The sequence below is a fragment of the Eumetopias jubatus genome, unplaced genomic scaffold, assembly GCF_037043125.1.
Source record: "Eumetopias jubatus isolate StellerSeaLion01/CBP00866 unplaced genomic scaffold, mEumJub1_p1.0 scaffold_10, whole genome shotgun sequence".
Lineage (NCBI taxonomy): Eukaryota > Metazoa > Chordata > Mammalia > Carnivora > Otariidae > Eumetopias > Eumetopias jubatus.
In genome coordinates this window covers 70,958,392-71,102,570 of record NW_028274816.1, presented here as the reverse complement: position 1 = coordinate 71,102,570, position 144,179 = coordinate 70,958,392, and the positions used below count along the sequence as shown (strand labels likewise).

At 44.0% G+C, this 144,179-nt stretch overlaps 2 protein-coding genes across 8 annotated transcripts; both read right to left on the bottom strand.

Moving 5' to 3' along the window:
- Window positions 1–30,521: 30,521 nt before the first annotated feature.
- On the bottom strand, window positions 30,522–92,724 carry TVP23C (trans-golgi network vesicle protein 23 homolog C). Of its 4 annotated transcripts, XR_015769250.1 has the most exons (9): window positions 92,641–92,724; window positions 87,038–87,120; window positions 85,579–85,723; window positions 73,336–73,425; window positions 71,733–71,864; window positions 64,203–64,331; window positions 42,921–42,981; window positions 42,391–42,517; window positions 30,522–30,982 (listed from the first exon to the last, which is right to left on the bottom strand). XR_015769250.1 is itself a non-coding variant. In XM_028089047.2 (7 exons), the coding sequence occupies exons 1-7, from the start codon at window positions 92,650–92,652 to the stop codon at window positions 60,019–60,021; spliced, it is 618 nt and encodes a 205-aa protein (XP_027944848.1). In that variant the 5' UTR covers window positions 92,653–92,724; the 3' UTR covers window positions 56,432–60,018. The 4 variants fall into 4 exon arrangements, 1 of the variants encoding a protein (XP_027944848.1); XR_015769251.1 differs by lacking the exons at window positions 30,522–30,982; window positions 42,391–42,517 and adding an exon at window positions 59,911–60,045; XR_015769252.1 differs by lacking the exons at window positions 30,522–30,982; window positions 42,391–42,517; window positions 42,921–42,981 and adding exons at window positions 56,432–58,378; window positions 59,911–60,045.
- A 2,593-nt stretch (window positions 92,725–95,317) lies between these two features.
- On the bottom strand, window positions 95,318–138,098 carry FBXW10B (F-box and WD repeat domain containing 10B). Of its 4 annotated transcripts, none has more exons than XM_028089060.2 (14): window positions 137,594–138,098; window positions 136,791–136,967; window positions 135,596–135,796; window positions 135,360–135,487; window positions 134,466–134,588; window positions 131,526–131,635; window positions 128,851–129,051; window positions 123,689–123,810; window positions 119,102–119,250; window positions 117,956–118,098; window positions 104,123–104,281; window positions 102,226–102,494; window positions 101,193–101,312; window positions 95,318–96,117 (listed from the first exon to the last, which is right to left on the bottom strand). In XM_028089060.2, the coding sequence occupies exons 1-14, from the start codon at window positions 138,096–138,098 to the stop codon at window positions 95,318–95,320; spliced, it is 3,207 nt and encodes a 1,068-aa protein (XP_027944861.2). The 4 variants fall into 4 exon arrangements, with proteins under 4 accessions (XP_027944861.2, XP_027944862.2, XP_027944863.2 ...); XM_028089061.2 differs by having other exon boundaries at window positions 101,241–101,312; XM_028089062.2 differs by lacking the exon at window positions 104,123–104,281 and having other exon boundaries at window positions 101,241–101,312.
- Window positions 138,099–144,179: the final 6,081 nt, after the last annotated feature.

Below are 144,179 nucleotides of genomic sequence, written 5' to 3'. Positions count from 1 at the left end.
ATTAAAATATGGAATATCCACGTAATGGAAATTTTATGTCTCTGTTTAAGTGAATGAGGCAAATCTTTATATACAATGATCACAATAAATATTTAGGTAAAAATATAAGGCCTTTAAAATACTATAACCCCAAGGGAAAGCAAGCAAAATGAAAGAAAGCAGGCTATACATGAAAAATATGGGCAAAAATAGATAACTGCAGAAGCTGGTCAACGGGTATGTGAGGGTTCATTGTACTTGTGTCTCTGTTCGTGTGTACATTGGAGAAAATTCTGTAATAAAAGTGAAAACAAAAACAAAACCACAGGGTTCTGGGCTCTGTTTTCATTTTTGGTGGGTTTTTTTTTTTTTCACTTTTTATTTTAAAAATATTTTCAAAGCACTGCCCTTGTGGGGGAAAAAAAAAACAGGGGCACCTGGGTAGTTCAGTTGGTTAAGCGACTGCCTTCGGCTTGGGTCATGGTCCCAGAGTCCCTGGATCGAGTCCAGCACTGGGCTCCTTGCTGCTTCTCCCTCTGACCCTCCCACCTCTCACGCTCTCTCTCACTCTCTCTCAAATAATTAAAATCTTTTTAAAAAAATAAAAAATAAAAAAACCTAAAGGGAAGAGAGGAGAGAGATGCATACTTAGATGTTCGGACATGCACACGTGATTGGCCTCTGGAGTGCTACAAAATTCCAAAATTCCAACTGCAACCAAGGAAGGAAAGGAAGACCACAGGCCAAAGATAGGAGACTTGCTTTTCTTTCTGGAGTTTGTTGTACCAGCTGCCTGCATGACTTGTTTATTATAGAAAAACTAATTCCAAAAAGGAAGTATGGAGAAGAGTGACACGAATCATGTGGTAAGATTGTATACTTTGATGTAAGTCAATGAGAAGTGCCCACACCCTCATTCTGCCCCCTTCTGCTTCCTGTCTAGGTAACTCAGAGCCAGCCTTTAAGTTCCAGGTCAAAGGCCATCTTCCGCCGTGTGGCACAGAACTCAAGGGCCTCGAGGAACAGGCTAGGAACATAAATGTTCCAAACAAATGAGGCAGCACTGAATAGAAGTCAGTGTGGAGCTCAGGAAAGCTAAGAAGGATGACCAGATGCTGAAAAGGAGGAACCTAAGCTCGTTTCCTGATGATGCTACCTCTCCACTACAGGAAAACCGCAACAACCAGGGCACTGTAAATTGGTCTGTTGATGACATTGTCAAAGGCATAAATAGCAACAATTTGGAAAGCCAGCTCCAGGCTACTCAAGCTGCTAGGAAACTGCTTTCTAGGGAAAAACAGCCCCCCATAGACAACATAATCCGGGCTGGTTTGATTCCAAAGTTTGTGTCCTTCTTGGGCAGAACTGATTGTAGTCCCATTCAGTTTGAATCTGCTTGGGCTCTCGCTAACATTGCTTCTGGGACATCAGAACAGACCAAGGCTGTGGTAGATGAAGGTGTTATCCCGGCATTCATTTCTCTGTTGGCATCTTCCCATGCCCACATCAGTGAACAAGCTGTATGGGCTCTAGGAAACATTGCAGGTGATGGTTCAGTTTTTCGAGACTTGGTTATCCAGTATGGTGCAGTTGACCCACTATTGGCTCTCCTTGCAGTTCCTGATATGTCATCTTTAGCATGTGGTTACTTACGTAACCTTACTTGGACACTTTCAAACCTTTGTCACAACAAGAATCCTGCACCCCCATTAGATGCTGTTGAGCAGATTCTTCCTACCTTAGTTCGTCTCCTGCATCATGATGATCCAGAAGTATTGACAGATACCTGCTGGGCCATTTCCTACCTTACTGATGGTCCAAATGAACGGATTGAAATGGTTGTGAAAACAGGAGGTGTGCCCCAGCTTGCGAAGCTTCTAGGAGCTACTGAATCACACACTGTGACTCCTGCACTAAGAGCCATAGGAAATACTGTCGCTGGGACAGATAAGCAGACTCAGGTTGTAATAGATACAGGAGCACTTGCTGGTTTTCCCAGCCTCCTAAGGAACCCCAAAACTAATATTCAGAAGGAAGCTACGTGAACAATGTCAAACATCACAGCTGGTGGCCAGGACCCGATACAGCAAGTTGTGAATCATGGATTAGTCCCATTCCTCGTTGGTGTTCTCTCTAAGGCAGAGTTTAAGACACAAAAGGAAGCTGTCTGGGCTGTGACCAACTATACAAGTGGGACAGTTGAACAGATTGTATACCTCGTTCATTGTGGCATAATAGAACCATTGATGAACCTCTTAACTGCAAAAGACACCAAAATTATTCTGGTTATTCTAGATGCCATTTCAAACATCTTTCAGGCTGCTGAGAAACTAGGTGAAACTGAGAAACTTAGTATAATGATTGAAGAATGTAGAGGTTTGGACAAAATTGAAGCTCTACAAAACCATGAAAATGAGTCTGTGTACAAAGCTTCATTAAACTTGATTGAGAAGTATTTCTCTGTAGAGGAAGAGGAAGATCAGAATGTTGTGCCAGAAACTACCTCTGAAGGCTATACGTTCCAAGTTCAGGATGGCACTCCCAGGACTTTTAACTTTTAGATTGTACAGCTGAGGCAAAAGGTGTTTGTTGTGTACTCTGTTTGGTAGAAGTTTGTCTTATTGTTTCTCTCCTAAGAACCCTCTTTTTTTTTTTTAATTTTTTTTAGATTTTATTTATTTGAGAGAGAGAGACAGACATAGTAAGAGAGAAAGCACAAGTGGGGAGGAGAGGGAGAAGCAGGCTCCCCACTGAGCAGGGAGCCCGATGCGGGACTTGATCCCAGGACCCAGAGATCATGACCTGAGCTGAAGGCAGACGCTTAACCGACTGAGCCACCCAGGCGCCCTAAGAACTCTTTTTAAATGTGTTTTGTTACTGTAGCACTTTTTACAACGAAACTCTACTTGACCAGTTCCAGACTGTACAAACTGTATGAAGCTCCTCCTCTCAGTGGGTTTCTTATTTCTATGTGGAATCTCCTCTCTTGCAGTGTCCTGTAAATAAAGATTAAATTTCACTCTTTTCTTTAAAAAAAAAAAAAATACAACAGTAGGTCTGGAACTTGGTTGCAATCCTGAAAAAAAAAAATCCTGCCCTCCCCCGGCCCCCACCCTGCACAAAATTGATTTCTCCCTTCACTGTGACCCAGGGCTCTTTGATCATAGGTCTTTTGATGAACTTATATTGTAGTATAGTCATTCGTGTGCCTAACGGGCTGTCGCTCTTTGAAAAATTAATGACAATGGTTGTCAGCCTTTCTTGAGGGCTTATCAGGGGCCAGACAATATGTCGAGAGCTTCACATCTATTATCTCATTTGGTCCTCATGGCCATCCTAGAAATCAGGTACAATTTTTAATCCCCATTTTTCAGAAGAGGAAATGAATCTCAGAAAGATTGAATAACCTGCTCAAGGTCACACAAGTAGCAATGAGGTGGGTGGGCAGAGCTAGAATTTGAATCCAGGCAATTCGACTCCAGAACCTATCCTCTTTACCAGTACTTCATTTTGGAAGACAGGACTTGTGTCCCAATCCTAGCGGGAGATTCAGGGCTAACACCTTAGTTTAAATAAGGCAAAATTAATTCAACAATACTTTATTAGGCAATACAACATGCAGAGTTTGCTTCCCTACTTCCATAAACTCAATGACAGGGAGAACGTTTTATTACATCTCACCTGACTTATAAGGGCTTCTTAAGAAAAATAGCTACTATGTGGGTAAACCTTGAAAATATTAAGCGAAGTGAAAGTAGCCCATCACAAAAGATACCATCTCATATAAATGTCCAGAATCGGCAAATCCATAGAGACAGAAGGTAGAGTAGTAGTTGCCAAAGACCGGGGGGTTGGGGGTCAGGGGGAGGATGGAGCAATCAAGCAAGTGACAGCTAAAGGCTATTGGGTTCCTTGTTGGGGTGATAACAATGCCCTAAAACTTGACTGTGGGGATGGTTTCACAATTCTGTTAATATTTAAAAAACCATTGAGTTGTACAATTTAAGTTGGTGAATTGTACGGAATGTGTTATATCTCAATAAAGCTGTTTTTTTTTTTAAAGGAAACTATCTGTTGAATTATCTTTCCAAATATATGCCAAAGATTAGACAAGAATAGGTGAAAGATACAGATAATGATAGATTGGACAACTGGCCAAGTAGAGAGAGCTCTAGATAGACAGAGGACCGATATGTACATAGATTGAGACATGCTTCCTCTTTATTTTTTCCTTCATGTTCTCCCTTCTAGAGGCCAGCACCTCAAGAGAGTAGTAGATCTCTCAACAAATCAGGTTATTAAGGAAATGCTAAACAGCAAAGACAGCATTAAACACCAAGCCATATAGACTCAAGTCCTCCTCCACCGGCTCCTCCAGCACTTTCTTACCAGTTCTGGTGTCCCGAGTTGTTGGGGCTGCCTGTCATTTCTCTTAGATGTGCATCAAAACTCCCAGCTTTGAATCATGTTATCAAGTTGGAGCCCAAGACATATCTCACCTAGTCAACCTTCAGCTTTCAACTCAAGAAAGAATGTTGTAATATAGTTATCCAGAATAGCAGCCAGCCCATCAGAATTTCTTTTATCTTTGGAACGCTTTACGTAACTTATTTTGCAAGAGATCCACATACTTAATTTCATTTTTCATTGGCAAGTGTTAATATAAGTTCTCATTCCCAGAAGAAACTCCGGAGCTACCCAGGGAATGGGAGGGAAGACAGGAAAAAGAGCAGATTCTCTGAATCCAGAGTCCTGGAGCACCAAGAAGAAGAGACCCTGCATCAAGATGGCCTCCACTGGGGACCCTCACTGACTAGGGACATCTACCATTTCATTCGTCAGTCCCCAGAACCAAGGAGGAGGAGGAAGGACTTAAGTGCCTCACAAGGGGTTGGAGGCATGAAAGCGAAAGCAAAATCTTGCCCCACCGGAACTAAAGCCACATCATAGGATTTCCCTATGAGCCAAGTAAGTGGTCTCAGTGTGACGCTCCAAATGGTACTCACCATTTGCAGCTACATCAGGAACGTGCATGCTGTTCCCTCCATCTGGAATGCTGTCTCCTCCTCTACTTTGCAAAGTTCTACCCATCGTTCAATGCCAACTTCTCCACCTCCTTGAGGCCTTCTCTGATCCTACCAGGCAAAGCTCACCACTCCTTCTTTGGACCTCCCCTAACGTGCCATTCATACTTAACTCATTGTAATATTGTTGGCTGTTTATGTCTGTTTACTCTAGTGGGTCAATGGCTTCATGAGGAGAGCAACTGTGTTTTAGTTACTGCTATACCCAAGACATAAAGGGTTGACAATGTGCCTGCCCCACTTCCCACTGTGCATTATTGAATGTTTATTTTTTAGAAATCCCATAGTTAATTAAAGTAGTGCAATTATATTGCACTACACTCAGTATATTGAAAGGCATTACTTTTTATTAAGGCTTTTTTTTTTTCAGAGCAATTTCCAGTTTAAACAAAATTGAGAGGATGGTACAGAGATTTCCCATATGCTGCCTGCCCCCACACATGCATAACCTCCCCCATGATCAACATCCCCCAACAGGGTGGTACATTTGTTACAATCGATGAACCTACATTGACACATTATCATCACCCAAAGTCCATCATTTATCTTAGGTTTCACTTAGGCACCGTATATTTTATGGGTTTGAACAAATGTATGACATATTTCTGTCATTATGATATTATCTAGATCGCTTCTCAGCCTTTTGGCTAAGATCAAGTATAATAATATCCAAAATATTTTCATTGCCTTACAAATCCACTATGCTCCACACATTCATCTTCCTTCCCCATCTGCTGTCAACCACGGATTTTTTTTATTGTCTCCATAGCTTTGCTTTTTCCATAATATCATAAAGTTGGAATCACATAGTATGCAGCTTTTTCAGATTCTTCCACTCATAATTAATATGCATTTATGGTCCCTCTATGCCTTTTCCTGGCTTGACAACTCATTTCTTTTTAATGCTAATAATATTCCATTGTCTGGATGTACCACAATTTATTTATCTATTCATCTACTAAAGGACATCTTGGCTGCTTCCAAGTTTTGGCAATTATAAATAAAGCTGCTAGAAACATCTGTGTGCAGCTTTTTGTGTGGACATGGGTTTCAGTTCGTCTGGATCAATACCAAGGAACACAATTGCTGGATCAAATAGTGAGAGTGTGTTCCGTTCTGTAAGACACCGCCCAACTGTCTTCCAAAGTGGCTGTACCATTTTGCACTCCCAGCAGCAATGTATGAGCATTCCTCTTGTTCTGTATCCTCACCAACATTTGGTGTCCAATCAGTGTTCCAGATTTTGGCCATTCCAATAGGTTTGTAGTGATAGGTATCTCATTGTTTGAATTTGCAATTCCCCGAAGACCCATAACGTGTAGCATAAAAGCATTACACTTCCAATGTGCGCATCAAAGATATCACAGAGAGTTTGGAAACTTGTCATTTCTACATTTTACTTTTCTAGGAACCCTGGAGTGGCCTGTGGCTCTCTTGACCTCCAACAGCCCCTGCACATACATCAAAGTCCTACCCAGAAGGCATTCGAGAAATGACTGTTGATAAATTGCTACTCTGTTGCCAAATTCCTTTCAGATGGATCAGTGCCAGGAGATGGTGGCTTTTCTATGGGAGAAAAACTTGATATCTTTCCATTTCCTTTCGGGCCCTGGATGCTATGTGCCCATAATAATTCCATAAGACATGTCTCTGCCTATGGACCCACCACAACAGTAGTCTCTTCCTAGCATATTTCTCCCCTGGCCACTGGTCACCTAGAAGCCCCAGGCAGAAAGTATTCTGCTCCAGGCACCTCCTACTAACCTAGAAACCTGAGGAATGTCCCTCTTTTTCTGGGGGGGGGGCACAATTTCTTCATTATAAAAGAAGGATCTCAATAACACCTGCCCTCTTCAATTTGCAAGGATGCTTTGAGCATTAAATTATAGATTTGGAAGTGTTCATAAACTGTCCAAGGACCATGCAAATGTAAGAGTTTTGCTATCAGCTTCTTCTTTGTAAGTGCATTAGCTGGGCTTGGTATGGAGAATAATTCCATTTACATGCAGAAAACATTCGACATAGAATATACTCACTACCGGGGCGCCTGGGTGGCTCAGTTGTTAAGTGTCTGCGTCTGCCTTCGCCTCGGGCCATGGTCCCAGGGTCCTGGGATCGAGCCCCGCATCAGGCTCCCTACTCAGCAGAAAGTTGCTTCTCCCTCTCCCACTCCCCCTGCTTGCGTTCCCTCTCTCGCTGTGTCTCTCTCTGTCAAATAAATAAATAAAATCTTTAAAAAAAAATACAAAATCTTAAAGAAAAGAATATACTCACTACCACACGGAGCAAGAAATGAATAACGCACACAGTAATAGGCAAGCCTAATCTTATTGTATAGCAGGACAAGCTTTTTTTAATCTAATACTTCTTTTGAAAAATGAAAAGAGAAATCCTCCATGTTATTTGAGGTTTCAAATAAATAAATACCAGAAATTGAATATCGTGATTCCAATATGATCCCTTACCCCCCCTCCCCAGCTGAAAGCCACTGTTGGGGTTATTAGCTCTTTCCAAATTGGGGTTTATAATAATAGCTAAAATTTATTGAAAATTTATTACGTGCCAGGCCCTGATCTAAATATTTTACAAGTGCTAACTTAGCAACTAACAACAACTTTATAAGATACGTGCTCCATTTTACAGATGAAGAGCCTGAGACACAGAAAGAGTACATAATTCACTTCCAGACACACAACTAGAGAGTAACAGAACCAGTCTTTGAGTCCCTAAATTATGATAGGGCTAACCAACCCGTTAACATAGTATTGATCATTTGATCAAGTTCAATTTGGTTTTCATTCAACAATGGATTAACCTTTTGGAGTATCTGAGATCAAAGTTCTGAAATAGGAAGCCAACCCCAGGCACAGGTTGAGGCAGCAAGTCGCCACAGAATAGATGCTCTGGGGGCATTGGTTCTCAGATGCCCCCTGCTGGTACCCACTCCAAACCCCATAGAGTCCTCCTGCATCCCCTCTAAACAATCCCATGAAATTGGGGTGGTTTTTTTTGAATGTTCTTAGATGAGGAAACTGAGTCCAGTCGGCCTGATCCCGAACAACACAGTTGCGAAGCAGCCAGACTGAGACCCAAATCCAGCTGTCCCCCAGAGCCACAGTCTTTCCTGCCTTACTTTGCCCTCATCCCAGAGAGCACCTTTGAGATTCCTGGGGCCATCCATCCACTTGTTCAACCCTTGGTGAGAAGCCACTCTGAACTCTCATTTCCTGGGACAGAGCAGAGGTCATTTCCATTTTCTTGAGAACCCAGCCTGAAAGCTCGAAAGACTTTTCCAAAAAAAATTCAAAACACCCTGTGTGTGATGCGTCTGATGCAGTACGTTTAATGATTGAAAATTTTTCCTTCACAATGGAGCTAAAAGCTGCTAAGCATAGAAGGATAGAGGCTCTCAAGGTATATGCTGGTTTGAGGTGTAGAAAGCACTGGAGATATATTAATATTCTAGGAACAACTGCAGCCAAAAACTACAACTAAAAATCAGACTCGTTGCATGTCCTTTTGGAAGAGGGAGTAAGTGACACAAAATCCTGAGGAAGCCTGGTGAGAGATGCTAGGTACGTGGGCACAGTTTGCAAGGGTAACATGAAAATAAGACCTTTCTCCGCCTTGTGTTCTCACTAAAACTTGGGCCGGGAGCTTATGGTATCAGGCCAGCTTCCCCAGAATGACATGGGGACTCCACTAATCCCACTAGAATGTAATCTCCTTAACGCCCAAGTCTGTGTTTCTCTTGTTTACTTTTGTGTCCTCGGCACCTAGAACAGTGCCTGACACGAAAGAGATTCTTGCTGTTCTGCTGTGGACTTGGGTAAGAGACCAGCCTAAGAGAGAAATGTAGACATCATGCATCAGTTCAGCCCCTGGTACATCTGCTACAAAGGAGATCCTATGTGTGACATCAACTCCTCCATGCTGGGGTAGCCCCCAACTCTGGCTTCTGCCCCCTCTCTTCCCAGATCTCAAGCTGCTGGGCTGGGTGACCAGCAGTCTCAGGCGGAGACTTTAATAGCATTCGGGGAAATAAGGAGAATCCCTTTTGAGTTGGGGGGGGCAATTCTAGTCGGGTTAGATGTCTTTCTGTTGTTTTTTATCCTGGGATTAACACATGAGAAAGAAAGCATAGGCACTCTGAAACATTCTGTACCATAAGCATTGAAATGAGAGAGGATTGATTGATGATAGATACATAGATAGATAAGTAGGTGATAGAATTACATAGAATTCATATAAATATATATGTGTATTTATATGTATGTTTATTTATTTATGTATGTATTTATCAAGAAATATACAACACTACCTTCTTCCTCATAAATGCAGTTTCTTGTTTTGCTGTTTTGTTTCCAGCCTCCTTCCTCCCAATTACATAGAAAAATTTCATGAAAATAAATGGAAATGTCTGCTCTTCATTTGGATGGCTTCCTGCAAAATACAGGATTTGCTTTATGGAACTGAAACATGTAAATCAGCTACAAGAGATGTGGTATGGGCTGAACTGTGTTCCAAATAAAGAAGAAATGTTGGAAGTCCTAACCCCCAGTCCCTGTGTATGTGACCTTATTTGCAAACAGAGTCTTTACAGAGGTAATCAAGTTAAAATTAGGTCATTAGGGTGGGCGTTAATCCCAAATGACTGGATTTTTAAGCCACCCAGTTTGCGGTACTTTGTTACAAGAGGTCTAGGAAACTAATACAGATAGACACTAGCTGAAGCAGAAAAAGCAATGTCATCAGAACTCACTTTTTCTCTATTTCTCTAAGCTCTGCTTTCCTCAGTCTGGGCTCCACTCCCAGGCAAGCTGTCATTCTATGGTGGCCCTCAGACATGACAGATGTACAGCTTTCCTGTTTCAAGTCCTCTGAGAGAGGTTCTCCTCTCAGGAATTCCAACAAAAGACCTGGAAGCCAGTCTCAGTGACTTGAATCTTGGGCATCATGTTGGCCTCCACCCCCACCCCGGGGTCTGAGAGTGGGATGTGGATTTTTCCCCATGGAAAACCAGGGTTCTAATCCCCCCAAAAGGAAGAAACGGATGCTGAATGCTAGGTGGGCAAAACATAGGAAGGAATCTAGAATGTATTTTGACATAAGAGAGTCATGCATCCATTCAATCAACAAGTGTTCACTGGGCACCAGGCATTAGTTGAGGTACTTGAGATACACAGGTGAGCAAAACAAAGACCCCTGCCCTCCTGGAGCTTATACCCTAGTAGGAGGAAGAGTAAGCCATTGAAAGCCAAGGAAATCACTGTGGCAAAAGCAGTGCCTATGCCTTCTTGTGGGCGCTGAATGTTTGTTGAATGAATAAATGAATGGAAATAGGAACAAACCTCTGAAAGAACGTGGAGGGGACCGTGAGGTTCCCAAATGCGATGCAGGGCAGGACTTCAGTAGGGAAAGAGGCGGGTGGATCTCTGAACCCCAGGAAGGGGAGAATAAATAACCTCATCCACACTGGAAAACCTAATACCTGATGATGTGACATTCTGTAACAGACACATGGAAATTTCATTACAAATGGACATGTAAAACCCCTATTACAATGGTCCTTTTATGAAGCTAAAACTGGATGTCTCTTAAATGCTGTTTTTCTGTCCCTTCAGAGAACTTCTCACCAGGCTGGCCCAGTGTAAAGAAAACTGTGCTTCTTCTAAGGGGGAAGGGGGGAATGAAGAGCATGAAGTCACCCTATTTTGCAATCAGGATTTTTCAACAGCCAAATGTGTTTAAATCCAAAATGCTCCCTCCCTGAATGAGATCACGGACTGAGTGAGTACTTGCAGCTGAGTCGGTGAGCTTTCCGAAAAAGCAGAATTCTAAAATAACAGATGCAACACATGTAGCTCTCTCTGAAATTCTGAATCATCCAAACAGGTCCCTGTTCCCCGAGTAAAGGACACAGTCTCTCTGTTTGCTTTAAGCCAAAGGCAAAGATGGTGGCCAAGGGTGAAAGCTTGAGTGGATATTCACCATCCTCAAAATCATAAGTGATGTTTTGAAGTTTTGTTCGCTTATTTATTCACTCATCAACAAATATTATTTGAGCACTGTGGTCAAGCATGAAAAATTAATTGATCAGCAAAAGCAGGTTCTGTTCTACCCCCAGGGAGTGTAGGTATGGTTTGTACAGCCTACAGACTGGCATCAATCAATCACAAATAAACATACAATCTCAAGTTGCTTGGAGCATCAAGGTAGAGAGTTGATCCTAGGTTAGAGAAAACTTCTCTGAAGAAGTGATAATCCGACTGAAATTGAAAGGATTGAGTAGAAACCATCCAGCAAAGAGAAAGGAGAAGGGGTCATTAGGGGAAGGGACAGACTGGTTAGTTGTGAAAAAAAGGGATCCTCAACATGCCTGAAACACACAAGGGGGTGCAGTGGGAAATAAGCCTGGAAGAGTTGCCAGGGACGGACATTGAAGAGAAGTCACATGAAGACACTTTGTCTTCATCCTAAAAGGAACAGGAAGGTATCAAGGTTTTAAGCAGGGGCTGACACTCTCAGATTTGTGTTTTGAAGTCATGGTAGATACAACGTGAAAAAGGATGGAAGGGTCAAGATGGTAGCAGGAAGACCATGGAGGAGGCTGCTATAGTAGTCCACGTGATGGCTGATGACCTGGGATGCTGGTGGAGATAGTGAATTCAGAACTGCTTAGGAAGTCAAGGCAGCACATCTTGCTGATTCATGACATGCAAAATTGAGTGTGAGAAGGTATCAAGGGCAATTCCCGGATCCCTGGCATAACTGGATGCTCCATGAAACTGATTGAGACAGGGAGTGCTGGAAAAACAACAGGTTTTAAGGAGCAGTTAGCTGATGAGTGTTGGTGCTGTTGTTTTAATTAATAGACTTTTTTTTTTTTTTTTTGCAGCCCTGTTAGTTTTACGGAAAAGCCAAGAAGAAAGTACAGCGAGTTCTAATACATTCCCTCTCCCACAGTTTCCCATTATTAGCACCATGCACTAGTGTGGTATACTTGTCACAATTGATGGACCAATACTGAAACATTGTTATTAACCGAGATCCATAGTTTGCATTAGGGCTCACTCTTGGTGTTGTATATTTTTAGGGGTTTTGACAAATGTGTGATATCATGTATCCTCCACTGCAGCTCCATACAGAATAGTTCTACTGCCCTAAAGGTACCCGGTGTTTCAACTAATCATCTTCCTTCTCTCCCTCTGAACCTCTGCCAACCCCTGATCTCTTTAGTATCTCCAGAGTTTTGCCTTTTCTAGAATATCATATAATTGGAATCATGCCAATCAAGCTAGCCTTCTCAGACTAGCTTCTTTCACTTAACAATGTGCATGTAAGTTTCCTACATGTCTTTCCGTGGCTTGAAAGCTCATTTCTTTTTTTTTTTCATTATGTTATGTTAATCACCATACATTACATCATTAAGAGCTTATTTCTTTTTATCACTGAATAATATTCCTTTGTCTGGAGCAAGTCGCATCTCAGGGTCTAATCCAGTTCCTGGGGTTAAATATGTGTTCAGTCAGTAGTTGTTGGATAAATGAATTAAGTGGCTAATATGCTGTGTGGTGGCATTTTTATAAAAAGCCACAAGATAAATTCATTGATTGATTCAAAATATACTTCATGATTTACTACTATGTGCCAGGCACTGTAGTTGTTGCTGTGAACAAAACAGACTAAGGTTACTGCCCCCTGGACCTTATATCCTGGGAAGAGGAGATAGTGAATAAAATACAAACATAATAAGTAAATTATATTGGATGCTAAAAGGATTGCCAAGGTCTAGGAGAAAAGAAAATGTAAAGCAAGGTGAGTGAAGTGTCCAGTTTGTGATGTTAAATGGAAGGCCATAGCATTCTTCTTTGGTCAGTGACATTCGAACAAAGATTGAGGGCAGGAGGGAATAGCCATGTGGATAGCAGGGTGAAGAGCATCCTAGGGAGAGGAACAGCCAGTGCAAAGGTCCTGAGGTAGGGAAGTTCCTGGAAAGTTTGAAAAACAGCACAGAGGCAAGGCAGCTGGAACAGAGAAAGGAATAAGAGATGAGGTCCTGGGTGACAGGAAGGCAGATCCCATAAGGTCCTGTCGACTAAGGTGTGGACTTGGACTTTTCTTGAATGGAATAAGGAACTGTTGCAGGTTTTGAGGGAAGGAGTGACATGATCTGCCCTGCATTTTGAAAAGATCCCACTAGTCTGTTGAGAAGGCTGGAAGGAAGGAGATTAGCCAACGACTATAGTGATTTAAGAAAGCCATGATAGTGCATCATTCTATATATATGCTGGAGATGGAATCAATAGGTTTTCCTGTTGACAGATTGGCCGTGGTGAGCAAAAGAGAGGAAAAATCAAAGATGACTTCAAGGTTTTTGACCTAAGCACCTGGAAGGATGGACTTGTGATCAACTGCAATATAGAAGGATGTGGGGCCCCTGGGTGGCTCAGTCAGTTGAGCATCTGACTCTTGATCTCAGCTCAGGTTTTGATCTCAGGATCTTGAGTTCTAGCCCCATGTTGCATAGAAGGATGCCGGGGGGTATGGGTCTAGGGTGAGGTGGATCCAGAGTATAGTGCGGGAGGTGTCGAGGTGGAGATGCCCACTAGAGAGCTAATGAACAGAGATGTCAAGTAGGCAGCTGGACAGGGTCTGGGCTGGAGATACAGTTGGGAGTCTTAGTATACAGAAGATGCTCAAAGCCATGAGGCTGAGCAAAATAGCCTCGCAAGTAGAGATGGAGAAGAGAACTCAGATGTAACTTAGAGGTTCTCCAACTGTCACCCTTTACTACCTCCACTGCTACACCCAGCTCCAAAACCCGTCATCATCTGCATTTCAACAGCCCGAACCAGCCTCCCAGGTCCCACACATGCCCACCTTCGGCTGGCTCTCCACACAGTGGCGAGCGTGGTCCCAGTAAAGTCAGGTCCTGCTCCTCTCCTCAAAAACACTGTCATGGAGGACAACCGAAATGACCATCACTGGACAAATGGATAAACAAAATGTGGCATACCCATACAATGGAATATTTTTCAGAAATAAAAAAGACCAAAGTGTGAATACATGCTATAACATGGATGAACCTTGAAAACACGGTGCTAAGTGAAAGAAAGCCCATCACCAAAGATCCCATTGTATATGTTCCTTGTGTATAATGTGGCCGGAATAGACAAATCCACAGGGACAGAAAGTGGACTGATGGTTGCAAGGTTTGGAGGGAGGGAGGAATGGGCAGTGATTGTTAACAGGGAAAGGGTTTCAGAAATCACATAGTGGTGATGGTTGCAAAACTCCGAATACACTAAAAACCATTGGATGGTAAGTTTTAAATGGGTGAATTATATGGTACATAAATTACAGCTTCCATGGCCATTTAGAAACCCTGCCACGGCTGCCTATCTCATGCAGACAGAAGCCTAGTCAGTCAAGGTCCCAGATCCAGCTCACACGATCTACTTTCTGATCTCTACACCTCTCAGCCTACCCTCGACCCTCCTGTCCCAGCCTTCTTGCTCTCCCTCGTATATGCACACACCAGTTCTTTGCACCTGCTATCCCTTCTTCTTCCGCTCATCTGCATATTTCACCACCTCACCCCATGCAAGTTCTCATTCAGACATCACCTTGTCAGCTTGCCAGCGAGGCCTTCCTTGGCACCCCACACCTGCCTATGGTGGCAAGGCACTCCACTCCCTCTACCAATGGTCTTGCTTCCTTTTATTCATTATCCTTCTCACCATCAAGCCCCCTATGTCCTTACCCACTTTTTTATTGCCCATGTCCCAACTGGAAGGTGAGCGCCCACAAGGGTCGGGATTAGCGTTGGTTTTGTTCACTGCTGAATGCACAGGACTTACAACGGAGCTTGGCATCCAGAAGGCAGTCAATAAACAAATATATCTGCAGTGAAGAAATGATTATCTTTGTGTGCTGCCTTATGTGTACCTTCAGATTTCTTTTCTGGGGTGTTTTCCCCCCTGCAAACTTTCTACAATGGATAAGCATTACTTACATAGTCAGGTGGTGTGGGGAGAATGTTAATAAGGAAAAAAAAATCCTGCCACTGCTCTCTACTGCTCATGGGATGAAATCCTAAAGTCCTTAGCAAATCCTGGCTTTTCTAAATGCCAAACTCCCCATTCCCTCCTTGCCCTAAGCCAGAATGAGTCCTGTGTGACTCTGGTTCCCCAAAATGAAAGCAAATGTTTTCTGAAAAAAAAAAAGAGGAGGTTTCCTTTGCTTAAAAATGGTTAAGTAGGCTGTGGCTTGTTTCATTTTGTATTGTTTGTTTTGCTAAGGGCTTTCAATATCTTTCTGAGCATAGAACTCTAATAGGGCCATGGAGCCTCAAGACTCCCTGACATAGATGACCTACCAGCCCTTTTTCTGGTGGCTCATCTCTAAGGATTAGAGTTCCCTGGAACAAGTCTTAGAAACACCACCCTAGTCAAACAGGACTCGTGGCAACCCAGAAGCATCTCATGCTCTCTCCAGATGACGCTGTCGGAATCCTCAACCCTTCTCTAGCTGCAGAAACCCTATTGTTGCTTCAGAACCCAGTGGCACAATGCCTTACCTGTGAAGTCTTCCGCCATCTCTTGCTCTAAATTAAAGTCTCACTCCCCTGTGTTTCTACAGAACTTTGTTTATATGACGAAAGCTTGTGTCATAGTCCTTGCTTGAGCTCTAGGCAACTGTTCAAGTGTCCGTCTCCAACACCAAGACCATGAGCCCCACGAGGGCAGCAGTGACGCCTCCCCAGCCTGGGATTCCCAAGGGCCCAGCATGACACTGGGCTCTGGGAGTGTCTGCGCTCCTGGAACTGAGTTTCTAGAGGCAGGTGGACCTCCTGTGTGGCGAGAAGATCAGCGGGAAGCCAGCTGGAGAAGAACACCATATGCCCATTATTTCAACCCTCCCTCCTGGGTGTCTCTGGCTACTCGGGGGTGAGTGTCCCAGAAATCTTTTTCCTAGTTGTTGTCTTTCCTTGTCTTTGGTATTTCTTAAAAAGGCTGGGGAGTGGGTGGTCCAGTTTTATTGAGATATAATTGATGCATAACATTATATTCGTTTTAGGTGTACAACATAATGATTCGGTATTTGTCCATGTTGTAGAATGATCACAATGAGCCTAGGTAACATCTCACCTCACCTAGTTACAAACTTTTTCTTCTGATGAGAACTTTTAAGATCTACTCTCCTAGCAACTTTCAAATGTACAATATACTATCAGTAGCTATAGTCATAATGCTGTCATGACATCCCAGGACCTAATTATCGTATAACTGGAACTTTGTACGTTTGACCCCCTTCACCCACTTCTCCCACTCCCCACCCCCAACCTCTGACAACTGCCAATTTTTTCTCTGTATTCATGAGTTCTTTTTTTTTTTTTTTCAGATTCCATGTAGGAGATCATACAGTATTTATCTTTCTCTGTCTGCCTTATTTCACTTAGCATCATGCCCCAAATATCCATTTGTGTTGTCACAAATGGCAGGATTCCCTTCTTTTTCCTGGCTGAATACTGTACCATTCTCTATATATGTCACAACTTCTTCATCCATTCATTCATCGATGGACCCTTAAGTTGTTTCCCTATCTTGGTTATTGTAAATAATGCTGAGGTGAATATGGGCGTGCAGATCTCTTTCTGAGTTAGTGCTTATTTCCTTCAGATATATACCCAGAAGTGGGATTGCTGAATCATATGGTAGTCCCATTTTTAACTTTTTGAGGAACCTCTACACTGGTTTCCACAGTGGCTGCACCAATTTACATTCCCACCTACAGTGCACAAGGGATCCCTTCTCCCCACATCCTCACTTTTTTTTTTTATAATAACCATCCTTACAGGTGTGAAGTGATCTCTCATTGTGGTTTTGATTTGCATTTCCCTGATGATGAGTGATGCACTTTTTCCTGTACCTGTTGTCCATTCATATAAAAGGGCTGTTTTTAAATCAGAGGATCTGGATTCTGGAATTAACCTCGTCTGGCTAGGATCATGTCGTATTGAGCCTGACATCTTCTACCAAGGTATTAGTGAACAAAGGAGCCGTTTAGAAAATTAAAAACTACCTGCTCTGTGGGAGGAGGCTTGACCTGCTGGGAAAAGCACTGAACTTCTGTTTTTGTCTGAACATCTCCAATATTGTAAGGGTTTGTGTCAACCATTTAACTCTTCTGAGACTCTATTTCTTCAATTCCAAAAATGAAAGGGTCTCTGAGATCCTTAACAACTCTAAGACTAAAGATCAACTTAAAAGGAAGAGCCATCAGAGTATGTATTTGCTGAAAACTTTATTTTAAAACAGTCTAATGACATATATAGCAGTGTCTCATGTAGTGAAGCTCCACGGTCTCCACCACCATCAGCAAGAAGAGTCTGACAAGATTGTCATCCCCCTTTCCAGCCCCTCCAAGATGGTCTTTGAGGGGTAACATGTGCAGTTACCTTCCAGCTGGGTATCACATTAGTGATCAGGTTGCAGAGAGCTTGACTGTGACTCACACCCACCCTACATGGCCTCCCTGTAATTAAAGCCTACCCAGAGAATGCACTTATAAGGCCAATTTAAAACATGTGGCCTTCATGTCCCACCAACCAGGACCCTCTCTCCATCCAGGCATCTTGTCCCGATTTAGTTTGGAAAAAATGGTCGCTAGAATGATGGCTCTGTTTCTCCTCTAGACAAGAAGTTCATGGGGAGAATGAGTCAATTCCTCCTGGACTTTCAGGAGCCTCTGAGCGGAGGGAGGAGGACAGGGAATGGCAATAAACAGAAATCCTCGAGAGACAATCACTGAGCATTTGTCATGAGACCATTCGTAGGACCCTCCTTATAGAACGGTGAAGGGCCATTGATCTGGTTGGGGGAGAGAGTGGCCCCTGAATGGGTGACATCTTCAGCAAGGGAAGGCACAGATGTCTGTGCTGGCTGAGATAAGAGGTTTCTCAGGAAGTCTGAGTCACCTTGGGCTGACTCTCAAAGCATGAAGACCTCACAGCAATGCAGCCTGGAGGCAAAGCCAGCGCTGCCTTCCAGCCTGGGGGCCCTGGAGTCAGCATTTCCTGTTGGTGTCCTTTGACCTGGGCAGCCACCACCCCTGGGAAGTTTCCGGCCACCCTCACCCATGCACTGTCTGAGCCTGGTGTTAACATGTCTTTGTCTCTCTGCTCGTCTTGCATTTATTTCCTCTGGAATGTTCCAAGCCCCTCGTATCACCCCGCGCCAGGAATCTGAACATTCCAGGGTGGGAGAGGCTTCAAGTTACTCATTCCTCCATGTGATTTCCCAACAGAAGATCCAGAGTCCTGAATTCTAGTCCAGGCCTACAAACTAATGACGGTCAGGGTCAAGGCCACCCTCTGAACCTTGATTTCCTCATATACCTAACTGGGGGTGAGGAATAAGATGGAACAGTTTGGGGAAAACAGACTTCTAGAAGTGGGACGATGTTAGGACCTTTATACTTCCTGCAAGAATTTGCTGGCTGATGCCTGCCATTCCATCATCAGATGGAAAATAAATAGTTTAAGCTGTTATCATTCCCGTACTCCTTAGTGATGGGACCCAACAGCAAAGTACACAAAGACACTGGTTCCCTCCAGGGGATGGAGGAGGCCCCGGGAAGACTGGGGAAGGGAAGAAGCACAGAGAGATCTCACTTCACATGTTTCTTAGGATGTAGCCTCACCGAAGGGACTATCAGAGATTGTGACATACAGAAACATGTGTTAGAGTAGAACAGTCATGGGAGGCCAACTAATCCATCCTTGATTTTCCTTCCACCCTTGAACTTGCAAGACCATGACTTCCAAAGCCAGGAGTGTTGGTTTGGTATCTCCACTTAACAGCTCATGACACTGGTCAAGCCACTCAACCCCTTGAGTCTCAGTTTCCTCGGCTGTCAAATGGGGATGACAGAAGGACGACGAGGAATAAAGGAGACCATATATGCCATGTCTGGCAATTGTTTAATTGGGTTTTTTAAGATTTTATTTACTTATTTAATTTAGAGAGAGAGAGCACAAATGGGGGAAGGGGCAGAAGGAGAGAGAATCCCAAGCAGGCTCTGCACTGAGCATGGAGCCCGAAGTGGGGCTCGATCTCACAACCCTGAGATCATGACCTGAGCTGAGATCACAAGTCAAACACTTAACCAACTGAGCCTCCCAGGCGCCCCACCATGTCTGGCAATTGTAAGCCTGCAATAAATGGTAGCATCAAAATGATAACAATAACAATAATAATAATGCCACCCAGATGTCCCAACAACTCCTTCTTCCAGAACCACAACTAAACCATCCCCCTAACCAACACTCCATACCCTTCTGTAAAATGTTTCAAAACTGGAGGAATACAAAACCATTATTAAAATGGACCTAATCTCAATTTTACACATGCCTATTTCCTCAGATTCACCTGTGGTAGAGATGGAAAACCATCAGTCATGATCCTGCCCCTTCTGTGGGTGTCACTGTGGGAATCATTCAAAGGAACAGCAATGTTGGAGCCCCCTACAAATGGACCCCCAAATTCTGAGAGAGAAATGGGCATAGCAGTGTGATCAGACAGCAGAGGGGCTAAGGGGAATGGAGACAAGGGTTCTTGAAGACCTTTCCAGGAGGGAGCTGACCACCCCCACCCAAGCCTGGTTCTGGCTTAGAAGCTAGTCAGCTGGAAGAGAGACAGCAGCTGACTGGGTCGGACAGCCTGTGCCCTCCCAGGCACCAGAGAGCAAGGCATGGGGTCCAGAGACTGCCCCTGGGTGGCTGCCACAGACAATGCCAGGGGCCAGCTTCCACTGCTGAGCTGTCCTGCACCCGAGAGCACTAGTCTTTGTCAAAAGAATGGATTTGTGCAGCTCAGACCCCACAGGGCTTGGGCATTGTGGACCTGTCTGTCTGCATTTCAACCCCGGGCTTCAGCCTCTGCTGAAAGGGATCCTCCGGTCACACAGGCATCCAGAGGGGAAGCAGCAGCAATACACAACCTCACCCTTTTATGCCAAGAGTTTTGTGTGGGTCAGGCCAGAGCCCTTTGCTGGGGGCAGTGGAGAGATCCATAGGAATCAGAAGGCCAGCCCCTGCCCGCAGAGAGCTTGCTGTCTAACCTGGAGAAGGAACCCACAGCATTTAAAGTAATAAAGGGCTGTCTTTCCTGAACTCTACCATTCTCATAGCTATCAACATTATAGACACTCGCTCAGCATTTCCTAAAATGGGCATTGAAAACCAGCGATTCTCCTGGAGGCCAGCCACTAGGAACCAGAAGGAAGTCAAGCTACTGGTGCTATCTTGGGAAAATGTAATGAAACTGACCATTCACTACCTTCCACACATTTAAAAGGTAAAATTAAGGGTATGTTCCTAGTCGTTGTTACAACCAAAATGGTTAAACCCAAAATCTGGGTACAAGTTACACAGACTGCATTAGGTTATTCATCTTGGCTAACTTTCATTTGATAAGGTGTGGTTCAGCTCAGCTAACATTCTCTCATTATTTGCAGGTTACTTCTTAGAAGGTGTAGGTTTCGTTGTTGTTGTTGCTACCATCTCACAGCATCGCCCCAAGGCACAAAAAAGGATCAAGTGTTCAAAAGCAATTCACTGTGGAATAAAAATAATGATGAAAGCAGTGACATAGAGTATACTCAGAATAACATGATGAAAACACAGACCACATCATAGAATAACAAAATAACCACTAACTGTACGCATGGCCTCAATGGGAATACGGACCAAGAATTTAGAAGTACCGTGACTAGGAAATCTGCAAATTCACTAATCTCCTATACACTGCCAAAAGAAGAAACGCATGAACAGGAATTATGGCAATTTGTGTCTTAAAATTGAATTTCACTGGAAAAATGAATGATCCACCCAAATCTCTAGAGGAAACGTCAGTTAAGAAACTATTAAGTCACTCACAGATAAATCAACTAAATTTTGTAGAGCAAGTGCAAAATCATGTTTTCCAAAGGAAAAAAGAAAAAAAGATTTTGTCACTAAAGGTGAGGAAGAAACCAAGACGTAGGAGGCATAATTTTAAATTATACTTGAGCAGCAAAAAGATTTCACACTATTTCTAAGATCCTGGTGCGGGTAGGGAAGGACTTACGGATAATGACAAGTGTTGGGCTTAGAATTAAATTGCATGCTTTTATTTTAATGTATTAGTAAATTCCTTTATCAGATGATACTGTTGGACACCATAATATCAATGCATAGGAGCAATTGATATTTTCATTTGTAATTTGTCTAAATCAGTGGCTCTCAACTGGGGTCAGTGTTGCTCCCCTCCCCCCCCGCACACACACACCAAGGGGACATTTGGAAATATCTACAAATATTTTTGGTTGTTATGGCTGGGAAGGGAGGAGAAGCGGGAGGGCTACTGGTGTCTGTGTGTAGATGCCAAGGATGCTGCCCGAGACCTTACAAAGCAGAGACAGTCCCCCACGACAAAGAATTATCTGGCCCAGAATGTCAGTAGAGCTGAAGTTGAGAAACTCTCGCCTAAACCAATGATGTGCAGAATATGAATCAGCTATATGGATAGAAAGATAGAAAAAGGGAGGGGAGGGGAGGAGAGAAACATAAAGAGCTTAAAGACTTTTTGTTCTGTCCTTTCTTGAAAACCCGTGCTTTGGGAGGAGATATGTGGTTAACGATTATTTTCTGATTCATGGTGTTCACAAAGCATCTCAGCGTCCATATGATGAAGGATCAGACGTCTGTGCAACCATCCTACTTGATTAGCAGAGACTGGGCCAACAGGTCTCCTCCCATCGTGACTCAGTGTTGAAATAAATCATGAAAACTGTGAATGTGGTCAACTTGTGGTCACTGAAAGTTCATCTTTTAAGCTTGTCTCGTGAGGAGATGAGCCCAAGTTCAAGATTCTCCTTTTCCACCCTGCAAATCGCAGGTGCTTGGTGGGGAAAGTATTTTCTTGAGGTTTGGAAAGCAGTGCTTAAGGTAAAACTTGATGAAAAATTACCTCAGGAAAGGCCATTTTCGGGGTGTCAGGTGGCTTGTGAGGGTGGTGTAGCTCACTGACTCATCAAGGATGGATTTTCAGGGCAAAAGCTACATCCCCACCTGGAGCGATTAGGGTTTAGAAGTGGGCTTACTGCCTGCCAGGGTCCCAGATGGCCAGCACAGGAAGGGGCCTCTCTCCTGTTGGATTTCCAAACCTATGTGGGGGGTTCCCTTACCCCCCACTACCCCGTGCTGTGGAGTTAATCTTGTGGAAGAGGGCAGGAGGCTGCCTTCTCCCTCATCTCTCTCCTCCATACCAAAGAGAGTTTTTAGTCTCCCGTTGGGTGAGAGTACTTCCATTCCCCAGTGGGAGAGTGGCTGCCAGGAGAGTTGAGTAGTCACTCCCGCATGGGGTGCCCAGGCAGCTGAGCTCCTCATAGAGTCCTGCACATCCCGGGGTCAGGGAAGCAGCCATATGCCTCCAGGCGAGCAGAGAGGGGACTGAGGACCAGCAACCCCGAGGTCTGAGGGCCAGGACACCAAAGCACAGGTCAAGGGACTGTGTGACTTGCAACTGGATAGGGATAAAGATAGGACCTCAGTGGGTACCGGTACAGATTGCAACATCCCTAGGATTGATGCCTCTCCCCACCAACCCCCTGCCCATGTTAGATAACGGATGACGGAGCTCAGACACCTTTCCGGAAAGACAAAGGAGGTGGGAGAACCCTAGATTTGAACTTCAGGAGAAAAAAGAAAAAAAACAAAACAAAACAGAAAATTCCTGACATGACTAAGCGTACTCTGACTCAGCAAGGTTGTGTTTTCTATGTTCGGGTGGAATTGAACTTCAAGATTCCAGACTCCAATGATGCTAATGGTACCAATATAATGATTATAATACATGGAGCTCCCCTGCTTGCAAAGCCAAGGACAAAGATTGAAAATGTGAGTTCCCCTGCACCCCCGAGCTTGGTGGGAATGTAGAAGCTCAAAGGAAGGTGTGGATTTCTTTCCTGTGGGGTGAGGAGAAGAAGGTTCAAGAGAGGGAATATTTGCCCTTGAAGCACTGAGCACAACAGACAATTAAAAACCTAAACCTGGGTACAGCTGTTCTTGCCTTGGCTCTCCTCTCAACCGCCCCATGCTCACATGCTCCACGCCTTGGGCTAGGAGTGCTCTGGCCCCAGAGACAATTGGAAAGCACTGAGAAAAAACATCTGTAATTTAGAACATTTCCTTGGAACAAATTATTTGGGCGTTGGGGTCTTCAGAAATGCTAGGATTTCCTTTACAGAAACCAGGAACTGGAAAAGAGTAGTTCCAAAGAACCTGTGGGTTCCTCTCAACAGTCGAAAACAAGCGGCCTCAAAATCCTATCCTGGAATTGCCATCCACACGTAAATCCCCAGAAAGCAGCAGGTTAACCCTGTCCACTGGCTGGCTGCCACCAAAACAGCTCCTTCCCTCTGGGCGACCAGGATACAATCACAATATTTCCAAAGCCATCCTTTAAAGCTTACTCCAAAATTAAGCACACACCCACATAAAACAACAGACTACAATGCTCATCAAATGTGATAGCGGAGAAGTGCTTCCAAAATTATCCAGTCTGGCGACCTCATTCTGCAAATAAGAGCTCAGAGACCCAGAGACGACATGCCCTAATCTTTGTGACCAAGTGAGGTATTGGGAATAACATTGGGAATAAAACCCCGGTCCTCTAATTCCTAGGGCAGAACCGCTTTTTCCTCTTTGCTGACCCTTTTTCAAAACAAAGCAAACGTCGAATTTGTTTTTTGTTGTTTTGTTTTTTTGTGGGTTTTTTTTTTTTTCCTGGTACTCACCTCCTCCAGGATGACAGCAGGATAGAGCAAGGAAAGAAAACATAACAGTGATCTGGAAGGTGGGAAGGGGGTCAGGGGATCCAGTCTGGTGGGCACTGGCCCCGGGTGAGAAAGAGACCAGGTCCTGATAGGCTGGAACACTGGTTTCTAAATGTTTTCAATCAGCTATCCTTAAGTTTGAGCATTAAATTATAGACAGATGCTACTGTCCTGATATATTATATATATTGAAGCAGGTGCACCAAAAGATAGAAATTTTTTTAAGTTGGTATTTCTAAACAATAAATGTGAACAGAGGTTGACTTAGTAAAGTCTAACATTATAACAAATATCCCCCGCATTTCACAGCCGTGGCACAAGAAGTTTGCTCCTCGCTCATGTCACGGTCCAGCATTGGTTGGTCAAGGGGGCTCTGCTCCTTGTGTTCACCTGAGGATTCAGGATCCTTCCATCTCATGGCTCTTCCTGTCACTGAAACCCAAGTTCAGCTGCCCATGGCTCAAAAGGCCAATACTCAAGAGACAGGTTTTTTTGTTTTGTTTTGTTTTTTATTATGTTATGTTACTCACCATACATTACATCATTAGTTTTGGATGTAGTGTTCGATGATTCATTGTTTGTGCATAACACCCAGTGCTCCACGCAGAACGTGCCCTCTTTAATACCCATCACCAGGCTAACCCATCCCCCCACCCCCTTCCCCTCTAGAACCATCAGTTTGTTTTTCAGAGTCCATCGTCTCTCATGGTTCCTCTCCCCCTCTGATTTGCTCCCCTTCATTCTTCCCCTCCTGCTAGTTTCTTCTTTTTTTTTTTCTTAACATATATTGCATTATTTGTTTCAGAAGTACAGATCTGTGATTCAACAGTCTTGCACAATTCACAGCGCTCACCATAGCACATACCCTCCCCAATGTCTATCCCCCAGCCACCCCATCCCTCCCACCCCCCACCAATCCAGCAACCCTCAGTTTGTTTCCTGAGATTAAGAATTCCTCATATCAGTGAGGTCGTATGATACATGTCTTTCTCTGATTGACTTATTTCGCTCAGCATAACACCCTCCAGTTCCATCCATGTCGTTGCAAATGGCAAGATCTCATTCTTTTTGACGGCTGCATAATATTCCATTGTGTATATATACCACCTCTTCTTTATCCATTCATCTGTCGACGGACGTCTTGGTTCTTCCCACAGTTTGGCTATTGTGGACATTGCTGCTATAAACATCGGGGTGCACATACCCCTTTGGATCCCTACATTTGTCTTTGGGGTAAATACCCAGTAGTGCAATTGCTGGATTGTAGGGTAGCTCTATTTTCAACTGTTTGAGGAACCTCCATACTGTTTTCCAGAGTGGTTGCACCAGCTTGCATTCCCACCAACGGTGTAGGAGGGTTCCCCTTTCTCCGCATCCCCGCCAACAACTGTCATTTCCTGACTTGTTAATTCTAGCCATTCTGACGGGTGTGAGGTAGTATCTCACTGAGGTTTTGATTTGGATTTCCCTGATGCCGAGTGATGTTGAGCACCTTTTCATGTGTCTGTTGGCCGTTTGGATGTCTTCTTTGGAAAAATGTCTGTTCATGAAGAGACAGGTTTTGATTGGAAAGGAATATGACCTTGACTCAGGAGGCTGGCCACCTGGAGAAGGCAGGCTCTTTTCTAAAGGCCAACTCCAAGGCTTCTGCCTGGCCCAGAGATTTTTTTTTTTAAAGATTTTATTTATTTGAGACAGAGAGAATGAGAGAGAGAGAGAGAGAGAGAGCACATGACGGGGGGAGGGTCAGAGGGAGAAGTAGGCTCCTCGCCGAGCAGGGAGCCCGATGCGGGACTCGATCCAGGGACTCCAGGATCATGACCTGAGCCGAAGGCAGTTACTTAACCAACTGAGCCACCCAGGTGCCCCAGGCCCAGAGATTTTTAAAGGGGTTTCTTCAGTTAAGGGAGGGCAGTGGTGACATTTCTTGATTCCGTGCAGAGTCAATGATGCCAGCTACAGAATTATCTCGGTGCTTGAGGTTGTGCAAGAATTTCTACTTCCTTGGTGCCCAGAGCGGGGGGGTTGCAAGAAGGTCTGGTTCCTTGGCACCCAGGAGTTTGTGCAAAAATACTCTGTTCTTTCTGCAAAGCAGGGCAAGATCTCCCGGTGCACAAAAGGTCAGTAAAGTCATTTTGTGACCTTAAAAAAGAAAAACATTTAGCTAAAAGATTGCTGGGCTAGTCAGAAAACTAAGGGGGCTTCAAACAGACTTGCTGGCCTCTGTGGCTTGGGGACATTCTCATCCTTCATTCCCCAAGGCCAGTGGCCTGCAAACCTCAAAGAAGGTAAATTAGTTCTGTTACAGATCAAGGGCCTGAAGTCAGCAAGCAAGGAGTGTGTTACCTTGAAGCAAGTTAACCCTTAAGACCAGCTGGAGTTACTACATTCCCTCCTCTGGAGCCTTGGTGTCCTCTTCATTCCACCAGCAGATGGGGAGAGAGAGGGAGCTTTGAAGATTGCACAGTGGGGTAGAGGTTGGGGGTAAGAACCAGACCTGGAAGGGGCACCATCATGGCAGCTGCCCTGATTCCATGGGTCCAAATGCAGTCATATGGTCCCAGCTCACTGCCAGGGGAGCTGGGAAATGTAGTCTAGCTTGTGCCTGGCAGGAAAAGGCAATGGGGTTTGGTGAACACATAGCAACTCTGACACAGAAGTTCAAGTCTCCCCACTCCATCCTTACCCCCAAAGAGTGGTTGGCTACCCTGAGGAGTTCATGCTTCCCCGCTTTGGAAACCATCGGTCTCGAGGTCTAAGTGAAGAGTGACCCTGTCACCTCCCTTCCCTCTCCCACAGAACAGGACTCCCAGAGGAGAGCCAGATTAAGGTAACATAGGAAGACGTGAATAATAGCTAATATTACTGAGCACCTACCTTGTGTCCAGGACTCACTGAACAATTTACAGGTACTAACTCATTTATCCAACCAACAACCCAAAGAGGTTGATGCTATTATTATCTCCATTTTTCCTACAAAAAACCAAAGCTCAGAGAAATTAAATAACCTGCCCCCAAATCACACAGGGGCAGGGATGGGACTTGACCCCAGACATTGGCTCCAGAGCCGGGGCTATCAGCCAGAGGGAGAACAGGAGATTAACTCCCAGCTCTCTGCAAGCCCTCCAGGTGGGGAGAGGGCAGGGGAGGAACAGGCTGGGGCTGGCACGAGGTGGGTGCTGCAGGGAGGGGAGACAGACAGGATGGTACTGCGGCCAGAGGGTGGGCACCAGGGGGATAGGGAATGAAGAAAGCAGGGGCAAACCTACAAAGTCAGGCTGCTGGAGCTCACTGAGGAAGCAAGTTCCAAGTCAAGGATTCAGAGGGCCCAGGTAATGCCCATTGCCTGTGGAAACCCCTTTCATGCTGGTGCATCTCCTTGATTAAGCTCAGGATGACCGCTGGGAATAAGATGGCGCCACAGGGATGGTCATGGGCTGCCCGAACTGCCCAGCTGCTCCCAGAGTTTACACTCACTGCATCCCCAGGGCAAACTCAGCCCTTCCTCTGTTTGACACCCAGGGTATGAGGTGGATGCTCCCGCTGTGGGCAGGATCCTTCAGACTCAGCCAGCAGGAAGTGACCTCTGGCTCTTCCAATGGTCTGGTTCTTCAGCTGCCTCCTAAAGAGTCCACCCTGCCCTGGGACCTGCTCTTCCCAGGTAGAGAAGCCCAGGGTTGGTGGCTGCAGGGCATTGTCACCACGCTCTCCTTGCTTTGGACTCCAAGCCAGTGAGCATTTGAACACGTGTTTGTTCTGCCATAACTGACTGTCCGACCTCAGACAAATCACTTTGAGGCTCTGTGCCTCAGGTTCCCTATAGTAAAATGAGCTTAAAAACATGACTCAGACCCCTGAGAGGATTCCTGAAGAGCTCTGTGTCTCTTCACCTCAAAACCGCTGCGTCCTTTCAAAGTGGATGGATGGATCTTCTTCTGAGGATATGTTGTGTCATAATCGACACTGAAACACAGACAATCCCAGGGTCTGCTTGCACAGAAGAGAGGTCCATCTCTGCCAACGCCAGTGTGCCTGAGAATGTCACAGAAGCCACACTAGCCCCGTCACAGAGCTTCCTTGCTCTGATGGCTGTTAACTCTCCTAAGGAAAACCTCTGCTGGTTGGAGCCACCATCTTGTTCAGGGATCCCACCTGGACTATGGCCCCAGTTTTAGGAAAGAAGGAGATAATGTGCCTTTTTGGCCTCTATTTTGACTTTTTTTAATTGTCTCACCTACCAACCCAGCATGTTACCATTTGTTTTAACCAGTTTGTATTGGATACAACCCAAGTGGGTAGAAAGTGTTAAGTCCTGCAATGCATTGGAATACCATCAGCCCACCCTAGGACACTTTGCTAGACTCTATCACCCACATAATCCCATTTAATGCTCCAGCAGTCCTGGAGAAGCTCTGTCCCCACCCCCACAGCATGGATCACAAAACTACAGCACAAAGAATGAGAGTGACGTGGTCAAGATCACAGAGGCAGCGGCATCTAGCTGAGCCATGGTTCAAACCTTGCAATCACTTGACTCCAGCCTTCAGCTCTTTACACCTCACTCAGCCTCATCAGTAAGAAAGAAAGGTCCCATAAGCCAAGGAGAGGTGTGCTAAGTGGAAAGAAAAGAAAAAGGGTAAGGGAGGGGCACAGAGTCATGGAAGATCTGATGGTCCAGGCCAGATAATGTGTGACTGCTATTACGGTAGACCCTTCGTTATTTGACTGCTTTGAACTTGCAAAATTGTGTTTCATTCTATAATTCATTCATTGTGTCAATGAGAAGTTGTTGAAAATACCTTGTAATCTCTCAAGGATACGTGCAATTATTCACTGTTAAGCTTCATGAGAGAAGATGTAGAATACCCAGTTTGTGCCCTTTGGGAGCTTCTACCTTGATTGGCCTATAGTATATAATTCCTCTAAATTTCTTAGACCAAGACTTTCTTCCTGTAATTGAAACCGTGGGAGGGTACAGGATATAGCTGACGAATTTCCATCAGGGTTTTCCCAGTCTGTCCTTACTCATCCATCACTGCCCGATCCCAATGACCCATTTCACCTAGGGATTCACTATGATCACTAGATCCTCTTTTTCTGTCCTCTGTTCCTCTTGGAGTTCATTCCGACCACTTGGGGATTATTTAATTCCATATCCACAATGCCCACCTCCCCACTCTTGAGCTGACCTGGTGAACTATTGACATCAGCTTCTAGTTCTTCCAGTGCATCCCTGGGGAGAGAGTTCGGGAACATCGTACATGTGGGACTGGCTGCAGCGTGCCTCCAACTGGAAGCCTCATGACCTGCTACTAATAACCCTTGCTCAGGGAGTCCCCTGGGGAAGATACAGAAGAAAAGAGGGTCTTACAAAAAGTCAGCTTAGCCTGGCCTGGTGACTCAGCCTCACAGCCCTGCACCCTTTCTTCCCACACAATTCCACCAGACATAGCCTCCAGAAGTAGTAACAGAAAGATGAAGTTATCCACAGTGAGCCTGCCAATTGTAGCAAGCTTGAGATGAAAACAATGGGATTCAGGGGGAGAGGTGGAAAATGATGGGATTCAGGAGCTGCCACCCACCTGAGAACAGGTGTAACCCCTCGCTGAGCAGAGCAATACACAGATTGGCCCCGCTCCTCTCCGCCTTACATCCATGAAGGCATCTCTGGCTGAAGGAGGAGGAAGGAGAACCAGACCTCACTCCCCAGACCCAAGAGCCATCACCACTGAGGCACGGCCCTGAGAGGGTGTGCAGGTGGCCCGTCCCCCACCCCCATCGCCCTCCGACCTCCTTCCCCACCCAGAGGGGTGTCAGACCTCATTTGCGGGTTGCAGCCTGCGAGGCGCTAAGTGGTCAAATCCATCACCACGAAAGCCCCCCCAAAAAAATAAATAAAGGATGAAATCAAGGGCAGGAATCATAAAACTGATCTTTTCTGGAATTGGACCCAGTTACCCTTACCCATGAGTCACCCACAGAAGCAAGGGTATGTCATTCTGTAAATTGACAAAATCGCATGCAGAGGAGGAAGGTGGCAGGCCTCCACCCTTTCCCTCTTTGTCTCGGCCTAGGAGGGAAAATGAAGGACTGGCAGGCAGAGTTCTGGGGATCCTGTCATGTCATCCTTTGTTTGCAGCGCTCTGGCTCACCGTTTCCTTCCTCCAGGCCGAGGGGCCCTGTTCCCCGCACCCCCCCCCCCCCACACCGCGGGCATGCCGGGGGCTGCCGGGGGCTGCACTGGTCCAGCGAGGGGCAGAGGCACACCCTTCCCAGTAATGACGCCCGGGCTGGGGGGCATCTTCTGTGCCCTCTTCCCGTCCCTAGTATTTCAGGCTCCCTTTTCTCTCGCTCGCTCCCTCTCCTTCACTCTCTTCCAAGGAGATGAGATTCAGATCTGTGGGCCGTTGTTAACGCATTCCAGATGCCAGAAGCGATCTTGGCCCTGGCTCAGCAGTTCTGCCATTGGGCCTCTCCTCCCCCCGCCCCCCACCCCACCAACCCCCACCCCCACCCCCACCCCCACCCCCCACCCCACCAACCCCCACCCCCACCCCGCCCCACTCCCGCGCCCAGAAGAGCCGGGAGAGGAAACAGGCAGGCTGGCGCCACCTGCTGGCACCAGCCCGAAGCGCAGCGAAGAGGAAGAGGATTTTAGGGTGGGGCTGGAGGTTTCCGGTAACTGGCTCAATTCACAAGTTCTGGGTGGAAGAATTCAGTTTATCTGATGAAAAGTCCTGGAGGGAAAAGATTATATAAATTAGGACACTTCAGTCCTTAGAAATGAACAATGAAGGGAACTAAAGATTTATGGAGCGTTTGGACAACTCTGTCTCATTTGGCTACTTTGTTATGTTCTATTTCTTTCTTTCCTTCTTTTTTTTTTTTTCTTTTTTCCCATTCTGGAATCCCAGCTGGGTTGCTTCGAATGTCAGATCCTTCGAAGGGTGGAGATTTTTGCATCCAGTCTTGTGTTCAACAAAATAAGGCACAAGAAGACTCCGTGCAGATTAACCAGTCTGTGGCTCGGTGAAATCCTATGGGTAGAGGAGGAGGGAGATTTAAAGTAAATGAAGCAAGTGGAAATAAATGGTCCTGTGAGTGTTAGGACAAAGCAACCGCGAGGATTTTCCAGGCTAGCTTAATAGGCCATTGCCGCGCCAAACGGGAGGAACGTTTCCAAGATGGTGAATTATGGCGGTGTTGTACAAGGAGTGGACAGGATCAGGGGTTCGGATTCTGGGAAGCACAAGAATAAAGCCCCCAGAGCCAAGGAGTCAGGTGCTTCTGCTTCCCGCAGCTGGGTGAGTAGCACAGAAACCTAGACCATAATTTCTCAGGGAAAAGGATGAAAAGCACAGTCTCCCGAGAGCAGAGAGTATTTCCCCTGAACATGGTCCTGTCCGCATCCGATCAGGCCTGACCCAGCATCCTGAAACCACCAGGCCAGCCCCGGAGGCGCGGGCCCAGCCTTCAAAACGCTGTGAAGGGTCCCTACAGGGCTTTTTATTCGTGCATCGTCCACAGGGACAAAATTTCCACCGAGTAGGGTTTTCTACTCTTTCTGCCTTGTCTCCCCTTCCAGAGACTTTTGTCTTTCCTGGCTTGTCCCTGCGCTTGGGTAACAGAGAATGTAGACAGAACAGGGAAGGAGAGAAGCAGAACTGGAGTGGAGGTCATGGGCTTTCTGTTTCTGGTCAGACCACAATGTACTTGGGTGTCGATAGGAAGCAGAGGGGTTGCTTGGAGACAAACGGTAGACGGCCTGAGCTTTTAAATGGGGTGTATGTGGAAGAGTCGAGAATGGGGAGGCTGGAGGTCTGCAGCAGGTCTGGAGACCAGTAATGTGGGAAATACTGAGAACGTTTCAATGAGAGAGAAGAGTTTTGTTTTTTTTTTAAGTGATTTGTTCTGCATTAAGAATGCATTTCCCTCCCTCACCCCCACCTTAGGTGGTTTCTTGAAGGACCAAACCTCAGAATTACTTGTGAGTTGCCTTTTTTAAGGGGGAGAGAGGCAAGTATTTGCTGTTTCTTTGGATCAGCATCACGTAAGATGGGGCCACGGGGGCTGCCACCTGCACCGTGATGACACATCCAATGCATATGTGTTCTCAGCACTGAAAAGGAGTGGTAAGAAAGACAGATATGGAGCTATAGTCTCAGACTTTTTTTTCCCTTTCATATTTAAAGCAAACATGTCCAAAGGAAGTGAAAACATACCTATGTCAGTGTCTCTCTCTGGGCTAAGGTGTCTTCCCCAGATGCCTGGAGGGAGAACTTTGGTCCAAGTTGCATGAGTGTTGATGAAGTTCTGTGTGGGGATGGAGTTTCTTAATGGGGTTTGAGGCTGTGCGATGTGTGCCAATGCTCCTACCAATCTGGGGCAATGAGCATTGTGGTTCGGAGCACAGGGCCTTCATCAATCCTCCCCAGGTCCAAAGCCCAGCACAGCGACTCCTTCCCCATGTGACCCAAGCTAGTCACGTCTCCTCTTGGTGCCTCGACTTCTTCGTTGGTGAGGTGGGGATAAAAATAGAACCAGTCCCGGGGCGCCTGGGTGGCTCAGTCGTTAAGTGTCTGCCTTCGGCTCAGGTCACAATCCCAGGGTGCTGGGATCGAGCCCCGCATCGGGCTCCCTGCTCCGCGGGAAGCCTGCTTCTCCCCCTCCCACTCCCCCTGCTTGTGTTCCCTCTCTCGCTGTCTCTCTCTGTCTCTCTCTGTCAAATAAATAAATAAAATCTTTAAAAAAAAAAATAGAACCAGTCCCTTGAAGTCAAGAGTCAGCATAAGGAATAAATGAGTGAATAGGTGAAGTTGTTAGCCCAGTGGCCACCATCTTGTAATGTTCATTCAACGTTAGCGGCTTGTGGGGAAGGAGCACTGTTTTCTAAAATGGGCATGCTCAGGCCCTTAATGAATATCTGTGGTCTGATTATTCAGTTAGATCAACCCAGAGGCCACCTGTACTTGTCCCACTGGCTGATGGCATCCCTCCATTGGGGATCTCTTCTTTTGGGTCCAAGGTATCTCTGAGTTGGAGGGTGATGAGGGGTCTGACTCTGTGTCCTCATGCTGACCCTGGTAACTCTGACTCTTTTCCACCTCCTGTAGCAAGCGTCCACTTCCCCTCATGTGGACATGGGGAAGAGACGATGTTGGCAGACAATTCGGGGCAACCATGGTCTTTGTTCCCTTCCCAGAGCTTTTGGAAGGAGCAGAGAGACATCACAGGCCACTGATGTCTACTCAGTGTTGGTGCCCCAGCCACAATGGACAAGGGCAGGCCAGGTCCTGCTCAGGCCCTGCAGTTGCCCATATGCTCTGCTCCAACCCGGCCAAGGTCTCCCTCTTATTCCTCAGGAGGTTGGGTTCCCACCGTCTGTCTGCTCTTCCTTGGGGCTCCCAAAACCCAGTTCCCCTCACTGTGGCTTCCCTGTTGCTTCTCGCCACATCCACAGCTCCACCACCTTCGTGAGAAGAGTACCTACACTGGGACCGGGAAAAAGACCCAATAATAGCTTACAAATGGATACGGGACAAGGCATTGTTGTAACCTTTTAAAATACTTCCAGTGTTTCCAGACCTACTTCTTGGTCATGTCTTCTACGGCCATTTGCTCTCTTGAGTTCCTTCTGCCTCTTTATAATGAAAAGCTAAATTCACCGTCCAGCCTTAGCTCCTTCACTGTCTAGACAGCGAGCGCCCTGGCAAGTGGGGTGCACTCACCCCGTGTGGGGGGGTCTGAGATGAGTCTCTGTAGTGTGGTCAGAAGATGCTCTAGCTTTGATTTCTAATTGTTTTTATTTTATTTTTTAGCTTTTATGTTTGCGTCTGTTTTAGATTTTACATAGGAGAGCAGTGATAACTACGTGTATGAATCAATGCACAGCTGTTGGGGGTGCATGCTCAGACATGGAGGTGCACAGTGTCAAAGGTTTGGTGACCTCTGTCCTGGCCCACAGCTCCTGTCCAGCATTCTCTGATCTGGCTCTCGGTGGTTTTTCCTGCTTCATCAGCCCCCAGAGCAGTTCCCCTCCTAACTGCAGGGAGAGCCAGGCACCAACCAGCCTTTGAAAGGACGCTGGGGAGGCTCAGGCCTGAGCCTGCATTAACCCTTCAGTAGCTGGTCTGGGGAGATGGTTGGGCTCCTGGTGGATGGAGGGGCAGCCCAAGGTCTGGCATGCCCTTGGTGACTTGGGGCAGCTGCTGGTTATGAGGAGTTAGGAAGTATTTAGAGCTGCCCGAGATGAATGTCAGTCCCCCTGCAAGCACACCCTTCCTTGCAGTGGGCGGTTCAAACCTCGCTGCCCCTCTGCAAATCCTGCCTCTCTTTCTCTGTTCCGTGAGGGTCAAGTGCCTTTCCACCTTTTCTCTGCCTGTTAAAATGCCACTCACCCTTCAGGATCTAGTTCGAATTCTCCCTTCTCAGAGAAAACCCTCTGCGGCTCCCAGTTAGGACTGTCCTCCTTCCCATTTAGCGCTTACTGTAACGTGCGCTATTGGTGGGGGCTGGCTCTCACGCACGCGCTGGCTCGCTCTCGCTCTCTCTGCACCCCCCCTCCCCAGCCCTTTGTCCCCAACTCTTACCCAGAAGAAACACTGTAAGCTCCTGGAGAGGAGAAACGCCTGTATCTTCACAAGCCTAAGATGCATCGTTATTTTATACATCTCTAAGAAAGAAAAGAACCTGCCAATAGACGACATACCCTGATTTTGGAGATGCTGACATTGTCTTTTAAGTGCTGCTTAGAATGAGTGAAACATGAGGGGCGTCCGGGTGCCTCAGTTGGTTAAGCGTCTGTGTTCGGCTCAGGTCATGATCCCGGAGTCCCGGGATCGAGCCCCGCATCGGGCTCCTTGCTCAGCAGGGAGTCTGCTTCTCCCTCTGCCATGCCCCTGCTTGTGCTCTCTCTCTCAAATAAATAAATAAAATCTTTTTAAAAAAGAATTAATGAAACGTGGTGCCCAATTCATATCTGCATTGCCCCCTGTCTTGGACCGTGTTTGCATGTAGTATGTGACCAGTAAATATCGTCCTGTGCTTTGTGCTTTGTTGGAGGGTCTAGCACAGAATTCCAGGGGAAGAAGCAGTGAGGAGAGGATGGCACGGGAAGAATGAAGGGGGGGGAATCGGAGGGGGAGACGAACCATGTGAGACGATGGACTCTGAAAAACACACTGAGGGTTCTAGAGGGGAGGGGGGTGGGGGGATGGGTTAGCCTGGTGATGGGTATTAAAGAGGGCACGTTCTGCGTGGAGCACTGGGTGTTATGCACAAACAATGGATCATGGAACGCGACATCAAAAACTAATGATGTGATGTATGGTGACTAACATAACATAATTAAAAATAAATAAATAAAATAAAATGTTAACGAAAATTTGTATAGAATACGAAAAAAAAAAAAGAGAATGCAGGGAGCAAAGACAGTTGAAATTCATGGAGCCCTCCTCACGCGTCAGGTGTGGTTTGGGGAAGGAGTTCGGGGTGAAGGGACCCCAGATCCCAGGCAGAGTTCCAACTCTGTGATGGCCTTTCTGAATGTCCCCAGAGAGCCACTTAATCCCTTTGACATTCCCTGTACTGGATGATGACAAGTTGGTGACACCTCACATTTACAGACTGCTAACGACAAGGCCAGCACTTTTATACCTGTTTATTTTATAAAAATATTAACATATTTTTTTAAATGGGAAACCAGTGTTCCAGGCCCTTTTGATTTTAAGGATAGTAGGAGGGTCAGCCTTATCCCCCTACCCTGCCATGGGTCACGTGACCTTAGGCCACTTTCTGCGTTTCACACCTAAGGCAACAGGATCACAAAAGTTAATCACAGGTACCCGGTCTACTAGGGGCATTTTATGGAGACAAACTACCGGACTGAAGGTCAAAGAGCTTTGAGAAGTGCAGAGCCAGACAAATGTGAGAGATTGTGATGGGCCAACAATGACATTACAGATTTTTTGAAAGTGCTCACTGCCCTCGAGAACAAGGGTCCTGTTCCACTCCAATGTATCACCATAAGAGAGACAGAGTCCCTGTTCTCAAGGCATACTTTTGCCGTGCCAGAAGCCTTCAGAAAATGTCAAAGTCATAACGTGGTAATCGCAAGGCATCTTAAAAGTTTCTCCAGCTCTCAGAGACCCAGTGGAATTGGTTTTAGCTCTTGAAGAATTGGAATCATTAAGGCACAGAAAATCTCAATAGAGTTTGTGGTGATCCAACAATTCTGGCTCTCGGGACAGTTAATAAACTGCAAGACAGACGTTTTGATCTAATGGCTCCCATTTTCCCATTTCGCTTTGCTCTGGTCAGAAAACTGGTCCAGTCCCTAAGCTTCTCCAAATCAAAATAACCCTTGACTCCACTGGATGGCTCGAGAATACCATTATGTTCTTCATTTTCCCTTTCGATAGTATTTTGTGACTCTGGAAAAAGTAAACTTGCGATATCTAGCATGTAAAAGTTAGGCAATCTGATATCTTTAAAGCATAAGATCAGACTTAAATTACAGAAGCGCAAGGAAGACTCCAGGAATTGGAGATTATGGCTTCATCTGTGGATGTTCAGAGCACTGGGTCTCAAAGTACTGGACCACTTGTTAAAACACGGACTGCCGGGCCCCCATCCCAGAGCTGTTCACTCCCTAGGTCTCGGGCGGGATACCAGGATCTGCCTTACTGGCAATTTATGCCGGTGCTCTTGGGACCCCTCTTTGAGAACAACGGACTTAATAGCTTCTGGAAGAGCCAGGGCGGACAAACCACTGAACTGAAGCCTTCTCTTCTGTTTTTCTCGGGATGTGGCCTGTTATGATGTGAGGGGGCTGGGGTTAGACGCTGGAAAAGACAAGGTGATGGGTCTCCTTTGTAAAATCTTTGCCAACGTTTCTCTAAGTCAGGCTGTTTCCTTGCCCTGGCATTCTCCCTTCCTTGAGCTACAAATCATGAGATCTAAGGTTCTTCTTTTAAGACCAGACTCTGGGGCACCTGCGTGGCTCAGGGGGTTAAGCGTCTGACTCTGGATTTCGGCTCAGGTCATGATCTTGGGGTCCTGGGATCGAGCCACGCGTCAGACTCTGCGCTCAGCAGGGAGTCTGTTTGAGGATTCTCTCTCCCCCTCCCTCTGCTCCTCCCCTGCTCACGCTGTCTTGCTGTCTCTTTCTCTCAAATAAATAAATAAATCTTAAAAAATAAATAACTAAATAAGACCAGACTCTGTCTCCCTGGGATCCCAAAGGGACTTTTCCTCTCAGGACCAAAGGGGCCTAGGCTCCCCGGGGAGAATCTGCCAGTACCAATAACTCGGACAGCCCACACACCCGTGCGGTTCAAACCAGTGTTGGTCAAGGGTCAACTCTGTATATATATGTGTACGTGTGTGTGTGTGTGTACATGTGTGTGTCTGTGTGTGTGTGTGTGTGTATAAAATATATATATTTATTATATGGCCCATCGAAAATCGCTGAGACATTTTCATGAACACAGTATGCTTCAGCTTTGGAATTCCTGGGTGACACTCCCGCTTATCAACTCCTAAAGCATCCACTGAGTATCAAGCAAACCAATCCTACTACCATGACCAAAGTAAATTGGATCAAAGGAAGGTGCCCAGGTTAGAAGCCACACCGAATCGAGGAGAGCCGAGCCATCGACTGCCCTGCTTGGGGTGGCTGAAGGAGAGTGGGGTGAGACCTCGGGCGCGAGTCCTGCCCCTCCTGGGCTCTCATTTCTCCTTCTGCAAAGCGAGGATGTGAACCTCCACTGGCGCAGGAGAGCTTTCGAGTTCACTGCCATGAACACAGTGACTTTCTGTTCTTCACATCCACTCCTGGTCCCCTTTTCTCTGTGCTATGTGAGGAACTCGCCCGATCATCAGATTTGAGTTGGGGGAGGTGTCGGGTGCTCAGAAAGACTGAGAACAGCCCCCCTAGGAAACCAAGGCAGACTCAGACTGTAGGGTCAGACTCAAATGGCAAGGAGCTCAGACAATGTCACATTGTGGAGTTTCAAAACACGCATTTTTGAGAGCCTGGGCTTACTGAGTCAGCGATCTGGAACATTCTCAAGAGACTAAAAATATCCCAAGAGTGGACTGAATTTTAAACTACGCTTTAAAAAACTTTCTATGCGAAAACAATTGGGCATTTCTTCTTTAAAACGGCTCTGTATTTTTCTTTATTTAGATTTTCACGACTGCAAATAAGAAGTATAGGGTGGCGGGAGGGGCGGGTTTCAAGCCTCAGATGGAGCGTGGAACGTCATGGCCCAGAGGGTCATCTGGTCTTAAGATTGTATCCAGGGGACCAAGATTTATAACCTTCAATCTCTCAAACAATTTACATTTTCAGAGCAAAGAGGTAGAATGTTTGCTCTTGCCCTTCTGACAGTTTGAGGATTTTCTAACATAGCATCCACTAGCAGGACAAAAGAATGTTTTCAAGCAGGTGTAAGTAGCTGCCACTGACTTAGTTTTTGGTATCACCTGCCTTCCCTGAACAAGACACGTGTGAGAGATTTGTGTACAGTCTGAAGCCGGTAAAACGTGTACCCAAATATCACCACCACCCTCACCGCCTTCCCCCCACCCGCAACCCCTTTCCCCAATTCACACTAAAATACGCTTGGACTCATGAAAGGCAAAAGCTCATGGTCCTGAAAATGTGAACTAGGTAAACCACTGCCTGAATCTCAGCATGAAACAGAAGGACCTGGAAGGAAAAAGGACCTTCCCTGATTTTCCCAGGTGTGCTCTGAATCCAGGGAGGACGGCAAGGGAGGCACAGAGACCCCATGTCTGTCACTAACGGGAAAGCCGCAGCGCTGAGAAGCAGCTCCGCACACGGCCAAGAGAACTTCCCCTCCGCTCTTCACGGGGTGCAGCACCTTACCTTGGATGAATGAATCTGAATATGACTTTGGTGAGGACACAATTCAGTCCATAGTGCCTGCATTCAACATGCATTTACAGAGCACCTACTATGTGCTGGCCATGGGTTGGGTGTCGGGGATATGGAAGTTAATAAGACATGGATCCTGACCTTAAGAAGCTCCCACTCAGTAGGAGCACAAAGGAGACACATTACTGCAATTCAGTGCAGGAGTTACAGTCATAGAGGCAGACAGGGAGTGCCGTGGGGGCAAAGACAGGGCCTGAAAGCATCAGAGAAGGCTTCTTGAAGGAGGTGGCATCTGAGCGGAGTCCTTCTGTTCTTTATCTAATTGGGCTTTTTATTATAAAAGTGACAACTGGGGGCACCTTGATGGCTCAGTCAGTTGAGCATCCGATTTTTGATTTCGGCTCGGGTCACGATCTCAGGGTCGTGAGATCCAGTTCGGCATCAATCTCTGCGCTCAGCCCAGAGTCTGCTTGAGATTCTCTCTCTCTCCCTCTCTCTGCCCCGCCCCCCACTTGTGCACACTCTCTCTCTCTAAAATAAATAAATAAAATCTTTTTTTTTTTAAAGTTATCACTGGACTCAGCATAACAAGTAGAATAATATACAGATTTATGGGGGGAAAAAAAACTACTAATCCGCATGTCGCCTACAGTCCCCGCTTCTAATCTAATTAAGGTTAACAATTTGGTACGGGCCTTTGCTCGCCTTTTACTGTGCTCCTGCAAATCGACACGCGCATATATGAAAGAGTCTTACTAGTTGTTTAAATTCTGCAATAAAAATGCAGTTTTATGCTGTGCACATCACTCTGCGCCTTGGTTTTCCCAGTTAGCTCTATCTCGGTGGTTGCTCGAGAGGGAAACACGTGGGCCCCGCTCATTCTCTTTCACCAGCTGTACACTGAGTAGTAGTGTGCCTGTCTAGCCGGTCTTCAGTCGGTGTTAAGGCGTCCATGCATTTTCTTTGCTTATCCATATTTCTCACTCAGTTGTATTTCAGTTAGAAAGCTCACTCCTCTTAGAGGAGTGTGTGGGTCAGAAGTTGGACAGGGCAGCATACAGCTGTGCTCGACTAAACAGATCCGGGGACCTGAGAGCAGATGGCCGGGAGTCTGGCTGCATGACAGTCGGCTCAGAAGCGCACACAATTCTTAATTCGTGCCCTTTCATCGTTAACCCTACAAATTAACAAGGTGGTTTTCGCACCCCAGCTGGGATCTCGGGAAATGTACCTAAGCATTTGGTACGGATAGGACGAGATGGCAGACTGCCCAGCCAGTCCCTTCCCCATGCAGGTGGCCCAGGGCGGCACTGGGCGGTGCACCTGCCCAGTCCGGGTGTGACCACGCGCTGTGTGTCTGGTATGGCTAACCTGGAGTGGAAGGAGTGAGCTCTGCCCAGAGCAGTCTGTGTGATAAGCCAGTCCGTGTGTTGAGGTTGTCACTGTCCATGATGCTCTGTCCCAAGTGCTCAGTCTGTCCGAGCCAGCTGGGGGTAGACCTGACACTATTTCTCCTGGAGGTCATTACAGGCCTGGACAAAGTCTTCTGCTTTGGCTGGGGTGGGGATACCGGACTCCCCTCTTGTTGCTGGGTCTTGGACCACCCCCCCCCCACCCGATCCCTCCAGCAGTGTTTCCCTAGCTTGGCAAGAGGCCACGTAGCCAGAAGGTGGCGAACTTGAACCCAGGCTGCCCGTTCTTGTCTCGCAAGAAGGTGTCAGCTGGGCTGGTGTCTCTGGAGGCCTCGCCCCTTGGCTTATAGACAGCGTCCTTCTGTCCATGTGAGTCTGCGCCCTAATCTCCTTATAAGGACACCAGGCCTATTAGATCAGGGCCCATGATAATGCCCTCGCTTTAACTTAATCACCCCCAGTAAAGGGCCCGTCTCCAAAGACAGTCACATTCTGAGGTTTTGGGGGGTTAGGACTTCAACATATGAGTTTGGTGGGGATGGGATTTAGTCCAGAACAGTTAGCAATGGGACAATGGGTTTGGTTCCAGGAAGACCAAGTTTGAGGTGACGGCCAGACCTCCCAAGTATAAATATCCAGCAGGCTGTATTGCAGATCTGGGCATAAAATTGAGGTTGCGCACAACTAAAAGAAGCTGCCTGCCCACCCAACTCAGGGTGTGTGCTGTGCACACAGGCGTGGCTTCTCACCCGGGGTGTGCAAGTCCAGAAACTCCACCATCTCCGCTTCACCGAGCTCTGACTAAGCCCCGGTAAGTCAGTTCCCCCTCGGCAAACTCAAAAGAGACCACTTCATAAATGAGAGGGCCTGTTTAATAATGAACCCCTGCAGAAATCCCTGGAAGGCTAATGAGTGCCAGTCATCTCCCTGGGGCGCTCCTTCCTGTTGACCACTTGGATTTCTCGCCCCTTCCCCCATCACCCTGCGCCGACGAGAAGCCTTCTGTGGCCCCAGGACCGGGCCCCACTCAATTTCACATCCCCTTCCCTTTACCCCTAAATGTATCTTATTTATTTATTTATTTATTTTAGGATTTTTATTTATTTATCAGAGAAGGAGAGAGAGCGAGCACGAGCAGGGGGAAGGGGCAGAGGGAGAGGGAGAAGGGACGCGGGGCTCCATCCCAGGACCCCGGGATCATCGTAAGCAAAAAAGGCAGACACTTAAACAACTGAGCCACCCAGGCGCCCCCCTAAATGTATCTTATTAATATTTGTATCCTACTCAGCACCTAACACCGTGTCTTTCAGGCCGCAGCTGGCCAGGAAATATGTGTTGATGGTCACACAGGCAGGACAGGGTCTGGTCTCTCGGGGGGGGGCGCCGCGGAGCACTTAGGAGTGAGGGGTTTGGGGTCAGACTTCCGAAGCCTGAGTTCTGTTTCTGCCAAGTACGAGCTGTGTGAGCCTGAGGAGAATCAGCTGCTCCGTGTCTCAGTCCCTCATCTTCTCAGATGAAGGGGATATCACTGTAGCTACCTCATACAGTCATCAGGGACATCAGTGAGGTGGTGTGTGTAAAGGACTCGGGGGCGGCGCAGGACCGTAAAATTATACAATTATATAAGTCTAATTATACAAGTGCTGGTAATTTTTAATATCCACTGTGCGGCTTGCCGCATTACCTAGTCCGTCTCATTAAATCTCCAAGCAACTATTGGAGATGGGTTTTTCCAGCCCTCCTTAAAGAGGAAGCCCGGTCCAGTGCGGGGAGCCGCTGAGCTGGTCGGGGGCAGGCACAGGGCTGAGCCTTGAGACTTTTCCCTTTCTACCACACCGCGAATCAGGCTGAAGATAATCCTCAGCCAAGAAGAACGCCCCCAGGCTCTCACAGAGAGCCCCATGGGCACGAAGGAGCGTCACAAGGTGGGGTTCTAACCCCAAAAATAAGGCATTCAGAGATGCGGTCATGTCCCAACTCCCACTCTATATGGTTGCAACCTTATACACTGTATCAACATCACATCCAGGCTCCATACCTTTTGCATTTGCATCATCCAGGAGCCATCCCTTGTATTCAGTGCCCCCAAAATGTCCCCCTTGGCACTCAGCCAAACCTCCAGCATGCTCACCGTTCCCACATAGCTCCGACGTGGGGAAAACAGGACAGCTGGGCTCTCCAGCAGCTGACGGAAACATAGATCCTGGCCAGGACGGGTCGTTACTGTGCCTCAGAGAATCGTAAGCGTTCCTTCGGTCCTGGGACAGCAAATAGTGAGACACCGTCAGTACTAATCCTAACTATGAGACGTCATCATCGAGAATCAGAGTTTCCAGAGAATTTCCATGGCTAAGACTGAGCTCGGTGGACAAGAGCTCCATGGTTGACTAGTGATGTCTGCCAGGGGCACAGCACGGGGAGGCAACAGACCAGATATATGTTTGCCAACCCCCCTTGAGCGTCCACGCAGGTATAGAGGAAGCACCCGGTATCCACATAGTTTATTACAACGTGGATATGACACATGTGCGGAAAGGCACACCAAAGGTGAGAAATCAAATAAAAATATAAATACAATCGATATGTGAGGGAAATTCCTGTTTTAAAACCCTAGGTAGTCTTTTCTTTATTTTATGGGGTGGGGTCTTCGGGGATTCTTACTTTTCTCAACATTCTTCAAAGCACAGTCAGTTGGTGTCGCCTGCCTCTTATAGAGTCCAAGCTAAAAAAAAAAAAATCAAGCCATAAAAAATCTTGAGAATGGGCCGCGGATGTCATTTAGGTCAGTCCCTTGCCCGTAGCAGGAACACTTCTGGCGACAGCCCAGCACACCTGTTCAGTCCCTTCATCGGCCCAGATGGGCAAGGCGGCCAGTCGTACCTGATCGACGTGATTGCCAATGAAGTGTTTCCTTGGACTCAGCCAAAATCCTCCCCCTGTAATCTCTCACCAAGCACCCTAATTCTGTCTCCCGGAGCCTTACAGACCACGAATACCCTACTCAACATGACAGTCCTTCCAATCTCTGAAGACACTCTGCAGGAACCCCCAGCCCCACCCCCCAAGTCTTTTCTGCTCCCAGCTCAACAGCCCTAGGACTCGTACCGTTTCCCAGATGACCAGACTTCAGATCACCTGTTCACCCTGGGCTCCCTTCTTTAGATCATCTTTGATCCCAGCTCTGTTTACTTTCCTGCTCCCTGATCTCATTGTCAGAAATTGCCTCCAGGCAGAAAGCCAGGGTGATTATAAGGCTCACTCAAATTTATTTCCCCATTCTCAGGCACTGCAATTATGCACCGTGTGTTGTCTAATGCCTGTGGGGCGGAAATGACTTCATCTATCGTGTCCAGTCTTCTGATTGTTTTCTATGGGAGGCTGAGTCTAGTCCTTGCTACCACATTGTGGCTGATAGCGGAAGTCCCCAGAAAACATTTTTTTTCCTATACGCTTATAATTCTGAAAGTTCTTCCTGGGACTTTTTAGAGACTCGCCCAATGTCGCGTCCCACAAGTGATGTGTAGGAATGCCTGGTCCAGAAGTTCTCTGAAGGTTCTCTTAGGTCTGTTTCCATAGTTGTGTGTTACCAGGGGCTTGCAATACGTGATCATTTACTCCTCACAATTCCTGTGAAGCGAGGAGATCTATCACCATTTTGCAAACAAGAGAACAAGGCTTAAAAAGACTAATGAGGTTAAAAGTGATCAGGGCCCCACATCGACAAGGCAACCTTGCCCTTCAGGGTGACATCAAGCAAGATACCGATGCCTTTCCTGTAAGTCCCAGCCTCCCAAACATGTATTACTAATATTAGTATTAAGTATATTAATATTATTATTGATATTATTATTTATATTAATGTTATTAATATTATTTGAAAATTAATATATTACACACATAATATTAAAGTTTAAATGGAAAAATATGTGTGCTTTCTAGTCACTGTGACTTTACCTGACCACAGATCTTTCTAAAACTTCAGCCTGATCCTTTTTCAGTTTCAAAACTAGGCAAAATGGGGCACCTGGGTGGCGCAGTCAGTTAACTCTTGATTTTGGCTCAGATTATGATCTCAGGGTCGTGAGATCAAGCCCTGTGGCAGGCTCCATGCTCAGCGGGGAGTCTGCTTGAAGATTCTCTTTCTCCCTCTCCCTCTGCCCCTCCTCCCACTCGTGCTCACGCTCTCTCTCTAAAAACAAATAAGTAAATTAAAAAAAAAAAAACGGGCAAAATGGGAGAATTATCTTTTAAAAATAGAAAGAACCAAACAGACTCAAGAAGAATAGACAAGACTAGTAGCAATAAAAGTAACTGAATCAGGAACTTAAAACACACATGCACAAGCACATAACGTGAACACACTATCACCATGCTTAGAGTTTCACAAGCAGATTCTACCAAACACACAAGGAACAGGTAATCCCTGTTTTGCACAAACTGGTCCAGAGGAAGGAAAAAGATACAGTCCTGAACTCCTTTTATAAGGCTGATATAACCTTGATACCTTCCCACAAAGAAAACACCAGGCTCAAGCCGTCCTTCCAGCCACGACCAACCACTAAAGAAAACAATATTTCCAATGTTACACAAAGAACTCTATGATAGAGAGAAAGAGGGACTGACTGCCAACTCACTTTACAAGGCAATCCTACCCTTATAACAAAATTCAATAGGACAGTTCGAAAAAGTAAAATTTCAAAAAAAAAAAAGAGAGAAAGTACAATTTCATATCAATCTCACTTATAAACATAGATGAAAAAAGTCATCTAAAATATAGAAGCAAACCCAACCCAGCTATATGTAAAAATAGTGAGGGGTGCGCCTGGCTGGCTCATTCCATAGAGCATGTGAATCTTGATCTCAAGGTAGTGAGTTTAAGCCCCACATTGGGCATAGAACCTCTTTAAAAAACAAAGGTGAGGGATCATGAACACATTGTATTTATTCCATGAGTTTGGTTTGACATTAGAAAATTATTTAATATAATTCACCACTAAAGGAGAAAAACAAAATGACCTTCCCAAAGAATGCAGAAAAAAGTGTTTGATACCATTCATCTCCCATCCATGACAAAAATCTCTCAGCAAGCTAGGATTAGATAGAAACTTCCTCTTTCTGATATATAGTATCTAAAAACTTCTATAGCAAATATATTTAATGGCAAAATGTTGAAAACATTCCCTTTAATATCAGGAACAATACTTTGCTATCACCACATCTTTACAACATTATACCACAGTTCCTAGCCAGTGGAATGAGGCATAATTAGATAAATAATATAAAAATTGGAAACAAAGAATCAAATTTGTCTTTATTTGCAATTAGCATGACTGTCTCCATAAAAATCCCAAAAGTATTTGCACAAAAACCCTAAAGTATGTAAGTTTAAAACAAACATTTAGGAAATGTGGTTGTAAAAGATACTATTTATGATATCAAAAAAGAAAAAGTACCAGGGCACCTGGCTGGCTCAGTTGGTAGGGCGGGCAACTCTTGATCTCCAGGTCGTGAGTTTGAGCCCTACATTGGGAATAGAAGTTACTTGACAGATAGATAGATAGATAGATAGATAGATAGATAGATAGACCGACCTACAATAAAGCTAACAAATATATAAAAGGTATCTGGAAAAAATAAAAACTTTACTAAAAGAAATCAAGGAATGAAGTTATACACAATGTCCATGGATCAGAATACTCACTACAGAAAAGATGAGAATACCCCATAGGGCGCCTGGATGGCTCAGTTGGTTAAGCGTCTGCCTTCGGCTCAAGTCATGAGCTAAGCTCGTGCTCTCTCTCCCAAATAAATAAATAAATTTAATTTTTTATTATTAAAAAATTAAAAAAATAAATAAATAAGGCGGCCTATTGAATAGGGCATACATTATATCTGCTCACATTCCATTCACCAAAGCAAGTCATATGATTAAGTTCAAGATGGTGGGAAAGTGGAGAATATTCTGCCCACAATGAACCATGGCAAAGGCAGGAAGGAAAAGAAAAATTATGAGCAAATAATACAATTTATTACAGATCTTTATGTGACACCATACCAAAAAAAAAGTCAATATTAAAGGCTTAAAGACATAAATGTAAAAGACAAAGTTATGAAACTTTTAGGAGAATATGTCCTTAGGGCAAGAAAGAGGTTCCCAAGTATGGCACATAAAAAAAGGAACCCGTTAAAAATTTGATAATTTCAATATTAAAATTAAAAACTTACATTCATCAGGATTTCAAGATGGGACAAAACATTTGCATCTATTCATCAGCACTGGCTTTAATTAATTACACCACAGGAAACATGGATTTAGTCCTAACTCACTACTTGCAGGCTAATTTTCCAGGAAAATCATCATTTCCCATTAAACCAAATAAATAAGGTGCTGCAACGGGAGGGTTTCATTTACATTTTATGTTGGTGTATTGCCATCTAGCGGCCAGTGTGCAAGTTACAAGCAAAAAGAGGATGGGGCACGTGGGTGGCGGAGTCAGTTAAGCGTCTGACTCTTGATTTCCGCTCAGGTCATGATCTCAGGAGTGTGGGATCGAGCCCTATGTCAGCATGGGGCCTACTTAAGATTTTCTGCTCCTCTCCCCCACTTAAAAAAAAGAGAGAAAAAGAGCGGGCAGAGAAAAACATCCTCGAAGAAATGTTTACAATTACGAAGACTAATCCATGCATGACATTGTTGGATTTCAACAACCATCTGAAAAACATAACAGGATGCCTTTTAAATATAAAATAAATTATAAACGACCACTGTAGCAATTTACCAGCCTATATAATCTTATGATCCCTCGCTTGTTCTAAGCAAAATGAAAAATAAGAGAGTCAGCCTTCTTTCCTGCAACTGACTGCTTTGCTACATTTGAATTCTCCATGCCATATGTTGGATGGGAATCTAAATTAAAGAGAAGCTGCTCTAACTAGGGGTTAGATTTCCTGACCGCTCTACCTTTCACTAGCTAAAAACTCTGTTTCCCTTTCTGAATAAGTTACCATTATAACGTGCTTACCATGAGCTTGGAGCCATGATGAATATTTACGTGGATTATCTCACTTAATCCTTGTGAATCCCTCCCTCTGCTAACTCAAAGGGTAAGTGATCTTACTTATGAGACTCAGCTTACTGCCTCATCTATAAAAATGGGGTAAGTGACCTGTTCAAAGTCAAAGCCAGGAGAGAGAATTGCATCCATGACCCAGGTATGTCTGAATCAAACACAGGTTCTTCATGATTACATCGTGCCATGTACAACACTCCTGCACAACTCCAAGAATGTTGTGAGGACGAAACAAGTCACGGAAAGCACTTTTTGGAGAAAGTGCAATGTTTGAAAGCTTATATGTAAGATGCCATTACCACCACAAATAGGTGTAACATGCTCTATTAGGACAACCATTACTTTACAAAAGTATTATTCGGTTATGGATTGCTTTTTCTCAGTAGTGATGTCTCCTCTTTCATTTTGGTTTTAGTAATTTTAATCTTTTCCTAGTGAGTTGAGCTGAAAATTCGTCAATTTTGTTGATCTTTCAAAGAACCAATTTTGGGTTCTGTTGATTTTCTCTATTGTTCTCCTATTCTCAGTTTCTTTTATTTCCTCTCTAGTATTTCTTTCCTTGCTCACTTTGGGTTTACTTTGCTGTTCTTTTTCTAGTTTCCTAAGGTGAAAAATTGGACTATTGATTTGAGATCTTTTTTCTTAAGACTTTTTTTTTTTTAGTTTTAGATTCATAGCAAAATTGAGAGGAAAATACAAAGATTTTTCATATACTCCCTGCCCTACAGATGCATAACCTTCCCCATGATCAATATCCCCCACCAGAGTGGTATCTTTGTTACAACTGATAAACCTATATTGACACATCATCATCACCCAAAGTCCATAGTTTTCCTTAGGCATCACTCTCGGTGTTGTACATTTTGCATCTGGACAGAGGTAAGATGCCATGTCTCCATCATTATAGTATCATACAGAGTATTTTGCCTTTTCCAGAATGTCATGTAGTTGGAATCATAACGTGTAGTCTTTTCAGATTGGCTTCTTACATTTAGTATTATACATTTGTTTCCTCCATGTCTTTTTGTGGCTTAATAGTTCATTTCTTTTTAGTGATGAATAATATTCCATTGTCTGGGGTCACCTGGGTGACTCAGTAGGTTAAGCGTCCGACTCTTGATTTCGGCTCAGGTCATGATCTCATGGTCATGAGATCGAGCCCCGCATGAGGCTCCACACTGAGAGTGAAGTCAGCTTGAGATTCTCTCTCCCTGTCTGCCCCTCCCCCACACACTCACATGCACATGCGCTCGCACATCCTCTCTCTCAAAAAAAAAAAAAAAAAACCTGTAATATTCCATTGTCTGGATGTACCATAATTTAACTGTTCATTCACATACCGAAGGACATCCTAGTTGCTTCCAATTTGGGTCAATTATCAATAAAGTGGCTCTAAGCACCAATATCCAGCTTTTTGTGTGGACATGTTTCATTTCATTTAGACAAATAGCAGGGAGCACATTTGCTGGACCATATGGGAAGAGTATGTTCAGTTTTATAAAAAACTGTCCAACTGCCTTCCATAGTGGCTGCACCATTTTGCATTCCCACCAGCAATGAATGAGAGTTTATAGTTTACAGTTATATAGGGGTTTATACTTATAAATATCCCTCTAACCACTGCTTACGACTGCATCCTATACATTTTGGTGTGTTGTGTTTTCATTTTCATTAATCTCAAAGTATTTTCTAATTTTCTGTGGCCCACTGGTTACTTGCATGTGTTAATTTCCACATATTTGTGAATTTCCTAAATTTCCTTCTGCTCTTGATTTCTAATATAACTTCATTGTGGTCAGAGAACATACTTTGTACGGTTTTAATCCCTTTTGATTTACTGTGGATTATTTTACGGCCTAACATATGGTCTATCCTCAAGAATGTCCCGTGTGCTCGAGTAAAATATGTACGATACTGTTCTTGGATGGAATAGAGGTCTGTTAGATCTACTTCATTTACAGTGCTCTTGGATTCTCTAGTTCCTTGTTCTGCCTCATTCATCTATCCATTATTAAAAGGGAGATACTGGGGGGCCCGGGTGGCGCAGTTAAGTAGCCGACTCTTTGATTTCGGCTGAGGTCATGATCTCAGGGTTATGGGATCGAGCCCCGGGTCAGGCTCTGCGCTCAGCGGAGTCTGCTGGATATTCTCTTTCTCCCTCTCCCCCTCCCCGACTCTCTCTAAAATAAATAAATCTTTTTAAAAAAAATGAGATATTGAAGTCTCCAACTACTGTTAGATTTCCTGACCACACTAGCAAAGCAACTCAATTTTTCCTTCTAAACACCAGTTACCATTACAGAGTGCATGCCACGCACCTGGGACTATGCTGGATATTTTATATGGATTATCTCTTAATCATTAAAAATTACCAATAGTGAATCATTAGTAATAATAATTGAATTGCCTATTTCTCCCTTCAATTCTCTCAGCATTTGCTTCAGGCATTTTAGAGCTCTGTTGCCAAGTGCATATATAATTGTTAGGTCCTCCTTATGGACCAACCCTTTTATCAATATGTACTGTCGTTGGTGTCTTGTAGCATTTTTTTTTTTGTCTTAAAGTCTATTTTGAATATGTCGTCTTACAGCTTTCTGACCTCATCATTTCTGATGAGAAGCAAGCTTTTAATCTTTTTGAGCACCCTTTACATGTGATGGGTTGTATCCTCTTGCTGCTTTCAACATTCGCTGTCGTTAGCTTTTGAGTTTGACTATGATAACTTTAGATATGGATCTCTTTTGAGTTTACCATATTTAGAATTTGTTGAGCTTCTTAGATGTGCAGATTAATGGGTGTCTTTTTTTCCCAAGTCCTTCATCAAATTTGGGAAGTTTTCAGCCATTAATTCTTCAAATACTCTTTCTGCCCCCTTCTTCTCCTTCTAGGACTCCCATAATGTGTATGTTGGTATGCCTAATGGTGTCCCACAAGACCCTTAGGTTGTCTTCACTCTTCATTCTTCTTTCTTTCTGCTCCTCAAACTGGATAATTACAACAGTCCTCTTTTCAAGGTTTCTGATTATTTCATCCGTCAAATCTGGTGAACTCCTCTCACAAATTTTTCATGTCAGTTATTGTACTTCTCAGTTCCAAAACTTCTATTTGGGTTCTTCTTTTTTTTTTTTTTTAACAATTTTTATCTTTTTACTGATACTCTCATTTTGTACATAAGTAATTTTTCTAGTTTCTTTTAGCTCTTTGAACATATTTAAGACAGTTGATTTAAAGTCTGGGCTTCAAGGATGGTTTCTGTTTATTTTTTTTTCCCTGTGCATGAAACACATTTCTCGTTTCTTTGCCTATCTCGTAATTGTTGAACACTGGACAATTAAAATAAGGTGGCAATTCAGAAAATCAAATCTGTTGCCCCCTCCTTTTAAGTTCTTGTTCTTGCCGGGGTTTTTCGTGACTTTCCTGAACTGTTCTGTAAAGTCTGCATTTTTTTTTAATTTTTATTAACATAATGTATTTGTTTCAAGGGTACAGGTGTGTGATTCATCAGTCTTACACAATTCACAGCACTCACCATAGTACTTACCATCCCCAGTGTCCATCACTCAGCCACCCCATCCCTCCCACCCCCCTCCACTCCAGCAACCCTCCGTTTCCTGAGATTAAGAGTCTCTTATGGTTTGTCTCCCTCTCTGGTTTCATCTTGTTTCATTTTTCCCTCCCTTCCCCTATGATCGTCTGTCTTGTTTCTAAAATTCCTCACATCAGTGAGATCCTATGATACTTGTCTTTCTCTGACTTATTTCACTCAGCATAACACCCTCTAGTTCCATCCACGTCGTTGCAAATGGCAAGACCTCATTCCTTTTGATGGCTGCATAATATTCCATTGTGTATATATACCACATCTTCTTTATCCATTCATCTGTTGATGGACATCTTGGCTCTTTCCATAGTTTGGCTATTGTGGACATTGCTGCTATAAACATTGGGGTGCAGGTGCCCCTTCAGATCCCTACATTTCTATCTTTGGGGTAAATACCCAGTAGTGCAATTGCTGGGTTGTAGGGTAGCTCTATTTTCAACTTTTTGAGGAACCTCCATACTGTTTTCCAGAGTAACTGCACCAGCTTGCACTCCCACCAACAGTGTATAAGGGTTCCTTGTAAAGTCTGCATTATTTATCATGTGTAGCCACTGTAATCTCTACTGTTAGCTTAGTCTTCATCTAATAATTAGATAGGATCTTCTTAAGCACCCGAAACAGTATCTCCCACCTTTTGCTGAGGGGCTCATGTGTACTAGGGCACATCTTCAGGACTCCAACTGTTAACAACTCTCCCTAAGCCTCTAGTTTCTGTTTGTGCAGAGCCTCAAGATCATCCAGAACTGAGAGACTGGGGCCTTTTCAGGTCTTTCCTGGGCATGCAAATCCTGTACATGCATATGCCTTTCCACATCTCTAGAAATAGCGTAAGGCTTTTCAAAGCCTCTTATGGGCATCTCACTCTTAAAACTTTTGAATTTTTTGGACCAGTCTCATTTGCCCCAACTGGCATTACCATTTCAGGCAGCTATGCTGTTTATGCAATTACCACTGATTATTTCCAACAAACAACCTGCGGACAGGGTTTTTCCTCAATGGGTCATGTTAAATAAAGATAAGCCCCATGACTGGGATTTTTCTAGGGAGCTGTCAGACGGATCAAATACTGACAATTCTTTTGGATAACTCCAAGCCTATTTAGGGGAATTCCAAATTCTTCCAGTGGTTGCTAGGCCATTGCCTTTCACAGTTACTGTGGTTCAAGGTTGCTGGTTTTCAAGGCTACCGCAGAGCTGGGGAGAGGGGGATATGGCATCGGGACAAGTTAAAATACTAGTTGGCAAAGCAGGAGTCAGTCACTCATGTAAGCCAGGAGAGGGGAGGGCGGGTGTTCGGTCATTTTCTGTGGTTTGCACAGTATTCTTGTTTCTATGCTCCAACATGATTCCAGTGTCCTTATTTCTGCCTTGCTCCGTCACAGTCACAGAATGGCTTTGTCAGATGTTAGTGCTGAATAAAAGTATTTATGTTCAACAGGACGCCATAGGCTTCGCAGTTCAGGTCGGGTCAGCTTCCAGCTGACAGCTGTCAGGGGGTGCTTTTTTTTCTAATTATCAACAAAATTTTCATGTAATTGTTCAATGGGAGATACAGACGTTATTTGGACAATTGTTGGCTATAGGGAACTGTCCTATGTTCTACCAGCACCTGGCATCCCTAGGCTCCACACGTTCAAATATCACCCAGCAAAGGGACCAATCATTGTGTTAAGCAACCCTTCCCTCCCCAAATTACAAAAACACCCTCCCTCGGGGGTGGCACCATCCCCCTGAGAACCAATTGCTCTGAATATCCTAAATCCAACCCCCACATCACGTTGAAGTCAAGATACAGAGTGCTGTGAATTGTGTAAGTCTGACAAATCATAGACCTGTACCCCTGAAACAAATAATACACTCTATGTTAATTAAAAAAATTAAAAAAGAAAAAGAGTACATCAGACTACACCCCTCCCAGAACTATCTTACCAAGGGTTGTATTGAATGGCTTTGCAACAAAAGTTGGCTCAAAAGGCTGTCCAGATCAAAGGCTATTTATCATAGAAAAAGCACTAAGAGCATTAGCCACCAGCAGCCAGGGTCCTCCATATAAAGCCTCCCGTGAGAAACATGTAGTTAGCACTGCTAGTTGCCTACCTAAGGTCCCCTTCTTTTTTCCCCTACTAACAAAATCTCACTCTTATGCAAGACAGCAATGTGCCTACTGAAGTACCTACTTTTCCAGACTTCCTGATACCGAGTGACACCATTTTGGCTAAGGAGATGTAAGCAGCGGGTCTCCTATAACTTCTGAGAAAGCTTTTGCTTTTCTGATGAAAGGGGACAGATGCAACTGGAGCCTATCTTCTTCCCCAAAGAGATGAGTCATCTTCAGCTGTGACAGTCCTCTTGTGACCCTGAGGTGATGAGCATGGGGACAAAAAGCAGCTCTCCAAAGAACTGTTTAGTAGCCACATCAACACTAGTCAAGTGCCTACTTCCAGACTTTCTTTGTGGAAAAACACACAGACCCTTTTTTTGTCTGAGCCACTATTATTTGTGGGACTTTCTGTTATTTGTGGCTGAACAAATTATTAAGAGAGGAAATCAACAGTTACAACAGATATCTGACGGAATAAAAAAAATAAAGGTTTATGTTAAGCCTTTAATATAGTAACAAATTGGACAAAAAACGATGCTCAAACTATGTGTGGGGGAGGTTCTTTCGAGTTAAATCTTCATTTTTCCATAGCAGGAAGTCAACGGCTGATGTATCAAGTTGAAAAGCCAAGAAACACTGTAAGCACTGTACAAATATTATTTAGAGGTATGAAAGTAAATACCCCAAAATATAAAAAGAGGCAGCCGAAGACATTCGCTTCTGGGAGAACTGAGAGTGAGATAAGACTTGCTTTTCTTTGTAGCCTCTGACTCAAGTGTTTTTCTTTTTTTCTTTAATTAATTGTAGTGAAAAGTTCTATGAGATTACTTTTTTCTTGGCAATAAATTGTAACTTCTTCAGGAAATCATATGGTTCCTCCTTTCTTATGTAGAATAATATAAAGGTTTTAAAGAGTGCCTCCGGCTTCTCATAAGAATTAGGTATTATTTCAATTTTATCTGTAATTGAAAGTAAACAGCATACAATTTCAGAATGTGCTGTTCAAAACCAGCAATAGACTTTGTTTGAAAATAACTGCACTATGGTAAAAATTGGCACAGCTCAATTTCACCTGCAAACACATATTATTTGGTTTCACGTGTGTTTTCTTTTTTTTTTTGAGAGGGAGCAAGCACGCACAGCGGGGTCGGGTCAGGGGTGGGGAGAGCAGAGGGAGAGAGAAAATCTTAAGCAGGCTCCACACTTAGTGCAGAGTCCAATGCGGGGCTGGATCTCAGAATCCTGAGATCATGACCTGAGCCAAAATCAAGATTGGGACACTTAATCGACTGAACTGAGTGGCCCTCCTTCTTATGTTTAAATTTAATTTATAAGCATTAAAAGATCAGATTTCATGTAAACATCTAGACTTTTCACTTCTCTTGAAAAACCGGAAAATGTAGCAACAGAGGGACCATATTCCTGAGTGGCAACAAATGGCTGGAAGTGAGAAGCTTCTGGTTCCTCAGATGGTAAGTGGACTCTCCTAGTTGGCAGTTTTTACCTGGTCAGCTTCACCTGTCTGGTCCCACCTGCACTACAGGATGAGGAATCCAATTTCTTTTCTTGCAAAAAGAAACAGCATGGAGCAGTGGAAAGATTACTGAATTAGGACTTAAAGTTTTCTAAGTGTGACTTATTGTTTGTGCAACTAGTAAGTCAAAGTAGGCTATTAAGTCATGTCGTGGAAACAAATTAACCAGGTAATCAAGTGGCTTAACACACCAAAAGTTTCTTCCTCATTCACGCTCTATGTCCCACAGGAGTTGGCAGGGGGATTGTGCTCTACAAGTCACCCTGGGACCCAGGATGGCTAAGGGTCTGCCATCTTGAGCACCACTGGTTTCCCCCAAAGAGGAGGAAAGATTAGAGATGCCCCCTTCTTCACCCAGAAATGACACTGGCCACTTTCACCCACATTTCATGGCCATAGCTACTCACCTGGGCTCAATTAAGGGAGCTGGGAAATGTAGAACAAATGGACTAATTGGTGAGCATTGCTATCTCTACTACATGCAACCTTCAGTAAATTACTTATCTCATGGGGCACCTGGGTGGCTCAGTTGGTTAAGCGTCCCCACTCTTGATTTTGGCTCAGGTCATGATCTCAGGGTCCTGGGATTGAGCCCAATGTCAGGCTCTGTACTCAGTGGGGACTCTGCTTCTCTCTCTCTCTCCCTCTCACTCTGTCCCTCCCCCTGCTCGCACACGTTCTCTTCTCTCTCTGTAAAACAACAGAGACCAAAGTAAAAAATTTATTTTACTTATCTCAGTCCTAGTTATGCATCTGTAACATGAGGCGATTAATGGTCTTTCCTCCCTCTTGAGGTTATGAGGCAAATCAAATGAGATCATATATGTTGGCGAGGATGTGGAGAGAGGGGAACCTTCCTACACTGTTGGCGGGAATGCAAACTGGTGCAGCCACTCTGGAAAACAGTATGGAAGTTCCTCAAAAAGTTAAAAATAGAACTACTCTGCAACCCACCAATTGCACTACTAGGTATTTACCTGAAGGACACAAAAATATTGATTCAAAGGGGCACATGCACCCCGATGTTTACAGCAGCATTATCAACAACAGCCAAATTATGGAAAGAGCGCAAATGTCCATCACCGATGAATGGATGAAGAAGATGTGGTGTATATACAATGCAATATTACTCAGCCATAAAGAAGAATGAAATCTTACCGTTTCCAACAATGTGGATGGAGCTAGAGTGTATTATGTTAAGTGAAATAAGTCAGAGAAAGACAAATACCATATGATTTCACTCATGTGGAATTTAAGAAACAAAACAGATGAACATAGGGGAAGGAGAAAAAAAGAGAGAAAGAGAGAAGGAAGCTAACCGTAAGAGATTCTTAAAGACAGAGAAGAAACAGGATTGATGGAAGGTGAGGTGTGAGGGATGGGTTAAATGGGTGATGGGCATTGAGGAGGACACTTGTGATGAGCACTGGGTGTTGTATGTAAGTGGTGAACCACTAAATTCTACACCTGAAACAAATTTTACCATCTATGTTAACTAGAATTTAAATTAAAAATTGAAGTTAAAAAGAAAAAAAAACAGAGATCATACATACAGAAGAATTTTGATGAGCTCTAAAGAGTTGTACAAGGGGCGCCTGGGTGGCTCAGATGGTTAAGCGTCTGCCTTTGGCTCAGGTCACGATCCCAGGGTCCTGGGATCGAGTCCCGCGTCGGGCTCCCTGCTCAGCAGGGAGTCTGCTTCTCCCTCTCCCTCTGCCTCTCCCCCTGCTCATGCTCTATCTGTCTCAAATAAATAAAAAATCTTTAAAAAAGAAAATGGGACTCCTTTAAAAAAAATAGTTATACAAATTTATTTATTTTTTTAAGATTTTATTTATTCATTTGAGACACAAAGATACAGAGAGAGAGCATGAGCAGGGGGAGAGGGAGAAGCAGGCCCGCCAAGCCAGGAACCCAATGTGGGGCTCGATCCCAGGACCCTGGGATCATGACCTGAGCTGAAGGCAGATGCTCAACCATCTGAGCCACCCAGGTGCCCCAAGAGTTATACAAATTTAAAAGGATCATAGTACCTACACTATGGTGAAATATGCTATCACCCCTACAAACACACACACACACACACCCTGGCCTAGTTATTTCAGAGGTATGGTCCAAGCACAGGTATTCTGGGAGCTGTAAAATGCAATCTTGCTTTCATTTTAATGGCACCATGTGGCCCGTTCACCTGTAGTCAAGGCTGACCCAGGGAAGAGAAAAGAGAAAATAATGCTCACTACCCTCGGCCTCTCCCAAGTAACTTTTCAGTCTTGATGAAATGATTAAAGTAGATGTGGTAGATTTTACTTTCCAAAGAAGGCTCGCAGTCTCTCCGAGCCCACATAACCTTGTTTATAATGAATCTTGACAGTCCTCTCATCAAGCTTGGGTCCACCACGTACCCTTCCCTTGAACTCACGGGGACCTTGGCAACCATGTCAACCACCAGATAAGAGCAGAGTGATGTTAGGTGGAGTCTCAGACTAGTCATAAAAACACCATGTGCTTCTCTTGCTCTCTAGGGAAGCTTGCTCTGAGAATCCAGCTACCAGGTTGTGAAGAAGCCCAAATAAGCCTACACAGAGACCACACAAAGACGTCACAAATGTAGGTGTTCCTGGGGCGCCTGCGAGTGGCTCAGTCGGTTACGCGTCCGCCTTCAGCTCAGGTCATGAACCCAGGGTCCTGGGATCGAGCCCCAAATCGGGCTCTCTGTTCAGCGGGGCCCTGCTTCTCCCTCTCCCTCTGCCTGTCACTCTGCCTACTTGTGATCCCTCTCTCTCTGTCAAATAAAATTTTTTAAAGAAAAAAAAATGTAGGTGTTCCAACAACAACCTAGCAGAGCTCCCAACTGACAGCCCACATCAACCTCCAGACCCTTGGCTGAAGACACCCCCCGAGTTTCCTGCCCCTAGCCAACGTGTAAAGACAGGCCTACAGCAGAGCCCCAGATACTGTATAGCAGAGAAAAGCTGTCCCCACCAGGCCATTTCCAAATTCCTGTCCCACAGCACGTGTAAGCGTAACAAAATGTTTTACACCACTAAATTTTTATGCAGCAATGGCATCTGGAACCACTGAACTCATCAGCACCAATAACAGTAACTTCATTACCACACAGAGAAAAAGACAAATATGTGTTTACTGAATTATTACATCCTAAATGCTATACTTACAGAAACCATTATAGAGGATGCTAAAAATATACTGTATTGATAAGAATTCTGTTAAGCTATAGGAACAGAAAAGCCAAAACAGTAACACTTGAACAAGAGAGAAGTTTGTTTCTCACCTAAAAATTCAGACAGGCAGCTCAGGGCTGCTATCCCCATCAGGGAGAACTCAGACAATCCCTACCTTATTTCTGTTATTCATAAAAAGAGGCTTCCATCCCATAGTCCAAGATGGCTGCTCAAGCTCCATCTATCATGTCTACATTTCAGCTAGCAGGAAGGACAAAAGGGGATGGGATGGGTAGGCCCCTCTTTATTTTTAAGATTTTATTTATTTCTTTATTTGAGAGAGAGAGAGAGAGAGTAGGGGGTAGAAGGAGGAGAATCTCAAGCAGACTCCCCGCTGAGCGCCGAGACCCAAGCAGGGCTCAATCCCAGGACCCTGAGATCATGACCTGAGCCGAAATCAAGAGTCGGATGCTGACAGACTGAGCCACCCAGGCGCCCCTAGGCCCCTCCTTTTAAGAATCCTTCCTGCAAGTGCATCCATTGGCCAGAATGCACTCACACGGCCACACCAAGATGCAGGAAAATCTGAGGAAAGCTGTCTGTTGCCTTGTCCTTGCTAATAAGGGGGAAACCTGTAGAAGAGAAAAACTGAATTTAGGAAATAAGTGGTAGATTCTGCCACAGGCATATTCCCAAACTCAATTCCTGTTTGGCTTAGGATTACAGGTTCAAATAATGACACAGCTACCTCAAGTACCATACCAATGTGGCCCCAGTCAGATTCTCAGCACTAAAGATTTAATTTAGAGCTTTCCGATTCAACACACGTCTTTAGGCAGTATCGACTGCCTCACCAGATGAGTATAAGCAAAAGGGTAAAGAAACACTTAGTAAATTAATGATCCCTAAGAAAGCAAAAGATATTCAGAGACAAATATTTCCTCTAAAAACCATAATATATCCTGGCGGGTCTTCCCGTAATCTGTGTTTCCTTGGACAAAGCACTCAATAAACCTAAAAGCCAGTTTCATCAGCTGTAAACACATATCACACATAACCAGTTTGTCGTGAGGATGAAAGGAAATTACACATGTTGAAGTGCTTTGTAAACGGTAGGGTTTTATACAAATATAAAGTTATGCACCTTCAAAAGCTATCACTCCAATAAAGACACTTATTCAATTAAACATCTTTTTAAAATTTTTAACAATGTATAAATACATTCCACAAAATAATCTGCTGGTTAAAAGACACCAACAAAGTTTACAGAACCTACAACAGAATTTATAGACTCCTACAACCACTTGTAGATTGTGACATATATTGCTTTAAGAAATACCATTAATACAAAGGCATGATTTACAATATCCCCATTATAGCAAGAAAAAAAAAATAGATTCATACAATAAAATGTCTTTTAGGCATTTATTATGCCAAGTATTTAAATGATCATTCTCACTATGACATAAGAATAATACTCTTTTAGTGATAAAAGATAGATTTCATTAGGCCAAGGCCCACTGAAGAGCTTCCAGGAAGTTCTAAAGTAAAATCTGACTTTCCCTTCCAAAAAATAAATAGAACAGCAGCAATCTCTAAGGAATCCCCTAACCATAAACTGTGAAAATTCCATTTATATTAGCTGGGCCTTAAGGACATGAGTTATTACGAATAAAAATAAAATTTACAAACTAGTTAACCATTGGCCCAAATTTGTTTTTTACCTGCCTGTGAGTGACTAAGATAAGACGTTTCATCACAAAGTATTCATTAAGTTGTAAAATTAACAATTATTTCTAACTTACACATAGGCCAAAGTGCTCACTCTTCCCATGGAAGCAAAACTTTCTTCTGACAATAATCTACAGAAATAATATGTACACACCTAGATTTCTGAGACAGACCGAGAACATCCTCCTATATTCTACGGATCCAAATGCAAAGGTCTCCATTACGTACGTACACGAACACACTTTCAGTAATTTAGGGTATATGGACATTACAGGACTACGTGCATACATGTATAAGCCAGGAACCAATTCTGACAATGTTCCTGGCCACACCATACTTTCAAGCCCCAAAGTGCTAGAAAGAGAATAAAAACTTGATATGAAAACTAAACTTTCCATTTTTTTAAAGTAAATTTTAAACTGGAAAAACAAACCCAACACTCCTCTTTGCAACATGTACTGAGTTCCAAAAGCCTCAGAGTCAAGAATCTCTTCAGCTGTTCCCCAGTACAACAGGACACATGAACTTGCTCTCACTCTCTTCAGGAAGTCTGCTCATCTCCGGTGTTCTGCAAAAGAGAAAGAACTCTTTCATAGTGAGAACTATTCTACTTGACATGCCAGCCTTCAAAGCACTAGGAAAACATCCCATGTCTGTAAGCAGGACCACCTCTACACTACTACCTCACAGTGCATGGCCCAATTATGTTAAAAACGTTGGCGAGGTGGAGAAGTACATCAAAGGATCCCCCGAGATGTCCAGCAAGCCAGTCCTACGCTAGCTGAATACCGCCAGGTGCCATGCAACTCTACTGACCCGACCCGTGTTATGTCAGGGTCAAGGCTCAATTTCCCTGTATTCAATGTCCCTCCCTGCCTCATAAATGCTAAAAATCCAAAGGGAAAAAACTATTCAACATACACTTGACAATTACCATACGGTGGACCCCTGCAAAGGTGTACCTGGGACTGTGCAAAAGTCCTTCAGGCAGAGAATCATGTCCCTACAAGACTGTTCGTTTTCTGGACTTTTCATCATTTATACAAGAGAAACTATACAGCAGAATGGAAAGAACAATGAATTTCAAGAGAGAAGAGGTGGGCTAGGCCCTAGCTAAGTTCCACGGGTTAGCTGTATATCCTTATGAGGTCACTCAATCTGTCAGGGCTCTAGCCATCTAACGCAGTCCCTGGACCACCAGCATCATAGTCCTGGGACCACCACCCACCTGGGAACTTGCGAGACATGCAAATTGTGAGACCCCGCCAGGTCAGCTCTGGGAGTAGGCCTCAGCCATCTTTGTTTTAGCCCTGCAGGGGATTCTTAGGCAGGTTCAAGTTTGAAAATCACTGTCCTGTAAACATTACCTGCCCAACCTACTGCACTAAAAACAAATGTGAGGTATCATACAAAGTACCTAATCAATTCTCCCAAGTGATTTACTTATTCCACTGAAATCCCTGATTTAAATCTTCATATTGGGGAGCCATAGTAAAATCTTTATGTTCTAAAAAACAAACAAATCTGAGTGCTCTAAAACAATCTTTAATGATCCAGTCTTATGTTTCTACTTGTTCTTACCATAAATCCTAAAATCATAAAATACATTCTCCAAAACTTCATTTAGAGCCACCAGAATTAATCGAAAGCTACTGAACTTAAGGGAATTTTTTAAAAATATAAGTTGTTATCAATGATAGTTTATCCCTGGTTTTAAAATCTTTCAGGGAGAAACTGCTGGGAAGATGGCGGAGTAGGACGACCCTGGGCTCACTTCCTGCCGCATGACCACCTAGAGAGCACCCACGTCAGTATAAATAACCCAGAGAGCAGCCCGAAAACTGGCAGAACAGACTCTCCGCAGCCCGGCATAGACAAGAGGCCACAGCGAAGCAGATCCACCCCCTCCGATCACTCTTGGCAAGATCCCGTCAAAGCGGTGCCACAAACCTGGCACTGTGTGCACGGCCCAGACGAGGGCCAGCACCACTCCAAAGTGAGTCCTGCTCCAGGGAGCGGGGAAGATAACCACACACCCGTCTGTGACCCCCGGAGTGGGCTGGGGGTAGGCAGCTCATCTGACTGCAGGCTTCACCCACAACAAAAGCTTCTCAGGGGACAACACACGGACAGTGCCTGCAGTTTGGTGCTACTGCATCTCTGGCAAACGCCTGGTCTGCCTCAACTCAAGCCCAAGGCAGCCCTGGACCGGCCCACTAACATCACAGGCACCAGACTCTGCCCACAATAGGCAGAGAGCCATCGCAGGCTGGAATGAAGGCAAACACATCCCAGTCACAACAGTAGGACACCCCTGGAGCAACACACATAGGAGACACCCCTGAAGCACCATTTTCTGCTGAAAAGGAGACATTGCACTGTAGGACCTCCTCTTCAGAAAGCCACTACTTTCAAGTGCAGGAGAAGCAGCTGACTTTTCTAACACAGAGAAACAGACACAGCAATAGACAGATTGAGGAGACAGAGGAATATGTCCCAAATGAAAGAACAGAACAAAATCAGAGCAGGACACCTAAGCGAAACAGAGATAAGTAATATGTCTGATAGTGAATTTAAAGTAATGCTCATAAAGATACTCGCTAGAATTGAGAAAGGAGTGCAGGACCCCATGAGACCCTCCACCAAGAGATAGGAGATGTAAAAAAGAACCAATCAGAGCTATTGGACTCACTAAATGGAAATAAAAATAGACCACCTGGAATAAACCACAAACAAGAGGAAATAGAAGAAAGGATCAGCCACCTGGAGGACAGGGTCATGGAACGTAATCAAGCTGAGCAGATGAGAGGGGGAAAATATGCAAATAAGAATAGACCCAGGGAACTCAGCAACACTGTCAAGCATAACAGTCGCATGATAGGGATCCCAGAAGGAGAAGAGAGAGAAAAGGGGGCAGAAGATTGTCTGAAGAAATAATAGCTAAAAACTTCCTGAATCTGGGGAAGGAAAGAGAAATCCAGATCCAGGAGGCACAGAGAGCGCCCAACACAACCAACCCAAAGAGGTCTGCACCAAGATACAAAGTAAATAAGATGGCCAAAAGCAGTGATAGAGAATTTTAAAAGCAGCAAGAGAAAGGAAAGCAGGTACATACAAGGGAAACCCCATACAGCTATCAGTGGGTTTTTCAGCAGAAACTGTGCAGGCCAGAAGAAAGTGGCATGATCAATTCCAACTGCTAAAAGGAAAAAATCTACAGCCAAGAATACTCTATCCAGCAAGGCTTTCATTTAGAATAGGAGAGATCGAGTTTCCCAGAAAAACAAAAGTTAAAAGCAAAACCTGCCACGTCCCTGTCACACTGGATGCCATTGGCCTGTGGGTCCCAAATTCACAGTCCAACCACCCTCCTGCCCAAGTCAGCATACACGGCCTGCCACCTGCTCAATGCCAAGTCAACACACCTTCACCTCAGACTGCCAAGGGCTCAAACTGGCACTCTTCCCCTCAAATTCCAACCCCGGTGCTCAACTTTGTGCACAAAAGTGGGCATAATTATAACAGCAGAATGAAGCAACCCAAACAGTGACACTATTTCTATGGAATACAGGATGGATAAAGGGAGTGTGCTAGGCTGAGAACATCAACAAGCACATCAAAGAACAATACATACAGCATGATTCTGGTTAGTAAAAAAAAAAAAAAAAAACCTGGGACAAATGAAACAAGATGAAATCAGAGAGGGAGACAAACCACAAGAGACTCTTAAGCATAGGAAAGAAACTGAAGGTTGCTGGAGAGGAGTTGGGGGGCCGGCTGGGGTAACTGGGTGATGGGCATGAAGGAGGGCATGTGATGGAATGAGCACTAGGTGTTGTATGCAAATGATGAATCACTGAACTCCACCTCTGAAACTAATAATATACTATATGTTAATTAACTGAATTTAAATTAAAAAAAGGAAACTATAAAATAAAATAAAATAATAAAATAATAAAATAAAATAAAATAAAATAAATAAAATATAAAATAAAATAAAATAAAAAATTAAATTAAATTAAAATAATAAAATAAAATATAAAATAAAATAAAATAAATAAAATAAAATAATTAAAATAAATAAAATAAAATAAAATAAAATAAAGTAAAATATTTCAGCGCAGGGCGCCTGGGTGGCTCAGTCGGGACTCTTGATTTCAGTTCAAGTCATGATTTCAGTCATGACACTGAGCCCCATCAAGCTCCACATGGAGCCTGCTCAAGATTCTCTCTCACCCTCTTGCTCTGCCCCTCCCCCTACAAATTTTTTTCTTAAAAAAATAATAAATTTTTTCCAAAAAATAAATAAATAATAAATAAAATAGGGCGCCTGGGTGGCTCAGTCGTTAAGCGTCTGCCTTCGGCTCAGGTCATGATCCCAGGGTCCTGGGATCGAGTCCCACATCGGGCTCCCTGCTCCTCCCTCTCCCACTCCCCCTGCTTGTGTTCCTGCTCTCGCTGTGTCTCTCTCTGTCAAACAAATAAATAAAATCTTTAAAAAATAATAATAATAATAAATAAAATAATTTCACGGCACTGACAACATATTTCTAGAATGTCCTAAAAGTCAAGAGTAATTAACAAAACTTTATCATCTCATACCTAAATATGGGCTTCAAAAAACTTATTTTTTAAGTATTTCCTAAAAATCAAACTCTGTAAGAATTAGAAATGATTGCATTAGTCACTGACCACATCAAAACGAAACATGCAGAAAACACTTACTTGTTTTAAAAACTGCTTTCCGAGATAAGATGTAGCCATGTTGGTTAAATTCTTCCTGCTGCCCACTTTGCACCTGATGTAACCATATAGGTTGGCACCTTGTAGCACCACACCCATGATAACCACTGCCTGGGAAAGAAAAAATAATCACTGGTTACTGGCCTAAAACTGAAAGACCTTTTTCCATGCAACAAACAAACAAACAAAGCAGACTGTCATGGAAAAGAGAAGGAAAAGGAAGCTCATGGGTGGGGCTTGTGCCAATGAGACTCCTTAACTTGGCAGAACAGACCCATCCAATACCTGCTTAGCATAAGGCTATATACCAGTCCCCATGCTAGCCCCTGGGGATGCAGTGGAGGGACCATTTTCTCTCTCTAGTATTTTCCATGGGTCTCCAAATAAAGATAAAAAAAAATAAATGAGATTCAGAAGAGGCTCAAATGTTAATTATTCCTTTAACAATTATGAAAGAAAAGGGCTGCCTGGGTGGCTCAGTCACTTAAGCATCTGCCTTAGGCTCAGGTCATAATCCCAGGTGTCTGGGATGGAGCCCCGCATCAGGCTCCCTGCTCAGCAGAGAGTCTGCTTCTCCCCCTGCTCATGCTCTCTCTCAAATAAATAAAATCTTTAAAAAAAAAAAGAATTGTCAAGAGATCAAGCTCAGTAAACCGAGAGCATGCAGAGAAGAATCTGCTCTATGCTAGTGTGTGTGTGTGTGTGTGTGTGTGTGTGTGTGTGTGTCTGTCTGTCTGTCTGTCTGCCTGTCTGTGTATGAGAGAGACAATCGGCTTCTGGGAAAAGAGCCACAAGGGCAAGGCAGCAATCAACAGGTGTTTGCCTCCTGTGAAGAACAGGGTGCAGGGGAAGCACTAGGAGGAAATGCACTTTGGCAGAGTGGCTTCTTCCTTGTGGCCACATCTGGGAACCTCCAGGTGATCCCACTAAGAACATTAAAGACTGAGAATCAGAAACTCAAGCCTACTCTTTAAATATAAGGGAAGAAAAGTTAATTAGGACAATGTAAGGAGGTCCCATGGTTACTCTAGAACAGGGATTGGCAGTTTTTCTGTTAAAGGCCAGATAAATATTTTAGGCTTTGTGGGCCATGTGATCTCTGTTGCAAACACTCAGCTCTGCCATTCAAGCCCCAAAGCGCCACAGACAATATGTAAAGAAACAGGAAAGGCTGGGTCCCAATAAAAAGTTACAAAAGCAGGTGTTGGGCTAGATTTGGCCCACAGGCCATAGTTTGCCAATCCCTGCTCTAGAATAAACAACTTATCAACCCATCTGCTGTTAAAAGAATTACCCTGGAAATGTTTCTATCCCTAAAAAGCAACACAGCTAAACAGAGTATTTCTCTCCAATCCAGACTTACTCTCCTTAACCCTTAACAAGCTGTGCAGCTGATTTTAAGGAAGTTAAAGGGTTTGAATGTTTAATTAAGGAATAGATACAAATTCTTAGTAAAAGTGGAATTGTACTTGCTGTTTCAAACTTGTGTTTCACAGAAATAAACACATCAGAATTATACAAGGTTGTTGGTTACCTAAATAAACATAAAACTATATTTTTATTGAAATAAATCTCTTTCAACTTCTCCTGCTTCTCAAACTGGGACACTCCTAACATGCCAGGGACCACCTGAATTCACAGACTGAACATGGGTCCCGCAACAAATTTTAAAATCTATTTATAAGTTAAAACAAGCAGACATCTGGTTTAAGATGGTGTAGTGAAACCAGACATCAATATCTCTCTCTCCCTAATACAGAATAGATTTTTAAAATACACAGACTTAAAAGAGGTTTAAAAAAATAGGCTAAAAAAAGAGGCAAATGAGTTGGTACTAGTAAACATTTTTTAAAAAGCGGGGCGGGGGGGGGTTTGCTGGCAGTCAGAGAAAAAGCCAGCTTGGTTTTGCTCTACGCAACTCCTAACTCTCCAAAGACCCTCTAACGGAAATTTCACTGATGATCACCACCCCCAACACCTTGGAGAATGAAGTCCAAAGGATACAGACAGCCCTGAGAAAAAAGGCAGAAAGAGACATGACTCCCAACCACCGACCACACAACACAGGCAATAATCCCAGCAGCCTGCAATGAGATACCCCGCTGGTAAGAAGGAGAAGCACAGAAGGACCAGCAATCATCAAGCCCATGTTGTCAGTGGGACAGGGGTAGGAAGACGTTCCTGGAGAGGCTGAGTGACAGGATCCCAAACCACCTTCCACATAACCCTTCCCAGCTCTGTTTTAGAGAAGGGGAACCAGTGCTAGGGAAGGACAGGGCTGACTCCCCCAGATGGATGCTAAGGCTCCGGGGCCTCACAAACGATCTAAAGCAGGAGGGTGGCACCAGCATGAAGCAGACACCCACCCAGGAGAAAGAACTGCACTATCTAAGAGAAGGCAAAGGCCAAGCAAGCTAGTGAGGCAGCCGGAGGCTGGGCCGCGGCCCTCTCCTCACACATACACCTCAGGACACGAAAGCCAGGGTTCTCGCTCTAGTTCAAAGCAGAGCCCAGACATCTCAGACACCACCCAGAGGCAGTCAAGGGGAACTCACCCGCACTAAGCCAGCATGGAGAGGTCTGGACAGAGCTGCTACTGCAAACATGAGCAAACTGGAAAGGGAAAGAGGGTAAGGCATCCATGCAAAACTATGGAGGAGGAGGGGCAGGGGGAGGAGAAGGAGGAGGAAGATGATGATGATGATGATGATGATGATGAAAAAGAAAAAAATGAAGAAGATGAGAAGGAAGAAGAAAATGATGATGGAGGAGGAGAAAATAGTAAGAAAGGAATATAGTATGTAAAAGGTGAAGAATCTATTCCGAAAGAAATATAGCCCCCCAAGATAAGAGCATCTCTGGGAACACATCACCCTATGGAAGAACTTAAAGAATTCAAAGGAGCGTGAAGGTAACGCAGGGCAAGAGGCGGAGATGAAAATGGGGCTGGCAGAACTAAGGAAGTGCACGTGGAAGCCGCTGCCGCCCACCCGCTGGGAGTGACCACTATTCTCACCCCTGCCCTTTCCAGCGTGCTCCACCAGCACAGAGGCTCTACCAGAGCAGTGACCTTGTCTAGCTGGTCACCAACCACACCCCAGGGCCTGGAACAGCTCTGGCATCTGGAAGAGTCCTAAGAAGACTTCCTGATTGAATAAGCAGAGGAAAAAATGAAAGATGATAGAGGAGAACAGATAAAAAATGACCCAACAGAGAGATAACTGGTCCCTCGGAATCAGAGAAGCCCAAAAATAAAACATAAATGAATGTAAACATTTGACAGAAGACAACTGTCCCGATTCAAAGCAAAACCTGCATCTACATATTCAAGGAGTACATAATTTCCTGAAAAATCAATATAGAAAGATAAACACAAGGATACTCTGGATTTTTTTAAAACTCAAGAATTAAAAAAAATACAATTTCTTCATTCAGGGAGAGAAATGATGCACTCACTTACATGCAGGTTAAGTGAACCCAGCCTCAGATTTCTCTACAATATTCAATATAAAACAATAATGATGTAATGTCTTCTAAAGCTGCAAGAAAGAACCTGTGACCCACCCCGCCACGTCACTGATCAAGAATGAAGTCAACAGGAGGGCACCTGACTGGCTCAGTTGGTAGAACATGGGACTCTTGATCTCGGGGAGGTTAAGTCAGAGCCCCCTTGTTGGGTGTAGAGATTACTTAAAAATGAAAATAGTAACAATAAAAAATTTTAAAAATTTAAAAAGAATGAATGAAGTCAACGGGTTCATATTCTTTTTTTTTTTTAGGTAGGCTTCAAGCCCAACATGGAGCCCAACACAGGGCTTGAACTCACAACCCTGAGATCAAGACCTGAACTGAGGTCAAGAGTCAGATGCTCAACCAAATGAGCCACCCAGGCGCCCCAACAGGCTCATATTCTTAAATATGACAGAGCCAAAGGAAAATAACATCTGTTAGTTTTTTGGAAAAAAAAAAAAAATCACCCAACAATGAAATTTAGCCAACCAGGAGGTAAAAGGAAAAGCTGCAGTTAATAGAACTGAATCAGTGTATTTAAATAGATCAAAGAATGAACACCCAGTAAGAAACATCATTTCAAAAGGTAATTATTAAACCTTGACGACAAAACTAATACTGGAGGCAAACAGAGTTTGGGCAAGAGGAAGGGAAGAAACAACAGAAGGGACAGAAGAGTGTTTCTCTCGTTCCGTTTCTAACAGACTCGAGAGATCAAGAAACAGGTTTAAGTACAATACTTAAAACAACTAAAATAAGCCTATAACCAACAGAAACCCAAAGGCAGAAGCAGGGAGGAGAGGTGGGAAAAAGCATGGGTGTTAACTGTGCCATCCTTCACAGCAGGAAACCAGGACATATTCACTACATTTCCCAATCCATGAAAGAGGGTGTGATACAAACTATAAGAGACAGACCTATACGAAAAACTAAAAATACACAATAAACCTCCCAAATCCCAAAAGGGAAAGCATATATGTGTACACACAAACAAAAAAAGAGCCTATATAGCAAAACAGAGACAAGAAAATATTCAAAATATGGGAAAAAACATAATTAAAGCCAAAATATACCTGGTATCAAGAAATGTTATGTGAGATAAACTCAACTATGAAAAGAACAAGAATCACATTTGGGTCAAGTGACAGATCATATTTTCCAAACATGGTAGTAATATCTGTTTCACATGCTTTTCTAGAACTTTCTCCCCCCCCCAATCAAGCTAGAGAGCTTAATTCCCATTCCCCTGAGTGTGGACAGGTGACAAAAGAATGATTTCTGAGCCTAGATTGTTGCCATGGCCTGAGTTGTATCTCCCCAAAATTCTAATGTTGAAATCCTAACCCCAGCACCTCAGAATGTCACTGTATTTGGAGACACGGTTTTTAAAGAGGTAATTAAGGTAAAACGGGGTTACTAGGGCGGACCCTAATCCAGTATGACTGGTGTCCTTGTAAAAAGAGATTAGGACACACACACTCATAGAGGAAAGACCACATGAAGACACACAAGGGAAAGACGGCCATCCACAAGCCAAGGAGAGAGGCCTCAGAAAGAAGAAATCAAACCTCCCAACATCCTGATCTGGGGCTTTTAGCCTCCAGAACTGTGAGAAAATGAAGTTCTGGTGTCTAAGTCCCCCAGAAGGCAGCTGGAGCAAACTCACACAGCTGTAAGAGGCGATTCAGCGTCTGAGCTGAGCCACTCCCAGTCAGAGCTGTGACCCTCCAAGGAAGAATTCTAACTGCCATGAAGCCGCCATGCTGTGAGGAAGCCCTACATGGCCATGTGGTGAGACCATATGGAAAGGCCATGGGACTTCACAAAGAGGAGATGCCTGAAGCTGCTCCAGCCAATGCCTGACTGCAACCACATGGACCCCAACCCACAACCTCCCAGACCAGGCCCCCCAACAGTTCCTATACCAGAGAAACTGAGAGAGATAATAAATTGTTTTATTTTTATTATTTTATTTTATTATTTATTTTATTATTTTATTTATTATTTATATTTTATTTGTAGCTTGATGAGGGAAATAAAAATTTATTTTTAAGCCACTACGTTCTGGGAAGATTTACAATATAAGCAACAGACAACCAGAACAAGTTACCAACTAATATTTTCAGAGAATACCCCTCTGTTAGTTCCAAACTAAGCTAAACATGTTTGGAGTTTATTGAACATCCAACAAGATAATACTGGGATAAATAGATGGTAACCTCCGTACGAGGTGGGTTAAATCAAAATTCTGCTAGGCACTTGGGGAATCGGTGAAACTGGGTGTTTAAGAGGATTCGGCTCTCCAGCTCTTAGAGAAAAACAGAGTTGGGGAACAGAACTTGGGAAATGTGTAATGGAGTTGCCTATTCAAGACAAGTCCCTCAAAGCAGGAAAGAATGTCCAATGGCAAAAAGACAGTCTCTTCAACAAATGGTGTTGGGAAAATTGGACAGCCACATGCAGAAGAATGAAACTGGACCATTTCCTTACACCACACACAAAACTAGACTCCAAATGGTTGAAAGACCTAAACGTGAGACAGGAGTCCATCCAAATCCTAAAGGAGAACACAGGTAGCAACCTCTTCGACCTCAGCCGCAGCAACTTCTTCCTAGAAACATCACCAAAGGCACGGAAGCCAGGGCAAAAATGAACTATTGGGATTTCATCAAGATAAAAAGCTTTTGCACAGCAAAAGAAACAGTCCACAAAACCAAAAGACAACCGACAGAATGGGAGAAAATATTTGCAAATGACATATCAGATAAAGGGCTAGTATCCAAAAATCTATAAAGAACTTATCAAACTCAACACCCAAAGAACAAATAATCCAATCAAGAAATGGGCAGAAAACATGAACAGACATTTTTCCAAAGAAGACATCCAAATGGCCAAGAGGCACATGAAAAAGTGCTCAACATCGCTCGGCATCAGGGAAATCCAAATCAAAACCTCAATGAGATACCACCTCACACCCGTCAGAATGGCTAAAATTAACAAGTCAGGGAACGACAGATGTTGGCGGGGATGTGGAGAAAGGGGAACCCTCCTACACTGTTGGTGGGAATGCAAGCTGGTGCAACCACTCTGGAAAACAGTATGGAGGTTCCTCAAACAGTTGAAATTAGAGCTACCATTCAATCCAGCAATTGCACTACTGGGTATTTACCCCAAAGATACAAATGTAGGGACCCGAAGGGGTACGTGGACCCCAATGTTTATAGCAGCAATGTCCACAATAGCCAAACTGTGGAAAGAGCCAAGATGTCCATCGCAGATGAATGGATAAAGAAGATGTGGTATATATACACAATGGAATATTATGCAGCCATCAAAAGGAATGAGATCTTCCCATTTGCAACGACGTGGATGGAACTGGAGGGTGTTATGCTTAGTGAAATAAGTCAATCAGAGAAAGACATGTATCATATGACCTCACTGATATGAGGAATTCTTAATCTCAGGAACAAACTGAATGTTACTGGAGTGGTTGGGGGTGGGAGGGATGGGGTGTCTGGGTGATAGACATTGGGGAGGGTATTGCTACAGTGAGCGCTGTGAATTGTGCAAGACTGTTGAATCACAGATCTGTACTTTGAAACAAATAACGCAACATATTTTAAGAAAAAAGAAAAAGAAGAAGATAGCAGGAGAGGAAGAATGAAGGGGAGTAAGTCAGAGGGGGAGACGAACCAGGAGAGATGATGGACTCTGAAAAACAAACTGAGGGTTCTAGAGGGGAGGAGGGTAGGGGGATGGGTTAGCCTGGTGATGGGTATTAAAGAGGGCACATTCTGCATGGAGCACTGGGTGTTATGAACAAACAATGAATCATGGAACACTACACCAAAACAAATGATGTAATATATGGTGATTAACATAACAATAAAAATTTAAAAATAAATAAAAGACAAGTCCCTAATGTTAGCATAGATGGTTGCTTATGGTCATTACCCACCAAACATCCTAATGAATTGTCCGTACATCCTCACTGATACTCACCAACCACTTCACTCTGAAGGAGAAGAGTGCACTAAAGGCAAATATTACCCAGAGCACTGGACAGGCAATAAGTCCCAACCAAAAGATTCTTGATTCAGCCTCGGAAACAGTTTTACTCTCTTGAGCAGATGCCTAAGAAAGAATATGGACTTAATAACCAGTACCGTAGTATTCATCAGTAAAAAGTTTCACATTTTTCATGAAAAACACCTAAGTCTAAAATCTGAATAAATTAATAAAGATGACCCAAGCCCCAAGTTAGAAACCATACCCCACAAAGAACAGTTGTATATCTACCACTATTTAATCTTAGGAACTGGCTTAAATATGCTGTAACTCAAGAATTTTGTATTATCTGCCCATTCGGGGCAGAATGGACAGTCTGTCATGACCCAAGACATGGGTAAAGGTAAAGGTTGTTTCTGACAGTCTTCTCAATTCTTCCTGCTCTTATACTGTTTATTCATAAAGAAGCTTTGAATCACATGTATGAGCTAAGGATCAAGGAAATCAAGGCTATAGTCATCCCGGAGACTAAAAAGTCAAGTCAGGGCCCAGAGAAAGAAATGGAATCAGGGGATCTGGGACAATGGCCAAAATCTCTTAGCAATACCCAGAAATCTTAAAAGGGTGGTGAGTTGCTTCCATATAGTTTGTATAATATAAGGGAATGTGGGCTTATCCCTAAGCACAATACTGCTTTCTCAGAAGTAGAACTCGTCAAGGCCGTTCCAAGCAGAAGGCAAACAACTTAATTAGTAGTGTTCTGCAAAAATTCTGTCCTCCGCCTCCCATGCCTCCCACGCTGATTCCACAGGGAAACTGAATGTTTGCTACAGATAAGGAGGCTAACCCAAAACAGATGAGCATCCCCGAGGGCTCCTGAAGGCAGAGGCTTCAAGAACACTGTGCAGGCTGATTCACATTTTCTGTCTACTTGTAATCCCTCTTTTTCTTTTTCTTTTTCTTTTCTCTACCCACATGTGGAAATGAACCACAGGAGCAAAGACAGAAGGAGCTGCTGGAAGCAGTTATCTGCTGACAGGGACAGATCCCGGGAGAGACCAGGCACAGCAACACAAAGCTGAGGGTCCTCAGAAGTCCTTTATCAGCAGCCCCTGACAAGCAGCTCAGCACACAGAACAAACTCGGACCCAAAATCCTTTCTCAGAGGCTTCCTTCCTGTACGTGCCTTACTTCCAGTCTCAACTAGACAGAAAAATGCAGCTTTAGAAGGCCATCTGGTTTAGTGCTGACACGCCAAGTGATCTGGGGTAGTACTTTTAATCCTGAATACTTCACCCGTAAATATTCAAATGTAATCTGCACAAAATTTATTGAATGACATTTTGGGGGGAAGAAAAAAAGGGCAGGGCGCCTGGGTGGCTCAGTCAGTTAAGCATCTGCCTTCAGCTCAGGTCATGGTCTCAGGTCATGGTCCCAGGGTCCTGGGATCGAGCCCCACATCAGGCTCTCTGCTCAGCAGGGAGTCTGCTTCTCCCTCCCCCTCTGCCCGCCACTCTGCCTGCTTGTCCTCTCTGTCAAATAAATAAATAAAAATCTTAAAAAATAAAAATAAATTAAAAAAAAAAGGGCAATTTACCTTCCTGGACTCAAACACCCAGTGGCTTTTTCCATCTTCATCTATATGATTCCACCAACGCAGACCAACCATGAGTCTACCTGTGACATTCTGGTAAAGATTAATATAAACGCACACATTTTAAAAGCATTGTTTAAAGACCTACCACAAGGTCTTATCTTAGTGTAACATATCACAAACCAAAGAAATCTTCAGCTTTACCTCCCATAATATCCAGTTAACAAAGACCACCACACACCAGGCCTGGACAAAAAAAATAAAGATAATGCAACAGCACGACCAGCAGGGGTGGAGGTGACAGGGTAAGCCTATCAATAAACATCACCCTTCTCTTTTTTCTCATGAATTCTTGTCCTTTCTTCCAATTCCCTAAGTGTTCCTTTTTTTTTTTTTAAGATTTTATTTATTTATTTGGAGACAAAGAGAGCACGAGCAGGGAGGAGGGGCAGAGGCAGAGGAAGAAGCAGACTCCCCACTGAGCAGGGAGCCCAAAACGGGACTCAATCCCAGGACCCTGGGATCATGACCTGAGCTGAAGGCAGATGCTTAACCGACTGAGCCAACTGGGCGACCCCCCCTAAGCCCCGTGTTCCTAAGCCCGGTGCTCTTTAGCTACCGAGACCTACTTGTTCCTATATATCCTGACTGTAGCTACGTATATTTTATAACTGTGTATCTCTAAAAACGGTTTCTCTGGACTGAATGCTTCCCCCCCCATTCATATGTTGAAACTGTAACCGTTCCCCCCCCCCCACCTCCGCCAGCACCACATGATGGCATTAGGTCAGGCCTTTGTGCATTGATCAGGATTGGATCAGGTCCATAGCGTGAAGCCTTCTTGAATGGGACTGGTACCCTTCTAAGAGTCAGGAGAGCTTTCTTCCTCTCTCTCTGCTCTGCTCTGCCATATGAGGATAAAGTGAAAAACTGCCAGTCTGGAACCCAGAAGAAGGCCCTCACCAAAAGCTGACCATACTGGCACCCTGACATGGGACTTCTGGCCCCTAGAACTTGAATAATAAGTTCCTGGGACGCCTGGGTGGCTCAGTCAGTTAAGCGCCTGCCTTCATCTCAGGTCACGATCTCAGAGTCCTGGGATCAAGTCCCACATCGGGCTCCCTGCTCAGTTGGGAGTCTGCTTCTCCCTCTCCCCCATGCTCTGTCTCTCTCTAAAATAAATAAATGAAAGAAAGAAAGAGAGAAGTTCCTATCCTTTATAAGGCACCAGGCTATGGGACTGTTATACCATAGCGGCCCAAACTAAGACAATGGTCATAGGCACTAGCCCTCATTTAGTACCTCAAAGGTACCAAGCCCTTTCCTCTTACTAACGCAACAAATCACTGTGACAGCTCTCTCAAGGTTTATTTACTCAACTGGTATTTATTCAGCACCTACTCTGTGCTGCTAGTAAAATGGTGACTAACAGATACCATCCCCGTCCTCATGGAGCTTCAAGCGTTACAGGGAAGAGAGGCAGTCAAGCAGTGCACAAATGGGCTGCCACCAACTACAGTAAGTGTGGTGAGGGAGAAGCGCAGGATGCCTTCAGAGGCTAACAAGGAAATCTGATCTAGTCTGGGAGTCAGAAAATGTCTCCCTGGGGCGTCAATTTGAGAATGAAATTTAAAGCATAAGGGGGGGGGGGGGGGCGGAGCAAGATGGCGGAGGAGTAGGAGACCTGGATTTCATCTGGTCTCAGGAATTCAGCTGAATAGGGATCAAACCATTCTGAACACCTACAAACTCAACAGGAGATCGAAGAGGAGAGTGGCAACAACACTCTGAACAGAAAAGCGACCACTTTCTGGAAGGTAGGACATGCAAGAAGGGAATCCGAGGCGATATTCAGGAGGATAGATGGCGGGAGAAGGGGCCTCCACCAGCCGCTTCTGGCAAGTGCTAGAGCCGCGGCGCACAAAATCGGAACTTTTAGAAGTCGGCTCCGCTGTGGGACGTCGCTCCAGTGGCTACGCGGGGGGTGGAACCCTCGCGGGACAGTGTGGTCTCAGGACCCTCGGGGTCACAGAAACACCGGGGGTGCCTGAGTGCAGCAGAGCTCCCAGGTATCAGAGCAGGGAAGCCGGCTGCAGAGACGGAGCCGAGGCGCGGGCTCTCAGCTCGGGGTGGCCATAAACTGTGATCCGCGGCCCAGTCGGACCACTGCTCCTCCAGCAGGCACCCAACAAGTGGCAGAGCCGGGGACACTCCCCTTCCTCCCCTGGGAGGAGCGGCGCGGAAGCGCACCGCAGGGATCTGCTGGGTTTGGAGACTCCACACGGGGTCGGGTGCCAGAGATACAAACGCTCAGTCACAGGCCGGGTGAGCACGGAGTGCGGGCCGGAGACCGGGGACACGGGAGTGACTGCTTTTCTCTGGGGGCACATTGAGGAGCGGGGCCCCGAGTTCTCAGCTCCTCCGGGCGAAGATTGGGAGGCCACCATTTTCACCCTGGTCCTCCAAAGCTGTCCTGAGAGCTTGCAGGGAACAAAAGCTCCTGAGATCAAACCAGAGCAGCTTGCTTAGCCCGGACTGACAAGGGCGGGGCAATTCCGCCTCCGGCAAAGACATTTGGGAACCACGGCAACAGGCCCCTCCCCCAGAAGATCAGAAGTAATAGCCAGCAAGCCAAGACCAAGTTTACCGATCAAGGAGAACGGGAGAACTCCAGCGCTAGGGGAATACTGCACATAGAATTCATGGCTTTTTTACCATAATTCATTAGTTTTTCAAAGTTAATTTTTTTAACTGTTCCAACTTTTTCATTTTTCTTTTTCCCTTTTTCAAACATCTTATCAATCCCTTTAAAAAAAAAAAACATTTTTTTATTTTTCATTTTTAGAGTCATATTTTTATCCCTTCATAGTAGTTACCCTTATTTTTGGCATATATATATAAGTTGTTCTCTCTTTAAAATTTTGAGATATAATTTCTTCTAACAGATCAAAATGTACCCTAAATCACTAGTGTATGGCTTTGTTCTAGTCTCCTGCCTGATCACATTCTCTCCCTTTTTTTTTCTTTTTTCTTTTTAAATCTTCTTCTTTCTTTTTAAAAACAACTTCTTATCAATTCCTTTTATAAAATCTTTTATAATTTTCATTTTTACAGTCATCTGCCATCCCTTCATTGTATTAACCCTTATTTTGTACATATATAAGTCTTTCTTTAAAATTTTAGCAGGCACTTTCTTCTAACAACCAAAATATGCCCAAAAGCTAGTGTGTGGCACTGATCTATGCACTAGCCTGATCGTATTTGATCATATTGTTTTTTTTTTCTTTTGTTCTGTTTTTGTTTGTTTTCATCTTTTTCTTTTTCCTTTTTTTTTTTTTCCTCTTTCTTCTTTCTTTCCCTTTCTTGTCCCCTGGTTTCAGGTCTTTTCTGATTTGTATAGAGTATATTTGCTGGGGACGTTGTTAACCTGTTAGCATTCTGTTCTCTCATTCATCTGTTCTCCTCTGGACAAAATGACAAGACGAAAAAAATCACCTCAGCAAAAAGAACAAGAGGTAGTACCATCTGCCAGGGACCTACTCAATACTGACATTAGTACGATGTCGGACCTACAGGTCAGAATCATGACTTTAAAGATATTAGCAGGCCTTGAAAAAAGTGTGGAAGTTATTAGAGAAACGTTTTCTGGAGAAATAAAAGAACTAAAATCTAACCAAGTCGAAATCAAAAAGGCTATTAATGAGGTGCAATCAAAAATGGGGGCACTAACTGCTAGGATAAATGAGGCAGAAGAAAGAATCAGCGATATAGAAGACCAAATGATGGAAAATAAAGAGGCTGAGAAAAAGAGAGAGAAACAACTACAGGATCACGAGGGCAGAATTCGAGAGATAAGCGATACGATAAGACGAAACAACATTAGGATAATTGGGATCCCAGAAGAAGAAGAAAGAGAGAGAGGGGCAGAAGGTATATTGGAGCAAATTATAGCAGAGAACTTCCCTAATGTGGGGAAGGAAACAGGCATCAAAATCCAGGAGGCACAGAGAACCCCTCTCAAAATCAATAAAAATAGGTCAACACCCCGACATCTAATAGTAAAACCTACGAGTCTCAGAGACAAAGAGAAAATCCTGAAAGCAGCTCGGGAGAAGAGATATGTAACCTACAATGGTAGAAACATTAGATTGGCAACAGACCTATCCACAGAGACCTGGCAGGCCAAAAGGACTGGCATGATATCTTCAGAGCACTAAACGAGAAAAATATGCAGCCAAGAATACTATATCCAGCAAGGCTGTCATTGAAAATAGAAGGAGAGGTAAAAGCTTCCAGGACAAACAAAAACTAAAGGAATTTGCAAACACAAAACCAGTCCTACAAGAAATATTGAAAGAGGTCCTCTAAGCAAAAGGAGAGCCTAAAAGCAGCATAGATCAGAAAGGAACACAGACAATATACAGCAACAGTCACCTTACAGGCAACACAATGGCACTAAATTCATACCTTTCAATAGTTACCCTGAATGTAAATGGGCTCAATGCCCCAATCAAAAGACACAAGCTATCAGATTGGATTAAAAAACAAGACCCATCCATATGCTGTCTGCGAGAGACTCATTTTAGACCCAAAGACACCCCCACGTTGAAAGTGAGGGGGTGGAAAACCATTTACCATGCTAATGGACACCAAAAGAAAGCTGGGGTGGCAATCCTTATATCAGACTAATTAGATTTTAAAACAAAGACTGTAATAAGAGATGAAGAAGGACACTATATCCTACTTAAAGGATCTATCCAAAAAGAAGATCTAACAATTGTAAATATCTATGCCCCGAACATGGGAGCAGCCACTTTTATAAGGCAATTAATAACAAAAGCAAAGAAACACATTGACAACAATACAATAATAGTGGGGGACTTTAACACCCCCTGACTGAAATGGACAGATCATCTAAGCAAAAGATCAACAAGCAAATAAAGACTTTAAATGAAACACTGGACCAAATGGACTTCACAGACATATTCAGAACATTCCATCCCAAAGCAACGGAATACACATTCTTCTCTAGTGCCCATGGAACATTCTCCAGAATTGATCACATCCTAGGTCACAAATCAGGTCTCAACCGGTACCAAAAGATTGGGATTATTCCCTACATATTTTCAGACCACAATGCTTTGAACCTAGAACTCAATCACAAGAGGAAAGTCGGAAAGAACTCAAATACATGGAGGCTAAAGAGCATCCTACTAAAGAATGAATGGGTCAACCAGGAAATTAAAGAAGAATTTAAAAAATTCATGGACACCAATGAAAATGAAAACACAACTGTTCAAAATCTTTGTGATACAGCAAAGGCAGTTCTAAGAGGAATGTATATAGCAATACAAGCCTTTCTCAAGAAACAAGAAAGGTCTCGAATACACAACCTAACCCTACACCTAAAGGAGCTGGAGAAAAAACAGCAGATAAAGTCTAAACCCAGCAGGAGAAGAGAAATAATAAAGATCAGAGCAGAAATCAATGAACTAGAAACCAAAAGAACAGTAGAACACATCAACGAAACCAGGAGCTGGTTCTTTGAAAGAATTAACAAGACTGATCAACCCCTGGCCAGACTTGTCAAAAAGAAAAGAGAAATGACCCACATCAACAAAATCATGAATGAAAGAGGAGAGATCACAACCAACACCAAAGAAATACAAACAATTATAAGAACATATCATGAGCAACTCTATGCCAGCAAACTAGATAACCTGGAAGAAATGGGTGCATTCCTAGAGATGTAGCAACTACCAAAATTGAACCAGGAAGAAATAGAAAACCTGAACAGACCTATAACCACTAAGGAAATTGAAGCAGTCATCAAAAATCTCCCAACAAACAAAAGCCCAGGGCCAGATGGCTTCCCAGGGGAATTCTATCAGACATTTAAAGAAGGATTAATACCTATTCTCCTGAAACTGTTCCAAAAAATAGAAATGGAAGGAAAACTTCCAAACTCATTTTATGAGGCCACCATTCCCTTGATCCCAAAACCAGACAAAGACCCCATCAAAAAGGAGAATTACAGACCAATATCCTTGATGAACATGGATGCAAAAATTCTCACCAAAGTACTAGCCAATAGGATCCAACAGTACAGTAAAAGGATTATTCACCATGACCAAGTGGGATTTATCCCTGGGCTGCAAGGCTGGTTCAACATCCACAAATCAATCAATGTGATACAATACATGAACAAAAGAAAGAAAGAACAAGAATCATATGATCCTCTCAATAGATGCAGAAAAAGCATTTGACAAAGTACAGCATCCTTTCTTGATCAAAACTCTTCAGAGTATAGGGATAGAGGGTACATACCTCAACATCATAAAAGCCATCTATGAAAAACCTACAGCAAATATCATTCTCAATGTGGAAAAGCTGAGAGCTTTTCCCCTGAGGTCAGGAACGCGGCAGGGATGTCCACTATCACCACTGCTCTTCAACATAATATTAGAAGTCCTAGCCACAGCAATGAGACAACAAAAAGAAATCAAAGGCATCCAAATCGGCAAAGACGAAGTCAAACTCTCACTCTTTGCAGATGATAGGATACTCTATGTGGAAAACCCAAAAGACTCCACCCCAAAACTGCTAGAACTCATACAGGAATTCAGTCAAGAAGCAGGATATAAAATCAATGCACAGAAATCGGTGGCATTCCTATACACCAACAACAAGACAGAAGAGTGACAAATCAAGGAGTCGATCCCCTTTACAATTGCACCCAAAACCATAAGATACCTAGGAATAAATTTAACCCAAGAGGCAAAGGATCTGTACTCAGAAAACTATAAAATACTCATGAAAGAAATTGAAGAAGACACAAAGAAATGGAAAAACGTTCCATGCTCATGGATTGGAAGAACAAACATTGTGAAGATGTCAGTGCTACCTAGAGCAATCTACACATTCAATGCAATCCCCATCAAAATACCATCCACCTTTTTCAAAGAAATGGAACAAATAATCCTAAAATTTGTATGGAACCAGAAGAGACCCCGAATAGCCAGAGGAATCTTGAAAAAGAAAAGCAAAGCTGGCGGCATCACAATTCCGGACTTCCAGCTCTATTACAAAGCTGTCATCATCAAGGCAGTATGGTACTGGCACAAACACAGACACATAGATCAATGGAACAGAAGAGAGAGCCCAGAAATGGACCCTCAACTCTATGGTCAACTCATCTTTGACAAAGCAGGAAAGAATGTCCAATGGCAAAAAGACAGTCTCTTCAACAAATGGTGTTGGGAAAATTGGACAGCCACATGCAGAAGAATGAAACTGGACCATTTCCTTACACCACACACAAAAATAGACTCCAAATGGTTGAAAGACCTAAACGTGAGACAGGAGTCCATCAAAATCCTAAAGGAGAACACAGGCAGCAACTCTTCGACCTCAGCCACAGCAACTTCTTCCTAGAAACATCGCCAAAGGCAAGGGAAGCCAGGGCAAAAATGAACTATTGGGATTTCATCAAGATAAAAAGCTTTTGCACAGCAAAAGAAACAGTCAACAAAACCAAAAGACAACCGACAGAATGGGAGAAAATATTTGCATATGACATATCAGATAAAGGGCTAGTATCCAAAATCTGTAAAGAACTTATCAAACTCAACACCCAAAGAACAAATAATCCAATCAAGAAATGGGCAGAAGACATGAACAGACGTTTTTCCAAAGAAGACATCCAAATGGCCAAGAGGCACATGAAAAAGTGCTCAACATCGCTCGGCATCAGGGAAATCCAAATCAAAACCTCAATGAGATACTACCTCACACCCATCAGAATGGCTAGAATTAGCAAGTCAGGAAACGACAGATGTTGGCGGGGATGCGGAGAAAGGGGAACCCTCCTACACTGTTGGTGGGAATGCAAGCTGGTGCAACCCCTCTGGAAAACAGTATGGAGGTTCCTCAAACAGCTGAAAATAGAGCTACCCTACGATCCAGCAATTACACTACTGGGTATTTACCCCAAAGATACAAATGTAGGGATCCAAAGGGGTACGTGCACCCCAATGTTTATAGCAGCAATGTCCACAATAGCCAAACTGTGCAAAGAGCCAAGATGTCCATCGACAGATGAATGGATAAAGAAGATGGGGTACATATACACAATGGAATATTATGCAGTCATCAAAAGGAATGAGATCTTGCCATTTGCAACGACGTGGATGGAACTGGAGGGTGTTATGCTGAGTGAAATAAGTCAGTCAGAGAAAGACATGTATCATATGACCTCACTGATATGAGGAATTCTTAATCTCAGGAAACAAACTGAGGGTTGCTGGAGTGGTGGGGGGTGGGAGGGATTGGGTCGCTGGGTGATAGACATTGGGGAGGGTATGTGCTATGGTGAGCACTGTGAATTGTACAAGACTGATGAATCACGGATCTGTACTTCTGAAACAAATAATGCAATATATGTTAAGAAAAAAAAAAAAGAAGAAGATAGCAGGAGGGGAAGAATGAAGGGGAGTAAGTCGGAGGGGGAGACGAACCATGAGAGACGATGGACTCTGAAAAACAAACTGAGGGTTCTAGAGGGGAGGGAGGTGGGGGGATGGGTTAGCCTGGTGATGGGTATTAAAGAGGGCACATTCTGCGTGGAGCACTGGGTGTTATGCACAAACAATGAATCATGGAACACTACATCAAAAACTAATGATGTAATGTATGGTGATTAACATAACAATAAAAAATTATAAAAAATAAAAATAAAAAAAAAAAGCATAAGGAGGAATCACTAACGCAGAAGATTTTTAGTTAGAGTTGTCCACTAACAGATCCCAGGGGTTCTGTGAACTTGGGTGAGGAAAAAAAATTCTCTCTTTATTTTCACTGACTTCGGGCTAAAATTTAAATTATGATGGAGACAATAAACCACAGTAGAATTAACAGCACCTGTGACTTGGACCAATAAAACCACGGATATTTTTCACATTGTATCACACCTGGTACAGATACCACAAAACAGTGCTTATGCTCATCACAGCTTTGGAAGTAATTAAATCTGCCTCTGGATCTTGTTATCCAATGCATTCATAAAGAAGCCCATAGGACAAAAGCAGAAATTTGACTTTTTAATGTTTTCATTATATTTCAATATAAGTGACGTCCTTTGTAATCTTATGTATTCTCTTTCACGTTTAAAAGCATTCCTAGCAGGGGCACCTGGGTGGCCGAGCGTCTGCTTTCGGCTCAGGTCATGATCCTGGGGTCCTGGGATAGAGCCCCACGTCAGGCTCCCTGCTCAGTGGGGAGTCTGCTTCTCCCTCTCCCTCTGCTCCTCCTCTCTACTGGGGTGTGCTCTCTCTCAAATAAATAAATAAAATCTAAAAAAAAAAAAAAAATGCGCCCATAGCTTCCTGAGACTGTGAAACCAGTCCACGGCACAACCTCTTAGAATATTTGCAAACTCTTTTCCCATTTTCCCATTCTTTACTTTTCTGCTTTGATCATTAGATGGTTTTCCAAATTTCTCTCTGGCCTATTGTTTTTGAAGCTTCTGGACCTCTGTCTAATAATAAAAGCCTTCAGTCTACTGTTTTTCCTCCGAGTTCAGCCTTAGACACATTCTGAAAGTTTCAATGTAGATGATCATCATCACTAATGCATAAATAATCTGCATTTATAGTCTATTTCCTGTTTAAGCCAACAGCTTTCAGCAGGTTGGCTTTTACTTGTAATTCGGATTTTGAAAACCATTTTTTTAAATTAATTTTTAGTTTTCCTGTACTGGACTAGAAAATAGAGCTGCTCTGAGGAATCTGAGTCTTCTTCACAGTGATACCTGAAATCAACTTTTGTAGATGTCCCACAGGAATGGAACAGGAAAGCAGTCCCCATACATACAAAGCTCCACAATACCGCTATTAAGTTGACCTGGTCATTTCATTCAGATCCTTTAAACTTTATTTATTTTTGTCCCTTCGATCTGTTAGACCCCTGTCACAGTAAAGGTTTTCCCACCTTCTCCTAGTGCTTCTAATAGTCTTTCCCTACACATGGTATGAAGGAGGGCCGTTCTGTGAATGGTCCTCACTGCGACTCACAAGATGACCTTTTTTGTTCCCTTTTTTGTTCCCTGTCGATCCCTTACCTTACTCTCTATTTTGTCTGATAATATTACAAGGTTAGGTTTCTTTCGTTTCAATTCGGCTGATACTATCTTTGTGTCCTTTTACTTTTTCTAAAGCTGCCATTTTAGTTTGATCTTTTGGGTGGGACTTTTGATTTTTGACCCAATCTTCAAATTGTTATCTTTAAAAACAGTTTAATCAAGTTACATTTACTGTTATAACTAACCTGCTACTACTTCCATCACCTTGTACTCTGCCCTGTGATATTTAAGCTGACTTTTCTTTCCTTCTCTTGTTCACGAACCATGCTCTAGTTGCACCTATGCTCTCCAACAATGGGGAAGACACGCAACTCATATAAATTTTACTAACAGGTCCTATTAAAATTCTAAAACCATTATTTCACCTTTTTTACACCGTGAGAAAAAGGATAACACAAAAGCCCCACAGAGGCGATTAACATTTAAAATTTTTAAAATAATTTTATTTTCATTTGCCTCTTATTTTTATTAATAGGTTAAAATAAAATAATAACAGAATTAAAAATAAATCTCCTTTTGCCAAGTGCACTGAGATTTATAATAATTATGATGCATCTCTGTTCTAACAAGGTTCCAAGCTGGATCTACCCCTTTTACCAAATCCATTTAATAATTTCCCTATTCTTGCCCTCTTCGTTTTGCATCATATCTCAATGGTTTGGATATCTGTAAGTAATTGTGCCACAGATAAAAAGAGTGACATTTTTTAAGCCCTTGTTTAGAAAGAAAGAAGGAAGGGAGGGAGGGAGGGAGGAAGGAAGAAAGGGAAAGAAAGGAAAAAAGTTTATCAAAAAATATACTTTTGGGTCACATTTTTTAAAACCCTAAACACAGAAGTATTTATTATTTATTCTAAGAATTTGGAAATGACCAGGAAGAACTGATCAAAGGCCATGTTCTACTTGGCTAAACAGAAATCACATGAACAACAAAAAGAAACATTCCTCAAAACAAAATTGTGACCAGAAAACAGTAAACACTGCAGAGCACAGAAGAAATTCAAAGAAATTCAAGCCAAAGACAGTACAAAAGAAAAGCCTAAATAAAAGTGACCTTTATAATCCTCATTCTTAGCGTTCTGTGGCCTGTGGAAGCTGGCCACCACCAAGCCAGCCACTTCTGGTGTAAGAATCAAGAGGTCTAAAAATGGCAGGGTTGGGTGGCTGTGAATAGATCTGTGACATCTTCCTGGTCTTTGAATCAATACACGTCTCTGAAATCCCAAAATTAGCTTTTGGGTTTTTTTGTTGTTGTTACTTTTGATTTCTTTTCCCTACCATTTTACTATGAAACTTCCATACACGCAGAAAAGTCAAATTTTATAGTGACCACCCACATACCTACCACCAGAGTCTACGTTTAATATCTTACTATAGTTACTTTAACACATGTCCACCTATCTAGGTACCTGTCTGTCTATCCATCCATCTCTCTACATATCATTGCATTTGAGTTTAAAACCATTTCTTACTCCCTCCTATCCCTTACAATAGGGTTTCTCAACCTCAGCACTCCTGACATTTTGGGCCAGATAATTCTTTGTTGTGGGGGGCTGTCCTGTGCATCTTAGGATGTTTTGCAGCATCCCTGGCCTCTACCCACTAGATGTCAATAAAACACCTCCCACAACCCCACCTGTGATAACCAAAAATGTCTTCAGACATGGACAAACATCCTATGGGGGACAAAACTGGTCCTGACTGAGAAACACCACCCTAGAACACACACACAGGAGGCTTTGTGCAGGAAGGGCACCCCTTAAGAATTTGTGCATGATCTGTCCCGAGCTCTTATCTAGAAATCATACACAGCACACCTAGAGGTGTGGTATGAATGAGAAGCAGTATACGGGATCTGTGGCTGCTAGTACAATTTGTCTGTTTACTTTTAAAGCTGACGTAGGCTGACATAAGGCACAGACAAATCAGTGGCATAATAGCCTACGTGTGATCTGATGATATTAACACAGATGAGGGCTGAGGTAGACAACAAAAAGATACATTAACACAAATCCAAATTCCTAAGGGTCATTTTTCCCCCCACAGTTCATGTATCATTCAATCTTACCATATTAAACACAATGTTAAAATAAAAATGATCAAACCTACCTTGACTGCCCAAAAGTCACATGACAACAACAAGATAATTGTCACCATACAGGCAATAAAGCTGCTGCTGAACAATTCACAGAGAAGATAGACTACAATTGCACTGACTCGAAAGAATAAATGGAAAAATGATGCCACTGGGTGTCTGAAAACCAAAACATAATAAAAGAAATGCAATTACATTTCACCACAGGTACTGTACACGGAGATGAACAACATTTTAGCCATAACACAACCATGCAGAGTTTTGTCAAAGCAAAGGTGATGACCTGAGGAAGAAGCAAACTGCCCACCTCTCTGTTCATAACTTCCCATTATCTGACTAAGTCCTGTTCTCATAGAAAATACACTATGGAAACAGGACTTTAACACCTCACGGAATATAAACTTTCACAAAATATATCATGAGAAACTTTGCCAAGCTTGGAGAATTAAGGAAACTATACTCTTGGGATCAAATCCTATTTGCACATAAAAAACTAATTCGGGAGTGCCTGCTGGCTCAGTCGGAAGAGCATGTGACTCTTGATCTGGGAGTCATGAATTCAAGCCCCATGCTGGGTGCAGAAATTACTTAAAAATAAAAAAAATAAATAAATAAAAATAAAAGAATTCCTGGGCCCTCAGAAATCACTTCAGGCTTTAAGGCAAAGTAACTATCAGGTAGGCTTGTTTTTCCTTTTTAACATCTTTACTGAGACATAATCCACATACCATTCGATCATCTATTTAAAGTGTATACGCCAATGGTTTTTGGTGTATTCACAGAACTGTGCAGTCATCACCACAATCACTTTTAGCACTTTTTCATTACCCCAAAAAGAAACTCTATACCCACTGGCAGTCCCTCCTCATCCACCCCAACCCCACCCCTCTCCAGCCATACGCCACCAGTAATGTACTGCTGTCTCTATAGATTTGCCTATTCTGGACAATTCACATCAATGAAATCATACAATATGTGGTTTTTTGTGCCTGGCATCTCTCACTAAGCATAATGTTTTCAAAGGTCAGGAAGAATTTGACTGCAGTAAGTGAATTTCTTTAGAGGGAACTAAATTTGGAATCGAAATATGTCTGGCTTGACGTGTTCATGTTATTTTACAGGTAAAAGATGTGATTTTTGAAATTTGCACAATAAATCAAAATGGAACCAGTCTACAGAAACTAGAGAAATGGTGTATTCTTGGGAAACAGTAGCTAGAAATAAAAACACCAGTGTTCACAAAATCGGATTCGCAGATATGAAAACTCGGCATTGAGTTCAATTCCATATGCCATTTATTCCCAAAGAAAATCTGAAATGTCCTCTTTGTCTCAGACCAAAGCTCAAACTAGCCATGTCCACTACTCACAAGTGCATAACCGCCACTCGCTCTTCCCTGAATCACATCGGCTGGTACCCACCTACACACAAAACAGCGCTGGGCTCTCACACACTTACACCGTGTCCTCTTACCTGATCTTGGATTTTTTTGGTCTGTTAGCTGTCTCCTCTTCTGCATCAAACAGGGAAACATCCTCGGTGTCATCATTACTGTCCTAGCAGGAAAATTGAACATCCATGAAGCAAGATGAAATTCAGTACTTGAATGCCTCCTACACAGAAGGCAGCGCACTAGTCCAAATGGAAGACAAGAGACACGGTCACAGACATCGGGGAATTGACAACCTAGGGAAAGGGCACTCCAGGATCATCTGGCAACGAGCCATCGCTCGCCCGCTGCTGAGCCCTATGAGAAACCCCAGGAGTGTCAATGGCGCTCCTGCAAACTTCCCACATGAGCTCTCGGCTGCTCTCCCACCAGTCACAGAGAAAGCAGAGGCTACTGGGGGACACACCCGATGCTTTTGGCTCCTTCACGAAATCACCTGCCTGCATCCTTGTTTCCCTGACCCCTTCTCACCATTCACTTTGTATCCAAGGTGAAAGTAACTGCTGGGCTTGGAACCTCTTCTTTTCCTGCCTCCTCGGGGGCTTCCGCCATCAATTTCCCCCTTTACTTACACTTTCTTTTATCTTCAGGTCTTTCTATTGGATCTTTCCAATCAGCAAATGAAGTTTTTCAGAGGTCATTTATTGCTTGAAAAAGATGTTTTAAAAACCCTGACCCTGAACCTCCCCTTCCATCTTTTGCTCTCATCTCACGGCATTCCTCCCCTTTCACAGCCTTAGATTTGAAGGGTGGCTCACACCTCAACTCACTGCTTCAGCCTCAACCACAACGAACCTGCTTTTACACCTGGCCTAGGGCCAGCCACCCACCACTCACCTGCCCTTACCTCATCCCTGCCCGCCTCCGGCCCCTCATTACCCACAGAGCCATCCTCCTAACAGGAAGGTCACACCAGGTCATCCCCCTCTGCAAATGTTTTCAATGGCGCTCCTACGTGTATAGGATGTAAGTTAACTCCTCCATGTACAGTACAAGACCTGTCATGATCTTCTGACTCTCCCTTCCACTGGTCAGGGCCACAACACCGTTGCCACATGTTCTCTGAAAACCCCATGGATTCCCATCTCTCTGCCTTTCCCGTGTGTTCCCCGCCCAGAAAGCTCCTCCCTTCACCATCCCCTACGTAGCTCACCATCAGGCAACACCAGATCTTTCCAATTTCAGCTAAAATACCGAAAGGGCTGAGAGACTCTCCCTGCAATCCCCAGGCTTCCCATTTCCCATGATCCCACGGCACCAGGACAAATGTCCACTTGCACAACTTATCTCGGGCTATCTGCAGGTCTCCAACGACTGCCGCCATCCAGACTCCAGGCCACTGGAGGGCAGGGAGTGTCACTGCATTGTAGTAAGTCCTAGTGCCCAGCAGAGCACCCAGCCAGGCGGTACAGTATTTATCGAAGGCATGAGCAAATGCACAAAGGAGGCAACTGCAGACTGTGACCAGAGCCAGGAGAAATACAAGTACAAATGGGAGCACAGGGAGGAAGAGAATCGTTTCTACTCGAGGGCTCTGGAGGAGAGCTTCTGTGCTGGGTGCAGACAGAGCAAGGAGGCCTTCTGCTCACTCCAGTCCCTTGACTAGGTAGATTTTCAAGGGCAGAGAGTGGAAACACACAGGTATATACAGGGAATGGCGAAGGAGTCCAGAGATGCAGAGCGGGAGCTAAAGCTTTAAAAGGAAAATGGACTCAGAGATCAGAGACCAGTGGTTCTCAACTTTGGCTTACAGGCTGGAATTGTACCTACATTTTTTTTAAAGCCCCCCAGATGATAATAATCCGCAGCCAAGACTGAGATCCACTGTATGATGCTACGGACTGAAAAACTGAGACTTCTGACCTTCATCCCAACAGTCCAATCTATACCCAGCAGCCAGGGTGACCTTTCACACTTAGATCTTATCATCCTCCTACTGAAAACCTAAAGGACTTTGACTGAAAAACTGACTCCCTATCAGGACCCATCATAATCATGACCCTGCCCACCTCGAGGCACCTATCTCAGGTTACTTACTCTCCCTCCAGGAACTGTGATGCACTGAATAATGCTTCCTCTCCCTCCTGCCAAAGACATCCTGGTTCTAATGCCTGGAATTTGTAAATATGTCAATTTCCTTAGCAAAACGATTTTTTGCAGATGTGATCGAATTAAGGATCTTGAGAGGGGAAGAGCACCCTATTCAAGTGGGCCCAATGATGTCATTACAATGTCTTTATAGAAGAACACAAGAGGGTCAGAGTCAGAGAAGGCACTGAGACCATGAAAAGCAGAAGTCAGAGCGAGATCTGAAGATGCTATGCTGCTGACTTTGAAGCTTGAGGAAGACCACCAGCCAAGGAATGCAGGTGGCCTCAAGAAGCCGGAAAAGGCAAGGACAAATCTGATTTTCCCCTAGAGCCTCCAGAAGAAACACAGTCCAGCCAATACCCTGATGTTAGCCTTTAGGACTCCTTTTGGACTTCTGACCCAGAACTGTGATATGATAAATTTATATTAAGCCACTAAATTTACGCTAATCTGCAGCAACAGGAAACCCATATAGTAATTAAGCCCTTGCCAGACTAGTCTCCTTTTTAGTTCCTTAAACGTGCCAAACTTGCACCCCACCGGGTTCTTTGACATATGTTCTATCTAGTTCTATCTAGAACACTCTTTTCTCTTACCCTGTTCTTTGAAAGACTGGTTTATTCTCATTAAATAAATACTGAGTGCCAGGCACTGTTTTAAGTGGTAGAGCCTGACACAAGAAAAAAGACAAATAGTTCTGCACTTTTGGTGTTGCATTTACTAAGATGGGGAAGGCTGAGGGCACAACATTAGGGTGAAATCAAGAGTTTGGTTTTACATTAGAGATGATGGACTCTGAAAAACAAACTGAGGGTTCTACAGGGGAGGGGGGCTGGGGGGATGGGTTAGCCTGGTGATGGGTATTAAAGAGGGCACATTCTGCATGGAGCACTGGGTGTTATGCACAAACAATGAATCATGGAACACTGCATCACAAACTAATGATGTAATGTATGGTGATTAACATAACAATAAAAAATTTAAAAAAAAGAGTTTGGTTTTAGACATTTAAGCTTAAGATGCTGGTATTAAGGACTTTAAAAAAAAAATTGAGAAGGGGGACCGTTAGTGTGTTCCGCACACAGGACTATCACGTTCTAATTTAGGTGTTAAAAGGAAAATTCTGGCTACTGTATGGAAAATCTGGGAGGCAGAGGGAAAGATAAAGGCACAAAGCTGTAAGGCTGGTTTAGGAGGCTAAACCAATAATGGAGCCAAGAAGTAACGGTTTGGTCTAGGGTGGACATATTGGAGGTGGTGAAATACATTGACTCCAAATGCATTTTAAAGTAGAAATGACAGGGCACCTGGGTGGCTCAGTCGGTTAAACATCAGCCTTCAGCTCAGGTCATGATCCCAGGGATCATGCCCCGCTTCAGGCTCCCTGCTCCGCAGAGAGTCTGCTTCTCCCCCTGCTCATGCTCTCTCTCTCAAATAAATAAATAAATAAAATCTTTAAAAAATAAAGCAGAAATGACAGGATTTGCTGATGGGTTGAACATGGGGGTAAGAGAAAAGGAATTAAGGAAGATTCCAAAGTTTTTGTCCTGAGCGGCTAAAAATGAAGGCACCAAAGACAGACTCTGAGCACACCAATACCTAAAGGTCAGAAAGACAAAAAGGAATAAGCACTGGGGTTGCAAAGGAAGTGCTAAGGAGTAGGAGCTGAACCAGGGGATGGTGTCCTGGAAACCAAGGGAAGACGGTGTTTCCAGAAGGAGGATCAGATCAACTGTGTCAAATGCTGCTCACAAGTAGGATGGAAATCACAGAGACCACCGTTTCTAATGGGTTATCAGTGACCACAATAAGAGCAGTTTCAGGATGGCAGGGGGAAGTGGGAGAAAACCAGACTAGAATGGACACAAGAGAGAATAGAAGTAAAAAACAAGTATAAATAAATCTTAAGGAACAAAGAATGGGGTGAGAGCTGAAAGGGTATATGGAATGAAATTTTTTATTTTTTAAGAAATTAAAGCACATTTACAGGTTAACTTAAACGAGCTGTTGTTTTGTTTTTGTTTTTGTTTTTGTTTTTAATGTAGGCTCCACCCAGAGTGGAGCCCAACTCAGGACCCTGAGATCAAGACCTGAGCTGAGATCAAGAGTCAGACGCTTAACCAACTGAGCCACCCATGAGCCCCTTAAGCTTTAAAAAAAAGCAAACAAACACAAAACTGATGCAGGAGAGCAAAGGGAGAAGTGCTGGAGCACTGCCTTCCAGGAGACCAGAGGGCGTGGAAACAGTGCCCAAGTAGAGGGGATGGCCTAAGGATGGAGCACAGACAGGAAAAGGAAGACAGAGTCCATGGGAGATCATGAGCACAGATGTAGATGGCAGGTGGTGTGAAATTCTCTCCCGATGGCTTCTACTTTCCCCGTGAGATAAGAAGCAGAGAGAGGACAAGGGAAGAAATGTGGGAGGTCTGAGGAAAGAGAAATCTCAGTAGTGGCCCAGGAGGGTGGGAGGGTGAGGAGCCTATGGGAACGTGGCGATGACTGCCTGGCAGCACTGAGAGCCCATCTGGGGTTCACCACACACTTCAAGTGGGAGGAGTCAGTATGGTTGTGTGGTTTTCTCCAGCCTCCTCCAGCCTGGGTGGAGGTTCTGAAAGCCGACTCTAACCATCATTGTATCTTCTCCACTCAAGAGACCTCCTCAGGGGAGTGGTCTTTCCTGACCATCAGTTCTAAGCTTGTCCTATTTCTCAGCTACTGGCTATGACATCACCTTGTCTTTGCTATCCTTACCTGAAAACAACCTCAGTTATGAAACTTACTCTCTCTCCCCACCCCAACCCATCCCATCCACAAGCCCGCATCCCCTAGCACCAGGAATCTGTCTGTATTGTTCACAGCCCTATCCCAGGGCCCAGAACAGTGAGTGCCTGCGCCATGGTTATCCCTCAGTAACAAAAAAATACCTATATCCTTGAGGAAAAGTGCACTATAAACAGTAAAAAGTTGTGTTTTTTTTTTTTAATGAGAAGAGATTATTAAATTAGTCTTACTCATCTCTGGTCGTAAACCTGCAAACTGTAATTAACTCTAAGGGCACAGACGTGATGACGGAAGTGATAAGCAATCACCATTAGTGTCACTCGGCAACGGACACTTGAGTGCAAGGCCCTGGCGGTGTCTCCTACTCCCCCAGGATCGCGGTGCTCCCCTCAGAGTCTCCGAACGGCTGGGGAGAGCCAGACCACCCGCAACTTCACACCGAGGGCGTTTCCGCAGCACGGCACCCGAGCGACCTGGCGCCCCGCGTCGGCTGGCACTGCGCTCTGCACACCCCGCAGCTGTCCCTCTGACGGGCAGCCGGCCACGCTCCCCCGCAAGAGGCCTCGGGGCTGCCGGCCGCGCTCCCCGGACGGCCGCCCGCGGCCCTCCGCCCACGCCCCACCCCGACCCGGGCGCGGGCAGCGACGGGGGCCGCGAGCACAAAGGCCCCGGGCCGCCACACTCGCGCCCCTCAGGCCCTGGAGGCCCGGCGCCCAGCCACACCCACCCTCACAGCGCGCCCTCAGCCCCTCACCTGCTGCAACATGACGGCCCTGCGCCAGCCCCACTTCCGGGAGCCACGTCAGCGTCGCAGCTGACGCAACCTGATCGCCACAGGAGGGGAGGAGCAAAGCACAAGCCCAGCCCGTTCCTACTTCCGCTTCCGGGTGCTTCGCCGGGCAGGGGGCAGTAACTGGAGGGGTGGGGCGAGCGTGTGGGCGGGACGAACTCCGGGCGGAGCGCGAGGAGGGCGGGCGTTCCGTGAGCGGAGCGAGCCTATGGGCGGGGTGTCCGGGGCGGGGCGAACTCGGGAACGGGGCGAGATCAGGGGCGGGGCGACGGCGGCGGTCGTCCCGGGAACGGGGCGAGCTGGGGGCGGAGCGCGAGGGCGGCGGGCGAGCGACCCCAGAGCGGGGCGGGCAAGTGGACGGCCCGGGGGAGCGAGGGGGGCGGGGCGAGGGGGGGGCCGGGCGAGTGCCTGGACTGGGCTCCCCTTAGGGGGCGGGGAAGCGCGGACTGTGCGGGGGTGGGGGCTGGTCCGAGCTGGAACAGGGAAAGACTCGCTCGCTGCTTAGAACATCCCCGAGGCTTGGTGGACTTCAGGGTGAAAACTTCGTGGTTTGCCACGTGGGGATGTTGTAGCCCGCATGGGTGTCCTGAGAGTAAGGGGCATGGGGGACGGGCCTTATTTTAACACAGTTGCATTTTGTTTGAATGTTTTACAGTATGTGTTCATGTATTATTATATGTGTACCTTAAATTGTAGAAGCAACTGAGAAAGATAAATGTGCTCCTGCTAAGAGGTGGAAAGGCATTAAGAAGAAACAAGGCGGAGGACTCTAGAGACAAGGGGGAGTTTTATCGTGGGAGGAAAACAGAGGCCAGGAGACAGTAAGGAATAGAGGTTGGGAACATGGGTTTGAGTCCCCGCTTCTCCAGGTACTAGCTCTCCAGCTAACGTCTATGCACGGCTTTCCTCAGTTGTAAAGAGGGGATGATAATGGTATCCGAACAGGGTTAAATGTGCTTAGTAAATAGTAAATGTAATTCTTACTACTGTTTTAAGTTTAATCGCTGGAGATGTCGTTTTGCCCCATGAAGGACCTGAAATTCAGGAACTTTACATCATCTTTGATACTGTGATTATAACAATGTGACTGTAACGATATCCTATGTGCCCGGCCTACTTCAAAGGGCTATTGGGAGACTCGTGGAATAACGTGTGTTAGCACATTTCCTTCATTGAGGGGATCCTTTCCATAGAAATTACAAATTTTACATGGCTATTTACTAGTGCTGCATTAATTTCTTTTAAGATTTTTATTTATTATTTGAGAGAGAGAGTGAGCAGGAGGAAGAGGGAGAGAGAATTTGAAGCCGACCCCACACTGAGCACAGAGCCTACCCGGGCTCCATCCAATGACCAGGCTATAGATTGAAGGTTCCAATGACCCCCTTCTTGGGTTTAATTAATTTGCCAGAGGGGCTCACAGAACTCAGGGAAACACTTACTCACTTACTTACATGTACCAGTTTATTAAAAGATAGAGACGAACAACCAGATAAAGACACATACAGGGCCAGGTCTGGGAGGGTTCATGGAGTTGGGGTGCATCACCCAGTACATGGATGTGTTCACCAACCTGGAAGCTCTCTGAACTCCATGCTATTGAGATTTTTATGGAGGTTTCATCACCGGAGGCATGATGGATCATTAACTCCACTTCCATTAACTCCATTAACTCCGTCTGGAGCATGGGGGGTGGGGCTAAAATTCCCAAGCTTCTAATCCTACCTTGGTCCTTTTGGTGACCAGCCCCCAGGCAGGAGCCATCCAGGAGCCCAGTCTGAGTCCCCTCATTAAAACAAAAGATGATCCTAGTGGTCATATCAGTTAGAAATGTATAAGGGTTTCAGAAGCTCTGTGCCAGGAACTGGGGGCAGAGACCCTTATATATTTTTTATTATCCCACACCATCCTATGGTCATGCTGAGCCACTGAGGAGAAGCTACCCGTTTGGACAGGGCTTGAGTTCTCCGATGGGCCATAGCTCCCATGGTGTTCTGTACTCTTTTCAATTACCCGCCTGGTCCCTGACACCATCCTTGGGAGGTCTAGGTGGAAACATCAACACACTTGATATTAGTGTTCCTCTTTGAAGAAAAGATGAATATGCTTAATTCTTTTCCATAGGAGTTAGCCCTGAGAAGGAAAAGAACACATAACGTTCTCAAATGCAATAGGTCAACCCCACTGAGGGCTTCTTTTAGATTCTTAACTGAAGTCATTGAGCTTCATCAGGCTTTGGTGCAAAAATACCAGGGAATTCCAATGCATTCTTCTGATACAATCCCATCAGTTCATTTGCTATCAGAATGATAGCACCAAATTGGTGGTGATGGGTGGTATTTAATTTCCAAAGATCACTTTCCCATCACCCACCAGTGAAGCTAGGCTTTCACGTTTCATTAAATGGTTTTCTGTGGGAATACAAATGCCAATCTCTCCCAGCAACACCCCCCCCACCCCTGCCTCTGTTTTCTTGATTCGATCATATCAATTCTTTGGCTTATAGGAAGATAATTATGAATCCCCACATTGCCAAGGGACAGCTCAAAACCAACAAACAAACAGGCAAAACAAAAGGCCAAACACCAACATCCATTTGGGTTCTCTGTTTATTGTAAGACGTTCATTTCCCAAGGCTGGTTCAGATAAACACGTTTTGTCCCAGTTCCGGGGCTGCTGTTTTTCCTTGCTTCATGAAGTGATCTATCGGCAGGCCTTTGATCTTCCTGATCCAGGCAGCTCTGCGGGCTTTTTCTGGATTGACCACTTCACTGGGCTTTCTGGCCTGAAACTCCTTCATCTTGGCTTCCCCATACTCCTTCTCCTCCTTTACGGTCAACAACATGAACTTGGTGTTCATTCTAAAGGGATCAAGGGTCGTGTAGAAGCGAGGTCTTTCTTTCTTGACAGACTTGGTTCTCCTGTCCACGGGTGGAGCCAGCATGCGGTTCGGTTTAATTACCTGCAGGCTGGTTAACGGGCTGCAGGGGCGCACTGTCCTGTTGATGGAGCCGGTCTCTTGGCCTTCATCCTTGAGGGTGACTGCGAATCTGGGGCAGATAATCGCAGGCTGGGGTATAGTGGACTGGACTCGGGGACTGTGCAAAGAGTTCTTCAGGTTGGGCTGCAGTTTCTGGGTCTCCAAGGGAATACTGGTTTGCATCACGTCAATGGGAGGGTTACTCCACCTCAACCTATCAACTGCCTGTTGGATTGATTTTCCTTTGAAACTCAGGACCTTCCTTGGGTGTGAAATTGAAGGTCCCCAGGCATCAATGACTTGGGTTTGGGGCCTCCGGGGATAGGCAAACTCCCCTGAATTATGGACTTGCTGCAGGGCATTAACCGTCAGAAGGAACTGGTCCGCCGACATAGGGATTTGCCAACGCTTTTTCTTTGAGCGCTTGATCAAGTCTCCAGGTGGTAGTTTCTCCTCATCCTCTGGTTTTTCAAAAAAAGAAAACAAAAATAGGTCAAAGTGTTCCATGAAAACTGGTAAGTAGTTATGCATGAAATTTAAACCCATTCTAACGGCGATGCAAACTGAGGTCTTTGTGGTCCAACAGGCATGCCAAGATGTGCACAAAAATCCTCTATGGCACTAGAAATTATGACATATACAACACAACAAGTTTTGAATAAATATATAAGTACTCGAGTATTGTGTGTGTGTATTAAACAAGTGTGTATTAAAGTGTGTATTAAACTCTAGATACGCATGTTTTGGAGGGAACATATGTAATCCCAGTGTTTCACACATTTTGAAACCCCCCTGTGAGAATGAGCTTCCTCCCTCTTTTATGATTCACACAATAGGCCTTATAAATTTATAGTAATGAATCTATATTTTTAAACAAAAACTGGATCAAAAAGTTTGATTTCCATCTTAGTAATTATTCATCAAATTTGATTCTAAATGATCTTTGGACATTTCCCCAAAATCAAAATGGCCTTCAAAATAGACATCACCCCTAGGAAATGCAAAATATCACAACATAACCAAAGAGCAGTTTCTGAACAGGAGTTCCTAAAATGTTTTGAACAATAGCGGCAGTTCCAAAAGCCATTTGACAAGGATAAGAGCTTCATTCTGGCATACTACCTTATGGTCAAGACTTCCAAGGTGCCAAATACCTAGAAGTAACAAGGATGTCTTCACACCTGAGCAAATGTATTATATCTCTCTCGTTTAGGCTTTTCAATACCTACAATACCTCACCGATACACGGAAAGTGTTATCCCCATTTTACAAAAGGAATAACTGAGTCATGAAAAGTAGAAGTCATTTGTCTAGTCTGACCTAACAGTTAAAAGTCTGTACCCCAAATTATGCCAATGTATAACTAGTAAATAAAATGCAAAAGTGCGCTGAGCATATAATTTTCCTTGACAAAATGGGTTTTATCCCAAGATGTTTGTGTATGGGCATTAAGATGGAATGAAGTTTTAGATATCTCCCTGTTTACTTTGTTAAATAAATAATATTTAATTAAATTATTAAATGTTAAATCATTAAATTAAATATTTAATAATTACAATATTAAATTAATGATTGCATTAAATATTACATTGCAATTAAATAGTAAGATATTAAATATTTTTACTAAAGCATACAAAAATAAATTAAGATGTCAAAATCTTCCCCACTGTCCTTCTAATCCCAGAATAAACCACTCTGCATGTGTATTAAAAAACACGGTTTTTTTCCTTTGAAAAAAAGAATTGTGTCAGGGTGCCTGGGTGGCTGATTCAGTTAAGCATCCCACTCTTGATTTCAGCTCAGTTCATGAGATCGAGGCCCACGTCAAGCTCTGAGCTCAGTGCAGGGTCAGCTTGAGATTCTCTCCTTCCTCTGCCCCTCCCTACCCCATCCCCCCCCACTCGTGCTCTCTGTCTCTAAAATAAATAATTTTTTTAAAAAAGGAATTGTGTCAAGAAAGTGGGTTAGAGAGAACATACCTCAACATAATAAGGGCCATATATGAAAAACCCACAGCTAACATCATACTCAGTGGTCTCACACACACACACACACACACACACACACACACACACACACAGAGGAATATTATGTGGCCATAAAAAAGACGAGATCGTGCCATTTGAGACAACATAGGTAGACCTGGAGGGTATTATGCTAAGTGCAATAAGTCAGACCAAGAAAGACAAATATGTGATTTCACTCATACGTGGAATCTTAAAAAAAAGTGAATAAACAAACAAAAAATAGATTCAGACCTATAAATACAGCGCACAAACTGATGGTTGCCAGAGGGGAGGAGGTGGGGGGTGAGTCAAATGGATGAAGGGGAGTGGGAGATACAGGCTTCCAGTAATGAAATGAATAAATCATGGGAGTAAAGAGCACAGAATAAGGAATACAGTCAACGATATTATAATAGGGATGTATATCAGGATGGATAGTTAGCTACACTTGTGAACACAGCATAATGTATAAACTTGTCAAATCATTATGTTGTACATCTGAAACTAACGTACCATTTTGTGTCAACTATACTCAAATTTTTTTAAAAAGGAATTATGATGACTCATTTTTCATTAGGGTGTCTTTTTTTGGTATAATAATATATTTTGAATCTCTTTCCAAATCACTCTATGTGGGTCTGTCCTCATGATACAATTTTTAGCTATTAGATAATATTCCATAGTATGAATTTTTCCTTATATGCTTAGTCATCGCCCACGGGTGAACATTTCGTTTGTTAGTGACCAACTTTAAAAAAATGTAAATACCATTTTTATTTATCATATAAGCAAGTTCAAAAGGATGGATAACACCCATTTGGGCATGGGTATAGTGGGAGATCTCATGCATTGTTGGTGGGACTGTAAATTGATATATCATTTTTTAAGGGTGACTATGGTAATATCTTTCTAAATTTTTTTATTTTTATTTATTTTTTAAGTAAATCCCCTCAAGGCGGGGCTCGAACTCATGACCCTGAGATCAAGATCTGAGCTGAAATGTCCACAATAGCCAAACTGCGGAAAGAGCCAAGATGTCCATCGACAGATGAATGGATAAAGAAGAGGTGGTATATATACACAATGGAATATTATGCAGCCATCAAAAGGAATGAGATCTTGCCATTTGCAACGACGTGGATGGAACTGGAGGGTGTTATGCTGAGGGAAATAAGTCAATCAGAGAAAGACATGTATCATATGACCTCACTGATATGAGGAATTCTTAATCTCAGGAAACAAACTGAGGGTTACTGGAGTGGTGGGGGGTGGGAGGGAGGGGGTGGCTGGGTGATAGACATTGGGGAGGGTATGTGCTATGGTGAGCGCTGTGAATTGTGCAAGACTGTTGAATCACAGATCTGTACTTCTGAAACAAATAATGTAATATATGTTAAGAAAAAAAAGAAGAAGAAGATAGCAGGAGGGGAAGAATGAAGGGGGGTAAATCGGAGGGGGAGACGAATCATGAGAGATGATGGACTCTGAAAAACAAACTGAGGGTTCTAGAGGGGAGGGGGTGGGGGGATGGGTTAGCCTGGTGATGGGTATTAAAGAGGGCACGTTCTGCATGGAGCACTGGGTGTTATGCACAAACAATGAATCGTGGAACACTGCATCACAAACTAATGATGTAATGTATAGTGATTAACATAACAATAAAAAATTTAAAAAAAAAAAGATCTGAGCTGAGATCAAGAGTCAGATGTTTAACCAACTGAGCCACCCAGGTGTCCCTCTAATTTCTTTTTTTAAATCCAAAGAAAATTTATCAGTTATGCTAGTGTCCTCCTCTTTATTATTTAAAAAGATTTTAATTCCAGTATACTGAATATACAGTACTATATTAGCTTCAGGTGTACAATATAGCAACTCAACCATTGTATACATTACCCAGTGCTCATCATGACAAGTGTACTCTTCATCCCCTTCACCTGTTTCGCCCATCCCCCACCTCCCCCCTGGTGACCATCAGTTTGTTCTCTATAGTTAAGGATCTGTTTTTTGGTCTTTTTTTCTTTGTTCATTTGTTTTGTTTCTTAAATTCCACATAGGAGTGAAATCATACGGCATTTGTCTTTCTCTGACTTATTTCACTTAGGATTACATCCTCTAGATCCATCCATGTTGTTGCACATGGAAAGATTTCATTCCTTTTTATGGCTGAGTAGTATTCCAGCATGTGTGTGTGTGCATGTGTGTGCATGCACAACCTCTTTTTTTTTTCTAATTTTTTTTTAAAAAATTTATTTATTCAAGAGAGAGAGCATGAGTGGGAAGGGCAGAGGGAGAGGGAGAGAGAATCTCAGGCAGACTCTGTGCTGAGCGTGGAGCCCAGTGCGGGGCTAGATCTCATGACCCTGAGACCGACACCTGAGCCAAAACCAAAAGTCAGTCACTTAACCGACTGAGTCACCCAAGTGCCCCTATACCACCTCTTCTGTATCCATTCATCTATTGATGGACACTTGGGCTCCTTCCATAGTTTGGCTATTGTAAATAATGCTGCAATAAACAGGGCTGCAATGTCTTTCTGATTTTCTTAAAGATTTATTTATTTTTTTTAAAGATTTTATTTATTTATTTGAGAGAGAGAATGAGATAGAGAGAGAGAGCATGAGAGGGGGGAGGGTCAGAGGGAGAAGCAGACACCCTGCTGAGCAGGGAGCCCGATGCGGGACTCGATCCCGGGACTCCAGGATCATGACCTGAGCCGAAGGCAGTCGCCCAACCAACTGAGCCACCCAGGCGCCCAAGATTTATTTATTTATTTTAGAGAGAGAGCATGAGCAGGGGGAGAGGGAGGAAGAGAGAGAAGTGGATTACCTGCTGAGGGCAGAGCCTCATGTAGGGCTCGATCTCATGACCCTGAGATCATGACCTGAGCTGACATCAAGAGTCAGACACTTAACCAACTGAGCCATCCAGGCTCCCCAGTATCCTTCTAATTTTTAAAGGCAGTTATCCTTTGGCTCAGCAATGCCACTCCTAAGACTTTACCCTACAGGTATACCTACAAGGTACCTAAACATAGGCATATTCAAGGATGCCCATTGTTAGTATAGCTCTCCTGAAACTTAACTGTTTTACCCTCACCTTGAAGCTGGTCTCTACAGGGAGTTTGATTCAAAGAACCACTATTACATTAGCCAAAAGTATTTGAAAGGCATTTTAAATCTTTACCAAAATCTCCCTCAAAAACAACAATGGGACATCCTATTCATGATGACACACCAGTCCAAGAAGTGAGAAGTCTGAGTGGCAGATACGGGAGGCAGGCTGTGAGCCCAAAACTGGAAACACGGCTCTTACAAAGGTTGTTCATGCTGTGGCCTCAAGTTAGTAAGGGGACAATTAAGGAAAACAAATCACCCTTAAGAAAAGTCAGACATTTTATCCTTTCTGAATTCTCAAAGATAAGCGGTCATTGACTTGCTGAAAAACTAGATGGAACAGAGTGAGCGAGCAACAGAGAGGAGGGGGAGAAGAGAGAGAGAGGATTTTGCCCCCGATCTGGAATAAAATATCACCGTTCGTTGTATGTCCTGCGAGGGATTTTGCTTCCTTAGAAAGAGGACTCGCTCTCTTCTTGCCATCTCTTTGGGGTGATTTTGACCTTCCTTGACTTGGAGGTCCCTCTAATAACACTTCTAAATGAAGATTGAGAAGGAAATCTTAATAATTACATAATTCAACAAGGTCTAAATAATAGGGGCATAGCTGGTAATTTGGCTTATTTGCACCCAAACTATCACCTTGCTGTTTGTTGTTGTGTGACACCAGGTAAGGGATCTGGAGCCTAAGGTCTACACCACCTCCTGCCTTTCCTCTCACCCACTTTTTCAATTGACTGTCAAGCTTTAGGCATTATCTACACCCGTTGGTCTCTCTCCTCCAGAGAGAACTGATCATTTATCTACACCTGTTGGTCTCTCTGATCATTTGTCCATGTAACATACCTGGACGTGACCTCTTGATGTTCTCCATAGACATGTGGATCCAGTTTCACATGCCAAATATGGGAGAGGTGAAAGGAAGGAGTCTGGCTACTCCAGCCCACACCTAACTTATTATTTGTGTGTCTTAAAATGGCATTCCATACGCCACACACCCACACCCACATTTCTCCCTCATACCAATATTTCCTGGGTATGCATGTTATCAATCAGGACTCTAGAGATAATACCTCTGCCTAGAACATCTTTCTGTGGCATAGTAATATCCTGTCTCTGTTCTAAGGAAATAATTATGTGCTATACGTTTGGACGGGGGTGGAGAGTGTTGCTGGTTTTTGGTTTGAATGGCAAGTGGTAAAGGCCAGTGTTATCTACTGTACCAAGATTCTAGTATGTTCGGTAAACACAGGCCTTGAAAATCAGGAGATTCTCTTGAGCTGGAGAATGGTATCCCACCTTCCTTAATGGTTAGGATTTACATCATCAAGAAATCATTGGCTAAAATATCCTATAGAGAAACTAGTCCTGCTACCACAACCACCACCACCTGCACCCGTTCCTGCCCCATCAGGAACCACCGAGGTGGCCTGGGATTCAGCTGTCTTACCTGTAGGTACCCTGGCGGCCCTCAGGAGAACTCGTGACCTGTATGGTTTACTTAACAGGGACTCCTGGGCCACAGTTTGTTTACTGGACATCGAGTCCCTCAGGCTGAAAGCCTGAATGCTAGACCTGGAGGGGATTTCTGTGAGGCCATTTTCTTCCCAGTCCTCCTCTTTATCCTTCTTCTTTTGTTTGGCCTGGTCCAGGGAGTACTGCCACTTTATATTCTCAAACTGGAACATGAGAATATTGCTCTCCGTGTTGATCACCATCCTGGAACCAAAACAACAAGATGGCCCACAAAAGGCAAGAAGGCCACCGCTGCCCGGCCTCCAAATACACATTTCAAATACTGTCCCATCCAACCATAAGCCTGAGGGAACAGTGCCCAGGCCATCACTGTACAGAGGGTGTTGGAGGTTGTTGGAGGGTCTGGAGCGCTGAACGGTCACAGGCAGGCAACGGGGAGGGGTTCTCTTGAAAATTAACTGTAAGCAGGACACGTACGTTCTGATTCCCTCACCTTTCAAGGTAAAATATTTTTAAACGAATTTCTGTTCATAGAGTTGAGTTGAGTGTCACGTCCCTAGGGTGCCCAAAGCAGATAGGTTAGGTACTCTGCACACTGACGTCTTGAAATTCACTCTCTTTTTTTTCAAAGCACAGTATCCAAATGCCATATTTTACTGCTATGATGGGGATGAGGAGAACTCTGTAATGGGGAGGACTCTGCTCCCTCACTGACTCTCCAGCCCACCCTCCATCCCTCTATCCTTCCAGGATCTCTGCGCATGCTCTGCATTTAAACAAAACAGCTGTACTTTATAAAGCAAGATGATTTCCTTCTTTCCTAATCCACACTTTTAGGCCTTGGTAGGAAAAGAGTTCCAAACCTGGGCCCCCCAGCAGGGAACCCCAACCACCCACTGGTTTCTGTCATTCACAACGTCCACAGAGCACGTTATCTACCCTAATCTGTGCCTAGATCTCCTAGAACTGTAAACGAGCAATGGAAATACCATGTGTAGGTTCCTTTCTGCTCCAAAAGGCTGAATTTTAAGACCTTAACTATTAGCGTAAACCCTCGTAAGAGTGACTGGTTTTGGTTAGAAATGCTAGAATGGAATTGGGGGAATCATTCCAATCAGGAATCCCTTTCAGACTCATTTTTACTCAGGCCCAAAGGAAACTGTCTCTCTTTGGATGTCATAAAAAAGAAAAGGTCAGAGGTGATTTCTTTTTAATGGCATTAGTACTTCGAAACTGAAAAAGCGTCCCTTTGTTGAGACTTCTCACCAGTCCTGCCCCTTTAAGACAGGAAATAGCCCTAGTATGGTTTCATTAAAAGGAAGGCAATATGGTTGGGGAAGATTCACTGATATCTCAAGTGAGCCTGTGCAAATTTAATTCTATTTGGGTATTTTCACATCCTATTGCCCCGAACCTAGCCTATGACAAATACAATACTACATACAAATGGTCTCGGTTCTGGTTTCTGTAAACTCACCTGGCTCAGCTCTGCCCCACCAGACCCTGGAACCCCGGCTACTACCACCCGACTCCCATCCTGTAAGTCTCTTTGCATCAGAAGTGAGCATCAGGGAGCAAACAGGGGCTGCACATTTAGAGCAGAGCCATACTGTACTCACTGCCTGATTTGCCCAGACATCCAGAACAAATCAGAGTGATGTGAACCCTGCTTGCTAAGTTTTGTGCAAAGTCCAATCCACCCCCCCGCCCACCGCCACCATATGATTATTGATGCTTCTACAGCCAAAATTGGAGGGGACCACTGCCCCCTCTCTCCTGCTGCCAGCAAATGCAGGGCTGGTATCCCAGAGGAGAAGAAAACAAGCCAAACCATAGAGCCCACGGCCCTGACCTCCACACCTACCACCCACCTGTTGCCCTGAATAAAGAAGGACAGCACAGGATCACCTCTGCCGTTGGCTTTCATCACCTTCAGACAGTTCCCATTGAGGAAACTGTAAATGCGGATCTTGCCATCTGCACAGGCACTGATGACCCGGAGGAAGACAAGAGCCACGTGGAGCACCTCCCTAGAAGGGAACAGAGCAACAGGCAGGACGTGTCTTCTGGGAAACTGCTTGGATTTGTTTGTAGCTTGGGGGGATTTGGGGTGCATGCTTGGGAGGCATTGGTCATGACTGCCCTTCCTGCGATGTTTGCCATCATTTCATAATTCTGGATGGAAGCCATTAACCCTCAAGACATGGTTGCGCCCTCTCCTCCCATTCTGCTGTTATGTTTGCGGCAAATTGGTCAGAGTGCCACATGATGGCAATAGGCAAAGGCTTCCGTCGTGGCTTTTTGTTTTGTTTTGCTTTGGTCTGACACATAGACTTGTGCTTTTCTCTTACAATTTGGCTCCTACCTTCTGACTTCTACAAAAGCCATGCAGAGAAGTACTTCATGTTGTGATTCCTTTTCAAATAGCATTATTAGATAAAGAAAGAGCAGAAGAGATGGGAAAATGATCATCTTTATAGGAAGCAAGAACCTGACATTTCAGCAGTTTCTTCTGGGTCTTAAATTAGTGGCTTTCATTCTTTCAGTGAAACTTTCCGAAGGAAAAGTGTACCCAGGGAGGAGATGTAGGAGTTCCCTTTTGTGGTGACTAGCAGAAACAGAGAGAGGACCAGGAGACTTAGATGGCTCCAACAAAACCTTCCTACCATGGCTGTGGCCAAGTGGGACTCCAGGCGTGTGAAGTATTCAATTCTACAAAATGTAATTACCCCATTCCCATTAATGATACTAAAAAGTTGAATCTGGTGCCACCAAATTAGTTAGATCATATGTGCAAAGCAAGTCCTTCGATCCCTGCCATTCTGCACCTATCCAAGTCCATTCATGGCCTTGCTCATATGCTACCTTCTCTATAAAACCACGCTTTATCTCCATCTCCCCTTTCCCGCACACATATACACAAACTTCAGGTACACTGTTAGATTCTCTTGGGCAGAACATAAGTCTTACTCATCTTTGCATGCCCAGCACCTAACACAAGGCCTAACCCATAGAAGGTCCTCAATAAATATCTGTTGAAATGGCAAGTGTCAGCTCAAGTTTCAGAACATGATCACTGATACAGTGGGTTAAAAGAATGACATCCACCCCATAACATGTGGCCTTAGCCCTGATCAGATCCAAGAGCCAGATTAAGATGTTTCAAAGCCCCAGGGCTCCTGGGTGGCTCAGTTGGTTAAGCGACTGCCTTCAGCTCAGGTCATGATCCTGGAGTCCCGGGATCGAGTCCCACATCGGACTCCCTGCTCAGCGGGGAGTCTGCTTCTCCCTCTGACCCTCCCCCTCTCATGCTCTCTCTCTCTCTCATTCTCTCTCTCAAATAAATAAATAAAATCTTAAAAAAAAAAAAAAAGCCCCAACCACTAGCAAAATAGAAACAACAAAGACTTTGAAAGGCAGGAACATGCTTAGTATGTTCAAAGGACAACAAAAAGGCCAATGTGGCTCATGTGATGGATAGATCAATCAGTCAACTGATCACTCATTCTGAAGTGTAAAATAAATATAAGAAAGTCCAACAAAGTTCTAGTTTTATTCCAAAGATGGAAATATAATACATTTACTGGTGCCTTAAGTGCATCTTAGTCTACCTGTAGGGGAATCCAGAGCTAGGAGAGATGCCCTGTGATAGAAGGGTTTGCGTCTTTCTGTACCTCTTTTGATCTTACAGAGCTGGACCTGCACTTCTCATAGGCTCCTGTGGCATTTGGTAGTTCAGCCTATACCATTATAGCCTAGTGATTGAAAGTATAGGCTTTAGGATCAGAAAACCTGGGATCCAAACTTGGTTCTACCACTTACTGACTGTGTAACCTTGAGAAAGTAACACGACCTCTCAGTCTTTAGTTTTCTCTTCTATGAAAAGGGGATAGTGATTTCTGCCTCAGAGGATTGCTGTCAGGATTAAATTAATGGAGGTACTTTTCAAACAGCCCAGTACCTAACACAATAATGGTTATTATGATCCTGTACTAACACGGTCTGCATTCAGGTTTTATCTCTGCCCCCCAAAAAAGTAATTTCTTTCTTAAGTCTCCTTCTTTGTTCCTTCTTTATCAAAAGACACTGCAGAGAGTGTTATCAGGGAGAATGGTGGAAGAAGGAACTCCAAAATCCCACCCTTCCAATAAAAGCAATGAAAAAACTGGCAAAAACGGTTGCAATCAATTTTTTCAGAACTCTGAAAAATAACCAAAGGCTTGCAGGAACCCAAGGAGCACTCAGACAAAAAAGAATGGCTTTGTCTCAATAAGAAGAATGAACTTTGTGATATATCAACTTACCTGAGTCCCATTCCCAACTCCCCAGCTCATTGGTAACCATGAAACTATCAGCCCACATTCCTGGTACTGGAGGAAACAGAACAAACCTCTTTCACAATGAATTATTTGACCTCTCTCATGGCTTCCTGGAAGACTTCAAAAACTTGTCTTTATTTTGCCTTAGTAGGAACTCACCCAATGCTAAAGCTGCTACCTGGGGGGGTATTCTTTGAACACCTTCATAGGCAAATCTTGTAGTCACTGCTGCCTAAGGCAATAGATATCAGCTGGAGCAAACAATACACTAACCAAAAAGCTTTAAAGTTAAAGCTGGGGAATAAAATGTCCATAAGGACTTTGAAAAGCTCAGACATATTCCTGAGGCTCTATGTGGCCATATACAGGGTTACGCACACACTGGGGAAGGACCTGAAAAAGCCCGAAGCTCTCACTCTTAGCTGACCTTGATGTTCTCCACAAGCAAAAGTGAGAGCTAAGGCAGAGTTGTAAACTGTCTAGCTGAGTGTTGAAAGTTTCCCTCAGTAGGTACACAGAGCCCCTTGGCAAAGAATGGGAGATATTTTACTTCCAGGTGTTCAAACCTTATTCCAGTCAGTGCACCACCAAGGTAAAAGAACAGAGACTTCAGCAGCCAAACAAGACAACTAGACAGACTCACTAAACAAACACACAATAAAAACCACAACAAGCAACAATGAAAACAAACCCTGGGAATGGGGAAGAATTTGATTTCCAGAGATGTCATATTAAAATATCTGAAATGACCAGTTTTCAAATAGATATATAAAACATAAAAAGATACTGAAGAGTATACACAGGGAAAAAAGCAACACTCTGCCAGGAAACTCAATGGTTGGATTCTAGACAAAGACTATAAATCTGTTCTAAACATGTTCAAATAGCAAATAGGAACCATGTCTACAAAACAAAAAGAAAGTATGAGAACAGTGTCTCACCAAATGGAGATTACCAATAAAGAGAAATTATTAAAAAAGAAAAAGTTCAAATAGAAATTCTGGAGTTGAAAACTACAGGAACTGAGATGAAAATTCACTAGAGGGGCTCAACAGCACATTCATATAGGCAGAAGCAAAGGACTTAAAGAGAGGTCAATTTAGATTTTCCAGTCGGAGAACAGAAAGAAAAAAGAATGAAGACAAAAGAACAGAAACTCGGAAGCCTGTGTGACATCATTAAACCTCAACACATGCATAATAGGAGTCCCAGAAAGAAAGGAGGGAAAGAGGCAGAAATATTTGAAGAAATAATCACCTAAAGCTTTCCAAATATGATGAAAATCATTAATCTACACATCCAAGAAGCTCAACAAACTCAAACTGTGGTAAACTAAAGAGATCCACACCTAGACATACCATCATCAAACTGTAAAAAGCCAAAGGTCAAGACAGGATTGAAAGCATCAAGAGAGAAGCAGCTCATCACCTAAAAAGGATCCTCAATAATATCAACAACTGATTTCTCATTGGAAACCATCAGAAACTATGGAGGCCAAAGGCAATGAAATGACATATTCAAAGTGCTGAAAGGAAAAAGTAACTGTAAACCAAGAATTCTATATCCATCAAAACTATCCTCAAAGATGGAGAAATTAAGATATTCCCAAATAAACAAAAAATGAGAGTTTACACTAGCAAGAAATGCTATACAGGCTCCTTCAGGTTGAAATGAAAGCACACTAGTGGTAACTGAAATCTGCATGAAGAAATAAAGAGCATCAGTAGAGGTAACTACCTCGATAAATATAAAAGACAGTATAAATGTGATTTTTGTTTATAGGTCTTTTTTTCTATCTCGTTTAAAAGGCAACTACATAAGGCAATAATTATATGTATGATGATGTATACAGAGGATATAAAGATTTAGTCTGTGACAACAGGGTATAAAGGAGGAGGGAGAAGGAACTCTATAAGAGCCAATTTTTTATACTATTGAAATTAAATTGATATTAATATGAACTAGATTATTATAAATTAAGATGTTAACAGTAATCCCCAAGGCAAGCATTAAGAAAATAACTCAAAAATATAGTAAAAAAACAAAAAAATGACAAGGGAATTAAAATGGCACACCAGAAAATATCCAATAAACACAAAAGAAGGCCATAATAGAAGAACCGAGGAACAAAAAAATTACTTAAGACTATAGAAAATAGAAAAAGGGTAAAGTAAGTCCTTTTTACCTTAAATATAAATGGATTAAACTCTTCAATTAAAAGGTATAAATTGGAAGAAAGGAAAGAAACAACATAATCTAACTTATGCTGTCTATAAGGGACTCACTTTATTTCTTTTTTAAAGATTTTATTTATTTATTTATTTATTATTTATTTATTTATTTATTTAACAGACAGAGACACAGCAAGAGAGGGAACACAAGCAGGGGGAGTGGGAAAGGGAGAAGCAGGCTTCCTGCGGAGCAGGGAGCCCAATGCAGGGCTCCATCCCAGGACCCTGGGATCATGACCTGAGCCGAAGCCAGACGCCCAATAACTGAGCCACCCAGGCGCCCCAAGAGACCCACTTTAGATTCAAGACTACAAACAGGTTGAAAGCAAAAGAATGGGAAAAATACCTAAACAAAGCACAAAGTAGAGACAAAATTTAGACACAATGTTAGACACACTTAATAGAGACCAAAAAAATTATATGATGATAAAAGGGCAACTTCATCAAAAAGATATAACAATTATAAACACATATACACCTAACAACAGAGCCCCTAAATACATGAGGCAAAACTCACAGAATTAAAGGGAGAAACAGACAACTCCATAATCAGAGATGGAGACTTCAATACCACACTTTATTTTTCTCAAGATTTTTATTTATTTATTTATTTGACAGACAGAGAGAGACAGCAAGGGAGGGAACACAAGAGGAGTGGGAGAGGGAGAAGCAGGCTTCCCGCTGAGCAGGGAGCCCAATGCGGGGTCATGACCTGAGCTGAAGGCAGATGCTTAACGACTGAGCCACCCAGGTGCCCCAATACCACACTTTAAATGATAGAACACGTAGACAGAAGATCAGCAAGGAAAACAAAAGACATGAACTAACATTATAAACTAACTAGATCTAACAAGCATGTATAGAACATTTCCCCCAAATAACAGCAGAATACACATTAATCTGAAGAGCACATGGAACAGTCTCCAGGATACGCTTTATGTTAGGCCAGAAAACAAGTCTGAATAAATTTTGAAAGACTGCAATCATACAAAGTATGCTCTCCAACCTCAATGGAATTAAATTAGAAATGAACAACAGAAGGAAATTTGGAAAATTCATAAATATGTAGAAGTTAAACATACTCTTAAATAACCACTTAGTCAAGGAATTCTGAAAGAAAATTAGAAAATACTTTCAGATGAATAAAAATAAAAACACAACATATCAAAGCTTTAAGTGTGCAGCTAAAGCAGGGCTCAGAGGAAAATTTATAGTAGTAGATGCCTACATTTCTCCAACCAATAACCTAGCCTTTCACCTTAAGAAACTAGAAAAAGAATGTCAAACTAAATTCAAACCAAGGAGAAGAAAGGAAAATAAAGCTTGGAGCAGAAATCCATAAAATAATTCAAAAACTATAGAGAAAAGTCAATGAAAACAAAAATCGGTTCCTTGAAAAAAATCAACAAACCCTTAGCTAAACAACTGACAAATATTTACTTAGACTAAATAAGAAAATAAGAGAGAAAACAGAAATTACTGAAATCAGAAACGAAACACAGGATATTACTATTGATTGACAGAAATGTTCTGTAATTAGATAGTGGTGATGTCTGCACAACATTATGAATATAACTGAAACCATTGAATTGCACACTATGAAATGGTGAATTTGGTGGTTGGAGCAAGATGGCGGAGGAGTAGGAGACGTAGATTTCGTCTGGTCTCAGGAATTCAGCTGAATAGGGATCAAACCATTCTGAACACCTACAAACTCAACAGGAGATCGAAGAGGAGAGTAGCAACAACTCTCTGAACAGAGAAGCGACCACTTACTGGAAGGTAGGACATGCGGAGAAGTGAATCCGAGGCGATATTCGGGAGGATAGACGGCGGGGGAGGGGCCTCCGTCGGCCGCTTCTGGCAAGTGCTAGAGCCGCGGAGCACAAAATCGGACCTTTTAGAAGTCGGCTCCGCTGAGGGACGTCGCTCCAGTGGCTAAGCGGGGAGTGGAAACCTCGCGGTACAGTGTGGACTCAGGACCCTCAGGGTCACAGAAAGACCGGGGGTGCCTGAGTGCGGCAGAGCTCCTGGGGATCGGAGTGGGGAAGCCGGCTGCAGAGACGGAGCCGAGGCGCGGGCTCTCAGCTCGGGGTGGCCATAAAACGTGATCCGTGGCCCAGTCGGGCCACTGCTCCTCCAGCAGGGACCCAACAAGCAGCAGAACTGGGGAGACTCCCCTCCCTCCCCCAGGAGGAGCGGCGCGGGAGTGCACCGCAGGGATCTGCTGGGTTTGGAGACTCCACACGGGGTCGGGTGCCAGAGACAGAAACGCTCGGTCACAGGCCGGGTGAGCACGGAGTGCGGCCAGAGACTGGGGAGACAGGAGTGACTGCTGTTCTCTGGGGGCGCACTGAGGAGCGGGGCCCCAAGTTCTCGGCTCCTCCGGGTGGAGATTGGGAGGCCACCATTTCTGCCCTGGTCCGCCAAGGGTGTACGGAGAGCTTGCAGGGAACAAAAGCTCCTGAGAGCAAACCCGAGCAGCTTGCTTAGCCTGGACTCACAAGGGCGGGGCAATTCCGCCTCCGGCAAAGACATTTGGGAACCACGGCAACAGGCCCCTCCCCCAGAAGATCAGCACGAACAGCCAGCAAGCCAAGACCAAGTTTACCGATCAAGGAGAACGGGAGAACTCCAGCGCTAGGGGAATACTGCACATAGAATTCATTGCTTTTTTACCATGATTCATTAGTTTTTCAAAGTTAATTTTTTAACTGTTTTTTGTTGGGTTTTTTTTGAATTTTACTTTTTCCCTTTTTCAACCAACATCTTATCAATCCCTTTTTTAAAAAAACATTTTTTATTTCTCATTTTTAAACTCATGTTTTATCCCTTCATAGTAGTTACCCTTATTTTTGGCATATATATATAAGTTCTTCTCTCTTTAAAATTTTGATATACAGTTTCTTCTAACAGATCAAAATATACCCTAAATCACTAGTGTATGGCTTTGTTCTGGTCTCCTGCCTGATCACAGTCTCTCCCTTTTTTTTTCTTTCTTCTTTTTCTTAAATCTTCTTTCTTCTTTCAAACAACTTCTTATCAATTCCGTTTATAAAACCTTTTATAAGTTTCATCTTTACAGTCATCTTCCATCTCGTGGAAGATGTATCAACCCTTATTTTGTACATATATAATGTATCAATGTATCAACCCTTATTTTGTACATATATAAGTCTTTCTTCCTTTAAAATTTTAGGAGGCACTTTCTTCTAAGAGACCAAAATACGCCCAAAATCTAGTGTGTGGTATGCACTACCCTGATCATATTTGATCATATTCTGTTATTTTTGTTTTGTTCTGTTTTTGTTTTTTTATCTTTTTCTTGTTCATTTTCTTTTTTTTTTTTCGCTTTCTTTTTTCTTTCTTTCCCTTTCTTTTCCCCTGGTTTCAGGTCTTTTCTGATTTGTATAGAGTATATTTGCTGGGGACGTTGTTAACCTGTTAGCATTTTGTTCTCTCATTTATCTGTTCTCCTCTGGACAAAATGACAAGACAAAAAAAAATCACCTCAGCGAAAAGAACAAGAGGCAGTACCGTCTGCCAGGGACCTACTCAATACTGACATTAGTACAATGTCGGACCTAGAGTTCAGAATCATGACTTTAAAGATACTAGCTGGGCTTGAGAAAAGCGTGGAAGTCATTAGAGAAACGCTTTCTGGAGAAATAAAAGAACTAAAATCTAACCAAGTCGAAATCAAAAAGGCTATTGATGAGGTGCAATCAAAAATGGGGGCACTAACTGCTAGGATAAATGAGGCAGAAGAAAGAATCAGCGATATAGAAGACCAAATGATGGAAAATAAAGAGGCTGAGAAAAAGAGAGAGAAACAACTACAGGATCACGAGGGCAGAATTCAAGAGATAAGCGATACGATAAGATGAAACAACATTAGAATAACTGGGATCCCAGTTATAAAGAAGAATTAAAAAAATTCATGGACACCAATGAAAATGAAAACACAACTGTTCAAAATCTTTGGGATACAGCAAAGGCAGTCCTGAGAGGAAAGTATACAGCAATACAAGCCTTTCTCAAGAAACAAGAAAGGTCTCGAATACACAACCTAACCCTACACCTAAAGGAGCTAGAGAAAGAACAGCAAATAAAGCCTAAACCCAGCAGGAGAAGAGAAATAATAAAGATCAGAGCAGAAATCAATGAACTAGAAACCAAAAGAACAGTAGAACAGATCAACGGAACTAGGAGCTGGTTCTTCAAAAGAATTAACAAGATTGATAAACCGCTGGCCAGACTTATCCAAAAGAAAAGAGAAATGACCCACATCAACAAAATCATGAATGAAAGAGGAGAGATCACAACCAACACCAAAGAAATACAAACAATTATAAGAACATATTATGAGCAACTCTATGCCAGCAAACTAGATAACCTGGAAGAAATGGGTGCATTCCTAGAGATGTATCAACTACCAAAACTGAACCAGGAAGAAATAGAAAACCTGAACAGACCTATAACCACGAAGGAAATTGAAGCAGTCATCAAAAATCTCCCAACAAACAAAAGCCCAGGGCCAGATGGCTTCCCAGGGGAATTCTATCAGACATTTAAAGAAGCATTAATACCTATTCTCCTGAAACTGTTCCAAAAAACAGAAATGGAAGGAAAACTTCCAAACACATTTTATGAGGCCACCATTCCCTTGATTCCAAAACCAGACAAAGACCCCACCAAAAAGGAGAATTACAGACCAATATCCTTGATGAACATGGATGCAAAAATTCTCACCAAAGTACTAGCCAATAGGATCCAACAGTACATTAAAAGGATTAGTCACCATGACCAAGTGGGATTTATCCCTGGGCTGAAAGGTTGGTTCAACATCCGCAAATCAATCAACGTGATACAATACATTAACAAAAGAAAGAACAAGAGTCATATGATCCTCTCAATAGATGCAGAAAAAGCATTTGACAAAGTACAGCATCCTTTCTTGATCAAAACTCTACAGAGTATAGGGATAGAGGGTACATACCTCAACATCATAAAAGCCATCTATGAAAAACCTACAGCAAATATCATTCTCAATGTGGAAAAGCTGAGAGCTTTTCCCCTGAGGTCAGGAACGCGGCATGTCGCAGGGATGTCCACTATCACCACTGCTCTTCAACATAATATTAGAAGTCCTAGCCACAGCAATGAGACAACAAAAAGAAATCAAAGGCATCCAAATCGGCAAAGAGGAAGTCAAACTCTCACTCTTTGCAGATGATAGGATACTCTATGTGGAAAACCCAAAAGACTCCACCCCAAAACTGCTAGAACTCATACAGGAATTCAGTCAAGAAGCAGGATATAAAATCAATGCACAGAAATCGGTGGCATTCCTATACACCAACAACAAGACAGAAGAGCGACAAATCAAGGAGTCGATCCCCTTTACAATTGCACCCAAAACCATAAGATACCTAGGAATAAATTTAACCCAAGAGGCAAAGGATCTGTACTCAGAAAACTATAAAATACTCATGAAAGAAATTGAAGAAGACACAAAGAAATGGAAAAACGTTCCATGCTCATGGATTGGAAGAACAAACATTGTGAAGATGTCAGTGCTACCTAGAGCAATCTACACATTCAATGCAATCCCCATCAAAATACCATCCACCTTTTTCAAAGAAATGGAACAAATAATCCTAAAATTTGTATGGAACCAGAAGAGACCCCGAATAGCCAGAGGAATCTTGAAAAAGAAAAGCAAAGCTGGCGGCATCACAATTCCGGACTTCCAGCTCTATTACAAAGCTGTCATCATCAAGGCAGTATGGTACTGGCACAAACACAGACACATAGATCAATGGAACAGAAGAGAGAGCCCAGAAATGGACCCTCAACTCTATGGTCAACTCATCTTTGACAAAGCAGGAAAGAATGTCCAATGGCAAAAAGACAGTCTCTTCAACAAATGGTGTTGGGAAAATTGGACAGCCACATGCAGAAGAATGAAACTGGACCATTTCCTTACACCACACACAAAAATAGACTCCAAATGGTTGAAAGACCTAAACGTGAGACAGGAGTCTATCAAAATCCTAAAGAAGAACACAGGCAGCAACCTCTTCAACCTCAGCCGCAGCAACTTCTTCCTAGAAACATCGCCAAAGGCAAGGGAAGCCAGGGCAAAAATGAACTATTGGGATTTCATCAAGATAAAAAGCTTTTGCACAGCAAAAGAAACAGTCCACAAAACCAAAAGACAACCGACAGAATGGGAGAAAATATTTGCAAATGACATATCAGATAAAGGGCTAGTATCCAAAATCTGTAAAGAACTTACCAAACTCAACACCCAAAGAACAAATAATCCAATCAAGAAATGGGCAGAAGACATGAACAGACGTTTTTCCAAAGAAGACATCCAAATGGCCAACAGACACATGAAAAAGTGCTCAACATCGCTCGGCATCAGGGAAATCCAAATCAAAACCTCAATGAGATACCACCTCACACCCGTCAGAATGGCTAAAATTAACAAGTCAGGAAACGACAGATGTTGGCGGGGATGTGGAGAAAGGGGAACCCTCCTACACTGTTGGTGGGAATGCAAGCTGGTGCAACCCCTCTGGAAAACAGTATGGAGGTTCCTCAGACAGTTGAAAATAGAGCTGCCGTACGATCCAGCAATTGCACTACTGGGTATTTACCACAAAGATACAAACGTAAGGATCCGAAGGGGTACGTGCACTCCAATGTTTATAGCAGCAATGTCCACAATAGCCAAACTGTGCAAAGAGCCAAGATGTCCATCGACAGATGAATGGATAAAGAGGTGGTATATATACACAATGGAATATTATGCAGCCATCAAAGGAATGAGATCTTGCCATTTGCAACGACGTGGATGGAACTGGAGGGTGTTATGCTGAGTGAAATAAGTCAATCAGAGAAAGACATGTATCATATGACCTCACTGATATGAGGAATTCTTAATCTCAGGAAACACACTGAGGGTTGCTGGAGTGGTGGGGGGTGGGGGGTGGGAGGGATGGGGTGGCTGGGTGATAGACACTGGGGAGGGTATGTGCTATGGTGAGCCCTGTGAATTGTGCAAGACTGTTGAATCACAGATCTGTACTTCTGAAACAAATAATGCAACATATGTTAAGAAAAAAGAAAAAGAAGAAGATAGCAGGAGGGGAAGAATGAAGGGGATTAAGTCAGAGGGGGAGACGAACCATGAGAGACGATGGACTCTGAAAAACAAACTGAGGGTTCTAGAGGGGAGGGGTGTGGGGGGATGGGTTAGCCTGGTGATGGGTATTAAAGAGGGCACATTCTGCGTGGAGCACTGGGTGTTATGCACAAACAATGAATCATGGAACACTACATCAAAAACTAATGATGTAATATATGGTGATTAACATAACAATGAAAAATTTTTAAAAATGGTGAATTTTATATCATATGAATTTTAAAAATATTACCTCAATACTACCTGTGGAAAAGACACTAAAGGCTAAAATTTTAAAAAAACTAGAGTACAGAAACTTTTTCAAGGATCATCATTCTTTTCAGCCCTATTTTGTATCCTCTACGTTCATCCATCATATTCTCTCCCACACTATATGAAGAATCTTAATTGGGGTGAAAAAAATTTCAGATCAAGAGGACAGAAGGAAGACCTCTTTCTTCAGTCCTTCTTCCACCAAAGGACAGACAGCCATGATACCTGTTTTTTCACCTACATCATATTCAAAAGATGGGTACCAGTCCCATCATTAGAATTCTACTCTCCAGAGAGGCAATCTGCAAGTTGGTCGTCATTACCAATCAAGTAGAAATATTTATTGAGCACTTCCATGTGCACTCCACTACTACAGATGAGTAGAGGAGGGGCCTACAAACAAGAACATTGACCATGTCCTCCACATGTCTATGGATTTGCTGTAACTGTGAAGGTATCAAGAACCAATGTGAATGAGATGGTGGGGCCATCATTCAATCAATGGCAATGAGAATGGTCTGAGAAGGTCTCATTGCTGAGATGGAGAAGGAGGCTGCTGGGTTGACAGAATGGCAACCAAACTGCTAGGTCTGCTGGGAACAGATTATTGTCCAATACCTAAACTAAGTCCTACAGAATCATGCTTAGAAGGCTACAGTTTTCAGGTGATATCATAAAGTCTCACTTTTTGAGTTTGATAATCCAGATGACATGCTAAGAAGCTTCCTGATAATCACATAAGGGTTGGATAAAGCACCAGACAGAAGCCTTGCCCAGCACCCACTCATCAATAATGCAGTCACACACCACAATGAATAAACAAACACATATGTAACCCAAATCCCCTTCTACCTCCCACAAAATCAGTGTGTGCTCAAGAGGTTCCTATGAAGATATGGGGAAATCTGGGCCATATTTTACTAAATAACTATCCTCAATAGACCCCCTAGAAGATCCATTTACTCTTTTAATCAATTAGGATAGCATTTTGTTTTCCTAGAGTTTTTTATAGCGCACTTAGGGGAGGAAGCATTATTCATGTAGTACAAGAGTGACCCAGAGCAGCCTACAAAACCCATGGCCATGGAAAAACCATTAACTGACCACAATATCCCTTCCAAGTAAGCTCAGATGTGACCTCAGACTACTTCTCAATTGGCTCTCCAGCATCACCACCACTAAATCAGGATTGGAATTATAAAATGAGATCCATTTGCTATCCTGGAAGAGAATTGTAGCCAGCAGACTTGTAAGAAAGCCCCTTCTTTAAGCCCTTAAGTTATTTTTAAACCTTTGGCACTTGGATGATTTTAAGCTTTTGTGAACACAAGCCTCCTGGCGTAAAGACCAACTCCAAGTATTTTAAGTTTACTGGACCTGGCATTACTTGGGACAGTTCTACCAATATTCCTAAGGTTGGTAGACAACAGATATAAATGTATCAGGTGTGTCATAAGCATAACATTTCAATAACTTCTCAAAATCCACAGCATGGACTGTTATTTCTTAAGAGAAATAAGTGACGTTGGGAGAGGGAATGGCCAAATGGGGTGGGGATGGGGAACAGGTAGAGGGGACAAAATGTCAGGAGAGCAGAAGGGACTGATCTGCCAAAAACCAAAGGCTAGGCAATGAGGGAAAGGGAGAGAGCACTACATTCATCAATCAGGGCTTTCCTGCACCTACTTTGGATGCTTGTAGGCCATGAGGCACCTCTCATACTTTCCCACCATGCTCCAGGCCATGACCAGGCCATCAGTACTTCCTGAGAGGAGATGCCACTGGTCAAAGCACAGACACTTCACGGCTCCCTCATGGCCGCTGAGAGTCTGCAAGAGAAAGTGGCTCTGTTTTCACCCCATCTTCAACACAGATTGTGAGTCCTCCAAGGACTCCAAAGCTGGAGGCTTCTTTAGATGAACTGCAAAGCCGCACTCCGCCAACCCATGACTACCACTCACTTGGTATTTACTGAGCCAACTTTACTTTTGTTCTAAGAAGGCCGGTGGTGTCCATGCCACCCTCTCTCCAGAGCTCTCTCCCTCTCTCTCCCCAGTGAAGGAAGAATGTGGTCAGGGGGAGGCCTTGCTCCTGCTGGGTCTGTGGCTGGGGCACGCCTCATCTTCCTGGAGTACAGGGAGGGCCAGAATTCACCATCCTCTGCTGCCACGAGGCGTAGGGGCAGGCGTTCCATCCCCAGCTCCTTGCCAAGACCAGAGGACACCTGGGCTGTCACTGCACCTTTAACTGCTGGTCAGACCATGGTGACTAGATTGATGGGAAACAATCCACCAGCCAGGCCAGCAGCTTCTCACTTTGCCCGCGTGCTCCTGGCACAAATGTATCTCACCACTGCCCACTAGGGCCAGGGGGTTTCAAATCCAGTGACATTTTTTCATGTGAACATTCGATCACTTTCAAGACAGTGGCTGTTCTGTTTTCATCAGAGAGTTAAGGAGAAAAACCACTGTGACTTTGTCCATTCCCTTACCCCATGCAAGAGTCAGGGTAAAATATTCTGGAAAAGGAAAAGTCACTTTACGTCTGCAGCTGTTAAAAGACCCTGAGCCCATATATCATGCTGAGTCAGAATGTAGGCTTCTACCACCACCTCCGTGACAGTGTGGGTCACATGATCCCTGACCCTCCACTGACTCTGAATGGCCCTTTTTGGGGGGAAGCGAGGAAGGGCTTCCCCATCAGCTCTTCAGGACCATCCTTTTGGTGACCAGAAGTTGGTAGCTTTAGGGTGGTCTGGGGAGCTCCATGGGGGAGACCATAAGTCCATCACCGCCAGGGCCCCGTTCCCCCAACAGCCCACCACCCTCTCACCTTTACCAACTGGGCCATGACAATGTGCCACACTTTGACTAAGCCCCGCTCACAGCTGCTCACGATGTAGGTGTCATTGATCCTGGTGGCCAAGATGGGGTCTTTGTGTTTAAATGTCTTCAGACACTTCCCTGTCTCTACATCCCACTCTGAAAGGGAAGGGGGAAGAGAAGAGGCATGAAGGCAAGTTATGGTGGAGTTCTATACTCCATCACAGAAGTCAAGCCCATCAAGTCAGACCCTAGAAGGCCGTCACTGGCCCAGCACCCCTGTAGGCTTGCCAACAGCTCTGAGCTCCTGACCATGGGCCCCTGGGAGAGCCACCAACCACAGACCTTGGCTCTAACCCTAGAACTTAGTGTTGGTTAGCCAGCTCATCTCTAATAAGCTTCCTTCTCGAGCCTGCAAAATACTTGCTCTTGAGTGGATTTCAAGAAAATCATGGCATGTGTTCCATGGCCTCGTTCTTTCCAGATGCTATTCTCCTGCTCACCCCTTCTACCTCCAAAAGAAAAGAAAGCTGTCTATCCTTATTTACATTTTAAAATATCTCTGAATCTGACTTTTGGATTTTTCTAACCGACAGACTGCCAGAGCCGGGGGCAGGCTTAATGCTGCTTCCACATAGATGGTGCTAGGGCAACTGCCTAGCACACTGTAAGGGTTGGGAAGATATGAACGTAGGTGGATAGGTAGGAGCACAGAGCTTAAAGGAAAAAACTGAACGGAGGCACCACAAATTCAGGGATGAGACCATTAAAGTCAGCCTCGTCGGCCCCAAAATACCTCTCAGGCAACAGAATGTATAACCTAAGACAAAATAATAACCACACCTGATACTTACATATAGCACGCACAATGAGCCGGACACCATTGAGAGTGCTTGACATATATTAACTCATCTTCACAAGACAGTTGCCATCATTATGCCCCACTACACAGACGAGGAAACAGGCATAGAGAAGTCCAGTAACCTGCTCAAGATCACGCAGATGGTAAGCAGATTGAGCCAGGATTCGAACCCAGGGAGTCTGGATCCAGAAGCCATGCTCCTAACCGCATACACTAGATTAACTCTAACTATGTAAGTATGCTTTTCTTCGTGTATTTTTTATCCATACATTGGCCCTTTAATCTAATTAGAAAGGAGAAAGCTGAGGGGCACCTGGCTGGCTCAGTAGGTGGAGTGTCTGACTTCCGCTCAGGCAGTGGTCTCAGGGTCCTGGGATCGAGCCCTGTGTTGGGCTCCCTGCTCCATGGGGAGTCTGCTTGTCCCTCTTTGTCTGCCTGTCCCCCTGCTTGTGTTCTCTCTGTCTCTCTCTCAAATAAATGAACAAAATCTTCAAAAAAAAAAACTTTAACAAGTTGGGGGTTACATTTCAGGTCTCTAACTGTCTCTTCTTCCTTCTATTGGTAATCGAGGCAGGTGGGAGGAGCCCAGGGAAAGCAAGCAGGCTGGGGGCTGGGGCTAGCATTAGGGTAAAGAGAGAGATCTTTTGAAATTCTTTTTCGTCGTGTAACGTTTTGGGAATTAATTTTGACCTTTTAAATATTGCTTTAAAATGTGTATCTTGAGAGGTGCCTGGGTGGCTCAGTTGGTTAAGCGTCTGCCTTCAGCTCAGGTCATGATCCCAGGGTCCTGGGATCGAGCCCCCCGACCCGGCTCTCTGCTCAGCGAGGAGCCCGCTTCTCCATCTGCCCCTCTCCCCACTCATGCCCTCTCTCTCTCAAATAAATAAATAAAATCTTTTAAAAAAAAACATGTATCTTGATTACTAGGAGTTTTGGGTGCCCCATTAAGTTTTACACCTGAGGTGAGAGCCTACCTCCCCTTGCCCTAGCTCTTGCCCTGCCATTGGCCCTGCAAGACCCTCTCAAGTTTGGAGGCCTTGTCCGGTCCTTCCAGCTCCAAACCCTCATCCTTTCCTCCTTTCTGCTCTCGTTCTCAAAGCAGTCATGGCAAAGAGACTTTCAGTCAGGTCAGCGAGGGCAAAGAGGTAGGGGGCAAGGTTTCTTAAGCAGGTCTGAGGATTTGCATATGCAACAACACTCCATTCTTGCTTTCCCTCACCTTTTTCCTCCGCCTACCCCTAACATGCTGTGGTTTCCGGGTCCCTTGCTTCTCTTATCTCTTGCCTCTTTCCTCATGCTTTGCAGGGGAAATCTCATCCACACCTGGAGCTTCCACCATTCATTATAATTGATAACCACCAAATCGATGTATCTGGAGCCCCAGACCTTGTTATATGGTAAACTCACATGTAAACTCACACCTGCATCTGCCTCCTGCAATCTTCCCCTGGCTGTCCTCAGGAATCCCATACCCGATGTATTAGCTTTTTATTGCCCCACAAATATATTATCTGGCATAAGCACCTCACAAGGCTAAAATCAAGGTGTCAGCACATTGTGTTCCTTCATGGAGATTCTGGGGCTGGAGGGATCCATTTCCTTGCCTTTTCCACCTTCTAAGGGCCACCCATGTTCCTTGGCTCATGACCCCCTTCCTCCACCTTCAAAGCCAGCAACGTTGCATATTTCTGACCATTCTTCCATCGTCACGTCTCCTTTAGATCACAGACAAGAAAATTTCTGTTTTTAAGGATCTATGTGATTACCCATAAGCCCACACTGACAACCCAGGATAATCTCTCCATTTTAAGGTCCCCAACTTAATCACGTCTGCAAAGTCCCTTTTGCCACGCAAGGTAACACGGTCTCAGGTTCCAGGGATTTTAGGGCATGAACACGTTTGAGTGGCCATTACTCTGCCTACCACACTCAGCATGTCCAGCATCGAAGCCATCACCTCTTCCTTCGTTCCTCACCCTATCTCATTCTTCACCTTCGTCCTTACTTCCACTAATGGCACTTCCACACAGCCAGGGGCCTGAGTTTAAAAGTCTGGCCCCATTATCTGGCCTTCCATCTTTCTCACATTTCGCATCCACCTGGCCGTGAAGCCCTGCCAGTCGTCGCTACGGAAATCTCCCTTCAATCTGTGCCACCTCGTGTGAACTCTTATCTACCTGACTTTCTTCAGGTTTGCCTGTTCTCGGATATTCTGAAGACACCACAGCGGTTCTCTAGACAGAGTAGTGTCTTCACCTTTCTCCTGTCTCCACAGAGTTTCCCAACTCCAAATCTTCCTTCCACACGATCGCCAGAGTTACCTTCGTCAGATACACAATTGATCCTGTCAATCCGCAGTTCACAGTGCATTTATAGCCTCCTGCATTCTATAGGATAAAGTTCAATTTCCTACCATGAGGCAGAAGGCCCTTGGTAATCTGGCCCCAAGCAAACTAACCAGCCTTCTGTCCAACACCACATGCTGCAGTCCAGCCATGCCCAAGCAAGGGGAAATTCCCTAAAGACATCATTTTCTTCAGCCTTCTGTGAATTTGCCTGTGCTGTGCTTCTACTTATAACGTCCTACATTCTCCCTCTGCTTGTAGAACTAGTCATCCTCAAGAACACACTCAAACAGCACCCTGTCTGTGGTACTTTCCCTGTTACTCTTGTTTCCATGGTCCCTTAGAATTCCACATGTGGGATGCTTGGGTGGCTCAGTCAGTTAAGTGTCTGACTTTGGCTCAGGTCCTGATATCAGGGTCCTGGGATTGAGCCCGTGTCAGGGTCCACACTCAGCAGGGAGTCTGCTTGTCCCTCTCCCTCTCTCTCTGCCCCTCCCCCTGCTCGTGCTTTCTCTCTCTCTAATAAATTAAAATCTTAAAAAAAAAAAAAAAAAGAATTCCACATGTTGACTAGGAGCACATGATTTAGAGTCAGACAGCCCTGGTTTTTTTTTTTTTTTTTTTTTTTTTAAAGATTTTATTTATTTATTTGAGAGAGAGAGAGAGAATGAGAGATAGAGAGCACGAGAGGGAAGAGGGTCAGAGGGAGAAGCAGACTCCCCACTGAGCGGGGAGCCCGATGCGGGACTCGATCCTGGGACTCCAGGATCATGACCTGAGCCGAAGGCAGTCGCTTAACCAACTGAGCCACCCAGGCGCCCCAGCCCTGGGTTTAAATCCCCAATCCACCACTCAGCAGTTCTGATTTAGGGCAAGGTGTTTTTCTCTCTCAGTTTTGGATTTCTCATCTGCATCCACACCATAGGCTTCTTGTGAGGGTTAAATTAATAAATAACATGTGTAAGGTACCTATGTCAGTCACAAAAGTATACTTAATAAATGGCAGCCATTATTATTCATATATTTATTATATCCTCCATTATATATTTATGTATCTATCTCCATTAAAAGATTATGAGCCTCTTGAGATAAAAAGCCATATTGAAAGGGCCATCTCATATTTATATTTTTCCTTAGCACCTAGCACAGTGTCTAGCATATTGTAGGTATTCCACAAATAGTTGTTACCTGAATGGATCAATAGATATATGGATGGATGGATGGATGGATGGATGGATGGATGGATGGATGGATGGGTGGGTGGGTGGATGGATGGATGGGTGGATGGATGGATAAAAGAATGTCTTCCTACAGAAATAAGCAAAACAGTCTTTTGACAATTCATGGATTTGGGAAACTTCAGAGAAAGTTTAAGGTATTTCTTTCTCACCTTTCACCTGGCAATCTCTTGCTCCAGATACGAGCCTGTTCTTATATAAATCCATGCAAGTGATTGTCCCCTGGTGGCCATTGAAGATTCGTATACAAGCCCCACTTTTCAGATCCCAGGATCTGCAGGAATCAGGCCAAAAAAATGTTTTTGAGATTTTTCTGAGGACCCAAAATGATCATACTGTATACAACTTCCCTTAGATCTACACTCTGTTAGAAGGCGGCAAAGTTCCATGGTCAAGCTTAGAGTCAGAGGCCTGGATTTGAATCCCAGTTGCAGCACCTATTAGGTGTAACTTTGGGGAAGTTACTTAATTTCTGTGTAAGCTTCATTTCCTCAATGGTAGAATAGAAATGATAACAACGATAGTTACACCTCATAGGGTTTTTGTAAAGAATTAAATACACAAATGCAATGACCATCAACCAGGAGTGATTTCCACCCATAGGGGACATTCAGCAATGTCTGGAGACATTTTTGGTTGTCTCAAGTGGGGAGAGAGATGCTACTGGTATCTAGAGTGTAGAGTCGCAGGATACTGCTAAACATCCTCCAATGCACAGGACACCCTCCACACAAAGTACTTTACAGTCCCAAATTGAGAAACCCTGCATTAATTCATGTAACATTGGAACAATGTTCAACATGTAGAAAATGCTTAATAAATGTTGGTTGGTATTAGGTGGAAGTTCCTAGAATCACCACCAGGCTTAAAATCCATGGATTCAATGGCAGAGCTGATCTTCAAACAAGAACAACAGAACCGTTTACTTCAGTCACTTAGATCCAAAATATTTTATGTGTATTTCTAAGACATATCTAAGAGATACAGGGGAACATGTATGAGTCACACCATTTTTTAATAAGCAAATTTGCCAGAGCCCTTTCAACTATCACTGATATAGACTTCCACTTCAGCCAGTTTGCTTTTGTGACGGGACAAAGTGTAATATTAAGATAGTGGGTATCTAAGATAGATAGATAGAGCCAGGTGGCCTGAGGTACAATCTCAGGTCCACACTTACTAGCTGTATGATCTTGGATAAGTTAATGAACCACTCTGTATTCTAGTTTCCTCATGTGTAATTCGGGGATAATAATGGTAGTTACCTCATAGAGTTATTATGAGACTTGGCACATAATAAATGATTAACAAATGTTTCTTTTTTTTTCTTTGAATGTGCTATGCTTTTTCTTCTAATATTCCCAAAGGTCCTGTGGCCTTAGCTGTTTTTTCAGAGCCTACTACGAACCCACAGTTCATTTAAAGATATCCCAGTGAGGAGACGAACCATGAGAGACGACGGACTCTGAGAAACAGAGAACTCTGGGAAACCTAGGGTTCTAGAGGGGAGGGGGTGGGAGGATGGGTTAGCCTGGTGATGGGTATTAAAGAGGGCACATTCTGCATGGAGCACTGGGTGTTATTTTTTTTTTTTAAGATTTTATTTATTTATTTGACAGAGAGAGACACAGCAGAGAGAGGGAACACAAGCAGGGGGAGTGGGAGAGGGAGAAGCAGGCTTCCCACCGAGCAGGGAGCCCGATGCGGGGCTCGATCCCAGGACCCCGGGATCATGACCTGAGCCAAAGGCAGACGCTCAACCAGCTGAGCCACCCAGGCGCCCCGGAGCACTGGGTGTTATGCACAAACAATGAATCATGGAACCACTACATCAAAAACTAATGATGTAATATATGGTGATTAACATAACAATAAAAAATAAATTAAAAAAAAGATATCCCAGTGATCTGGGAAAAAGCATGCTTTGAATTTCTGTTTCTAGCAACATGGCCGACCATGTGTTCAGGTTGTTTTTCTTAAGTTATGTAGAAAAGATATTTGATAAACACTTTTAGAAAAATAGGAACAGGGACGCCTGGCTGGCTATGTCAGAAGAGCATGTGACTCTTGATCTTAGGGTCAAGAGTTCAAGCCCGACATTGCGCATAGAGATTATGTAAATAAATAAATAAACTTTTTTATTTTTTTTAAAGATTTTATTTATTTATTTGAGAGAGAGAGAATGAGAGACAGCACGAGAGGGAAGAGGGTCAGAGGGAGAAGCAGACTCCCCGCTGAGCAGGGAGCCCGATGCGGGACTCGATCCCGGGACTCCAGGATCATGACCTGAGCCGAAGGCAGTCGCTTAACCAACTGAGCCACCCAGGCGCCCTAAATAAACTTTTTTAAAAAAGAAAAAGAAAGATAGGAATAGAAGGAACTTCCTTGATTTCACAAACTTATAAACAAAAAGTCAAAACAGCAAGCATTATACTTAGTGAAAAAACTATAGATATACTCCCTTCAAAAACGATAACAAGATACCTCCTCTCACTACTTCTGCTGAACTGGAAGGCCTAGGCAAAGTCAGAAAGAAAGAATAAGAAAAAAGTAGTATATAAGTATTAGAAAAGAAGATAATTATTATCATTATTAAAACTAATAAGAGAAGTTAGCAGGGTTACTAGATACAAGAACAATGTATAAAAATCAGTACCATTTCTCTATACCAGCAATAATCAATTTAAAAACATAAATAAAGATAAGATACTGGGCGCCTGGGTGGCTCAGTCGGTTAAGTGTCTGCCTTCGGCTCAGGTCATGATCTCAGCGTCCTGGGATCGAGTCCCGAACTGGGGGAGTCTGCTTCCCCGTCCCCCTCTGCCACTCCCCCCCCACTCATTCTCTCTCTCAAATAAATAAATAAAATCTTTAAAAATAAAAAAATTTTAAATTCTAAAAAATTTTTAGAAAAGATACTTCGGGAGAATATCTTCATGACTTCACCAAAGGGAGGGATTTCTTAAACGTGTCAAATCCACGAAGTCAACTGACTTGAAGTTAAGGATTTCTGTTCATCAAAAGACACCACAATCAGGCGCCTGGGTAACTCAGTCGTTAGGCGTCTGCCTTCGGCTCAGGTCATGATCCCGGGGTCCTGGGATCGGGCCCTGCATCGGGCTCCCTGCTCGGCAGGGAGCCTGCTTCTCCCTCTCCCACTCCCCCTGCTCGTGTTCCCTCTCTCGCTGTGTCTCTCTCTGTCATATAAATAAATAAATACATCTTTAAAAAAGAAAAAAAAAAGACACCACAGTGAAAAGAGGAGTAGTCTTAAATTGGAAGAAATTTGCAACACAAAAATAAACAAAGAATTAGTATCCAAAAAGTATAAACAACTCCGATGAATCAATAAGGATAAATAAATTAACAGAAAAATAGGCCAAACCACAACAACAAAAACTGAACAGGAATTTCAGAGAAGAAGCACAAATGGGTCTAAAACATATTGTGATGGTTAATTTTATGTGTCAACTTGGAGGGTGGTTTGAGACAAGATCAACGTTTAAACCAATGGCATCGAGTAAAGCAGATTGCCCTTCATACTGTGGATGGGCCTCATCCAATCAACTGAAGGCCTAAATAGAACAAAAAGACCAACCTTCCCCCGCCTGCCCCAACAAGAGGGAATTCTCCAGCAAATCACCTGCAGACTTATCTCTACCCCGAACTCTCCTAGGTATCCAGCCTGCTAGCCCATGCTGCAGATTTGAAACTTTCCAGTCTCCATCATCACATGAGCCAATTCATTATAATAGATCTCTTTCTATGTCTATATCTACACATATATACACATCCCACTGGCTCTGTTTCTCTGGAAACCTTAATACACACATATGAGAATATGCCCAATCTCATTAGTAATCACAGAAGTAAAAATTAAAACCACAATAAGGATTTATTTAATACCCATCAGATTGGCACTTAATATTGTCAGTCTTAAACATTTAATAGTAAGTGTTGGTGGGGATTTCTAAGAAGGGATCTTCTCATACCCTGCTTATGAGAGTGTAACTTAATACAACTTTTAAAAAACAATTTAGTACTCCTACCTGGAAATTTCACTACAAAGAATAAACCTTAAGAAAAACTCACGCACTATGGTTAACAATACTGCATCATACATTTGAAAGTTGCTAAGAGAGTAGATCTGAAAAGGTCTCATCACAAGAAAAAAATTTGTAACTATGAGTAGTGAGGGATATAAGTGAACTTACTGTGGTAATCATTTTCCAATATATACATATATCAAATCATTATGTCATAGACCTAAAACTAGTATGTTGTATGTCAATTATATCTCGGTAAAAAAAATTTTTTTTACTAATTTTCTAAGTAATCTCTACAGCCAACATGGGGCTTGAACTCACAACTCCAAGATCAAGAGTCTCAGGCTTTACCACTGAGCTAGCCAGGTGCCCCAGAAAAAATTTTTTTAAAAACTCATGCATGTAGGTACCAGGAGACACATCCAAGAACATCTGGAGCAGAAGATGTTTATTCTTTGAAAGAATAAAAAACTGGAAATAATGCAAACATCCGTCAACAAAAGATGAAATGAATTATAATATAGTCATCCAATAAAAGACTGTGTCTCAATGAAAATAAATTAATTACTGCTACCTACATCTTATGCATAAATCTCAAAATCATGGTTCAGTGCAAGAATCAAGTACAGATGAATTTTTTAAATGCAATTCCATTTACATTAAGTTTAAAAATAGACAAAAGTTATCAATATATTTAGAGATCTATAAATAGGTAGCAAAACTGTAAAGAAATACAAGGGAATAATTAGTATAAAATTTAGGATAACATTACCTCTGCTTGGGAGGGAGAAAGAAGGGGATTTGGGGAATGGTAACAATCTATTTCTTGGCCTGAGTAATAGTACATGGCTGTTTATTATATTGTTTAAAAATATATGTATATTATTTATATTTTTTAAACACTATTTTGCTTCTATACCATAATTCATACCCACAGAAAACCACTTTTCCCTGAGGAATCTATAAAAACATAAATTATGCCACCATCTAAGAGTGCTAAAAAAGATACTTTCTGATTCACAGCCTTCATCTAGAAAATAGATCTGATAATCATTATAAATCAGTCTCATTCAAAGTTTAAACAATATACAAATTATTGGTTTCTACCTTGCCAAATAAAGAAAAAAATGTTACGGGTTATTCAAGAAGTCAGTATCATTTAGGATAGCTTTTCAATAAATACTATAAGGAAAAAGCATGCATGCTTCTTGCACAAGCTGACTTTAGGCCTTGGGTGGGGTGGACCGCAACTCCGTTGGAAGATTTACCTGATACTTAGGTCATAACTCCCGCTTAGTAGAAAGTTCTCCTCCTCACACAAGAAGAGGGCGCGGACACTGCCAGCATGGCCACGGAACTCAATGGGTAACTCCTTTACTTGTATGACATCTAGAAGCTGGATCTTCCGGTTGGATGACACTGCAACCAAATCTCCCCCAGAATAGTGAACGACTCTGTTTCGATCCCACCTGAGTTGCCAGGGGAAAAAGATGATCCATGAAAGAAGAATTAGTGTCCTTCCAGAACTGCCTTAATATGATGGCTGTCACCTGCAGCCATGGTATAATGGAAAGCAGAAGGCACATCCCTGGTGGACCCCTACCTTACACCATACCAAAAAGTCATTTCAGGTTACAACCTAAGGACAACAGGCAAAGCTATTAAAAAAAAAAAGTAAGAAAGAAAAATCCGCTAACATATGATAAATCCCCAAGAGAGAACAGAATATGCATCATTTCCCAAACTTATTTGACCACAGAAATCTTTTTTTGTGGAGAACCTCAGAGGAACACAGCTGGGAAGCCCTCTGCCAACTGCATACCCCACTGTTTTTTTCTTTTTCTTCTCTCTTAACCGATATCCAATGAGCATATATTAGGTTCAAAGTCCTGTGCTAACAGGTACCATGGGAAATACAAAGATGAATTAAGATGTGGCTCTTGCCCTCAATGAGCTTACAGTCCAGGAAAACAGGGGAAGTTAAGTTAATTTTCCAATCAGAAGATTATTAGCAAGTAGATAAAATATGAGCAAGATGACCAAATCATTTATTGTCCAAAATGAGACTTTTTTATTGTGAAGGGGGACACTATTGTTAATAACTCCAGGACCACAGAGTAAAGTGGGATTATTTCAACAAACAGGGATGTAGTCATGTCTGAATATGAGAAGTGATTCTTGATATTTTCATCCTCATTCCCCTTGTTATATCTAGAGTTCAATCAGCCATCACCTCTTCTAAAGGGCATCATGCCATCCATAAAAACTCGCCTTTGCCTTTCCCCTATCTGCTATGTCTTCCCCCTATTGACTGCTCAAGATGTAATTTGTAAAATAAAATTTGTAGGAATGTGACTGTAACATTCACAGTCAAAAATAAAATAGAGACAGCCTCCACAAAGCCTGATGAATAAAGAGTGAAGTCCTAGGCCCAAAGTATGGCAGAAAGTTGATTATTGGGGCGCCTGGGTGGCTCAGTTGGTTAAGCATCCAACTCTTGGTTTTGGCTCAGGTCATGATCTCAGGGTTGTGGGATCAAGCCCCGCATTGTGACGGACTCCATGCTCAGCGGGGAGTCTGTTTGGAATTCTCTCCCTCTCCTTCTGCCCCTCCCCCCACTTGGGCTCATGCTCATTCTCTCTCTCAAATAAATAAATAAATCTTGGGGCGCCTGGATGGCTCAGTCATTAAGCGTCTGCCTTTGGCTCAGGTCATGATCCCAGGGTCCTGGGATGGAGCCCCGCATTGGGCTCCCTGCTCAGCAGGGAGCCTGCTTCTCCCTCTCCTGCTCCCCCTGCTTGTGCTCGCTCTCTGAAATAAATAAAAATCTTTAAAAAAAAATTTTTAATAAATAACATTTAAAATAAATAAATAAATAAAAGTTGAATATTGAAGGTCCTTCTATGGCATATACAAGGGATATCACACCATGCAGTTATCATAAATACCATCTTCATATTTAACATGGAAAGATATCCACAGTACTTTGCTGGAGCGGGTTACAGAAATATGTACAGCATAACCCCATTTTTAAAGACTTTATTTATTTGAGAGAGAGAGTGTGAGAGAGAGAGAGCACAAGCAGGGGAGAAGGGGAGAGGGAGAGGGAGAAGCAAACTCCCTGTTGAGCAGGGAGCCTGACATACGACTAGATCCCAGGACCCTGGGATCATGACCTGAGCCGAAGGCAGATGCTAAACTGACTAAGCCACCCAGGTGCCCCATACCCCCATTTTTATTTAAAATTTGTAGGTAGGGGTGCCTAGGTGGCTCAGTTGGTTGAGCGTCTGCCTTCAGCTCAGGTCATGATCCTGGGGTCCTGGGATCGAGTCCCGCGTCGGGCTCCCTGCTCAGTGGGGAGTCTGCTTCTCCCTCTACCCCTCCCCCTGCTTGTACTTATGTACTCTCTCTCTATCTCAAAAATAAATACATAAAATCTTCAAAATAAAATAAAATAAAATTTGTAGGTATATATGCAAAGAAAATTCTAGAATATAAACATACATGAATATTAATATAATGAATATTAATTCATGTATTGATATACATGAAGATTATAGGAGGTCTTTGCTTTTCTCTATACATTTTCTGGCATTTGGTGGATTCCTTCTCCACAATAAGCATATATTACTTCTAAAATTAGAATAAAACAATAAAAATATCTCCAAAAAAAGGAATGCTTTCATGCATGTGACTCGTATGAAAGACTTGTTGATCAGTATACCCAAAATTATAACGGAAGATGTCCTCTACCCACTGCAGAGAATGTTGTCAACATCCAGCACTATTCTCCGAAGGGGATCTCATGTTCATGGGTGGCTGGAGCTTGAGGGGAGGAAGGATTGCCTTTCCAAGTAAACAGGGTCATGGGAATCCTAAAGACGCCTAAAGTGTGGGTAATTCAAGGGTCCCTGAAGACCTGGATTCTGACCCCGGTACCTACGTGTCAGAGAGAATGCGGATATTGTAAGTCCCACAGAAGACATTTCTCTCCTCCATCTGGACCTGCTGAGTTTCCTGGTTCTGGTATGCGGCCCACAGGTTGTAGTCATTCTAACAAGGGAACACTCGGAGTCAAAGCAAAGTGGCAACTCTAACCTGGACCCCAAACATGCACCCCCTAAGGTCTTCCCGGGCAGGGACATAAGGGCCCAAGGATTCTTCCTCTTTGGGCTATGACTGCCACTAGGTGTGGGTAGGGAGGGACCCATGAGCAGGCCCTAAAGAATCCACGGACAGTCAAGGGTCCTGACTCGTCCTCCATCTCTGTATGTTCTGTGTGTTCTGGTTCCATGAACTTTCGAGGTCGGTGATCACTCAACTTTTCCAAAAATGAGCTCACAAAGGGTAATGCTTACAAAATAAAGTCACAGGTGCCCTCTAACGGGCTATTTTGCAGAAGTTGGGGCTTCGTGGGCATACTGCATATACCTGACAGTACAGAGCATACTAGTGGGAACCCAAGCCCTATGTGAAATCACAGCTACACGCTCTACGCATTTGTGCCTTGAAGTCTACACACAGAGGCAAGCTTGACTTCTCCTTACAGCTGCCTCATGAAGTACATCATTTGCCCCACGAAGTATTCTCATCGTTTTACAGATGAGATATAGCTGAGCCTCAGAGAGAAGAAGTCAATTTTATCAAGTCTCAACGGGGGTGTTTTCCTTCCTCTTTTAAGAGTTTCTTCCTTCCTTCTTTCCTTCCTCCCTTCCTTCCTTCTTTCCTCCTCCCTCACTCCCTCCCTTCCTTCCCCCATCCCTCCCTCCCTCCATGACACACGTTCTGAGACACTATGGCATGCCAGACATACTAAATTCTGGCACAGATGACTCAACCAGGCTCTCAGTTTCACTCCTCTTTCTGGCCATATTCTTCAAATAATAGATAATGACAACCATGCTAGCAGGAAACCAAAAAACAGTGTGAGTTTATCATGAAAGCAAAGAAAACCACAGCATCATGTTTGGACCTGGGAGCCCTCCTGGGAACAACTCTTCAAAGTCTCCTTCCTACTTAGCCTTCACCATGCCCGTTGACTCTTCCTTGGGACACCTGTTTTTCTCGGCTCAACCTCCTTCTTGATCTTTAGCCCAGTAGTGATGTCCACCTTAGGAGCCTCTCCCCAGAATCTGTCAACCTTCCTCCCCTTTAATGTCCAAGCAGCTCCGATATCCTGCCTTGAATTAATCAAGACTTCCTTGGCTTCTCACGCCTGGGCTGGAAGTCCTTGGCTCTTGGTCATCAGCTAAGTTTTGAGAGCCTAGAAGCTCCATGGTGTAGTCATTGGGAGGAAAAAGACCTGATTCAAATCCCAGCTCTGCCACTGACCAGCTAAGAGACATTTGGCAAGTTCTCGAATCTCACAGCCTTCATTTCCACATCCAGAAACTGGGATCAGTGATGTCCACTCGATCTACAGTGAAGATCAAGTGAATGATGTATACAAAGCCCTTGGCACCATGCCTGGCACACCATTCAGCCTCAGGACCCATGGCAATCACCAGCCCAGAGAAGCACTCACCTATACCTTTCGCTAGCAGACCCCTTAACTGCCTTGTCTTGTTCCTTCACATTTCTCGTCTCTTGTCCATAGGGCTTTACCTGTTTCTCTCTCTTTTCTTAAATTAGAACATTTCTATAATATCAAATGCTGCTTGGGTGTCCTTTTTTGTCAGGCAATTACTAGCTATGTCACCTAAACAAGAAGGGTTATACTTAGAGCAACAAGCTTGGAAAGAGCGGGTCAGCGTCCAACTTGTATCTCTGTCACTCTGTCTGGGAGACCTGAAACTCTCTGTGCCTCAGTCTCTTCATCTGTAAAATGAGTGAATGGGCCAACTCACAGATAAAAAATTGCAGGTCAAATGAAGTCCGCAAATGTGTTTTCTTTGGCCCCCACAGTTTAAAAAAAAAAATGCTTTTAATTGGTTGCCCGCATTTAAGGAAAACAAGAGATGTCACAAGATAATTCAGATTTCTAACTTCTCTTGAAAGCTCAGATGGCTGGGGAGGTTGAGATCCCACAGTCTCCCACGGCAATAATTCGCCGGAGCTGAGTAGCAACTGGCCCCTTCAGATGGGGAGGGAACTCTCCAGCTCATGGTGGTTCTGTCACACCCACTCACACCACCAACCTCCCTCATTCCTGTGACCTGTCTTCCTTCTACAGACACATGAACTAGATGGTCGCTCTGGTCCCTTCTACCCCTCAAATTCTAATTCATACTACAGTTTCCGTATGAGAAGCTGCAGTCTGGCCACCCCTCATTAAGTATCCTTTTGGGGCCCCCTGAAGAGATTTCGAAAGAGAAGGCCCTTGAGCAGAGAGGAGGGGGCAAGAATCTGATGGTTTTAGGAATGACCACCATGCCTGGATAGGCTATATAGAGAGCTCAGAGTCTTTCATCGGCTCTTCATCGTTGTCTGAGATTTGGTAGGGAGGTTTATGGTTAAGTAACTCCCCCCTTCATTCCTAGAACCAGAATAAACCTGGAAGTGAGAGGCGAGAAAGCTTAATTCATTCGGGACCCTGGACACTCTGGACCTGCCCCGGCCCTCACGTTCCTGAGCCACAGACTCTTGCAGCCTCTGGATAGGTGGACTGATGGGTGCTGAGGAAAATCCCAGCTATCACTGACAGCCACTCATTTCACAGATGAGGAATTTAAGGCTGAAGTAGAGGACGTCTTTGCTTAAGGACACACAGCAGAGAACTCTGGTCTCCCTTAGGGACTGTCACCTCCTAGACCCTAAATCCATATGCTATATCCTCTACCCTCCCATTTCCTCTACCTTCATGTGACAGCTGAGTCTGGACTCCAGCATGGCTAAGGAGAACAGGACATCACAGCGACTTGCCCCAGAGGCCACAACCACCCACCTTTGTTCTCAGTTTCCATTTCTGATTTTTCACACGCATGCACTTCCCGTTATCGGTTATTTTAGGAACCGGGACAAAAAGCCTGTTGGCATAATTAGGATCAATTCCTTTTGTGTAGGATCCCTGAGGGAAAACATAAACAGATAATGGTTATTACTCTTGGCCCTTATGCTCCAAGAGGAGGGGGAAACTAGTACTTGGCAAGATCTGAAAGGTGGGTCAAGTCTGGCGAAGGAAGGCCCAGGCCTGGCCCGTTAGGCCGGTAGTGTGCGCAGATTGGCGTGGGGTGGATGATGAATACCAAATACAAAGAGGGACGCCAGCAGGAAATGGCCAGCAGTCCTCAGCTTCCCAGAGGATGGCCCGCCTCACAATGCCTGCCCCTTCCTATCTTTGGTTATCGACGTCTGCTGGGAAAAACTCAAGCTACCAGGAACCCATGATGTAGGGTAAGGCTTCAGGCAGGAAACAGAAGTAAAAATGTCAGAGATGGATACTATTCCAGGAGAATGGCAACTGGACCCAAGAACACGCTTTTTGATCTTTGAAACATCTGTGTACCATATGAGGAGGCTCCAGGAACATACTCATGGCCCTCCTACTGCAAAGCCAGAATATAGCTCTCTGGGGAAAACAATTCCCCTCTCTGTGAGGTTTCAGAAAGACTCTGCCTCTCTCTTCCTGAGAAGTTTCTATATATGCTGTCCCTGCTAGGGGTGATTAACAGGGAGACCAGACACAGAGGAAGCGACTACTGAAGCCTACAAAGCAGCAAACATGGAGCAAAGGCCAACTAAGAGTCTACGGAATAGACCAGAAAGGCCCCAAATCAGGCTAAGTCCAACACGAAAATGAGGCCGGTCTCCAGACCGACCCGTCCCAGACGGGAAGTACCTGCAAGAAGGTAATATGGCTCTGAATGAAAGTATGCATCGACAGATCCATCTTGACCTGCTGCACCAGCATGGCCCAGTGCTGGCTCACGGAGGCACACCTGTTCAGGTTGTTTTTATCCAGCATACCTGGGAAAAGAAAAAAAAAAAAAAAAACATGGACCTGGGAACCTCCCAGCCGAGCCAGGATGCACAGCATCTCGAGAACCCCCCCCCCCCCAGTACAGGCCAGCATACTTAGAATATATTTGGAGAGGTGGATGGGCAGGTAATGGATGAAGTCCCGGTATTTGCTAACCCCGGAAGACAGGTCTTTGACGACATCCAAATCAACCAACAGATCGGAGGGGGTGTATTCCGCCTTCGACAGGTCTGCTTTTCTGGAAAACAGCCTATTCATCTCGGAAATACACTGGATCGAACTCTCCCATTGTGCTTCTAGAGGAAAACCAGAGAAAGGTGCAGCATAGAGTTGATTCTATGGTAACTCCTGGCCAAGAGAAGCCCTCAGCAAACCCTCTCCCCAGAAATAGAGCTCATCGGAATCCACCCTTAGACCACTGGCTTTTTGTCTTTCTTCTGCCAAACTGGAAATAATAACCTCCCCAACCAAATGCATGAGGGCTTTTCAGGGTTCCCAGTTCAAGGAGACACCTATAGCAGCAAAGCCTGCCCCACTCAGTTTGAAATGGCCTTGTGCCTGGAATTTCCTTAGAATACCCCAGGGAAAAAACAAATTTAAACAATTTTGTAAAGAGGCAAATGGATGACATGAATTAGTCTAGTGTTGACAATTATTGAAGTTGAGGGATGGTTATGTGCGTAGTGATTACACTGTCTTATCTGTTTATGGAATCTGGAAGTTTCCAGATAAAAAGCGCTTGAGAATCGATGCTTTGTGTTTCTTGTAATGACATCACGTAGAGATTTCACTTCACAAACCAACTCAGGAGAGCCTTGAGGTTAGGCCCCAGTTCCCCTACTGCTTTTGTCTCCTCCTCAAGACTGAATCCAATGCTATAAAAAATAGGCGTTGGTGGGCTGACTTCTAGAGGTGCCCACCACGCCAAAAGGTCAGGGGTCAGATGAGGGATGGTGTTGCAGGGCAGAGGGAGACTCCAAAGGAAACCTTTTGATAGTTTCCTTTCTGAGCTCTATTTTCAGGTGTCTCTCAGAGGCACCAAGATGGAGAAGTGAAAACATGGACTTTAAGGTGATAATGACTGCCTTTAATTCTTGCTTCTCCCGTACCGGATGTGGGATTCGATGATGTCATAAGGATCAGTGAGCCCAACACACTGTTGGTGCCAGATGAACATTCATGTCCAAAATCTGCCACCCCCGGATGCTACTGCCCTGTGCCCACCACTCCAACCCCATCGGGACTTCCCAATCTCCTATCTATTAGCTTTCTAGCTACAAGCTGACTTACCAGTATTAGATGCCTCAACTCCCATGTTTTCAAGCGACTTTTCTTTTTCTGAAGCTCTGGACGAAGGGAAGGATGCGTTCTTGGTGCTAGCTGCCCAGAAAACAACTGAGGTCTCACACTGCGCATTGTCGTCTTTCTCAGGAAAGAAAAACACATCACTAGTGTCTTGATCGAGGCCTGAAAAGCCAATGGCCAAGAAAGGTTGCCCTCTAAGCGGGGGTGTGAAGGAAAGGAGGTGAGACCAACTCTTTAATTTCTACTAGCTTCTCTTCAATCTACATGAAACGGACCAGGCTGGTTATATCTGGTTTTTCAGGGGGGTGGGGAGGGGGCTTCAGAGTTTCTATACAAAAATTGCAGAAAGGGGCGCAGTGGGTTTAGTGTCTGCCCTCGGCTCAGGTCATGATCCCAGCAACATGGGATCAAATCCTAGGAAGGCATGGGCTCCCTGCTCGGCGGGGAGCCTGCTTCTCCCTCTCCCACTGCCCCTGCTTGTGCTCTGTCTCTCTCTCAAGTAAACAAATAAAAGCTTAAAGAAAGAAAAAGCTTTAAAAAAATACAAAAAAATAAATGAATAAATGCCTGACAGTTACAAGTTCTGTACTTCCTTCTGTGTGTGCATTTTATACTTTTCTAGAAGGAAGTCACGGCCAATTTCTCCTTCGGTAAACAGGACTGCAGGTAAGCACAAGGAACTCTATCCTGCATTCTGGAAGATCCCCGTCTACCTAAGCTTGTCCACACCCTGGTTCCTTTACAGGCTCCCGAAGTCCGGCTTCCTAGTCCACCTGCGGCCTCTTTACCTGCGACACTGTTCTGCTGTCTCAGAAACAGACCTCTGATGACATTGGCAGCCATGAGCAGTAGCTTGGGGTCGCACATCTGCAGCAGCAAGAGCGTGTAATTTGCCTTGGTCCGGTGGGTGCTTCTCCCAAACCAGTACAGAATCTCCCTCATCTTCTGTTTTACGGTTTTATCCAATATCTGGTTCAAGGAAGACCTGACGATTTTCCCCTCCTTCCTGCTGAGGTTGATCCGGGACCGGCTGTAGATGAAATCCTTCCCCTGCGTGGTCTGAAGGATATTCTGAAAATAGTGCAGCAAATAGAAGCTATCCAGCTGCTCCAGGATGCTCACTAGAAACCTCCTCTGGGGCACCTCTCCGACCCTCCGGAACCACTCTTTGGTAGAGAAGATCTTCCAAGCCAAGACACATGTTTCGCACTTTTGGCACACGGGGACAGAACTGTCTCCCTTCTCACAACGAAAATAGGGGGCATTCCTGAGCCTCGGGTCCAGGTTTTCCATGATCCTGAGATGACCAGCTCATTCTATCCTTGCCCGTTGTCAACCCCACTACGCACCAGAGGTACAGGAGAAGCTGATAGATATCCCAGTTGAGCCTTTTCTATTATAAACATTTCCCAGAGGAAAGGTAGACCCCTGCGTTGGATGGAAAGCTGATCTCTCCCAGAAACTGCCAGTAGAAGTCTGGCTTTTTGTACTGACCTCCTAGGAAACATGGCTTTTACCGTAAATCTCCTAAACCGGGCACTGCTTAGCTGGAGGCAGTTGCTGTATATTCTGAAAGAGCTGGTCATCTCATTTCTAGAACAACAAGAATAGTGTTAGTCAAATTTAATACGTGGAACCCTCTTAACGGAAAAAAAAATCCCAGAGCCTGGTGTTGTATATATATATTAGCCTGGTGTTGAGCTTCAATTGTTATTAATGACTTGTAAATGTAAATGTAATTGTTCGTGGTGTACTTCTTACATTTACAGTTGTTGGGCTATAAGGTGGCTATCCCAATGATGCTGAATATGTTTATATTCATTTTCTAAACTCATCGTCGAACTGAAAACACAAATGCTTAATATGAACGTAAGTCTTTTTCACTGCTTCGGAATGCTAACCAGAAACCTCTGCTGGGAAGCCCTCCTTCGTGGAAAAATTTCTCTCAGCCTCAATCACACACACGAGCATGTGTGTCTGGGAGGCAGTACAGTGACTGAATTCGGGGCGGGGCGGGTGCTGCCTGGGGTGCATTAAATTGAACACAACCCAAGGAAGTGTTTGAGAGCAAAGAACTTTTGATTACTTGATGGAAGTAAGGAGACAGGGAGATCGCTCTCAAAGCACCGTCTCTCCGTGGGGTGAGGACAGGAAGCTTTTATTCAGTGTATTAGGGGGCAGGGGCAAGGAGCTTGCATATACATTAAGGAATTTATACATATTCTATTACTTGGGCATTTCGGTTCAATTGCTCAGACCAAGCCCATCCACATGCTAGTGCATAGATTATGTCCAAAAAATGGCAGAAAATTCCAGCCATAGGGGGTGATCTTATTATAACGAGCTAAAGGTAAGTTCAGGACAAGTTTGGGCGGGGCGGGGAGGTGGGGGGAGTCTGTACAGATCTTCTAACCAAGTGGAGAAGAGTGAGGGGTCCGGGGTCAGACTCCTGGGTTTGGACCCCAGCCCAGCTGCTTACATAGCTCTGTGTACACGAGCATATTACTTAATCCCCTATGCCTCAGTTTCTTCATCGTAAAACAAAGGCAACAATAGTTTCTACTTCGGAGTCAGTTTTTGGGAGGGATTAAATGAGATCCTATATGCAAAGCATTTAAAAGATCACCTGTTACATACTCAGCCCTTCATGAGTGCTAACTCTTGTCCTATTGTTGTTGTCATCATGGGTGTCATTGGGATCGTTTTCCGGGCAGCCTTAAGTAATCAATGCCCGCTCCAATCTCTACACATGTGTACGTACATACATTGAGATGCATGTAAGAAAATGACCCTATGCGTGCATGGTTTTTAAAAGAATAATGACAAAGGAGCACCTGGGTGGCTCTAGAGTCTAACTCTTGATCTCAGCTCAGTTGGGCTCCAAGCTGGGCGTGGAGCCTATTTAAAAAAAAAAAAAAAAATGACATGAAATATGGTGTACCTATTTCGTGAAGTCTTTATACCATTTGCCGTGGCTTATGATCCATTCAGGAGTGATGACTTGGGACATTAAAGCCAACCCTCTGATGCACGTGTTCCCTCAGGTTCCCAAACAGAAGGCTTCTGCTCTCACTTATAACCCAGAAAGAGACCGGGGGCTCGGTGGGCTTTTCAAACATTTTGAACAACAAAATCCTATTAGCAAATCATATCTTCTGTAAAAGCTCAATGTAGAACGTAGACAAAAGTGACGTTATATTAGCATAAATCTATGTTGTAAGTTCAAAGTTCACTTGTTAGCAAGGCAATTATGGAGAGCAATGTGGCTATTCTGATAAAGACAAAACCTGGAGACCTGAAGTTAACGATGACAGACACACCGGGCGCCAGGGTGGCTCAGTGGGTTAAGTGTCCGACTCTTGGTTTTGGCTCAGATCATGATCTCAGACTCATGAGATCGAACTCTATGCTGGAGCCTGCTTAAGATTCCCTCTCTCCCGGGGCACCTGGGTGACTCAGTCATTAAGGATCTGCCTTCAGCTCAGGTCATGATCTCAGGGTCCTGGGATTGAGCTCTGCATTGGGCTCCCTGCTCGGCAGGAAGCCTGCTTCTCCCTCTCCCGCTCCCACTCCCCCTGCTTGCAGTCCCTCTCTCGCTGTGTCTCTCTGTGTCAAATAAATAAAATCTTAAAAAAAAAAAAGATTCCCTCTCTCCCTCTCCCTCTGCCCCTCCCCACTCTCTCTCAAAAAAAAAAAAAATACAGCTTCCTTCTAGGATTAGATCAGATGTGTGAGCCCAGTTGTCACTGCTCTTATTGTTGTTATAATGATTTCCCTAGATTAGGCCAAAATGTTTGCAGTAACTGAGCATTTTTGGTGCCCGCGTTTGGATGGAGCTCCAGTGGCGCAATCGGTTAGCACGCGGTACTTATACGAGGGAGAGAAATTCTTAAGCAGGCTCCACACCCAGCACGGAGCCTGATGCCGGGCTCCATCTCACGACCCCGAGATCATGACCTGAACCGCAATCAAGAGTCAGACGCTTAACTGACTGAGCCACCCAGGTGCCCCTAAAGTGTTTTGTTTTTGAAGGCCCAAATTAATCAGTCCAAATTAATCAGACATACATCAAAGCAGTTTTATCCACCCAACTCAGTCTTGATTCCATGCTGAGGGCCAACTGTGGCCCCATGGAGGGCCTGGCTGGGACCCCATTACTGCTCCTTACTAGCTCTGTGATCTTGACAAAGCTACTCATGCCTGTCTGAGCCCTCATTGTCTTATCTGTAGAAGATACATAATCCCCACCCTGCAGGGTGTTGTACTATGAGGACTACATTAATTAAAGTAGGTGAGCATGGAATGTACTTCTGCTTCCTCTCCATTCCACTCACTACCCCTACACACACACACACACACACACACACACACACACACACACAGCATCTTACCTGCAAGGTGACCGGATGGGATAAGCCAACAGTGGGGAACTGGCACCACTGGTCCCCAACAAGGCTGGCAGGCAAATAGGTCTCATCAGACTTAAGACCCAGAAGAGGAAAACAGTTCTCAAAGGCTTTGGGGCTGGGAAGCCCACCTGGGGATTTCTCAAATATCCAGGCTACCAGCAGCCTGGAGGCTTCATGCCAGTCCCCCAGCTGTCCTTTCTGCCCTGTGTTCTTCACAACTCTGATTAAACCGTCTTCCCACGTGGCCCCAGTCTCTACTTCCTTTTCCCACCCTCTCGCGCAGTTTGGAGAACCCCAGAGGGTACGGCTGCTTCACCCCACCCAGCTCTTCTGCCTTAGCTAACATTGCACCCACAGCCACCTGCCCGGCTCAGCTAGCAAGAAGTCAGGAAAGGGCTCGGGGGCCTGAGTAGGAGGGTGTGGGTTGAAACCAGCCTGTGTTACAACCAGCTGCATGTCCCTCAGTAATTCCCTTGCCACTCCGGGCCTGCTCCCCTTCTGTAAAATGGAGATCGTACTTCTGCCTAGCTCACGGGTGAGTGTCAGGGTCAAATGAATGGATGCATTTGAAGGGCATCTTATAGTGTGTGAAGAACTATACCAGTACTGATATCAGGGAAAGCGGGGGAAACTCACATTTTATCCTCACCTCCCCATCACGCGGCTTTACAAAGTTAATTGAGCAAAGTTTCTGTTCCTAAGAAGTCCGTGAATTTCCAGGCTGCCGAATTGCCCTTTGACTTTGAAAGAAGCAGGTGGAAAACAAGGGCATTGGCTAGAAATGTTTTATTATCCACAAAGGGGAGAACCAAGACAAGCATGGAAAAGTTTGAAACCTCGCTAAAATAGCTGAATCCCCAAGGAGATAGGGCACCCCCTGGGGTGGCCAAAAAAGTCTTCCGCTTATACTAACACTAGCAGGTGCTTGCTATTTGTAGTTGAAGAGCAGAGCAGGTTAAGGAGAAGAGATAGATGTAAGCCTGTGGTTCTCAAACTTCCATGGGCTTCAGAATCCCCTCAAGGCCTTAATAAACCAGACTGCTGGGTGCCTGGGTGGCTCAGATGGTTAAGCGTCTGCCTTCGGCTCAGGTCATGATCCCGGGGTCCTGGGATGGAGTCCCGCATCGGGCTCCCTGCTCCTTGGGAGCCTGCTTCTCCCTCTGCCTCTCTCTCTCTCTCTCTCTCTCTCTCTCATGAATAAAAATAAATAAAATCTTTAAAAAAAAAAAAATAAACCAGACTGCTAGGCCTGACCCCCAGAGTTTCTGATCCCTAAATCTAGGCTGGGAGCCCAAGAATTTACATTTCTTTTTTCTTTTCTTAAGATTTTATTTATTTCAGAGAGAGAGAGAGCACAGGAGGGGGGAAGGTCAGAGGGAGAAGCAGACTCCCCGCTGAGCAGGGAGCCCTTCGGCTCAGGTCATGATCCCAGGATCCTGGGATCGAGCCATGAGCCCAACATCCTCAGGCTCTCTGCTCAGCGGGGAGCCTGCTTCTCCTTCTCCCTCTGTCTGCCGCTCCCCTTGCTTGTGCTCTCTCTTTCTCTGACATATAAATAAATAAAATCTTAAAAAAAAAAAAATCAAGCTTGAAACTGACTGAATCGAAGATGGGGCCAGGATACAGAGAGGAGGGCCTGGGAAGTATAGCTGGAAGAAAGGATGACACGGGTTTTTATGGAAACTTCTGGAAGTATGTTGTAATTTGAAAAGGCTGAGAATACTGAATTGCTAGAGCTCAAAGCACCTCAGATAGGATAAGGGGTTCATTGCAGTTTGACCATAGTAGCTTAGTAAGATCTTTTAAAAAATTATTTGTTTGTATGAGACATAAACACATACACTTTCCCCCCCGCCCCGAGTAATCAGGGTCACTACATTAATTAATTTGGGGGGAAAGTTGTCAATTTGGGGGAAAGGATTTTAACCTCGAATGCCTGATCACTGCTATGCTGACCCTCGGGTCTTTGTTAGATGACCTGTTTGCCCTCTTTTCTAGTACCTGGCCTCCTCCCTCCAGGGAGACTGGATTTTCTCAACAAGACTAATAAAGATGAAGCATGTCCCAGCAAAGTCTGGACGACTAGTCCCTCTACCTGAGCCATACACAGTATGTGCCCTGCGTGTGCGTATCAGGTGCACACGATATAGTGACTCTCCCTGCAAGGCCTCCTCCCCTACCGCCACCACCATGTTGTGGGTGCAGAGGGAGGGGAGTCGAGCTCAAGTCTGAGGGAGCTAGAAGCAGCAGGAAATGTGCATGCTACCATTTCTTCCATTTCTGTCTTTGGCTAATGGGGCTGGAGTGGTGAGCCCCAAAATTGGGGCAGTTGGTTGTAGAGATGGGGAGCAATCAGGTAGATGGTCAGTCAACGACACAATACAAAATTCAAGACGGCCCCAGAAGACATTAAATTAGAGGCAGTACATCAGACATGGAATTGAGGGATGCATTCCATACCGCCTTGTCTGTTACTGTCATGAAGAGTAGGTTCCTTTTTTATTTTTTTTTTTAAGATTTTTTAATTTATTTGACAGAGAGAGATACAGCAAGAAGGGAACACAAGCAGGGGGAGTGGGAGAAGGAGAAGCAGGCTTCCAGCTGAGCAGGGAGCCCGATGCGGGACTCGATCCCAGGACCCTGGGATCACGACCTGAGCCGAAGGCAGATGCATAACGACTGAGGCACCCAGGCGCCCCCAAAAAGATTTTATTTTTAAGAAATCTCTACACCCAACGTGGGGCTTGAACTCACAACCCTGAGATCAAGAGTCACATGCTCTACCAACTGAGCCAGCCAAGTGCTCCTTGAATAGTAGACCCTTATTCAGTTCTTCATATTCTATTACTTTTCACTTAAATTTAAGTCAATTTCTTGGGGCTCCTGGGTGGCTCAGTCAGTTAAGCATCCAACTCTTGATTTCGGCTCAGGTCATAATCTCAGGGTCGTGAGACTGAGCCCCACG

Bases quoted from the DNA above. Each gene is read 5' to 3' on its own strand.
- TVP23C (XM_028089047.2), bottom strand. The intron at 85,724-87,037 runs GTAAGAGGACAC...TTTGGTTTTCAG, and splicing joins CCAAAAAAATCCAAGATCAG to ACACCCAGTGGCATCATTTT. The intron at 71,865-73,335 runs GTAAATTGCCCT...ATTCTTTCTTAG, and splicing joins GGGTGTTTGAGTCCAGGAAG to GCATCTGCTCAAGAGAGTAA.
- FBXW10B (XM_088027228.1), bottom strand. From the start codon at position 138,098: ATGGAAAACCTGGACCCGAGGCTCAGGAATGCCCCCTATTTTCGTTGT. The intron at 118,099-119,101 runs GTGAGAGGGTGG...TTTCTCTTGCAG, and splicing joins TCATGGCCCAGTTGGTAAAG to ACTCTCAGCGGCCATGAGGG. The intron at 102,495-104,122 runs GTGGGTGGTAGG...TTTTGGTTCCAG, and splicing joins TTCTTTATTCAGGGCAACAG to GATGGTGATCAACACGGAGA.